At 40.7% G+C, this 144,179-nt stretch overlaps 1 protein-coding gene and 1 long non-coding RNA gene across 2 annotated transcripts; one reads left to right on the top strand and one right to left on the bottom strand.

Moving 5' to 3' along the window:
* Positions 1-65,297: 65,297 nt before the first annotated feature.
* Positions 65,298-81,190, bottom strand: sall3a (spalt-like transcription factor 3a). Its single transcript, XM_020091176.2, has 4 exons — positions 79,697-81,190; positions 68,546-71,701; positions 67,910-68,247; positions 65,298-67,515 (listed from the first exon to the last, which is right to left on the bottom strand). Exons 1-4 carry the CDS (start codon positions 79,776-79,778, stop codon positions 67,084-67,086), a joined length of 4,008 nt encoding a protein of 1,335 aa, XP_019946735.2. The 5' UTR covers positions 79,779-81,190; the 3' UTR covers positions 65,298-67,083.
* A 593-nt stretch (positions 81,191-81,783) lies between these two features.
* On the top strand, positions 81,784-137,048 carry LOC138413574 (uncharacterized). The gene is made up of 4 exons (XR_011245948.1): positions 81,784-83,318; positions 83,414-83,484; positions 118,581-118,751; positions 135,958-137,048. It is a non-coding gene; the product is annotated as an uncharacterized lncRNA (long non-coding RNA).
* The last annotated feature ends 7,131 nt before the right edge of the window (positions 137,049-144,179 follow it).

Here is a 144,179-nt window from a genome sequence, read left to right as displayed (position 1 = left end):
TAGCGTTCATTAGCATGAGTCAGATCAGTGCTGTCAAACGTGTGATGGCATACACACACACACACACACACACACACACACACACACACACATGCATGCACGTCCAAAATGCACACACCCACAGGGGACACACAGAATGTTTGCACAAAAGTCTGCTGCTTTGCTGCCACCATGTGGAAAAGTCATGGCACAGGTGTCTCTGTGATAAGCAATGGGATGTTGAGCCATGACATGTAGCCCAGGCAATACGACTTGAATCTCCATTTATTATAGATCGTGTAACAATTAGAACTGGAAAAAATATGAGCAGAGCTTAATTTAGATGTTTACATTTCTACATACAGATGTCATGAGATGTACTTTGCAGCTGTACCTACATTTTCAATGTTGTTTTTATGATTTCATGCTCTAATAACAATCAGTGGTGCAAGAAGCACTCAGATCCTTTTCTAAAAGTAAAAGTACGAGGACATTAATGTCAGTTATTGTAAGAAAGACTATCAAAAGTAAAATGAAACTATGAAAAGTCCTGACTTTGCAAAGCAATTTCAGATGGTTAACTTATGGAGAGCCTAAGGTCCTAAAAGATTATTCACACAACTAATAATTGAGTACTGTGAAATGAAATAAAATAAAATGTGTTTTCATTTCTTTAGGGGCTCAATTTATTTGACATTCTTATTGATACAGGATGCTGTCCTGTCTAAATAATCAGTAGTAATGTCCCATATATATGTCATTATCAGCACTGCCAGGCATAATGTAACTGAAAGCTCTTGTTATATAGTCACATATGGTGAAAAGTAAACCATGATAATCTCAGTGGCAACTGAAACCGATTGAGGCTCGAACGTTCTCCTAACAAACAACGGTCAACAAGAAATGGTTCTTGAATGTAATCAGCACATTTAACATTTTAATTGTAAATTGCAGTCTTGAGGGTTTCATTTGTCACCATGGATATTTGTATTATTTCTTTGTTTTTAATAAAAACACATTTATATGTAAATGACAACTAACTAACATTTCCAAATTAATTATTTTTTCCTTGTGTTGTGTTTAGGTGCCAGGTCTTGGGTGTGATCCTTAATTTAAAACAAAGACAAGGCAAACATTGACCTTGGTTATTTATTTATTTACTTATTTTAAGAAAACGACTAAATGTCAAGTTTGCTTTGATTGGAATAGTTCATTAAGTCTGTGAGCAAATCATGTTTTCTTTTTGTTCCCAGCATGCTTTTCATGAATATAGGAGCTCCAGGGTGTCGTTTAGACCCGACTGTGTTTTATTGTCACATGACACAAATGTGCAGATTTTCTGCTTATTTTTGTCTTTTTCAGAGACAAACAAATTAAGATGTTTTCTCTGCTCCAATATTCAGAACATACTGCAGCCATTTGTCATTTTCTCTTCACAATTTGTCAAAACCCAATAAAATCAACACCACAGGGGCAGCGCGTACACACACATCAGCACACAATAATTTACCACAATGATTAGGAATGACAAACCACAAAGGGATATTACTTTGACCTGCTCATCATTCGCACCATTGTTATGATTATGACATATAGTCTGTACTCACTCCGGGGAGAAGCAGCGTAATCAGGCTACTAGTGTAATTAAATCAACCTGCCCTGGGCTTTTATTGACTCGCTAATATGGCCAATACAATATGACTGTTATGACCTGCTGCTCTCCAGACATCCATCCATACATGTTAGCCGAGCAATAAATGCCTGGGTTGAATTAAACCATAATGTATGGAGCAGCCTGATAATGATGAAGCATTGGCTGGGAGGGGAGGTTATGCACATATATACAGACATGTTGTCATTGTGCAGTGATTAAATGAATTAAAGGGAAACCCTGTGATCACATCACCAGTATTTAGCATCAGAAAAGAGGACAGTAATATTTAGTAGTAGTAGTAGTATTTCTGCACGCTGTAATTTTAGCCACAGATCTCAATGTAAAGTTATGTTGAACATACACACAGCGTATATGTTGAACATAGACATACAATTGGACTGTGCTACTGCAAAAACACAGCAGAGATATGGATGTGTATGTTGTTTACGTCATGAAAATATTGCAACGCAAACTCTGTATGATTTTTAAATGACAGTGCTGTTGCAAATGCACCACAGTAGGGAATAAAATAAAATGTTCGCAACAGAACCAAGAGCACAGAGACCAAATCAAATCATATCAGGTCAAATTTTAATTTTACAGCACATATTCAATAATAAAAGTTTGTCTCATAGTGCTTAACAATCTGTACAAGAAGAAAATCCTTGTTCTTTACCGTCTAAAAACCTTTACACAGGGGAAATAATACAGAAACCTCAGGTAGGGTCACATATTTGTTACAGTACTACCACTACTCCACCAGAGAATTGGCAAGAACCAGTCATTCGGCCTATGAGTAACAGTGAGGCTCTTATTTCACACAAACTCACTGTATGTCCTGGACAAGACAATGGTCCTTGTTCTGTGTGTGTCAGTGGATGAAGTGAGGGGATGATTGTTCTCTGTAGCCTCATGCTGCACTGACACCAGTATGAACACAGTCAGAGCATCACCTGAGCTGCAAAGCCTCTAACACATTTACACACACGTTGATCATATTTATACTTTCCTAAAAATATATTAACAGCACCTAAACTGTCCACCTGAGATAGCTGGGTAATGTATACATGTGCATTAAAGGCATTATTATACAATGACAATAATAACAAAAATAATGTTATAATACGTCTATTTTTAGCCTTTTAACCATGTATTCAGTGTCCACATCATTAGGTCCATCTATACAGTCTGTTGTAATCCATAAAGATGTTTTTGTCACAGAGGCATTAATTATTTATTTTTTTTAGTCACAGTTAGTGCTGGTATTGTACTGGATTGCATTGTATTCGCAGAAATATTTAGCCTTTATATGTGTAAATAAAGCTAAACACACCTCTCTATATAACAGAGTCATGTACAATACCAACTTCAACTCTGACCTAATAATAGTGCAGTAATAAATACATTTGAATACACACATTTTACTTGCAGTGGATTGAATGGATGTAACTCCCCCAGTTTTTCCGTTTATATGCCACTGAACACATCCTAAGTGAAGAAGAAGAATTCGGACAGTGTACAGCATTTCAACTGAGTAACCTGCACTCAGCAAGTTTTATTTAATTACCTCCGGTGTGGTCCAAAAGTCTGAGATCAGACCTAAAGTCGCCTCAGAGTTCTAAACACTACTAGGATTTAAAGTGATTGTGGCCAAACAAGATCGCGATTGCCGAGTCCTTATTTGAAATGAAAAACAATAATAATAGACTCACGTCATGTAAATCATACATCAGACGTATCTTAAGTAAAAGTAGATTTTGAATCAGAATTATTAAAGAGATAATTATGGGACCTTTGAAATACGGTAAGGATACTCCATGTGTCCACAGATAAAGAAATAAGTATAAAGAACATACGCATGCCCACACAAGCAGACTAGGATGATCCTCAGCTGGGATGATACTTCTACCGAGCGTGTCCTCGCTCTTGTTTTACACAATAGCCTCTCACAACTGTAAAAAAAAGCCCCTCTGTGTGGAGAACGGTGCTCTTCACCCTCATCACTGAGAGAATGACTGTGTGTCTCTGTGTGTGTGCAGCAGAAGGAGAGAGGGGGAAAAGTGCTTGTGTAAAACAGATTGAAAGCAAAAGTGACAAAAAGAAGAGAAGCAGCGGAGAGGAGAGTGAATAGAGCGAGACCTCCTTTTTCTCTCCTGTACCTCCTCAACATGAGAGCAGCAGCGTGCAGGCCGACATGCAGCACAGTGCAGCACTTATTCATGTATTCAAAAGTAATCCCCAAATGATTTAATCTGTAACATGATTAACAGTGGAGCAATTTAGAAATAATCTGTTAGCATTCAGAAATAACACTTCAGTGTTAATCATTATGGGAAAGAGAGCGGGGGCTACACGCTCTCGAGCTTTGCTGCAATCATGACGTCAGTTTTTCCTGCTCGCTCTGTGCCACGGTCAGCATCGGACCTTTATGAGACCGGACCCGAGAGAGGCCACAGCCGAGGTCAAAAGTCAAACTGCAATTGATGTCACAATGCTCGCATGGCTATGTCTGATGCATGATTAGTTAGATATGTACATTTAGATAATGTGCTTGTCCCCTAATCTATTAGGAGCTGCTCTGCTCTTCGCCCTAGGACCCTAATGCACTCCAATGTATTTATGGTCAATAATTAAAAGGGTAAAGCATGCATTAAAACCAGTCTCTACTTAACAGATCTTAACTAATAAGATTAGGATAATGAATAGGCCACTTTACCAGCTTGGCCCGGTACAGTGGCCATTTTGCTGACAGCTGCTGGATATGACAAGGTTAGCATCATAAGCCTTTTCTTGCAAAGGGGGTTTAGGGCATGGATTAATGCCCCTGCAGGAACAGTGAAAAGAGGCCAGCCTATTTGTATAAATGCATTAATCCAGGAGGGGAAAATACACTGGACCTTGACTCATTTGTTTTTGGATTTCATGATTCTATGAGAAATGAGTGGTATTTTGTTTTGCAAACAAAATCACCTGGAAATGAAGCTCTCCTTTAGTCACGCTTGGTTTGTGCTCATTGGGGCATAAAACAGACTTTTTGGGAAAACGATGTGCGTTGGAAATGAAACGTGTGAGAACAACTCAACAGCACAATGGGTTCTGCTCCCTTGGTGCGTCTGACTCCTGATTTCCGTGGCTGCAGTAGGTCTTGAGGAGGAGAACTAATGAGAGAAACCCCCCAGAGTTATAAATATGATCTGACTTCATCACCATCGATTTTCCCCCTTTCCCCCCCTGCAGCTTTTTATGCAGTGGCCAAAAATGCTGCCATGCATGTACAACATCAGCTGTGAATAATTCAGTACCACCAAAGGTTAATTTTCAATTTGCACAAGGAAGGGTTACCATTACATTTTGACCTGCAAATTGTATCTCCCCTTTAATACCCTATCATTTCATTTTGGGGTCCCTTTGTAGTTTGAACTGGGGCTGGCTCTGTTTGGCAGTGGCCATCTGTTTATTATTTAGCTGGTGCTCGGATGTGCAGCCTGACTGCATTCGGGAGCGCGAGGGGTAGCAGGCGAACAGCGCTACCTGGCCCTGGATAGGGTCTTTACCAGTCTCCCTGGGCCCATTAAAATCCTGTTAACTTTGATAATCCCTGGCAAGAACTTGGCCTCTGTGGACCACTGAGCTGGAGAGGAATACTTTAATGTGCCACTGTTTAAGAGGTCATAACATCTTGTAAAGCTGTCTGTAGTGGTTGCCGAGGGTTACATAATGACACCTGAGAGAAGAGACAAAGGGCAAGTTGTCAAGGCAGGAATATGATTAAATGTGTTCTTTCCAGAAGGGAAATTTTCCTCCCTCCATCCGCTCACTTGTGAGTCTGCTGTGTCTTCAAGCTGAGTTACATTTGTTTCATTCACCATTACTCTTGACTCTCTCGTGGTGATGTCTACAGTAGGATTATTTTCCACCACCTCTCTTTGTAGGATCTAATGAGGGAGGTGTCAAGGTGGATGACTTGGACAAAGTGTCTTGTGGTATGACTCAGGTTGTGCTGTTACCTTTGGTTACCAACACCCGAGAAAGGATGCCGACCTCACTCACCTCCTGCGGTGTTTACTTACCCGAGCTACAATAATTGGTGCAGAAGGTGGCAACCTCTTGCGTCAAACACAGACATCTCTCACCATTATGTGTTGGTTTCAGTTCATTTAGGGTTAACGGTATAAACACAATCAGAAACTAAAAGAAATTCAATTGTGTTCTTTCTTCCTTTTGATTCTGCCTACTTGACATTCGGCAACCAATCAATAGGACATGTGACAATCTGTGATTGTGACACCTGCTAAAGAGCACTTCAGAAAATACAGCAGAGGGAGAGAATAAGATTATTTGCCCTCTCTAGAAAACAACAAAATGGGCTGCTTGGTCAAACACTTAAAATGACATGGGTGTATGTTTTTCTGACAGGGAATTTGCCAAATAATCACACACAAAAGCAAAGATGACAGCAGCATGGTTTTATAACCACAATAGCGACTTGTGCAACTTCTATTTATTTTCATTGCAGTGTATGCACCAACAATGCATGTATTTGTGTGTTCCCACCAAGAACTGCAGGTCCAGGTTTTTTTCCTCCACTTTATCTCTTCATATCTTTGCTCAGCATCGTACCTTCATGCAGAATTTTCACTATTCTCAGGATAAATTCTACCCGCAAGTTGGAAAAGTTTGACTCACTGTCTCACTTGCTTCCCATTGCGCATTTAGGGTTTATGATTTGGAAAAGATGGTCGTATGCACAAAGTGATTCTGACACAGACTGTTGTTCTTATAACATAGGCAAAAATACCATTTGTTTCTAACCTCAATCATTTACTTTTTAACTATAACCCTGACCAGTCCTTTCCAGTATCTTTATAGTTGCATAAACATAATCAAACATTAATTTAAAAGTAGCAGAGATGGAAATACTCTGATACTCTAATAATTAATTGTTTCTGTAAAAGCCATATTGATCAACCATTGAAGAACATTTTTTGTCAATATTCTTACAATGTCCTTTCATGAAGATAGCGTAGCTGTCAGCAAGTCCCTTACTTCGTCACATGATGTTACAGCTGAGCTATCATCTTTGAAACTAAGCAAGCTCCATTAACTGAAGAACACTCGCTAGATGTATTTTTCTAAAATGCTCTTGTCGTTTAAGATCATTGTTGGGCAAAGTGTCCAGAGGACAAAAACATGGCCCCCTGTTTGAGGGGAATTGCGGTATTTTTCTACCTGGGCCATATGTTTATAAATGTAAGGGTGCAAATGAATGGTACTTACAAAAAGTTTTGGAATCTGCAACAGTAGCTATAATCCGAAATGTCCACTAAAAGTTGTTCTCCTGGCAGAGACTGGCAGCATTACACATGTCTTGCTGCCCAGAATATCATCATGATAACACATTGTCTTTATATCTAACAGAGAGAAGCTAGTTATCTCTTCATATTGGACATTTAAGCCTATGATAGAGACTGCGACACAATATCGCTGATTTAATATAATATATAGATCCAATACATTTTTTTATACTGGGTTCCTTTGTAATAATTTCTGGATGACCACATTTCTCATTGAGAATGAGTCCGGTTGGTTAAGCAGGGCGAGCAGACAAGACGAGTGAGTGGAAGCTGAATTTGCCCCTAACAGGTGTTGCGAGGGTTACAGCATTAACACCAACACCTGGCCTGAAGCCCCCGAGACCACATGCTGCACAACACTATTAGTCAGCTATGTGGATCACAGATAGACAGAGCTAAAACTGGCTGCTGCCACTTCAGAGAGTGAGAGAATCATAAAAGAACAGCTCTCGCTTTTTTTTTGTTGCTCTCCTGATAACATTTTATCACTCGCTTTCAAAGTCTTTAGAGTGGATATTTCAAAGCGTGCCAGACATTCTGAGACAGGAACAACTTTGCGAGAGCAATTTCTCCGTGCTGTGTGTATGAAAATTTGAATTCCTCGCTTCGCAATGGGAAGCAGAGGTTGAAACGAGGCAGAAACCGCCAGCATGTGCGGAGAAAATTCCTGCACCCTTCTGGTGGCGATTACCAAGAGGGGCAAAAGGAAAGGAGGGGGGTATAATGAGAGCTGCGGTGGCACTGCCCTCTATTTAGAGTACGTCTCAATGGCCTGCAGTCAAAACTATCAGCTCTCTTTCATGATCATCTACTGTACTGAAGCACTGATAATGCAAACAGCAGAAAAGAGGATGCTTCGTCTTTTTCTTTAAAGTAACTGCGAAAATGTGTTCAATCCACCGAGTGCCATTTAACATTCCTCTGTAAAATGGCATTGGAAAGGAAAACATACCCTTCTTTTCCACAACACGTGTTCGCCCCTTTGATGCCTCAAGTACACTTAGACTGATTTATATCAAAAAACATTTAAAAGCAATTCAACATAAAACATAGATCTTGTTTTCTAATCTTTCCCGCCTGTAACTTCTATACGTCAAAAACGAAACAAAGTGAAGAAAAGACCAAAGCAAAGGCATTAAATCAAATCTATGGTTTAATTAAAGAGGGCTCTAGGGTCAGGACAATGATGGCTTATGTCATTGACGACAATTCGCTCGTTTCAAATACATTGACAAAAAGACATGATTAGTTGAACCTGACTAAGCAGTAGTCTCATTGCTTTATTGGCAGGGCCAGGCCTCCAATTTTTCATTTTCAAAACACAGCGAGTGTCAGCATCTTCTCAGGCTGCCACCAGATACAGATGGAAACATACACAATGACAATACAGACGGTCTTACATTTATTTCTGCCTCTTTTCCATTGTGAGCTGCTGCTCTGCTAGTAGCATTAAGCCCAGACCTTCCAGTCCTCAAATTGAAAAATGATCCATTGATTAGACTGCTCAGTCATTAAAGGGCATATTCAAGCATTGGGCAATGACTATATGGGGTCAAAGGTCACCAAAGGTCGCTGTTCAGGGCAAGGCCCTCCTGCAAGAGGGCACAGCAACTCCCTTTATGATCCTTCATTACATTACAGCTTAACTTCACCTTTTTTTTTCTATCAGGAGGGGAAGATCAGGCCCGTTTGTTCAGCATGGAGAAACAATGGTTAACAGAGTAACAGGAAGAGGGTGTGAAGGGGGGGATGGAGAGATAGAGGAATGGGATGAGACATGAGATGAAGGGAGGATGAGGAAAGGAGGAGAGGATGAGAGAATGAAGCCGGTGTGCAGAGGAAGATTTCCTGAGTGTCACTGCAGCCCTGATTCCTCCACACTCCTTCTCCCAGAAAATTAAATATTGATCAATCTCACAGGCCTACTAACAATGAAGGAGATAAAGAAGAGTATTAAAGGAAATAAATAAATATACACTTGTATCACCTGTCCAAGCTGGGAGGAGGGGGGGGGTTGAAGAAGGTGCAGCAAGGACGGGGGGGGGTGAGTGTGTGTTTATAGGTGGGTGGGCATTAGGAAATGCAGGCCCATCCATCACGCACACCCCTACATGGGAAAGGTTTGGCTGGGAAGGTCTGCAGGCTGGCACATGCAGGGCCGGGCTCTCCTTTATCAGGTTTCTTTTTTTCGCAAACAACCCCTCATCTCTGATTGGCTTTATCGCTATAGCTTGTGAGCCTGCTCAGCCTTTTAAATAATTAACAAGGTATTTTCTATAGCTCGGCTGATGAGGGATCTGCTGCCCAGAGCCGTCCTCTGTCTCTCTCCCAGGCACAAACAACAGGCTTTAATAAGACATTCTGACTTCTGCACAGCAGCATCACACGTTAAGTCACGCAGTTTGACCTTTTTTGAAAACAATCATTTACATTGATTATTCTATCATTTCATATCAGTAAAACTACATAAATCACATAAAGGAAATTACAAATGAGAAAGATCCGATTGAATTGAATCATATCATTATTTATTTTCCGGGATATTTTTGTCTTATCTTGCCAAAACATCACCTGTTCATGACCTATGACATAGACCATGTTTTCTGCTTTTTGATATTTTTTATATTAGTCAAGAGAATGAGAATCTACTCTCATAAAGGAATACAACTAAATCATCCACGATGCATTGTTTCCACTGAACAGCGGTGATATGTAAATGTGTATTTGTATGCACTCTATATTGCCCTATGTACCAGGGTATGCACTTGATATATACGTATGTGTACATTAATAACATCATATCGGTTTCTGGATTTTCTTATAGCTTGTTCATGAATTCTTTAATAAGATATGAGATATGAAAATCATCATTTATTGGCTCTGTGAGCACCATGGTTTATTTCTGGTATCAGCTGATACTTTACTAAATAATTAATAATATTAATAATACAAACCAGTACACCAGTTTGACTAAACTGAGTATTATATGTCATTTATGCAGATAATATGGATTCTCACTGTATTGAATAAGATAAATATCATCTATTAGGATTTTTTTAACCCAATTTATACAGAAGTGTCACTTTGAGCTTTTAGACTAAACAAAAGCCCATTTTACTTCACTGAATAACGAACCGTTTAACCCCCAACACACACACAAACACAATCACACACCCGCACACACACAACATTGACAATCCCCCAAACAGCTCTCGAGTGCAGGTCCTTAAACAAATTATGACAGGGGATCTTCCTCGCCAATCGACCTTTGCTGACCTCTTATATTGCAGATATTTATTACTGTCCTTTCTCAAGATAACGCTGCGCCTACATTGCGAGTTGAGTGCATGTGTGTTTGTGTGTGTGAGGGGGTTAGTAAATCCTGGAGTGGGAGCAAGCAGGCATCTGGTCATAAATGCCACCGCTATAGGATTTCCACATAAAGAAAAGAGGTGCAACAGCCTCTCTATCCTTTCCCACCTCCCCCGTTGCTACAGTCCCACCTACCTCCTCCTCCTCTTTCTTCCTCTACTCCTCCCCCTGCTGCCGTTCCACTCATGATCCGGAGAGATGTTATCGCTCCATTTAAGAAAGGAACAAACAAGATTATACTGTAAGTTATCCTCGATTATGGCCACAAATCTGGTGCTGGAGCGATGGCAGGGGTGTGTGTGTGTGTGTGTATGTGTGTGTGTGTGTGCGGACTGGGGGAGGTGGGAGAGTGAAAGATGATAAAGTAAACTGAGTTGCTTTTCTTTTCCTCTCAGTCCATCTCCTTTTATCCGCCACACAAACAGATTTATGGGATAAAGAAGAAGCGCCTTTGCAGACAGTATATCTTTCAAAAACAGTCAGGCCTTCTGGGAGGAGGAGGAAAAAATGTGACAGTGACATATGTCTTCAACAGCATGTGTGTGTGTGTGTGTGTGTGTGTCTGTGTGTGTGTGTGCATGAGTGTGTTTGACTATGACATAATCCCTGACAGAGGGTCAACACTGTGGAGAGCATTTCTGAACCAGAGTCAGCCTGACTGAAAGAAGGGGGGGAAAGAAAGAAATAATGAATAAAAACGTCAACCTTTTAGATTGTGAATTGAAAGACTGTTGTGAAGGCGCTCCGTCGGTTCAGCTGCACTGTGCTCCCCATGTCTCGGGCGACGCGCTCTTTACATCTGCGCCTCCTGGCTTCTGACTGCGGCTCATCACGAAAACGACAGAGCAGAAAAAAGAAGACGAGGAAAAAAAAAAACGACACCTAGAAGTCTATTCATGTCATACAGTAGAGCGAGGGGGCTTTCCCCTCGTCTCCTCTGCTGCTACAACCATCAATTTAGCTCTGTGGTGGCCAGTCAGCCCCTCTCTGTCCCAGCTGTGTTTGACACTATTTATCTGCTCTAGTGAAGCAGATCATTTTTGATTATTAACCTCCCGCCCCAAAAAAAGAAAATCTCCCCCGAAAAAAGGTTAAGACGCAAAATGACAAACTCACACGATTCCCACCCGGGCAATCAAACACTTGACTGTTACAGCTGCTGAGCCACTCCATCAAATCCTCCTTTCAAAGCACACACACACACACACACACACACACACACACACACACAGAGTCCAAGCCCTTCTTTCTCACTCCATCCCTCAATGTGTTTTCACCCACAGCGTTATCAACCTTTGCCTCCCCCCTTTCCCGTCTGACTCCCTCTCCATCTCTCCACCACTTTCTTGCTATCTTTTCATCTGCCTCTCAGTCTAATCTTTGTCTTCCCCTCTCCCTTACCCTCTCTCTCTCCCTCCCTCCCTCGCCTCCCTCTGTCTTCATCTCTCGCTTGGCTCTCTCAGTCCATGTGTGCACCCTGCCCATTAAATTACAGTCCTCTCTAATAAAAGGTTGAACTTTCTTTACCCACTCATGTGGATGAAGAATCTGCCAGCGTCCTGCTGTTCCAAATTCCTGCCTCAGAATATTGAACGCACACACGCACACACATGCTCTCACACAAAACTGTAAGAACAGTGAAGACCCTGCTCTGCCTCATCGTTAACATTTATCTCTCTCACTTAAAGTGTCAAACACGCGTGCACCCCCATATCATACATATGCATGCGTGCGTGCTGATGATGTATTTGTCAACCCTGTTTACCCCGCTGCTTCAAACCTGTCCCCCCTGACATCTTCATTCTATACACACCGGTGCCATTACGCCTGCCCATCCAATAAATTAAGCCCATTTACTCTTCTGAATTATGTTATGTTTATTGATGCTCATATAATTTAATTTCACACAAATTCCATTAAAGATTATGCTCTCTGTCACAGAGCGGTGCTTCCAGGAGAGGGGGAATCTAATCGGGTTATAATGGATCTGAGGCGTGCATTACAGTTGGGACACACTCGGTGCTCAGCCACACACACAATTGTCATCTCAATAATGCAGAGTCAAGCAAACAGATCAATGGAGGCTGCGATGATGCCGTCAAACTCCACTAAGTGACAGGAAGCTTTCAGAGCGCACTATCAAAAGGAAGTCATCTCTGGGGGATTATACTGTCTCGTAGCCCTGCAGGGAATAAAATATGTCGCCTCACTTACACAGCTGTGTCAATAGTCACACGGAAAGACACTCTGAAATACTTCATGCAAGAATTGAGGATTATACGTCCTCTCTTTGACACCCTGCACAGTTTGGTTCAACATTTATATTCACTAGATCTGGATTTTTATTTGCACCATATTGCACATACTCAGAAACACCAGCCCTTCAACATGTCGGATGTTTTTTATTAAGATCCAAATGGTGAAAATGTTGAAAAACTCAATTTGCAATGTTAAAGAAAGGATCTTGATTCTGATCTACAGCCGCACCAAAACTTAATGGGTTCTTTTGGGACCCATACCACAATTACAAGTTTTGCTGTAATTCATTGATACATTCTTGCATAATCCTGTAAAAAAACAGACAGACAAATTAAAACATTTCTTCCTTGGTGCAGGAAATCACATTTGAGTGTTGCATTAACAGTCTCTTTAAGAAAAACACGACTTTTATACACAACTTTCTCTTCTGGTTGATGCAAACATTTTCTTAGGTTACGTGACACTTGTAATCCCCAGGTTAAAAAATGCTTTCATATTATCACTGATAAAAATCATGAAACTATAAACTGTAATGATACAGATTTGACTCTAATGTCAAGTCATGCTAACCAGTAGTGAAAACGTCTTTGCGGTGCCTCCACTTGAGCTTAGGTTGCATGACAGGTCAAGTTTGAGATGATGCCGTGCGTTAAAATCTTTCGAGGGGCTCCAGATTGGGTTGGATTATTTGCAAATGTAACTCCTTTTCTCTCTGCTCCTCCCGTCTGCATTATTGCTTGTCATGTGTCGCAAATATACAGAGTACCTGGTGCATAGCAGAAGCTTGAGGATCTTAAAATCCAACCTCACAGTGTAGAGATAATTCTGACAAAGAAAAACCTTCTCTGCAAAAACATACTGACAATGTCAGACGACTAAAACCTGAAGTGTATCTGCCAGTATAAGTCGTGTATGTTTCTTGATGGGTTGTCATAACATATTCTATTGGTCTATTGCTGTTGTCAGATCATTTGTTGTTTTTCGTATTAGTGAGACAGCCTTTCCCAAATCAGTCTCAGGTTTTGTTCAGGTCTCACATTTGGGAGGAGCAGACAGGTTCAGTAATGGTTTGATCTGAGTGGCCTTTGTACGGACTGGGTTCTGGTCTCAGTCTTGGTTCTGGTCTCAGTTTTGTCCACAGTTTAAATTAAACATGTGCTCACTGGCTGCTGTTCCAAAAGCATTTGAGTTAAGTTCAAGATAAGACAAGATGATCCTTCATTCATTGCCATGGGGGAAATTCAGGTATTACAGCAGCCAAGGAAAATGTAAATACAGCTTAAAAGAATACAATAATATAAAATAGAACTATAAAGGAACAATTTCATAATAATAAAACATAATGACACAAAAATGAAGGTATGAAGGGTTAACATCACGACGATCTGTGGTATCGACTGCTGCTATTTAGTCAGAATTGGTTCCGAGGGACAATTACTGTAAATGTGTAAATGAGACTTTTGTTATGAATAAATAAACCTTTTGAAACCTAAGAGGGAAGTTAACATCAGGTAACATCCTGTGTCTGCCAAATTGCAGCTGTCAAGCAATGAGAAATCCAACTTCTGCACTGTTTAACTGGCTTCATGTGTCCAGAGCAGAAAGTACACATATTTTACTATTTGCATGACTGCGTTCTTAAACATGCATCTTGAAAATGCTGCAGTTTAAAATATTGCTGTAAGGTGATACAGTGATAAGTTGTCAGATAGATGCAATATTTAAAATTTGTTGGATGTTTGTTGGAGGGTGAAATGTGATTTGCTCATCCCTTATTAGAGAACAAACCACTGATCTCACATCATGCGACAATTAAAACGGAATCATAATAACTGCAATTAGAAGCAGTTCTGACGTACGAGGAGCTTCAAGTCAGCCAAATTCTGAGTCACTGCTCCCAACCCAAATCTTCCACGACACTTTCTGTTCTGCCTTTCTTTGTCATTACAATGAGCAAGAGCTTAGTCACAGCAAGAAACAAATATAGATATAAATATATCGGTATTGTTTCAAATGCTAAATGGAAAATGGTCAGAGCTTATTACTTTTAGGCGTAGACGATGTCCTCTGTCTTGTCTTGCAGCTCTGGCGAATTCAGTGTAATGTCTCATTTAGACAAAAAGACGTTCTTCCTTTCAAAATGTGTCAAATGTCAGATATTATTTAGTTCTGCTAGATAAAGTAGGCCTGTGTGACGTCCACCAGTTTGTGCAGATGCTGTCTCTGTATCCTTAACTCTCTCGCTTACACTTCCCTTGTAAAGTGACAGCCTTATTAAGAATAAGTTTCCCCCACACCTCACAATAAGCCATTTGTAAGGCTCGAGGTGGAGTTTATCAAAGGCCTGTAATAAGAGGCATGTAGCCCAGGTCCACTGTGGCTTTGTCTTCATTTACCTGCCTGTACATGTGTTGTATTCAGGATTAATTTGCTACTTTGATGTATTAAAAAGAGCCAGAGGATTTCCAGTGGCGTGCTCCCCAAGGTGGATGCCTTTAAAAGGAGCTTTTTCTTCATTCCAGCACTTAGGTTTATTACAGATCCCCAGACTGTCCAATTTTAAAGAAATATGCCTCCAAAATAGCAGGATAATTGTTTTTCTTTTCTTTTTTTTTTTTTTTATCCTTGATTTCAGGCGATTCCTGCAGGGGTAAATCACACATGGCAACACAAGGTATATTTTATGAAACCTGAGCAGCAGTGATTCATGACAGGATAGGAAGTTCTTTTGTTTAACAAATGAGGTTCTGTTTTAGAAGGGAGTTATATCACAGCATTCAATCAGACAACATCACACATGCTCGCATCAGACTCTAACATCTCCAGTTCTCCTCCCCGGCAACGGCCCCTTCATGAAGATGACATTTTCAGTTTTATTTCCTGTCATGATAAATGCAATAACAGATGCTGGGATGACTAAACAGCAATCCAAACATTCGCTTATCTGTGTACATCTCTCGCAAAAAAAGTTTACACAATTTCAAAACAAAAACAAGGGCTGGAAACGTCCATAAACCGAATGTGATGATGACTCATCAAACCGGACAGCAGATAGAGCCGTTCTGTCATACGCTTCCTGTTGTTTTATTTGTTCGGCGCTGTGTTTGTAAGAAGCAGACACAAAGACGAGTGGGGTCATGGCGCTCCAGACAATATGTGGATAACACCGGGTGTAGAAGTAAGGATGGACTGGTTCTCATGTTTTTTTCCTTCCTACTTTCAGAATATTGCTTAACATCAAGTCACACATCCATTATGAAGAAACCCATGCTCTTCTCCTTCTCATACCAGTCTTGTGAAACATTCCCACTTGCTAATGCTAGTCCCTGTCCGTCAATTTCCAGAGAAGCTGACGATTGTAAGGCTGATCTTTGACCTTTAATGTGTGAACATATATTCCGTGACCTCATAATGTTAACATAATGTTTTTTTTTTTTGCTGATACCTGACATTAACACTGGCCTTAAAGAATTGTCATGTCAGATGTTGTTCAGAGAATTACATGAATTAGACTTAAACTGAGCATACCCTTTTTAGAAATGCTGTCCAACTCATACTGTACAAGTAAATCATCTGTGATGTGTAGCCGAGGCTCATGTGCTCATACATGTCAAAAATGTATCATGGAGAGCGAAGTTGGGTCGGTAGCTATTAATCGCTTCTTGCTTCCCTCTGAACACTGCGCAGCAAACAACGCACGACAAGGTTATAGTCGTACGACTCAAAGACCTGAGCCAAAAGGGTCTTAAATCGTACAGTCTATACCCAGCTTCAGCTGTAAAATGTCTGCTCTAAAGCTCTGCCACAGCGACGTGTCATTCTGTGGTGTTCAGTGCGACGGTTTACATGTCGATGTATTATAATTTACTTTGATGACTTTTCCTCACCCTGCTGTGTTAACATGTTGCATTCAGCTGTGGGCTGCAGGCAGCAGCAATAATGATGATGATAGTGGAGCCACCGATTCTCCCGTCATTAACAAAGTGCTGTCACTCGTACATAAATGTACAGTGCTGACTGCAATGCATTCTGGTCCACTGAGGCCACTGTATTTGAAAGGACTGTTTGAACTGTTCAGCTGGGTTGTGTCTTGGTGACTGATTCTGTCAAGACGTCTTGTAACATAATTATGACACTGCACAGATTGTTTAGTATTGCTGACTCTTAAACACACTTATGGTTAAGAGTTGACATCTTACTGTTCACGCTCTCTAAGTAATTAATACACTCTTGAACTAGATGATACATAGAAACAGAAAGCCACGGCACCAAAATCCAGTCTTGCCAGAGTGGATTGAGCGTGGTTTATATTTCACAACACTGCTCAGGAGACATAATCAATAAAAAGCATTTTCTTTTTCCTGGAACATTCACAAATGACGATATGGTCACAGGCATCAAATTTGGATTACAGATTAATTGAAGCCGTTCTCGGACATGAACTCCTGAGAATGTCCACACAATTTGAGTGAGCCTTTCACACATGAACAACGCAGGAGGGGATTCTCCACTCAGATCTGTCTGCAAAATGTTTTTGTCTGTCTAGATAAAGTACCGTAGTCTTAAGGCTTGGAACTCGAGCACTACTTCCACCTTTTTTGCATAGATTAAAAAGAAATCAGTAAAATATCTTACTTACTACAAATTTTCAAAAACAAGCGTATTATTTCAACAAGTTCATGCAGTAACAATACAACAATTTAGATTGCATATTCTTCCGTGTAAAAATCGGTGTGTTTCCTGATATGAACTGATGTATGCTACTATCAATGGCATAATCAATGGCAAATATAACTTGTATAATTTGTTTGCTCGACTGAGAAATTAAGAAACTACCTTACTGTTTCTTTTCATAGCTGAAAATAAACCTACTGCTGCTCATTTTTCAGTCTGAAAACATTTTCATTAATTTGTCCTCCATCAGCCAGCCCCCAGCTGATCAGCCTGAAAAGGGTTAAACGCAACAAACACAAGCCTTTTTACCCAGCTTCTCAAAGATGAAACGCAGAACAAAATCTTTGCAGCAGTTCATCTATAACTGCTGCACATCTGCATGAGTTCATCTAGCACAGCAGGTCGGTGTCAATGCACCTGGCACGCTCCCAGTTAACAGATGTTACAAGTTGCCCCACGTGCCTTGCTTTATGCTTTACGCACTAGTGGATACAGATGCGTGTCGCTATGGCAACATCGTTCATCTGCAAATCTCACTGGAAAAGTATCTAAACCGTCCTTCAACCACCACCACCGACCCAATCAAACCTAATTATACCATATTGCTTTTCTTGTCCAACAATAAGGAAGGTTGCTGGGGGTGGGTGAGGGGGAGGCATTTAATGTAATTATTGAGATACTTCTTTCTCTGCATGGCGTGGCAAGAGTGAGATGCGCCGTGATGGACGCCGCTTGTCAAAATGCCTATTGATGAAGCGCAAAAACCCAATTTGCAGTCATAAGGCAACTACCTTCCAATTATGTTGGTGCAAGCGCATTCCTCAAGCCCAGCAACTCCAATCCTTCTCTCTTTTCTGAGTGGCTAGACCATTGCCCTTGGCAGACAGGTACCAAATGGGCTGCTCTCTGCATGCTGCCTTTAATGTTTTATTGATTTGCTTAGCATACACCCCGATTCAACTCACACACTCCAACGCTATTGCCCTTTGTACTCGCAGCCTGACCTGCCCCACATGAAAATTACGTTATTGAAATATGTTAAATGTGTCACCCCCCCTTCCTTCTCCGTGAGAAAATATCTCACCTATTGATGGATCTTTCAGGGGCCAGCAGATTGGTAATATTAGATCCCCACCAGCTTAATGACTTCTATTACTACAATTCCATCACCCCCTCAACCAATCAATCATATGAACTAGGTAACATATCAAAGCCATGAATAAAATCAAAAGGGGATTAGAAGATATATTTTCCAATTTTCATGTCAGATACAAAAAGAAGTATGAAAAGTGGGTGAGATGGGGTGCTCAGGAGTAAATCGGCTTTCCACGGAGAAACAAATATAAAACAAATATTTGAAAAGGGAGTTTCGAAATTAACGAACAAAGAAAGTGTCACCCACACGACAAAGAATGCAACTACTCCTGAGTCTCCACTTTTCTCATCTCACTTAATAAGAGCGCTCACAATCATCATTCAGTTGACTACAGGGGATCCAATTACCTCCATCTGAAGATGGTATCAGCGAGCTACAGAGCCACACAAATATTTCTCTCTCAATCCCATTATAAGTAAGAACAATGATTACATCTAACTTTTCTTTTGACCTGTGAGCTGAGGGACAGACAATAATGTTTAAACCTCACGCATGTTGAGCAGAGGATGCTAGCATAGAGGAAACAGCATTTACATGTATGTGTGTGTGTGTGTGTGTGTGTGTGTGTCTGGGTATGTCCATGCTCACATGTTAATGATGAATATGTGTCTGCCATGTCTGCGGACTCCCCGAGCAGAGGAAGGGACCCTCAGACAGAATACACAACAGGGACGGACACAGCTTATTCCTAGACAATGTCAATAGCTCAAGGGTAAAATCATTTGTCACCGCAGCGAAATCCCTCTAAATGTATACATTTATTATTGTCGCACTTTAATTGATCGCAGGGCGCCAAGAGAAATACCAAGGGTCTGTAATACTCGCCTATCTCATTTACAAATCACACTTCACAAAGCTTCAAGGACAAGTGGTGCTCCTCGAAGAGCAAAAGGGGAAGAAACATCGGTTTCAGGCTTTCAATATGAAGTTGCACATTAATCTGGTTGTCCTATGTTCAGCAGCAAGTTGTATTACAGAGCACCTAACAAAAGGTTAATAAGTTCTAGCATTATCTTAAATGCTACATATTTGCTTTTACTGTCAAATGTCTCTTTAATGAAAAATACCGATGCATCGTCTGACCTCAATACAAATTAGATTTGAGATAATTCAATTTAAATACATATTTTTTTTATACAGATAATTTTACATCTCTCCATAATCAGTTTAGATTCCTGTTTTCCTCCACGCTATTGTTTAGTGATGCAGTCAAGAAAAAATCATACATTTTCTAGACTTCATGGGACGGTTTCTGATTATCACAACTCCTAGTGGTAGGAAAGGGACATAATGTTTGTTTGTTAATAAATTCAATCAATTCTTGCAATAAAAAAATACACATTTTGGAAACTTTTTTGGTTGAGGTGGAAAAAAACGTCATAATGAAATATGCAAAAAAGGGTTGTTGGGAACACGTTTTATATTAAATGTTTCGGTACATGCCTCAGTTTCTTTAACATTGAAACATTAATTGTGTGTGTGTGTGTATATAAATATATCTATATAGAGAGAGATACTCTGTGATACTAGAATAACAACTATTTTTTCACATATATTGAACACTGGAAACCTTTTAGTCAACACACAGTTTTGTGTCTATGTTGGTGGACTCAAATAATGGAAATAATGATGTTCCCTTTGACCCTTTGAAAATCTTACATTGATCATAGTGACACTAAACTACTCAGAAAAGTTAACCAATGACCGTCCAACAATAATCTGAACATAACTTAAATCACTGTATCATGCTGAACCCATCTGAAGAAATGAAATCCTATCACAGCCCAATAACTAATCACTTGATGTATTGTCACTTTCCATCCCTGGTTCTCACAATCATCAGCCTTACTTCCTGCCCAGGATAAGGGCCCCATTGTAAGAGGCTTCCATCAATCGCCTCAGCGCTGCAGGGGTTAACTGCTCTAACTTTATACTACGAGACAGCTGCGCTGTTTTCGCTGTTACTATATCTGTCCACATAGGAAGCTATCAATTGTGAAAGACCAACACCACTCCTACACCCACCAATACGAGCACATACAGACATACACACATGCACAAACCGTGCAGTCTATTCTCAAAGGGACCACCCAGGTACAAGGAGCAATTACTTCAACAACTTTGGGTTACATCAACATTCTCAACCTCCAGTAATACATCATCTCTATAGCTTGGCTTATTAAAGCCTGAGTTTCATATGGTAACCTCCAACAAATTATATTTCATTCACTTTCCTGCAAGTCCTGATTTGTGACTGGAGGCTGTATTGTTACACCAGCAGAACTAAACAGACAACTTATCCATTTATTTGGCGTCATTTCAGCTCGTTTTCCCCCCCTCACTTGCATTCCAAGAAATTATTGTCATATCTAAACATCGCTGCAATTATCTCTCCCATTTGGCTGCGCTGGTAATGTCTGTATAAAGCAATAATGTGTCTGACATGCTACGTGTATGCCGACATCTGTTCACAAACCACGCAGCGCCCCTCGATATTCGCTCCCTATTGTGATCATTTTCAATTGATTCTTTATGAGTCATTTCAAAGCTAATGGGTTGTGAGCGGCGCGGTGAAGAGAGGACCTTTGAGAGAAGGTTCCCAGACTGACAGAGGGATCAGAGATGAGTCGAACACACGCAGAAAACCAAGGGGGTGAAGGCAGAACAAAGTAATCAACAATCTGCTGAAATTTGTGCATAAAAGACCACAATCACACAGCTCTCATCCATGATTATAATCCAAAGTGCCAATTATGTCGCGTCAGAAAACTACAGCGAGAGGTTGACACTCTACAATAAAGCAAATAATTTCCAGTTGGAGGAACTGAAAAACGTTAATATGAGGGGTGGAAGATGGGGTGAGGAGGATCTCGGTTAAAGGAAGTAGCTAATAACGTTTAATGGTGCGTATCAGGAAGCCACAGTATGCAGGGAAAACACAGCTGGCTTCATTTTGTAAACTATTTGATATACACATCTATCCCGCTCACAATTATCAGCTGTTCTCAGGCCACTGGGGACAGTTTAGGAACTCCAATCAGGGACATTTTCTCCACATGCACTCTTCAGTTGTCAAGGAAAAGACGTTAATATAAGTTGTGCCCTGATGTTTACAGACACTTAATGAATATTTGTTTTGATAAGAAGCCATTATATATAATATTTAATTCATGTTTTGTGTGTAATTGGCCCAAATTTCTAAACTGGAGAAAATGAGCATTATTTATTTAGCTATAACCAGCTGGGGAATGACATTAGCTCTTGTATAGTACCGTCTATACTTTGAGTGTATACGCTGTGTTACCCTGCTTTGTGATTTGCGGAGTGTTGAGGATACAGAACTTGTTGATTTGAGCTTTGACAGAGGGGTTATTCACCATCACCACAACTTGGGCCCATGACAGAGAGCCAGCTAATGCTACAGCCAGCCCCCCGCCACCATTTCAATAAGAAAACAAAACAGTAAATAAAGTTTCATCATAAAAATAGTTGCTGATGTTTGCTAACATACATTTTCTGAATTGTGCAGCCTAAAATAGGTCCCTTTATTGATAATGTTGTAAAAAGCCAGTCATTTTGAATTACTAGCCTACTGGTACAAATAAATGCAAAGTGTTCTTGCTGAAAAAGAATAAAGTATTTTGTATCAGTGTTTATTGACTCAACATGCCAGTGACTTTAGGGGCAGCAGTGAAACCATAAAAAGGGAACCAAATGGGCCTCCATCAGCAGAGGCTGACAAATCATGTTTTGTAAAAAGAGTAGGCCTACATACAACTAACATTTTATAAAGAGAATCATATCAGGAAAACAACACCTCTGTAATAAATAAGAATTGTATTATTTAAACATTTGTTGACCAGACAGCTCTAATAAAATCAACCGCATTATTACCATATAATTTGAATTGGCCCTAGGCAATGCTGCTGAAAGGAGGTGCAAAACTATTATATCTGTCAAAATCAGTGGGACATAATTTACAAAATGTTAAAATGAGTAGGCTACTTTAGGGGCTTTCATTTTCTTACTGATAAGACATAAACTGTACATTAATTCATCAGAACAATGTTATAGGCCAGAGTACCTCAGGTTCTTCAGTGGAGGGGCACTTCAGAATTTTTCTCCCATACAGTTCACCCTGTAGGGCGCTTCACCATTTTGTGTTCATTGAAAGGGCACTCATCATGGAATCATGTTTTCTCACACATGGGGGCACACTAGAGGGCACTAATTATGTTTTTTTCTTCCTTGAAGAGAAACCAAGTACTGCACGTCAGGATGTTCAGACCCTAACTAGAATGACACCAAGACAGAACCCACTGCTCACCCCATTACAACTCACAGGGCATTGCATAATATTTTCCTCATTTAAAGGGCACTTTATCATGGTTTTAGGGTAACATCTCATTTTCTTCCACTGCAAGGGCACCCATGAGGGCACTTCATTGCAGACTGTCACGTATAGAGGCACTCTAATGGGCACTTTGTCCTGATTTACCCATAACTAAGGCAACCAGTACAAACATTTTGTACGTGTTTCGTTGGCACCATAGAGGGCATTTTTTATGCACTGTAACATTTAGAGTATTTTTGATCCCATCAGATGCACCCACCGATGTGGATGCTTAAAGTTTGCTTTGTTTGCATCCAAATATATCTAAATAAATGTCTTATCCTCTGTTTGAAATAAATAAAACCTTCATGATCGCTGCAACATCAGTCTTGATATAAGAAACTAAGGAGAATTCAAATTTCAGTATGACTTATATAAAGGCCAACATCCCTCCAAAATAGCTTAAAACTTACAGACATGCAGTCTTTGATTTGTTTTCATTCAAACTAAACAGCTTGAGATAAATGATCAGAGAAGAACTACACATATAGTTTTCCCCCATAAAAGTAGATTACAAAATAAGTTTTGTTTTGATGTAATGTTTTGTAAAGACCAGGGACAATCTGAGTTCTTATTTGACACATGGGGGACGTCCCTACACACTTTTTTTCTACAGGAAGTCTGCACATGTATTTAAAACATAAAAACGTAATTGCCTTGTTTCCAAACTTCAGAACCTCTGTGTTTTTAGCGGTTGAGAGTTCAACTTCCTCACTCACCAGGGTCAAATAATTGTCAGTGTCACCGGCAGATTTAGAGAGTGAAGCACCGGAAGATAAAACCACTGGAGGGGACAAAGCTATATTCTCTGGCTGGTAGGATTTACACTGTACTGCATTGAGGATAAGCCCATCATTAAATCATTATGATTGCAACTCTTGACTCCTGAGGTTTTATTTCTTCTTTTTTTTTTATACCCACCGCAGCGTGTGATGAGAGTATCCTGCAGTTCAAAAATGGTATGTTTTCTAACAAGCCACTTGCATTCGATGGCCTTGATTTAAACTATTAAGTTCTTGTGGTTTCCTGATCCTATTATAAATATTTGAAGGGAAGTATTTATCATTCAGATACTGTATATCAGCACTGATGGATTTCCTGTGCAAGCAAAGGTCAGTCATTTAGATGTATAAACATGCAAGTGGGAAACCCTCTGTGCCTCAACACAGAGTCTGGGAAGTAATGACAAATGTGGCAACATCAGTATGGCAGTGAATCTTGTTAGTCTGGACTCAGGTGTTACACATGATGTTGGAGGTTGGTGAAAAGGCTCATTATACTGGAAATAAGCCCTCGCATGTTGCCTTGATTCCGTCTTTCTCCCCTCTCTCTCTTTCCCACCAGCCCTGTAGCAACCTAAACAAGCGTTGTGATGCCGTGGCTCGCCACTGGTAACGCCAAGTGTTTATCGCACCGCGCAATGTGCAGGTGACAGTGATTATCAGCAGATGACAGTGGCAGTCCCCAATGTGGACCAGATGGCAACACAAGGGTCACGCATGTACAGCTGCAGCGGGGGAGGAGGAGGCAAGGAACAGGGTAGAAAGGACTGAGATAAAGATGGAGGAAAAGTGCAAAAAACATTAGGGAACAAAGCATGCTCCCTGTGTCGTAGGGTAAAAACCACAAAACGGGAGGCTCATTTTGAAGCTGTGAAAAGTCAAAAGAAGGAGGAAACTGCAGGTAATGCTTGGGGCAGCATGATGCAGATCACACTGGCTGCTCCGCGAGAGTTTCCTGTTGTAAACTTGCCAGCCTCCCGTTGATGACAGGAGCCCTGCATGCCACGTTAGCTCTCAAAGCCTGTGCACACGGTGTGTAAACTCCACTCTGGGGTTAAATACTTTGCATATACAATCGCACATGCAAAAGCACTGCAGCGACAGTCATGGCCACTGAGGCAGACATGTCATCAAAACCCCACAAAGTGGCGTTCACTGTTTGAAGTCAGTCAGTGGGGGGGTGCAAGGCAGTGAAAGGTACATTAACGGTTGCTGATATTATACTGAAGTCACAGATAACAAGATGTGGGTTTGATTCTCTTTCCTTTCACTGTATTTATATGTTTGCTCTTAGTTTCCTCTCTAGCCAATTTGACACTAAGTGCCCTTAAAAACCGTGTAAATCAAAGTCAGTCATTTGTCTCTTCACGTGCTAAACATGTCAGTTAATGATTATTGGAAATGTGAAGAGAATGGAAACTATGTAGTACTGAACTGTGAAGTTATTGTGCGTTATAGAGGAACCAAGATGACAGAAAGCAATGTTTGCAATGCAAATGATATTTACCCGATAACTTTCCTTTTCGGTGCTGCTGAAAACCAAAACTCTAAAGTCTCCCAGTGTACACAGTTTGCCCATTTACTAAAGAAAAGCTTTAAAAAAGGTTTCAAATGTATTAAACCTGTATCATTCAAAATAATGTCAGTGTTGTGTTCATGTGCAGCGTCGATGTTCACAGGTTCCTTTTGTCCTGACGTGATGGAACTCATCACCTGCATGTGTGCTGCCACAAGGCGTAAAGAGTGTGTTGGTGCTGGCTTCGCCGCTAGTTACTTTTGATCGGCGGATATAGAAATAAATATAGTATATCAGTATATCAGTCCCGTCTGGAACTGCCCTTTAGTCCGGTTCTTCAGTGGGTCCTTCCCTGACCCCTACCACATCCTTCCTGCACGTTTTGTGGTAATCCGTCCTGTAGGTTTTATGTAACACTGATAAGTAGAAGACAAACAAACAAAGGCCTAATGAAAGATCGAAATGAGGGAATTATTTGAGGAATATTTTGTCAGGACAAATCATTGAGTTTTAGTTTGGTGATTTTTTGTAACTTCTCATCGTGATTGATGGAATGTAACAAGTAAATGTGCATCTTCCATACTCCCATTTTGTGATTAAACTTAAAATACACCAAATAACGACATGGTGACTGAGCCCAAATAAGCCACTTACAGGTTAGACCAGCTACACCACTGCTCACACCTTCAATTTCTTCACTTTCATTCAATAAACTCAGGATGAAACGCATCATTTAATAACATAAGGCTAAAATGTTACAATAACAAACACATAACTGTAAGTGTCTAACACTAAAACTGCATCTCCTCCATCACCTCACATGGAACCGTACACCAAATGAAAAAAAAAAAAGTGATACTGTGACTGTTCTTTCCATGGGATCAGGTGTCTTGTTAAATGCCACTCGGAAACCCCCATTAGTTCATTTCCCTCCTGGTTAATTAACATCTGCTCCTGACCTTTCCGACGAATAGGTGCAACTTTATCTTGAAAGTCAAGGTTACGAAACTATGTATCAAAGCAGATTGATTACTGATCAGTGGACTGAGGGGGAGAAGCCTCGGCTAACTCCTCCAACTCCAGCGACCCAGGTGAAACAAATGATGATGCAACATATCAAAGAAGAGGCAAAGATTGGGTTGTTTTGGCAATTCATCTTTTCAGCATTTATCTCTGAAAACAAGGATTGTTCACTAATACGTCTATATATAATGTCAATAAATATATTTACTTGACCCTATAACAGCTAAAGGCTCATTTATGCTGCCTTTACATGCTAAAAGAGATCAGTCTATTTAACCATGTCACCCTCACTGTCCACATACTTCCATGTGTCTTTTACGCTGGCATGTTATTTAGCAATGCATCCACTAGAAGCCAGTGCAGAGGCGAGACAAGGTTGTCACATTGAATACATTTGATCTACTACAAGACACTAATTGAAATGTGCCAAATGAACATATTGTTTACACAGTATTTCGGCAGAAGTGAAGACAGCAATAAATCCTTTGTACTGCTTCTGCTTCTTTTTCTTCTTTGATTGTTTATTGCTGTCTCAACTCCCTGCAATTGATCAGAAAGTCTGAACTATCCAAACAAGTGTTGTCACACTGCAAAAGAACTGAACCATGGTTCCTCTTTTGGTCATACCACTAGATTTTGGTATGTTGGTAATTTTACACCTGTTATTTTAAGCTGAAAAGACTTTTAAACTTCATATGAGCAGAATTATATTTATGTAAAAACAGACTTTTCTAAAACAAAAGTATTACAAATTAGTGCTTCACACTTTTCTCAATGTAATGTTTCTATCTATTTGCAGTGTTGGCCATTGCTAGGACATTATCATTGAGTAAAATGGGAACATCATAAAGGAGCACAGGGGGCACCCTAGGTGCTTATACTGTGAAATTGGCTTGTACTTCTCTACACAGCCATTGTGATGCAGAAGAGCACATATCAGTCTAATGAACTCCAGTAGATCATTAGGTTACATATCCACTCCCATGCCGTATGTACGATTTAGTGATTATACATGGCGGTCCGCATGTAGTGATGGCCTTTTCATGACTATTTTTAAGGGGCAGTTCACCGACAATAGATGTAAAGATCACAAGAAGTGCTAATGTCACATTGTCCCCTGCAGTTTTCAATAACAATGGTCTGATGTTTTTGGCTGAATTTGAAAATTCAGGAACAGGAAAAGTTTTCTTTATTCTACCTTGCTATTGTCAGCCATGTTGTCAAATCATCTAATTTATTCTAATGTGAAATGAGACTCAAACAAACCCTGAACATGATCTCACTGGATCCTAGAGGTGTTAATATCGGACTTGTATAAATGTTTTATTTATAGACGTAAATAACCAGCAATGGTGTCTTTGCAGCCATTTGTTGACACTTCCCGTCGTTCTTATCACCATGTGGGAAATGTTGTAGTCTGTGAATGTTTTTTCTAACTCGGTTGCTCATAATTACAGCATAAACAATATGACATGAATGCCCCATGCTGAAAGATGTAATCAAGTTGAAGTATGGGAAATGTTGGCTTGAGTGTTTTTGGAGCTTGACCCAGTCTGAGGATTAAAAGTCAGAATATCTTTGTTTTTGTTTCACTGATTGTGTCCATTTGTTTTGAATCTGTCTGTCTCAAGGCCCATGCTTCATACAAGTGCAATACTTAATGCTTTAACGACAGGAGACTTGCTTATATTAACATTTGGCTCATAGGTCCACTTATTACCTTTTCAGGCACTTTCAAAGTAATAGCATGGTCATCAGTGGATGATGTTTTGTGGTGTATTTTTACATCACATTTACTACTCATGTGATTCTTCAATTAATTTGTCCGGGCTTTAAACGCCAGGCTTCCTAGTGAAGCAACTCAGTCACGTGCGTGTGTGACCCAGAGTAGCCCTCCCCTCCTCACGCTCAACATGAGAATAAACAGTGATGTATGAAGCACGCTGCGTCTTCATCATCCCTACGAGTCGCTTTAAAAGCAGGACTCTGATCCCTATTCATTACGTCAAAGTGTGGAGGAGACGTTTCTATTACCACACCAGATGTCCAAATCAGCCGTGTTGTTTCAGTGCTTACTGTGGCCAGCCTCCCCGGTCCCACCGTTTATTTACACTGGGGAGCTCTGGCGGCCGGGGGGGAGTCCTGACTAATTGTGAGCAGCTGTAATATCACAGGGCCATCATTAAGAGGGCAACGGCTTTGCACACGCATTCATAATCCGGCCTGAAATGGAATAGCTACAACGTCCGCCGACCGCTACTGAATTACCAAATTGTTAGTGTGGCCTAAATTTTACACTCTTGTTTATGAAAGACTAAACCGCTCAACGTGATTAGCACCCACAACGGTGTGACATTTCTCCAGAGGGGTGGTCATGAGCGAGGGGGGGCTCGAACTGCACCACTAGAAGGATGAACAAGTGTAGAGAGTGGAAGTAGGCTACAGTTCTCAAACTGGGTTTAGACTGATTACATTAGTAGTGATGGAGGCCACAACAGGTGGTTGAAAACCAAACTAAACAATTTTTAACATAATTTTAGTTCTAAAATCTAATTTGAACCCAGAGAACAGTAACTCATCTTACTAATTTTTCCACAAAAGTCTTTCTGTCTGTATATGGAGCTCATGTGAAGATGGCTGGTACGGTGATCGATGTGTCTCAGATCCCCTGACAGCAATCTTTGACCAGCAGGTCCTCTGGCCATGCCAGGTCTTTAGTGGATTCCTCCACTGTGAATAAGAAATTCTCTCCTCAGGTTGTAGATTTAGAGTACCCTGGTTCAGGTGCAATAAAAACTCTTGTTCTCCGTACAATAAATTTGCTAAACTTACATGTAATTTTAACTTGAGTTTCACTTCTTTTTCACATTTAGCATTTTATTTCTGCCTTTTAGACGTATTACGTGACATTTCCGGGATCATGTATGTACTTTTTCCTCACTGTAAGCCAAGTGTCCCATCTGGGATAATAAAGTCAACATGAACATGATTTTACACCGATCATCAGATCAGCTTCACACTTGACATGAATATTTGGAAAGGCCCAGAGAAGTGCAGTGTCAATTTGGTGCGATTTGGACGAGTGATAAGTTCAATATTAATACCATTTGAATAAACAGGCGACCAGCACTCCACAGCAGAGTGTGCCTTCAGTCTGCGGACCGACTCTTCTACGTCTCCGGGGGTTTGCAACTGGGTCAAACTGCAGGTTATCATCACTGCAACATCATTTTGACAATTACAATATATTTATTTCATCATAACAGACTGACAAAGCAATTCATTTTCAAAATAAAAGCATGTGGATGTGGAGGTGGCTGGGAGAGCAGCTCCACCTGCACCAGAGGATCAATCAGCACAGGTGAGAGCTGTGAGCTGATTGATCGTCAGGTTTAAAAGGCAGCAGCAGATCTGCCAGAGACACACAGAGGAACACAGACACACAAGAGACACTCAAGAGACACTTGGAGAGACTCATGAGAGACAAATAAGAGACGGAGCTGTGCTGAGCTGTAACGCTATAAACGCCAGCAGATGCTGGCAAGTTAAGTTAAGAGTTTTGTGGGTTTATGTTTGATTTAATAAAGTTGCTGAAAAGCAACTGTTTCGTCTCTGGCTGTGTGTGGGAGACCCCAGTGGCATCGTCATATCCCCCAAAGCACAACATTAATTTTGCAATGCTGAATTAAATAGCTTTTATTTTGAAAAGTTGTTAACTGAAGAATTTGTCAATTGATTAACGTCTTAACATGCATTTAACAGCAGCAACATCAGTGGCGGCTGGTGATAAAATTCATGGGTGGGGGGGTCATAGTTTGTTTTTTTGGGGGGAGGGGCAGAAACAATATGAAAACAACTTATTTTGAATGCTCACAGGTGCTTATGGTCTACCAGGAGCATTGCACAAGAACTATTATTATCTTATTTAATTATGTGTAACATTTTTATACAGACTTCTTTGCCTCAGGATGTTGGAGGGGAAGGTGTCCCAGTGCCCCGTATAAACTAGCCGCCACTGATTAACATGCAATTTATGAAAAAGTTAAGTAAATCATTCAAACTTATATATTAACCACACACATGAACTGTAATTAAGCAAATTCGGTTTCTTTTTTGTAAAACATTTACTTTAAATTCTTCATTGCAGATAAACCAGGGAGGATGAAGACAAAGTGACTTCACCCATAGACCATTAATTCAAAAGCTCAGCACACAAATAATAAAAAGTGACAGTATATTGTAGATCTGTTTGAGGAAGCCTCACTAATGAGGGATAATTCTGAAGCACCTCCAGAACATTAACAAAGGACAAGAAAGGCAGTGTGTTAGTCCAATTAAAAATACATTTATCAAAAAAAAACATTAGAGCAGAAATTTCATCTCATGTGAAATTGTAATAAAAATATCCAGAAAGGGTGATGTCCATTGTGTGAAGAGAATAGAATAACCTGGAAGTCCCCACATTGATCCACTCCCTGGAATTACGGCTGTTTAAAGAACAAACCTGAAAACAAAATGATGAAATATAGACAACTAATGTCACAATAACCTAAATTAATTCACTAATGTTGTCTCAAGCATTGGCAGGGTGCTTTAGGTGCCCTGTTGTGTCATATCTCCGGTTGTTGACATTTGAATTTGTCAGTGCATGTTGGGACTCACAAATGTTTTCATAATCTGGTTTTATTATAAGCAACACTGGCCAATGTTGAAAAATGAAGTCAAAAAAGACAACAACGCAGCCACCACGGCCATCCGGCTCTGCAGACCAGACCGAAGTGGACCACACACAGTGTTTCAGTAAAGCTTTGCATAAAGGAGATATTAGAATACAAGCAAATGGCAAACAAGCCCCCCACCCCGCTACTCAGCGTGCTTTCTCTGCATGTTTTGATTCTTCTAAACAACACTGTCACTGCAATAGCATGATTGCAAACGCTTCTTTCAAATATGGGTTTTTGGTATTGCATGTAGACAAAAAAAAAAACAAAGTTTGGTTTGCAGAACATTAGCAGATACACATCCTGTGTTTCAAAGTGTGTTTTGTGAGTGCAGTCTGTGTTTGTGTGTGAGAGAGTGGAAAATGAGACAGTACGGCGGACACATAAAAGGTTTCAATTTCATAATATAAATATTTAGAAAGACTTATTTGGCAGCGCGGCATGGTGAGCACTAATGCCTCACAGCAGGAAGGTGCTGGGATTGAACCTGTAGATTGCATGTTCTCCCCCGGTGCAGGTTTTCTTTGGGTACTTTGACTTCTTGTCACCATCTAGAGACATGTTAGCCTTGCCCACTGTCAGCTAGGACCCTCACACCCTTAAGTGGAATAGCTACTGAAGGGATGAACCTATTTAAAGCATAGGCTGCAAATAAAGACTACCTCAATACTATTCTGTTTTCATGTTGAAACACATCCGCTCTGCTATGGAAGGGCTTGGTCTTTTTGGTCACGACATAGCCTTCGCTGATTCGTCAGGCTCCTATCACATGACCCCCCCTCTGGAAGAAAATTAGCTTTGGTTCCAGTGTGGAACACAACATGAATAATCAATTACAGGCGTTGATGACCCTGTTGTCCTTGCTTACAGCTCTTGTGCAGTTAAATTCAGAATTTTACAATGATACACCTGCTTGCATGTGTAGGACATGAGCTATTGTTTGAGGAATCTACAACCAAATGCTCCCTGTTTACACCAGCACACACGTGCCCAGTGTATGTGAGTGGTCACATGATTGCAGGCATGTTGGTACGGACAGGAACTAAAACTAGTATGAAGTCAAAACACTTGCGTGTACAGAGATTGTTGATTAGCACACATTGTTCTCATCACGCTCATGTATGTCTTAATTTTTCCAAGTTTGGTTTGAATCTGTTATTTAATGCCATAAAAATTGGATGGAATGTCACGATTGACAGTTGAAAGTGACTTGTGATGCTCCTACTTGGTTCAGTGTGTGCATCGGTGAGACCACGGCTCCACAATCACTATTGTACAGACTGTGGCTCCAAATTAAGTCAAAAGCGCAGCACCTGTATCCTGGATATTAAAGCTTCATCCAAAGTGAAGATGTTTTGTCTATCTTTATACATTATCTATGAATTACGACTATTTAAATAAACCAAGTCATGTAATTATTCTACTCTGATACTTGAGTCAGTCTAAACATGAGAGTTTCATTTCTGGTGTTTCCTGTCCATATTTTTGTGATCGTCCCAAATAACCTCAGAGGAATCACCTCTCTTTAGATATCTGCCTCTTCTGTTTATACTGAGGGTTTATGCAGCCAGACATACAGGGTTATTTCAAGAGCTCCCTTCTCCATTTTCATGAGAGCATATGCAGATTATCATCTCTATCAGCGCCCTGATCTCAAATCAGCCCCCCTCATTACCGGAGCTTAGCTCAGAAGACACAGCATCAATATTAGATGACAATCATGGGAAGAGGTCACTCATATAAGCTCATAGGTTCCCACCCTCCCCCCAGCACATTGTTCACAGCTGAGTCGGAGAGATCCACGCAACATGAGAGGACACGATTCATGACAGATGACCTGTACACTCAGGACACTGAACGAGAACCACAGACCAATTCAATTATATTATATTCAGTCTATTCACTATAACACAATAGACTGGTAGTACATTACAACGGCAAAACTGATCCCTAATAACACAATGAGGAATTATTTATATTGAAGGTATCTGCTATGACTGTCTACAATTATAATGATTCTCCTTAGCTGTGTTAATTAATTCTATTTTTATTTGATTGTTGTTTTATCCTGTTGTAAAGCACATCATTAAGAAACTGATTATTATTATTTTAAAATCCTTCTCTATCTTTAATTTGGTATTTCAGTAGCTGGAATCATACAACATTTGGTTCACACCCCAGTGTATTTCAATAACACTTCCTGAAAAATATTTAATGTCAACAGTAATTATTCGGCTTGGACTACAATTTTTTTCAGAAAAGTAAACTAATGATGGCTTAAAAGAAATGGTTGAGTTGTCCATCAATACAGTTTTTATGTCAATCCAATCAATAGTTGTCTAGATATCTCACTCAATACTACAATTGGGAATGCTACAGTGGCGCTGGATGAAAAGTCAAGACATCACATTTAGCAAGCACTAATTCTTTATGCTCCTGCACCAAATATCACAGCAAACTATTTCAAATGTCTTTCCATTCGAAGCCATTGAGCAAATTGGTGACCTGACAAACAGACCCAGGCCCTAAAAAATAAATTGCCGTCCAAACTTGGTTGAGAGGGAATTGAACTGCAGAAAGGCGGTTGTCTATTGCACTTCTGTCCGTCCTGGGAGAGGGATCTCTCACATTTGGCTCTCTCTGAGGTTTCTACAATTTTTCAAACTTAATAGAGTTTTTTGGTAGTTTTTCCTTACTCTTGTGACAGAGGATGTTGCACCCTGTTAAGCCCTATTAGACAAATTGTTGTCTCATTTGTGAATATAGGCCATAGAAATGACTTTGTATTGATTGATTGATAGAGATAAGAGCTTATATTTCACAGCAACATCCTTTAAATGTATCTGTGTTGCTAGATGTGTGTAACTAAGGGGAAAACAACATGGTTTACCTGTGTTTTTATATGCTAGGATGTTCAGGATGTTTCCAGAATGGGAAGTGGGCCTCTCCAGGGGATTTGCCAAACTATTTCAGGGGAGGAGAACTTTACCAGTGGACTGCTTGTAGTACACGGCCTTTTGTCCTCATCATCTAACAATGAGCTCCGCTGTAGTTGTGCTATGACAGAGGCCATCCATCACATCGCCGGCTTGTTGTTTCTCTTCTAATTCAGTGTGAGAAAAGTGTGGAAGTGCATATTAAAATGAGGTACCCCTATATAGTTTTATTCTCATCCCATAATGATCCTAGCAGAGGCTGGTAACATTGTTTGCATATGAATATCAATTAATCCTGTGTATCTATTTCTGATAGAAATAGTGCGTCTATCAAACCTCAGCTATGAGAGGGGAAGGGATAAAATAATAAGAAAGAAAAGGGGAGAAAGTGATGAGATGAGAGATTGAGCATGTACACTGCAAAAGATAATACTAAGTTGGAAAAAATATCTTCAATAAAGGCATTATCTTAGTTTTTTTACTTCATTTTTCAAAACAGAATCATTTTAAGTATAATTTCCTTTTTTATTGCAGTTGTGTTTTATTGAGTTTTTGCAGTGTCCAGAAAGTGTTACCATTGTGTCCCTGTGCTGTTCAGCACAAACTGACCTGGATACAGGTGGGTTCTTACCACAAGAGATTCAAATCCTGTTTTCTTTATAATGGAAATAAGCACTGGAACAACTTTTGTATTTCTGAACCATGCATATGGCCACGTCTGTTTATATACTCTACATGCACAATTTTACGGTCGTTCATCAGAGCACAACCACTTTTTACTTTCATCTTTACACCACCAGTTGCAGTTGACACTATAATGCCCACTGTTTAGTGGGACGGATGATCTTCAGTATGACTTTGGCATTTATTTGTCCCTCTTCTCTCTCTACTTTCATTAGAGCAGTTATGCTTCTGTCTGTGTTCTCAGAACACAACTACAAAGTGCTTCTGTTGGGTTCTCCAGAGGCACATCAAGGTCAGGCCAGGAGTTGCAGGGGCTGCGGGACAGTACTGTGTGTATATATGTGTGTGTGTGTGTGTGTGCATTGGGGCTGGGGGAGGTAGACGGTGAGAGGGACACCTCAGGACCCTGACGGCTCCGGTTGCCTGAGCCACGACCGCCGAGTTGGAGGAGGCTAGCCGCAGATCGATCATCGCGGAGCTGGATCCCTGCGATAGGGGGGCGATTGGATGCAGCGCGCTGGGACTAAATGACATAAGCCCAGACGTCTAAGTGTCCCATTAGCAAGACAGCCGCCCATGTCCTGGTACCCCCACCCCCCACCCCCATTCGCCGAAGCTGGCATCATGGAAAACGGCTCAGGTGTTCCCCTCAATTGCTCGAGGACGTCTGCAACCCAGAGGGCAGCAGCTGACAACGAGACAGCTACAACTCTCTGCATGTGGCACTTCTCATACTCCATATGTAACCACAGCAATTATATCTTTATGGCCTTCATAAATCACTTGAGGAAGCGGCAACCCAGACTGCATGTGTGTATGTGTGTTGTTGTTTACATACACGAGTATCTTCGCATTTCTGCGTTTGCATATGTTTAGAGGTAAATGGAGCAGGGGGGGCGCCACGTGTGCACTTTCCCAGTGTTCAACTCACAAGATGACACGCTGCGGTCAGAATGTTGCCAATGATTCCTAAACACATAAGAAATGATGACAAAACAAGGAGGCCACACACAGAGGCTGCTGTGACACACCGCCTGCTGGGCCCAAACACACAGGCAGAGCCAAGCTCAGTGAGTCTCTGGTGAAGTACGGGCCGCATGTTTTATGACTCTTCTACCCGCTGCAAATAAGTATATTTACATGTCCTCAAAATGAGCATCGGGCTGGGATATGCTGCCCGCAGTGTCCATCAAGCTCTTTGCCAGCCCCTGATTATAACGTAGTCACCAATATTGCATCAAGCAGGGGATTTGTAACTAGTATTATACTCAAAAACATGATGTAACGGTGATGAAAACAGTAGAACAGTTGCTGAGCAGCTCATCAAAATGGATCTTAATGATACCTCTAAGATGGAGAAAGTGAATCACACAAAGTTTTTAAGATATTGTCCAAGTGTTTTAATGACAAGATATCCAGAGGGACTGTACCTAACAGACCCCAAGTAAAATGTCCCAGGAAATTCCCAGTGGGTGAGTGGCCGTGTTGATGATGTTTCTAACGATGCCAAACTGAAAGAAAACAAATGTCTCCAGATGAAAAAGAGGTGTCGTAGACGTAGAAGACGCAGACGTTAACTTGGAAGGATGAGATAAGAGAGCTTTTGGCGATACGGGCTGACATCGATTTCTATGTGCTGTTAACAAAAACACATGGATTCCACAGTGGGAATTAAACATCACTTCCCCGGGTGGCAGTCCTCACCTGAACGACCCGGCCTGTTGGTGTGAAAGTGTCTGACAGGTAAAATGGACTCAAGTTCAGTTTCTACAATTGTTGTATGAAAGTGAAAGACACAAAGTGGCCCAGTTAACCTGTTGACGGGAGGGTTGGGGGAGCAAGAGCAAAATATGCTCAAGGGGCCAATCTTGACCCCTTCACCCCCCATAAGCACTGTCACCTCCATGTTCCCATTAATACAGAATAGTACATCACACATTCCACAGCTGTGCGTTGATCTGCAGCCTTTCACTGTGTTTCTTAAGTGCTGCCTGTAGATAAGTGTCCATTCTCTGCAGAGACTCAAGTTCTGTATTATTGTGAAGTTTAAGACAGAATCTGAGTCTGAATCTGCTCTTTGTTATATTTAATCAGCGACCCTCCCCCCTACATGCACATTTCATTTTCTTTGCCTTTAGTGTTGCAGATTCCTTTGCTAATTTGCCATTAATTACCACAACCAAATGACATGAAGTGTTACTGGGTTCTTCCAGGACCCTTGGGGGTCTGGAGTCCCAGGGCGGCTGGGTGCTTTATACATGATGGCTGTTATTGCTATGTAGATGTTAGGAATTGTCCGATTCTCCTTTACTTTTATGCAGCATTGGTGAGGCATACAGTAACTGATAAGATCACAAAGGATCCCACGTTAATGTTGCAGCTCGATGATGAAGAACAATGCGTGCATGCAGCCACGGACGTATATTTGATTCCTCTTGTTAACGGAGTTACACAATGACGGCGTGGAGAATGAATCAGAACAGGAAATGCTCTCTTGCTAAGCCGTGCGTGTGGCCAAGAGAGATGGCTATAAACAAAGCTCCTCTTTGTGACTCCTCTTCACTCTCTAGTGCTCTTTCTCTCTCCCCCTCGTTCTCTCTCTCCTCTTGTCAAATGTTGGTCTGGTGCTGTGAAGTCTCACACTTATCCAAACAGTCTTATGAATCTACTACATATAACTAATTGCATTAAAATCATGATCAACCCATTTCTTAAAAAACGTCTTGCATCAGCGTGGCGTTGAAGGGGAAATCATGTGCCTGAGGAAATATGTGGACGTGGTCATTTGAGGAAACAAAGTGAAAATAAATACGGTCTGCATCTAAATTATGTAAATAATAAATATGCCGCAGAGCATGAACTCTAAAACCTCTGAGCGACTGCAAACACAAAAATAGTCTCACAGAGCTCTGATCTTGAGAGCAGATGTTCAGGAAGTGACTCTTTTTGTCTTTTGGAGGTCCACAGACGACAGCGAAGATTACACTGTGGGAGGTTGTCATATTTCATCATTATCATATTACAGTATTTATAGGAGGTTTTTTTTCTGTACTGTAACATTTACCTACTAATTCCACAAACATCTGTCTGTCTGAATGTGGAGCACAGTTTCAGCTAACCGGTCATCTTGTTGACTTCACATTTGGCATGCATGTTGTTAGTGGCCAGAGGAAGTGCAGAGTCTAATTTGGTCCGATTTGGACACACGATACATTCAATATGAATAAAATGTGTATAAACAGGCGACCAGCAGTCAGTGGGGGCGGTTTGCCTAAATTATAATGGGTGTCACGGGTGCTGCTCTTCGTCATAGCAACAACATCCGTAGAATCACTTCGTGTTTCAGTGCTCTTCATCGAGATGTATTACAGAGCTTTTCTTTAGAAAAGTTATGAACTTGAGTCTGAAAGTTGTGTCGCTTGCTTAACAGACCTCTGACATAGCCGACATGCAATGAATGAAAAAATAACAGTGCTTCAGTAATTATACAAACCTATATAGAAACCACACACAAACAGCAATAAAGCAAATTCAGTTTCAATTTATGAAAAACATGGACAATAAAATCTTCACTACAGATAAACCAGGTAGAATGAACTCAAAGTTATCTAACGTCACTCTGCACTATAGACTGTTTATAAAAAGCTCTGCACACAAACAATAAAAAGTGACAGTGTTCTGTAGACCTGTTTGAGGAGGACTCACTAATGACAGGGAATAATTCTGAAGTTGCTCTGGAGCATTAACACAGGCCAAGAGAACGGCTCAGTCCAAACAGGCAGGTTTAGAATGGGCACTGCTGTAGTGCGTAAAAAGAAAAGAAATAATCCATGAAGTGATTGCTGAGTTGATGTTAGTGCTGCTTAAAATCAAACACAGGAGAGAAAGAGACAGCAGTCGGCCTGGATAGAAAGAGATAACATTGCCTCAATCCTCTTCCCACAGCACTGGCCTAATGCATTCCCTCTCTCACTCACTGTAATTGCAATGCAATGATGTCAGCATGACAGGTGAGACTGAACGCGAGACAGCGTTGAATAAGCTGCCGTCGCAGTATCAAGAGCACAAAAACGTATCTGAGACACTCTATGGGGTGTCAATTTAATCATGCTTAAACCAGGTATCACCTTCCCCCATGATTCCACCATTGACAAAGAATCCTGCATACTGCGTTGCACAGAGCGGCGCTGCGGCCTCCCGCTCGATAAGGTATCTGTGACTGACACGCTCTCTGACATGCACACATACGCACACATTGCTTCCCATGCAGTGAGCAACTGACGGACGGTGGCGCGCTTGATGTAGCCAAGCTCTACGTCAGCCGGACTGGCACACGTGAAGACGAGGTATAATTTATGTTGAATTAAAATCAGAAAGAATCCAGACTAAACAAAATGTTACAGTTGGATAAAAGAAAGAACGCAGTGCGAAGTATAAGGTGACCTATATGACTCACTTGTAATCTTGGATGTGCTTTGTGCTCTACCACTCGCTCTACCGGTAAAGTCATACTGAGTCATAGCAATGGGACCCCCTACCACACACACACACACACACACACACACTCTTCACCCATCACTGGCCCCCAGCCCTCATACTCTGTCTGCAGGCAAACAAGAAATAATTCATACGGCTTCCCACACAGGAGTGGGTGTCCTGTATCGGCCTGTCCGCTCCGCTGCCTGTCTGTTATCACCTGCAATTGAGGTAATCCACAGGACTATTATACTGCAGCTTATTGTACAGGGGAATATAGCTGCTGCTGCTGCACCAGCACCACCTCGTCAACCCCCACCCCCTCCGTCACAAACCATACTTCTGGAAAGCTGACACCCACAGGACCGACGCACTCTCAGCGCACATTACCGGATATACTGTGCATGTGTTGAGTTATCTGTACATCTCGTCTTGATATATTGTGTCATTTCAATCAAAATGAATCAGTATGATACATTTGTGAGAGTATAGTGAAAAAGTGTTGAGACCTACATCAAAGCAGTAATTCCACACTATAAAATCATCCACTACAATGTAAGGCCTGAATAATAGTGTTTAAAGTATCAACATTAACATATTCTGTTTTAGCTCAGACTGACAGGTCCATATCAGTTTAATAAATAAATAAATATAACACACCGAAAGACATTCCCTCTAAAATGTTTCCAAAAACAACATGTAGTCTCTTAAAATCAAAATGTTTGAGTTGGTTAATCGATACATATATCTATTTTACACATTGATTCATACATTTAATAATCCAGTGATATGTCATACAGTCACATCTCTGACATTGATTATTAGGCATCATATAATGGAGGTACTTAGGTTAAGTACCAAAACAATTCTATTAGAACTGGTAAATTTTGTTAACTTACTTAGTGCTTTCATAGTCAAGAATCTCCCAATCAAACATGTTCATCATTGCATTGCAGAATACACACATACACGCTGAGAGGAGCCAGGTGGATGCAAACTGAGCTCATTTTGATCATTGCATTAATGTTTTGTCCCTGGAAAAAAAAACTAGCAACATTTGTAGTTGCTACACATATATTTTTTAATGGCAACAACAAATTAGTTAAAATTGAAATAATATAAAAATAACAATAATAACTAAGAAAAAAATCCTTTATTCATAATTTGACTTATCAAGATATGCAAAAGTTTTCTGCAATACATCAGTAACAGTCACTATCTGTATTATAGGAGTATAACAGACATTAAAATTGCTTTCTACTGACCTGCCACTATTAGACGCTCCGCTGTCAAATAAATATACTAAATTATTATAGGCACATTTGCAGTATCAAATAATATTAAGAGTAAAATTGTGTTTTCCACCTGTTCAATAGTTTTTCTTTTATCTTTGGTCAAAATGTTATTTTAGATCAAACATGTCTGTAGCGTATCCTCAGTTGTACCTGACAGTAATATGACATGGTCGGTTTCAGTGTTAAAAAGAAAAATCTGTTAATTTCATTTGAGAGAAAGAAGGTGACATACTTTTGATCTGCAATAAACAGCATTTGAGGGGTTTTAATAATTAAACACATTAAGTTGCAAACTCACACAAATATCCATGCTCCCACAGCCTCTCATGTTGCCACGGGCCGGAGAGTGCATTGTACAGGGAATTGTCAACATTCCCATGATGAGCCTGCAGGCTCTGTGGTCCGGGGAGGTGTCGAGATGAGGTGGGGGCTGAAAATTGATTGTAAATGCTGAATTATTCAACCGAGCCCTCCGCCATTTGAGTGAGTTTCTTCGGTTACGTTCAGAAGAGCTTTCATAGCAAAACAGGAGAAGATTATCTTCCACAGGCCCCCGTGGAGGCCCCGAACGCCTCTCATTAACGGGACAAAGCATCTACAGCCCGGGCACACAAACACACTGACACAAATTTACACGCGCACACATTCTGACACACACATGTAGGCATGATATCTCATATCTGTACACATACACTGGCCAAGCTCCAAAACACACAGTGCCGCTGCACAGGATTACAAAGGAGGGGGACGAACAAGTGCTAAATTATCCCGTTTTTGAGTTTGTTTTTGAGCATAACAAGTCTCTCAACACTAATCCCCCACATAAAATGCTCATCAAAGTGTTGCTAGTTTGATATGCTCCATTCATTCGAGTGTAACTGAGAAGCCCTTCACTCACTTGAACAGCCGATAGATTTTTTTTTTTCAAGAACAAAAAAGGGAAGAAGAAAGAAAAACAAGTGAGAGCTGCCAGTTAATCCTTGGCCTTAAGCTGTTAAAATATCCTGTAATGTCTGTATTTACATATTCACTGGGTTCCCAGAGTGCTTTCTACATCTCAGTTCATTAAAAGCTGTAAAAAGAGATATGATGAACCCAGGCTGTCAGTTCAAGGGTAACGTCTGCTCTTTTTATTTATCCTTACAATCTTCCTTCAATCACAGCCTGTGCTTCATTGCAAATCAAATGAGCAGGGCCTCATAACAGTAATTAACTGTAGATGCTTCTGCTTTACAGTGTCGTGGACCTGTTAGTACAATGCAGCCTGACTCCAGCTACAGAAAATCCCACCGGCCCCCATAATAAATCTGCCTGATCACATGAAATAGGGACAGGGAGAGGGTGCAGGCAAAAAGCACTTTGCAAGAAACGGACTGAGAGGGATCGGCATGCCGGAGATATGACAGCAGAACTACAGGAAACTCTAGCTCGGCCATGCGGGCCCTGCCTATCATTAAATGACTCGCTGAAATTTTAATTCTCTGATCACATTAAGTGCTTTGGGAAGACAACAAACTCTGCGGCGCAGATCTTGGCAGTGTCATCTCGTCGTGAAGAAGGATATAAGGTCCTTTGGCATTAGGATGCTCCTTCTTTCTTCAGTTCTGGTGTCTTATGAAGGCTTAGGTTACACCTTTGCATAAGATGAGGTGTGTGTGTGTGTGTGTGTGTGTGAGCGTGCGCGTGTGCGTGCGCGTGCGTGCGTGCGAGCGAGACAGCTCGTTTCACCACCCGGACATCCTCACTGCCCTTGCACATCTCTTTGCTGCATGAAACTAAACAGGAGTGTATCTCTATACTTCTGAGGACATTCATTCTCCCATCAGAACCCTCAATAAAATGTACAAATTAAATTCTAAAGTTAACTGATATTATTCTGACCAAAAGTCAGATTAATGTGGAGTACAGTAAAAGTCATCTGATTCAAAAGACTATCAAGCACATCAATCAGCAAAGATATCAATCATCATCGAGTATTTGGGCCATACTGAACAAAAACATTCTGAGATTTCTAGAATAATGATGGATTATTAAGAGAATCAAGTTATAATTGAATGAGAAAAAGTCAAAACCATGAGGATTAATTTGTAATTTAATAAGAAAAAACTCATAATATCACGAAAATAAAGAAAAGCATTTTTTTATATTGTTGGAGACTGCTCAAAGAATATAAAGGCCTGAGAGGAGCATGGATGTAGCCTTAATTATTACATCTCCCAGATTGCTCAAAAACATCCAAGATTGGTTTGCTCAGTTTTTGTATGTTCTGCACCATCCAATCATCCAATCCAAAGACGCTTTACTCTTCTCACCAGAAAAAAGTGATCAATGGAGTAATATTCCAAGTATCGAAACAAACAAATGTTAAACCTGTTGTTATTATAGTCAGTCTTTATTTTAAGGAAGGTTTAACATTGGATGCATGGAGAATTTTCACTTAAAGTCTAGTCAAAGAGTCCTCAGTTCCCCTCAAAGTGTTTTTTTAGTCTGTTGGCTTTTTGTGTTGATGTTACAATCTGCACATTTAATACGTTCTGTGATAAAGTTCAGACAACACAACAAGACACACAAAGTGAGTGACTATAGCTGGTGAGAACTAGTGGGTCACATAGGTGCTGACGGGCTCGACTCTCAATAGATTCAGTTAAGATTATCCTAACCCTAAAAAACTAAATAAACATAGTAATATTATTTGTCTCTGTTAAACTGCACAGACGTCATCACAGAGTAAGATAATAGAGGAAACACTTCAGCAACACACACGAACACACACACACACACACGGTTGGATACATTTTTTTTAACCTACTGAATAGCATTAAACACTGGTCACTTACATATCCAATCATGCGGAACATCTTTAGATAATCATAGCATAGTTAGAGGAAGAATGTTATTATTCACAAGCTCATTTGCAGTACATCCAATAACCCATTCAAGTTGTGCAGTTACACAGGCCCTTTAACAACCGCTCTGACCTCATCAGTATTTCTAGGTCATGCATTATGGAAATTGGTTTTGTGTGTTTGACAAAGTCAATTTTCCGTCAATATTTCTGATGTTTTGTCTTTCAAGGTCTTTCTGTAGTCCTCCCTCCTTCCTCTAATCTACTCACTTACAGGAAGCTGAAGTCACTGCAACAGATTAAAACAGTTTAATAAAAGGGGAAGGTAAACTCCCCCCACATTCTGCCGACAACATATGATGCTTGGCAACGGCTGCCAAATCAAACATAAACAAAGAAGAGACCTCTTTACCCTCTGGCAACCCGATGAAAGCGACACTGACTGAGGTCAGAAGTTTTGGATACATCTTTTGTCGGTAGAGTTTTTTTTTGCCTAATTGATACTAGTTTTATCCAGTTTCAACCCTCTGGGAAGCCAAAGGTGATGTTTTCACAAGATCAGCATGTAAATAAAGGCTGCACGAGGAGAGGACCCCTACCAGCAGAGCATCATGGGAAGGGGCTACACACAAGCCCACACAAGATGCTCATGCTCAAGAGGTTTAACATGGACATCATGATTGTGCTGACTGCAGTTTGATTATAGAGAATATGCTTACGAGTGCATTTCACAGGCTTTTGAGGGGAGTGAAGTGAGTGAAATATTCATACCTGTTCGAATCCTCCTAAATTATGTAAAAATATTTTGCTAAATTAAAATGCGATGATGTCATGGATAAGTTGGGGGAGGTGTTATTGCAAATTGTCTCCAGCTCCCCTGTTATAGCAGTATAGACAATGAATGGAATATTCATTTACTGTTGATTAAAATGATAGAGTACATTGGTACATGCATCAAAATAGAATTACATGCATGTGTTAAACAACAATGCTGCATGTGTAGCATGGGCAGCACATCAACAGAGTAGCAGCTGCAGCTACCGTGCTCCATATGTTTCTACCATAGACAGCTCCCCAAAAGTGAAGCTGAATCATTTTGACCGCTCCCTGGTGTCTGGCTGTAGTACAGATTGTAAACTCTGCCTCCTCCCTGTTAGTGGATGGCACATGGGCCAAAATAAAAAGTTAAACCACACATTAATTCCATGTTTTTCAAAGATGGTCTCTGTCATTTTAGCTAGTTCTTGTGACACTGATGGCTCCAAATGACCTCAAAAAGAGGGCAGCACCCATATCTGGCATCATTTGGCCTCATTACATCAAGTACAGATGTGTGGTCCATCTTTATATACAGTCTAAGTTGTCTACACAGGAACTATTCAGGGAAGGTGTTGTGTTGTGAATTACTAAAAGTTTGGCAGCTTGTAGCATCCAACACATGATTGCTGCATGAATATGCATTGTACAATGTACTTCTTAAGTGCTTTGGGTCACTTTTTTGAGCATATTCTGCAAGTACACAGCAAGCAGTAGCTCTCTGAGAAGACAAGTTAAAAAACGCAGGTGAAACACACTGTGTAGTCACACTGTAAGAGTCCATGCTGCAGCTTTGTGAAGTTGCACTTGCACACAGTGTGTCAGCATGTTAACATGCTAATGTTTGGCAATTCACCATCCGAGTTTACCAGGGTGTCATGCTAAGCATTTAAGAAGGCACAGTTTAAAGCTAACATGATTTTAATTAGCTTTTTACATATTTGCTCATATAGTATTACATAAAAATAGATTTTTAAATAATAATGGGATGTTAAGGGATGGTTCTTACCATTCATCCTGTGGTGACAAATCTCTGTTATTAATTAATGTCTAATTTTGTGCTGATTAATTGGAAAAATGTAAAAAAAATTGGAAAAGTGAAAACCCGGCTGGTGGCTCTAGAGGAAAAGTCAAATCATTAGCATCATCTCAGGGGGCCATGCATATTTAGTCAACAAGTCCATCCAGTACGTGTCAAAACACTTCTCTAAAAATGTAAAATGTCAACATGTTGAAAGTAGGGCCGGGGATCATCAAAGTCAGTAAGTGGCTTTATCCTCTGGGGACCTTGAATGTCAAGATTTTGTGGTTATCTATTCATTCGCTGTCAAAATACTTCAGGCTGGAGTAAGCACAACAAACTAACCAAAGGGTTGTCATTGCCATCTGACTCTGTAAGTAAAAACAGTGCATGTTCCAAGAACTAGCTCAAACAAGTGGTAAATGTATAATGAAAATCTATTTTCAAAGTCACTGAAGCATTTTCTAAGGTCACTTGAAAGTATGTGGGGCACAAGTACAAATTTGAAATGGGTCTTTTGGATGTTTTTGTAAAAGGTGACAGAAATCTGAAGCTGAGACTTGCAGTGCTTTTGACCTCTCAGTGGTATTATCTGATTACACTGCTGGCAGTCAAACAATACTACACCTCAGATGAGCCAGGACAGGAGCCAGGACAGGAGCTGGACATACTGTACACACATTCACTAAGCTCAGCAGGTGAAAGCCTTTCTGCTCAGTGAAATGCAGCATGGCCGCTGAAACACACACTGAAAAATCCTGTCCTGTGTAGAAATAGGTATAAAAATATAGAAAACCACATATTGAAACAGTACATTTCCTACTTCATCCATTGTTAACATTTTAGCCAAATTAATGTGCATATTGATTGGTCACATTTTTTAAAGGTTGTCCTATTATTAAGGGATACTAAGGGCTCTTTTAACAATGTAAGAGGTGCAATAGTCCAAAGCACATGGTGCATTAAGCCTTTGTCCAGATCCAGGTAGTAAGAAAGAACCATTCTCTGCAGAAGATACAGCCTGCACAAGATGTGAAAGCGTATATGCAGACATCTATGTTTGTAACAGGCAGTAGTTTGTAGGTGAAGTAATATGTAGGTCCATATGTGTCATTACAATTATGTTTTTGCCTCAAGGTATAGCAATGTGCTAACAATGTGCCTGACCACGCCTCCTTTAAGACCAACACTGTAATGTCTGCTCAGATGGCTGAAAGTGCTTCTGAAACTGGCAGAGGTACTTGCATTGTGTTTGGTGGCACTCTGCACCAGGTGTCGGAGTTTCGCTGTCGTCTTTAGGAGCTGTATCTGGATGACTGCTGTTTTCAGCGCTACCTCAGGCTGTCCAGTGGCCAGGTTGTTGACCTGCCAGCTGGGGTCCAGTTTCATCCTCAACGCTGATGGGCTTTTGCAACATCCTATTACGTACATTTCTTGCTTGATTTCAACTTGAGCGAGTGAAGCAAATTACGCAAGTTTTCTGTCTTTGCATCTGCGTCTCCGAGAGGTGCGTCTTTGCATTGACTTTGTACTCTCATTGCTCGAAACATGTGCTTCCTGTTTGGTGTGAATGCACCTTAAGAGAGGGCCCAAAATCTTTAAACAGGGCTGCACTATATAAAGCTCTTTATTAACTTTTTTAAGTTACTCTTTCACTTTGTTATTTGTTAAATGAGTTTAACTCACTCAATATTATATTATTATTGTATTGTTTGTATGCTATTGTTGTATTATTTGTAAACAGATGGGAGGATTTTGCCCCCCTACCTACACAAGTAATATCTGGACAGTCCCTTACTTTGGCTCATTCACTGTTAAAACTAGAATTATTTAATGAAATCAGTGGCATGCTACACTAATGTGTATATATATGGTTTTGAGGAGATGATTGACTGATTGTTTAGACACATTGTAATTCCCCACTACATCACTTGTCATAACTGTAATATGGACGTTGCGTGTCCCTATTAAGAAAAAAACAGCAGCTGCTGTCTTGCATATTGACGATGATGTAATCGTCACAAAGTTGGCAGCTGAATAGAGCCGCGGAGTTTCATCTGACCACAGTGACATGTTTGATCGGTCAGAGCCGAGGTTGGTACGCAGCGTGTGGGCGGAAGGGTGGGGGGGGGCCCTCCTGTGGCAGTGGAGAACAAACATAAATCTTCTTCAACAATCTATTTTCCATCATACTTATTCACAGGGGACATCTCAAAGTGGTCTTTACCCTTTCTGTCAATGGCTGCCCTCATCCATCAGTTTCATAGAGAATTATACCCCAGATCAATGTAGTTCACGACCACTGAGCATTTGTCGAGGGTTGGAGGAGGCGGTTGGGCGGAGAGGGGGGGTGAGAGTCGGGTGTGTGTGTGTTGCTGAGAGCTACCTCTTGTTGGCCACCCGCTCATGCCCAGATAATTCACACCATGTAGTGCAAACACAACAATGGTTTTCCTCACCATTAAGCTCCTTTTCCCCTGTAATTTACAATGAGAAGCAATGCTACGAGATCCCACAGACACACAGACTCATGGGAATGGAAATGACGGAATTAATGAATGGAGCCTGACTCACAATTAGTTTTTAAACTTTGCTCTGTGTGGAGGAATTCATTTTTAATTCAATCAAAAACACTGAAATGTCACTTCAAACAAGGCCTTTAGTTTTCTTTTTCTGTAAATGGCAAATCTGTGAGCACAGCGTAACTCTGCAAATGCTCTTAAACTTCAGCCGTGTCCTTGTTATCTGCTGTTGTCAAAAGCTATTACTCAAAAAAGGGAGTTCAATTTGAGGAGAAGGACACACTAATAATGGGTGTGAGAGAAAAGACCCCGTCAAGCCATTATGGAATATTTAGCAATACCATTACACACCCTCTGACAAAGATAGTCAGTCTGGATAATGGAGCTATGAAGAGTTGTAGCACAATGCATAATTGCTCCTTGTGAAACATTGATGAATGAAGTTAGGGGGCGGGTGGGGATCAAATTCATAAATCAAATTACAGTACCTTTGCTTCTGCATGCTTAAACAGTTGAGGACTCTTTTAAATTGAATGGGGCTAAAGTAAATGAAGTAGGCATAATTATGTGTATCTTCTCACTGCGGCATTGTCTCCAATGAATTTTTTACAAAGGCAACCATTAGCTACAAACTAATACCAGTTAAGCCTCAGCAAAACTGAATTATTAAATCTGTCAGCCAATATCCTATTACAGCCGACTTATGAATAGTTGATTTTATTTTGTATAATTGACAAGGCTTATCGTACAGTGAGGCCTTCCGTGGCAGCTTTGGTTTTGAGATGCAGCGATATGTGCACAGGCCTGTGGTACAAAGGACCAGCTCACGTCAGGGTCACTTAATGAGGCCGGCTGCTTTCTGTACAACTGGGATCTTATGATCATAACTGCCTCATGTATGGAGCTGTGGAATATCAGGCTGCATGCGGGTGTAATGTGCTTATATGTTTCCTGACAAAGGTTTGAATGTTAAAAAGAGCATACAGCAAACAGTGTGTGTGAAGCAACATACGAATGTTAGAAATAAAGTTCAGTTTGGTTTTGTAGAGGTTTTGTTCAAATCTTATTTTTCTAGAAAATAATTATGAAGTGAAATTATTCAAAAGGAGGAAAGAAGCAAGCACAAATATTTGGCCGTATTTTTCCTTTTTCTGCCTCATTCCCCACTAATATGCAAATCCCTCACACACACGCACACACACACACAAACACACACACTTAAGACATTAAGTCCTCAACGTGGCCCAGGCTTGAGAGGGATATTGGCATGTACACGAGATTGATGAAAATTACTTCCAGAGCATTTATTTCTTCTAATACCACCGAAAGAAGAGTGTGCACTCAGGAGATATTTGATCTGAATTAGGGAAACTGATGAAGCAATTGATTAATTGGAATTTAAGCCATCAGTCACCGGAGCCATCAGCAGCATCATTTACATTCCAAACAATCAGCTGATAGCCCAATAGGACACTGAGTATTAATACGCAGGAGTCAATGTGATACTGCCACGTCGCCACCAACCCTTATTGACAAGCACAATGACACTTTTAATTCCTGCCTCATCAAATTGCATATATTTGGGATTTCCACGCCGATTCAATAAATCTTATGAATTTTTAATCTGGTGGACGGAGCAGAGGGTTTAGCCAATAGAGATTTATCTTTTTCTTTATTTGTGGTCAAACACACTGAAGACAGGATGGAAAGACAAAATCCATTCATTAATTACTATCCCTCCCTCTTTGTTTTATTCAGATGTTTGTCATTCAGTTTTCTAAATGCTCCGCAGCTTTGCCAGATAAACTCCAGTAGACTACTTCTTCAGTGACACCACTCATCATGTCCCAAATATGTTCCTTTACATTTGAATTCTTCTACTTATGGTAGAAGCAGTACATTTCAAACTGTCATCTATTATTTGATATCATTTTACTATATTAAAGAGTCATATTTATAGTTATATCCTCCAACAGTCATCTGAAATGAGCAGTCTGTACAGCAGTAGTTAACTGTCTAGTGTAGTGTTTGCTTTGTGTGCACTTCAGTGGCCTCATCAGTAATCATTGAATGCACTGAAAGGTGAAAACCAGTGCAGGTAGAAGCAAATTTTAACGTCCATGCTAACAATCTCAGAACGTCCCCAGCGACATGTTGCCAGTACGAATAAACAGCTTTGGAAAGTGATACTTCCTGGAGTTGGCCTGCAACACAAAATGTCTGACAATAAAGCAACAAATTCATGTAACAGGGAAATTCTTTGCATGAAAATAGAGACTGACAAAAAATGGCAAGATCCACCATGGTCACAGGCTATGAGCCACGATGCTGCAGACATGCATAACCGTCAGCTTAGTTTGTACTGACTACAAATAGTTTTTGTTCTCTTGTTCTGGCACAAATTCACAGACCCAAACATGAATTACATGCCGGGCTATATGATTCACAGAAGGCACTGATTGTTCTTTCAAAGTGCCCATTACAGAGGCCTATCATTGCAACATCAAGCCCTCCTTCCCATTGACAGTGCTGACGTTTTCCCACTTGGCCTGAACCCCCTACTGACAGCAACGCCAGTAATGCTCCCTCCCTCCTGCACCTCTCTCTCCCTCTCTTTCTGCTGCGGCTCTCACAACGTTAGATTTTGCTGAAGAAGTTAGTCATTAGTTGAAACAGCAGAGTGTTGTAATGAAATCTGCCGGCCACATCAATAATGTTTACTGTTGCCAGTTTGCTTTGCCCCATGCTTTTTTAATTTATTTGTTTGCTGTGCAGCAGTACAGCATCAGTGTAATGATGTTTGCCCTCGCTGAAGTGTTACGGCCAAACGACTCAATCCCATGTAATATCTGCCTGCACACGAATCACACATCTGGAGCATTTTAATAAGATGATGATCATGTACCCTGTAGGTTAATCATCTATCAACACCTCATCAGATCACGCTGATGGATTATTCTCAATAAAAGAAACTGAGTCGGGTTGGTTAGCCACATGGCTGGCTGACCGGGAGAAGTGCTCTCCTCCGACTGGGTTCGTTTTCCCCAACTTAAAGCTCTAATTAAGTCACAAGGGCGCTAAGTTACAAAGAAACAGCCAGTGAGAGCCACAGTAGACAGGCTGCATTGCCACAGCAGCAGCAGGCCGGCTCACTGCGATCGTTTCTTCAGACGGGTGTCAAAACACCCCCGGTCTGCCTCCCATCAAGTCCCCTGTGCAGAAATAGGAAGTGAGCCTCTGAAAGGAAAGATTAAAGTTTTCTGGAAGTACTGTTGGCAGCTGCACATGCCCTAAAGATAAACTTTATCCGGCTGCATGTGCAAAACTTTGCTGCAGCCATTAGTCATCTTCCAGAGTAATACATTTCCAAGTGGCTTGAAAGAACGTGAGACCGGCCACCACACTGTGGTCTGCTACTGGTCCACTGGATGCAGAGGAGAAAAATCTAAAGTAAACATAACTTGTACACTTTTGTGGTGTATCCCTTGATTTGACTACTTTACCTGTCAATCAAAAGTTATCATACAGCCTAATTCAACCAAAACTTTATGGCTTAGGTTTTCTGAAGTTGGCTTAAACAAACTCTTGTATTCAGGTAAGTTGCATAAAATGCTCATTTAAGCACTAAATAATCAAACATCTCTTTAGTATGATGGAGTAGTAGTATTATTTTGGCTCATCAGCAACACATTATCATAAGTATCAGGACTTTGTAAAGATTGTGGAAGAAACTGTGTCTATTCAGAAGAAAGATCCAGACTAACTTGAAGGAAATTGCATCTCTTTTGGAGGAGGAAATGTTTAGTAGTGCTCAACTGTATATTGTTGGTAACATCAGTGTGATATTTAACGGAAATAACTTCACAATGAGATTGGTTCAAGGTTTTGGAAGTGAAACTCTGACGAGCATAGGCTCTTCTTGCTCATTTACTAAAAATTTTTTTTTGTAAAATTATGATTCGTTTTTTGTCTCATATTATTATGTGTTTCTTGACAATTATGACTTTCTTTTCTTCATACTGCAACATAATTCATGTAAAACTAAAAGTTGCCGTCATTCAACATGGCCCTTATGTGCCATCATAGTTGAATTTCATTCATATAAATATTATCCAATCGTAAAATGTAAACCTTTCTGCCGCGGAGCTGAAAGTTCAAATCAGCATGAAAAAATTAATTACAGTAAGCAGTGGCAGCAGTTACTTAATGGGACCTGAATGAATTAGCCAGAAAATTTGAAAGCAATTTTCACAGCAGCACAATGCCGTGGCAGAAATATAGACAGTAGTTTGATATAAAAGTATACATAAAAAATGTCCAGCTAAAGTGGTGAGTTTGTGTGGGTTAAAATATTATAAACTACAGAAGGTGATGTTGTTGACATTCTCTTTTTCATGCCTTGATGAATGTGATAGCGCAAACAATATTATAGATTTAAAAAGAGACACAACATTATTTGCTATTACAATTTTTTATTTAACCAGGGAAAGCCCTGTTTCGGTTAAAAATCTTTATCAAGGGGAATCTCTATTTCAATATTATTATTTTTAATCCTAAATTTAGTTGATCTCAAAGGTATTTTTGCTCATGAGAACAAAGGTGTCACAAATTCTCTTAAATCTGTTTTATGTGTCATATTAGATAAAAATCTCTTCATGCAAGTTAATTGTCTCTGAGTTTCCACATACATTACACAACATATACAAATGAGCAGTCACCATGAATTGCTATTTCCAGCCACTTCCTCCCCAACACACACACACACACACACACACACACACACACACACACACACACACACACACACACACACACAGAGGCTCACAAACGAATATACATATACACGCCCCGCCAATCCAGGCCCTTGTGCCAGCTAACCATCTGGTCAGAACATGATCATCATATGCAATCTGCCCACCCAGGCTGGCACTGATTCACCAGACTAACACTCCAATTACCCTCATCATGCCAACAGTACAGCAAAAAAAACAAAACAGCACACACACACACACACACACACACACACACCACAATGGGACCCACCTGTGCAGGGGTGGAGCGACTGCCAGAACAGTGGTCATGTGTCGTAGAAATTTAAATACTCAGCTCTACAATTATATGCATTTACAAACATCCACAGTACACGACTCGATTGGCCTTTATATTGTGAAAAGGAAAATGTTGATTGCATGTTGCAGGGTTGGATTCTCACTCTAAATCATCTGTCTACATCATCACAATGGATTAGAGCCATGAGGTCACGACCTTTGAATGATCAATAAGCAAACATAGATGCCCACCCAGGATGCACATGTGAATGCCGGTGCAAAAGAAAGAACAAATTAATTCAACGTATCTGAGGAAGCTCTTGATAAAGTTTGGTGTGAAATTAAAAGCCAAAGTTTCTAAATCACAGGGTTTTGCTCTCTCATTGAAGACTGACCACTGCGTCTGCAGCCCCTATCAGGTGATAAGCCCACTGGCTCAACATTGATCCATCCCTCAGCCCATCTCCCTTTTTCTTAATTTTCATTTTCCCATTCCTAACCCATGCTAATTCATCCCCTCTGCTGTATGATCCATGGACCAGCTTCTTCAGCAGCGCAGAGTGCCAGGAAGGGTCACTGTCAATTATATCCATTTAATACCCACTTATGTCTGCAACGACGTCTTCCTCCTGGGGTCACACAGACCTCACCCTGCACTTTATCCAATAATCTCACAGAATATAGGCTCGGATATTCCAAAAGATCAATGTCATTAACAAGGAGACACAGAACGCATTTGATTATGGATGTAATTAGTACAGGCTTGAGGGGACTTGCGCCTACGCTCAAAGAGGCAAAATCCATTTAGTATCAAAATTGCCTTAAAAATGGACACCACTTTGAGATCATTTTTGCAACTGATGACCACCATAATGCAATTAGTATCACTAATGACAGGGAGTTAGGGCTCATATACATAATACTTAAGTCTAACTTTGACAGATAGAAGAGAGCATTAAGTTTGGCTGAAAGCAAGTCGTGCACCAAGTTATGGTGAGATGGTTCAGTTTACCAACACCACTCGAACGCGCTAACATTGGATTGGGTGCTTGTCTGCTCTATGCCAATTTACCTGTGGAAAAACAGGGCAGTCCTACTGGGCAAGTGTCTCTGAGTAGCTGTGAAAGGGGACACTGTGGATGCTGCATTAAGAGGATGAGCTTTTAATAATTCTGTCACAGGGCCGGGGAATATCAGGCAGGGATCACTTTACAGCCCAGATCAACAGAACATCTCGCCATCTCTCCAATGAGAGGCCAGCCTCATTAAAACTCTCTCCCCTGCTGACTTTATCTCTGTGTCATTAGATAACTTCCCTCTTTTGTTTCCTTATTTTTGTCTCCAGCATGGTCTCAGTCAGATTTTTGACATACCTGAAGGCCCTGCTGTCCATCAGCGATGTGCCGGTGTCAAGCAACCAGGTCAGCCCCCTGTCAAGTGAACAATAACTTCATAAACAAATTGAGAAACATTCAAATTCCCACATTCAGTTTGGGAATCCCCCATATTACCAAATTCAGTTTGAATTGCCTATTATACAGTGGGGAGCCTTTAAAATACCTGCTCCAGACATCGATCTAAAGGTTTGACCGCCTTTCATTGACAATAGGCTCTGAGGTTTTCCGCTAGTGTTGGTGGAGACACATACCTCTATACTGAGAACAATCTTGGCGGAAACCTGTTGCGAGGGATGTGAAAGGGAACAGCCAAAATGACAGGACTGTGGAGAGTTTCTGTGGCTTGTATTGGATTGCATTGCCCTGAAACTCAAGCCTGTGTGGTAACAGGGTACAGCCACTTAAGATGGCAAGATAGCCACGATGATGGACAGTTAAATTTTTTATATAATATCATCAACGGGTCCTACTCCACAACAGTGGGGGAGGGAAGACATGAGTTTAAGTTTCCAAGTGTAAAACATCCAATGGATTTGTTTAATAGAGAAACACAAAACAGTTTGGATGATACTAGATTTTTTTTTTTCCTGTTTAATTCAATACCAGTGGTTAAGGTAACTAATAACCTCTCACCCACACACACAGTTCAGATGTCTGATCTTGTAACGTATAAATGCATGGGCTTCAGCCACTGATTATATGTAGCAAGTCTACATGTGTACTTTGCATGTTAACAGAACCTCCCATACTTCATCAAACATCTCATGATACTCAATTATAGGTCTGTGTACGTCCTGGAGATTAGAGGTGCTTTGAAAATGACGGGAAAAAGGAGGGGCAAGGCTGCTGCATAACGTCTCGCTGCTTCTACTTTATAGTAGTCTACTAAACCACTGTAAATGCACACATGCTAAAACCCTTCTCTGTTTTCCATCAAGCTGCTGTGTAGTGGCTATGTTAAATGTAGGTGGTAAGCTCATATATCTAATTATACAATAGCCAAACATTTTTTGTTAATGAAATGGAAGCTGTGTAATTGAAAACTTCAGCATAATTATTGCTTGGCAAGTGGCTGGCCTCGGAAAATTGCACGTGTAGGAAGAGGTCTCAGCAGGGGTACCATGACTTATGAATCGGGCAGTTTTCAAAAATCCTTACAAAGCAACACGCGCACACTCACACGCACACACATCATTATCATGATTATCATTGTTAAAATGGCAGCCAAAAACAGCAACATTACTTACAGCATGAAAGAGTGAGGAGATTATAGACAATTCATGCTTTCCCTTGTGGGTAAACTGTTAGCGTTACCTCACTTACTTCAAAAAGCAAAACACATTCTCATGATTGGATTCAAAATAGCGTTAAAGCTAAGTATATTTTTTTGTCTGCATGCAGAGTGTGTAATGGATTATAAAAGGTAAGGATATGGATAACTCGGGACATCACCTCATAGGTCTGTGCGCAGAGAAACCAGAGCAGCCAAGACACATAAAGCCAGGTCAGAATGGCTTGGCAGCCGCGCTAACAATGTTTGTCACAACTGCCCTCTTTCCATCCCCGGCTAAAATGAGAACAGTCAGAGAAATATGGGATTACCATGAGTTATTTATGACGCTGAAACCCAAGAGCCCCCTTTATGAAATCATCTCTGCTGATTAGGGTGTTCTTTCGGCGTGCAGCATCTGATATGATTTCAAATGGGTGAACATCAAAGTGGCTTGTGTAAAGTATGAGTAGTTTTGCACACATTCAATCAAAATACAGATCTTTATCGGCATCATGCTGATTGACGTGAGCGGACTGTTGTGAAACAGATACCGCTGCTGTCATAGTCATTATGGATTTTTCAGTTTAAAGATACAGCCAAGGGGGTGGGGGTGGAAGTTTAAGCATGTGGCCTAACACTGAAAGACTCCTGAGCCAGCCAACCTGGATCAAATTGACTCAGGGAGGAAGTCCAACCTTTTGAACTGTTACCTTAAATTCTTACGTAATGTAAAATCTGAATTCAGCTGATTATATATGTATAATATGATGTATTTTAAGCAACAATAGGTAGTTTTTATTCCTTAAAATAAATACTTGTCATCATTTTAATGTTGCACAAACTTATAATAAGGAGAATAGCTTGTCTGTTTTTGCCAAAGCACTGTCTGGATGCCGCGACATTTTGTAACTCAGGTGTTCCGAACATTATGGCATTTTATGGCATACGTCACACACCAACAACCAGAGCCAGAGCTAGCAGCTAGCTACAAGAGACATTTGCCATTTGCAGTGTGGACATCACGCAGAGCTTATCAAGTGTGCTTTGATGCACATCAGGTTCGGACAATGATAATCGCATCGGCTACTTGCTTGCTGTGTTTCTTTTGGTTTTTTTTGGTGATGTGTTACATCTCCAATCTCACAACAAATGCAACTAACCTGTCATATTTCTACCTTGTCAGACAACATGTTTCTTTGGTGCCTGAGGTTTCTGTTTTCTGCTTCTTCAGCTTGTCAACAAATGCTCGTCTGTACAGCTGTACGGATAGGGAGGCTCGGACCGACACTCGTATTTATGACAATGAGTTGTATATCCCACCTGTAGGGGGAGCCTGAGTACAGCCGAGAGCGAATGTTGCGTTGCTTGAACAGTGCATTTGAGCTGTATTTATATGTTGTGAAATAGGTTTTGTTGCAGAGGTATTGTTGCAGTTATACATACTCAATAACCAGGCTCGAAAAAACCTACAACAAGCTGAGGGATACACAAGGTGCAATCAATGACAGTCCATACTTAATGAACTTTCTGACCTTTCAGAAAATGTATACTGCTTAACCAGATTCTCTGTATTTAATAATTTAGTTAGAGAGTAAGAGAGCTGAATAGAGGAGCATCTCTCACCCCATATAGACCGGAATATCATTGTGTCCAGAGACAACAGCTGACATTTTATTGCTCCAGCCAACTGAAGAAAAAAAAAGTCATTATGGAGACATCCATTTGTGTGCGTTTTAATAAAAAAGGACTGCATGAATCTTGGTGGACTAATGGCAAAATCTATGAGGAAAACTGAACTCCCAAATGAGGGTCCTGGACATTTGAAGTCATTAGTGTGGAGATTGTGGTCAGTAAAGTGAATTTACATGTATGGATGTTGGTTTAAAGAAAGCATGCGGATGAAGTGGAGTTGGAGACAGGAGAGGAGATACTACAGTAGCTTGATCTGCCATTGAGATCTTCTGAATGGGAGATCATAGGTGCATTATTGATGAGTCTCAGTTTGAGTTTCAGCTCCTGAGGAAATGATAAGGTGTAATGCAATGGTTTACTGTGATCATGGACAGCTTTGTCCTACGTACTGTATTGCAGGCTGCTAAGGTGGCAACCTGCTGTCAAATCTTATCTCTATCTTTTTAAACGTATTAATCAGAATAAGCATCACATGACTGGATACGAGTCAAATATATAAATCAAAAAATTAGTCAAATCTTCTCCGCATCTTTGGTAAACATTTTTTTTTCCATGTGAATGCTAATACAAGCTAATTCAATGTATTTAAATGCATTTAAAGAAGTTTGTGTAACCTTTGTTTTCTCTCTAATTTATCTTACATTCATTTCCTTCTGTGTTTGACATACATTATTCACCAATACAGGCAGCTGGCTGGTACCTGATGGGCAACTCGCTAAACAGGCGTGTAACGTGAACATTTTTCAAAATATAAATTCACAGTTACAAGCATAGATACAATTAAATAAACTTGGGTGGGCAGCCAATTAGAACTGCAGTATTTTTAAAATCAGCAGTTGACAGATACAACGCAACTCAACCGACATAACAGGAGAACAAGGAGGCCATCCAGTTGATGTGGGTGACTGATGTAGCATGTGTGTTTAATTGCGGGTGGCAGGTTGGGGCATAGGTCATATGTTAATGAATCCGGATGGGTCCAGATTTGACTTAGATAATAGCTGGTAATGGGCCAGGTCTGGTACAGAGCTATCCGGGTGCAGGTTTTCAAAAATGAAACCATGCATTTTTTTCCCCTGACGGCTGTTTTGCTATGTCTGAGAGAAGAAGCGCAGATTATAATTGGGCTGTGTGAATTTGTGTGTGAATAGGTGAATGTGACTTATATTATTAAGCGCTTTGAGTGGTTGATAAGTCTATTACCATTTAACATTTATATTTTATGCCAAATGAATAAACAGACATCAGAGTATATCATGTTTTCATCAAAATAAAAAAGATAATTCGCACCAACATTACTGTTTTATCTTCTTAGTGCTGATATTGATTTATTACATTTACTTAGTATCCTGCTCCCTAAAGTGTGAGCATTGACTTCCATGGTATGGTTTTCTTTGCCAGTTATTCTTAACCTGAGCAAAGATACCAGCTGAGCCCTGTTATTTAAAAGCGCTCAGTAAGCAGTGTATATGAAAAGCATTACCAAAGAGCAGAGGAGAAAAAACATCAGCCTCCTTAGCCAACTTGATTGTTATTGCACTGTGCTTACGGTGTTTTCTGGGCCTGCACATGTAATCAATACCCCCAGGCAATTTTAAGCGTGATCAGTTTGGATGGATTATTGCTTGGCAGGGAGGCTTTTACATTGATCCTCTCATCATGTCAATCACTGACAGTGACAACTCTGAACTCTTCAAATTCCATACATCAGCAAGTAGTGTTCACAATCTGGCTGCATCAAAAAACTGTATGAGTCAAGGGTGTTGCAGGATGTGCTGAGGCTGGGTTTCTTATATTTTAATGTACACTGTAGATCAAGGCCCGGGGCTATTTCAGTGCTCTGCGCCATTCATTCTTCTTTGCCGCTTTTAGAAGCCACAATGGTAGCCAATACTTTTTTCCATCACTGTGTGTAATGTGACCACTTGGATGCATACAACAATCTGTATAAACAAGGAATAGTCTAGATTAAAAAAATGTATTCCTCTATTGATCAGTATCAAAACTATAGAAAAAACCTAGAGTTGTGGTTGAAATCTCAGAGTAGTAAGTGCAAATGTAGTGCAAATGTTCATTTCGTTCCAGAGTGGAACAAGAGCCCACCGTGCCATATTTGTTGAGAGCTACTGTTGGAGTAGTTTTGCATTTCTTGCCAGCATATATTCATTCAGTTACCAGGAGGCCTGGAATCTCATCTGAGCCGCAGATAGGAGAGACTGGTTCAAATCAGTGTTTGGAAACTGGGGCTGGCGGGTCAGACACAGACTAAGTTGTAATATCTTCAATTTCTCCCAGCTGGAGCAGGATATAAGCATGTAACTGATAGTGTCCGCATGCATATTTTACACGACAGCTCAGGTGTACAGTTTCAGCACTTGTGAGGCACTGAACAGATTTGACAAAGACAGTGAAGTGTAATAAAAGAGCCCATAGACTAAAACTGCAACCAGGTTATATACAAAGACGAGTTTGCAAAATCTCTTGCACTTATCAGATTTACATTGTATGTATTTAGCATATTTAACAGTGTCAGTTCTGCTTAAGAAATTGTTTTCATTAAAGGGATAGTTCAATGAAGAATAAAAATTCACTCATCATCTCCTCACCACTATGCAGATGGAGGGGTGGGTGACGTGTTAGAGTCCACAAAACACTTCTGAAGTCTCAGGGGTAAACTTTGTTGCAGCACGATCCAATACAATTGCAGTCGATGGTGAGCCAGACTTCAGACGTAATAAAACAACAGAAAAAACATAACATGCCACCATACTGCTCGTGTGGTGTCATCCAAGTGTCCACATGCCCCGACATTCATATTCCACTTGAAACAAGGCCATTTAAACAGTGTTAACCCTAAAAGTCCACTGGGAGTGGCTGAGCTAGCGTTTCGGCGTAGTGGTGAGTAGATAATGAGTGAATTTTCATTTTTGGGTGAACTATCCCTTTAAAGCCAAGGCCTGGTCTATAGTACTGCGTTTTTTTTTCAATGGATATTTTTCCCCACATAATTTAAAAAAATCTCAACCTTTGTTTTACAAAATATCTCTTTCCAGATTAGAAGAAAAACTGACTACAAACGATCAAACAAGCATGCCCGACAGGTAGATGGTGATAAAGTTTACATGGGTGATACATCAAATACCAGAGAAGAATGCTGTGGTCTAATATTGCGCAAGACAGACGCCTCTGAATGGATGTGGTGGAGTACTTGTAGTTGTCTTTAAACCAAGCAGTACTAACCAAATGTAGAGAAACCGCTATATAGGCGACATTGACGTAGGTGCCGTTGTGTTTGTTGGTGTTTCTGTTTCATGCTTATTTGCACAAAGACAAGGGCACACATGAAGTGAGTCGTGATGTCATAGCTCCCCTACACTAAGTTTAAAATGTACACAAAGATTCACCAACACCAGAGGTTTTGAAAATCAAATGTGGATGGAAAAGTTTGTTTAGCCTGATGTCCACATTAACATGGATAGGGCCTAAAAGTGCATGTATGATATGGCTTTACATTACGGAGGGTTGAAAAATAAGTCACGATAGTGGATCATGATGCAGACAACAATAACACTGCAATTACTGGCAACTCTATAGGCCCATACACCAATACACACAGTTAAAGCAACCGATTAAAGCTGAAATAAGTCAATATTTATCATTGCATAACTCAATTGCAAAACTCCATTTTCTCATAATGGCCTCTGATAATGAGGAAGTTCACTCTGGCCATGTGACTCAACTAGAACATAATCATTGGACTGTTACAGTAAGTCATGACACTTTATTGGCATGGAATTCCATAATGGCACAAATCAATAGCAGCCCAGGAGGCTTTTCTCCTCAGCCGGATTTGACACATTTGAATAAGTGCCGCTGAGGGGGAGCATGCGTGTGTTGAGAGGATTCAATCACTCAGCGAGCAACGACATGTTAACCAGAACGATATTCATCTGTGGAGGAATAATCACGATACAAAACAACCTGCAGCAGCATGTAAAAAACCCAATAAGGACCCTCGGAAACTTTCCTGCTGGAGGACAAGGCTGATCATCAAACCCCGTTTAAAAAAAAAAAACTGAAAAAAATAATGCCCATACGTTCTGAGAATAAAAGATACAATCAGGCTCATGCCCTTCTCACCCCTCCTCCTCCTTTGAGATCTCTGTGTTGGGAATAATATAAGGCTTGAGGGAGCGGGCTGTGAGATAAAAGGCCACATCACAATGATGATCTCTATCGATCGGCAACCTTGGGCACACAGAGGAGGTCCGGCATTTGTCACGTCGAAGCTGAACCCAATAGCTGATCCACGCCGCACTCTGATGAATTGGCCCTGTTCGCCAAGTTTGTTTAATTGATGACGTGTTCCCTTTCAGGTGGACCACCACTATGTTCCACGCATTCATTGATTTTCCAAAACACCCCCACCTTTTCCCCAAGCTTATTTTTACTGCTTTCTTTAGGCACCAAACTGCACAAGATAAACCTTGACTAGACCTTAACAACATGGCAAGAGGAGTGTCCTTTAACCTGCCTCAGACCAGCCGGTTACACTTTCAGAAGCCATTTTCAGACCTGAACTCTGGCACAATGGGGGTTCAGACTTTCTCCAGAGTTTGCCTTTACATATGAAGAGATCATCTAGTCAGACACCGGTGTCAGCCCCTATTACCAAAAGCTTTCAAATGTCATTGTCTTCTACGTGCATGGCTTTTTAAAAAGGTTTTGCATGTGTCGCATGTTAGAAACTTCATCAACATGCACACTTGCTTGTGATTTATTCTGTGGAAAGCTTCCTGCTGTGTTTTCACATGGGCTCACTTGGACATATCGATAGTTTTTACTAGGGGGCTGGCAGGAGAAACTCCGGAGAATGTCTGCAGCAACTGACTCGAACATTTGTGTTCTCACATACAGCCCCTCCGGATGATTTCAGGAGATTTGACTTTGTTGGTATGGAGGCCTACATTATTTATAAGAAGTGAATAAAAGTCAAGGGGCTCAAACTCCTCAAACAAGACATGGAGCTGCTGGTAGAAAGTTGAACTAAAATACACAAACTGTCTTATTTCCATCATACATGCGCATGAAACTTCTACTGCAACTCATCAGAATTCGTGTTCTTTCTCTTTGCACCACGTGGTAAGTGGGGTTAAGTGTTTGTAAGGGTTGTAATCACTGATTACTCTTATGTGCATGCAGTGAAGTCCATATAAAATCATTTTTCATGTGTGCTACAAAGCTCAAGCATAACTTTTGGTGAGCAATGCTGCTGATCGCTGGCGGTACCAAACTGTTAATGCTTCAAAAGGCTCACCGGGCTAAAGTGCGTTGCGCTTCAGCAACTCTCAACAATCCATACAGGAAAGAATTTCAATTTGTAAACCACACAACCCTATTCCAGGGGATCTGGAGTGCGTAACGTTGTCATCTTGAGAGTCTGCATGAAAACTAACACTTGCCGGAGCAGCCAAGCAACCAGTCAAGCACTGCAGGTAGGCAGCCTTTAGCCATCAAAGAGAAATTCCAGCCTAATGGGGTTTCAGAGTTTCCAGTGTACACCTCTACCATCCATAGAGAGCACCTGAGTGTGATCGCACACAAGTGCACACACCTTTCACACTCTCTTACCTTTGGAGTTAAGATCATGTGGATGCACATGCTTTTGACGAGCAAAAGTAAGTGCGGAGGTGAAAGTGACAGCGGTATGGGCATGATGCATGTGACGTCATTATGGGACTTTGAATTTAAACAAATATAAGGGATAGCTATGCCTCAGCAGACGTGGATGTCTCCAGAGCTGAGAGGTGGAAGTAAAAAACAGAAGACGCTGCACCAACAAAGGCAGAGAAATTGTGCAAAAAGGCACACTTTTGGATTTAAAGCACCTATCTCAGATCCCAGAGCCTTGAGAATGGGATTGGATTACTGTCGCTTAGATTTACTCCTGTGCCTCTTCGCCACTACATCATCATAGGGCCCCCTGCCTCTGGATCAATGGGGATATTTACTGCGCCTGTTTCAGGGAGCCTTTCACAGTAGGCAGGGCATTAAACAAACAGCCGACAGCCCTGTCCCAATGATGGCCTGTCTGTTCACACTGTGCCATGCCCAAATGTCACACACATTCACTTCAAACAGGTAGCACACAAACACACAAGTAAAGTGCAGATAAAACAGAAAAAAAACCACCAAGCAATTTGCTCTGTGAACTGAACAAAGGAAAAGCTGCCACATTTCCAAGAGGGAAAAAAAAAATGTCCGGGAGAAATGGAAAGGCGTGTTACATTTACTTTAAGATAATTAGCCTTGTAACCCACTCTCGAATTATACTTGTTAAAGTCCTTTTAAATGGACACACCTTAGATAATTCATTGTCTGCGTTCCCCTGGTGGCTCATAAATGTTCTGTTTTTAAACCGTAAAAGGAAATTGCACTTCACATTGGTTGTATTGTTTTGCTTAATGGAAAAAAATAGCAAAATATCTGCGTAATGTGGTGAAGTTTTGTTACGGGAATAACAATCCTACGCTGTCATCATTAATAACCTCATTTAACCCCATGTTGAGCAGGAAAGGCGTCATAATTGAAATCACTTGAGGTGAAGCAGCTCTTCGTCTCACAGTGTTTAAATGAAGCTGCAGCAATGGCCAATTGAATTATATAATACATTTGGCGAGAATCTTCATTTAGAGTCACAAACAACAGTCTTGGACGGATACTGGCCGACTGTGAAATCATCTGCTGAATGTGAGCGCATGAGTCGGAGAATGAGTGGAATGTATTTAGCGATATGAGCAAAATAAGCGGCTTCCTGGAGAAAAACAGTCAGTATGAAATTTCTTCATTACTTGACAATTCCACTGACTAAGCCTGTGCGATCAGCTGACAGTGCAGTGTCAAACAATGGGCTTTCAAACAGCAGCACGCATTACCGAATCAGCCCCAAGAGCTCCCGAGGGAAGACTCCACTCAGATTCATCACCATGAAAACTAATATGTGCGTGTAAGTCAAGGGAAAAATAACAGAAAAATAAACACGTATGGCTTGTTAATGAAAGCTGATGTAAGCTGGACTCTGACAGACCAATCATCACTTCAGCTGCACTGGATAATGTGCTGATTGGCTCACTGGTTTTACAGCAGGAGTTGTGCAGTATACTAATGCACTGCAATGCATCTTTCTCTTGAGAAACGTTATTAACCTTTTGCTGCTTTGAGGATTTCCAATAACTCTTGAAATTATGATCTCTAGTTCTTTAAGCTCATGAAAATCAGCTGATCAGAAACTGATCACAAAACTAACTGGATGGATGAACAGAGACGACTTTTTAAAATATTATTCCCAGATTCATTGATATTGACCGGTCTCTAATACTTATCTTTTTATAACTGATTAATAACTGGATTCTGAAGCTTGACATGACAATCTGTCCCAATATTTGACTATATATAGTGAAGAATTGAGCATCCAGCTGCCATGTCACAGAAAAGTCCTAAAAAAAAAACACTTTTGCTTTCATAGATTAAATTTTGCATCAACTTTCTTCTCACACCTGATAGCTGACTGTTGTTCTAAGGAGGAATGTGTTCTTTTTCCTCCACTAGTAAGAATATTTAATGTTATTCTGTTTTATATCAAAGAAAGTGAGAACAGGGGTATTTGTGGGGGAGAGTGTGATTTGTGTGGATTCGCACACATGTGGACCATGTGTCTGTTGTACTGCACTGGCAGAACTGAATGCTGAGAGGATGCAAACAAACACACACACACACACACACACACACACACACACAGAATCCCATGACTTCACTGAATCCCACAGGGGATACGGCACTACCCAGACTCCCCTGCCGGAGCAGCACACGTAGGCGCCTTATGTACAGTATGAAGTGAAAGGCTTGGAATGCTGCTATGCTTTGTCTTAAACATAAATCGTTTCTTGATCTACTGTTGTATTACATAACACTCATGTTTACTTTGAGGTAATTATGATTATGTTCTGTTTTATCATGGAGTTATCAAGAGTTGCTATGTGTAATTTTCACACTTAATTATTGGTACTTTTCTGAAATGAAAGGAATTGAGCTTGTGCTTTTGTTATTATTTCATCTGTGTACGACAGGGACACAAACATTGTTTATAGTTCAACATAATTCAACATTTTGTGCATTGGTATGAATTAACATTGTAGTATTTTTGTGTTTGATCAATTCTCAATGTCCTGGTATGTAAAGTAGGAGAGGTCCAGAGTGGTCAGCTGCAACTGTGATTTGTTTTTTTCTGTGTGCATTTGTGTATGTGTATGTGTGTCACATACAAAGTAAATATGAGTTATTTAAGAAGCATTTCAAACAATTAAAATAACTCAATGCGAAGCAACAACATTTAAAGAAAAAATCAACATCTTTTAATTTAATTTTTTTATTTAACCCAGCCACTGTAAAATACCTGTAAACTGTTTACTGTAAAATAGCAATGTGTCCCAAAAGAAAAGGCACATTTCTTGTTCACATACCAATTCATTCTTAAAGACATAATTTTTTATATTTTTTTATTAATCTTATGTATTGATAGTCATATATATAATATATATATAATATTATATATATTATACATATACATAGAGAGAGAGAGAGAGAGAAAAAAAGAGAGAGACAAAAGTTGTTCAATGCATTAGGATTTTAAATAATTGGCATAAAAATACTACTTGATTTCACTTTTGATTTTTCTAAAGTCGATGAGACAATTTAATGATCAATTAGACCAACAATTCAAAGCAAGGTGCTGAATCTCCTCTCATGCTTTAACTTTAAACTTCAAAATATCAATAAAATAAATAAATTAGAGGAGTTTGGAGGAGATTTTAAATTAGAATATGTATGATAATTAAGAAAATTATCACATATTTATCTGGTATTTCAATTTTGATTTATGGAAATAAAAGGGTGACAAAGAAAGACGAACATGATGCTGATAAGGAAACAATTCAAACACACACCTGTTCTCTTTTTTTATTTAAGAAGGTTTTGATTGAGTGATGAGTTTGCACTCTGACGAGTCGCACAGATGCAATAACAGAGAAACGACTCTGCAAATTGTAGGAGTGGTACGCTGAAAACAATGAAAACAGCACGTGATAGATAGCTCAGTCAAAAGGTTAACGGTAAATCACAGACAAAACGTCTTGTTTTTAAAAAGTGCATTCACAAACATGACAAATACTCTCAACTCATGATGTCTATTTTTATGTGATACAAAATATGCATACCTGTTTTAGATTTGTCTGTATTTCTATACATAGATATTTCTTCAAAAGGATCACTTCTTTTTTCTTTTTACAAAGGTTAAAAGCAGGGTTGTGTTCATAGCAGCTTCGGATATCTCTAGCCTCTTTACCATGTAACCAGATACACATAGTCTCAACAGATATCCAAATAAAACCTACCATGTTTCTCTGTTGATCAAATCAAGACGACATACTGTCTTTATTGAAAGAGATATTCACCAGTGAAGCCTGCAGTTTAGAAAAAAAACGGATCAATAAAATGCTTGGGCCATTAAATATATTTTTGTTTACCCGCTTTTTTGTCAATATCATAAATACTAAAGACACAGGACAATATTATAAGACAATGCTGGGGGACTAAATGTAAAGATTGAAATAGTTCAAACATTATTTTTTTCAAGTTTTCTAGTTCATGAGAAAAAAAACATCAGGCGAGCACAGAAACACTATACTTCAGTCTTTTCTTCAGTCTATCCATGACAATGTTCCCAGGCAAAGGCAAGACTGTCTTTAAACAAACCCATGTTCTTTTCAGTTTTAGTCCTGTCCATATCAGATGCTTGCCCATCATTAATGAGGCAGGATCCTGGTTTTCAAAGAAATTCATAAAAGCAGTCAAACATACTAATAAAAACCAATAAGTACCATGCAAATCTTGCAAGACGACATATTCTCAAACGAGAGACAAAGTATTCTTCGTATAGGCGAAATATCAAGTGAGGACGCGATGAGTGAAAGGCAAAGACCTCTAATCAATACTAAATACTGTATTTCCAAAACCAAACAAAAAATATTTAATCTGTACACAATATAACACACGTGAGTTAAGACTGGATCAGCAGTTTCTTTCCTTTCCGTCACACTCTTAGTCTTTGCCAAATGCCTACCTGGGAATAATACAGGTTTCAATTGATCCCAATTTCTTTGTTCTCCTCCATAAATCGTGAAAAGGGGCGGCTAGCCCCAACTTCCAGACCAGCCTTCTCCATTCCCGTCATTGTAGGGCTGCCGCCCGTGTGAACACGGTCCATTCCTCCAGGCATGGCTCCCAACGAAGTGATTCCCGCACCACCGAGGCTCACGGGCAGCTGGGTGATGCTTCCATTTTGGATCACAGAGATCTCATTGTTTTTCATGGCCAGCCCATTGGTGATGGCGGCTGCGTACTGGTTCCAAAACCCCGGGTCGACGTTCATGGCCCGGGCCGCGAGATCCTTCTGGAACATCTCACTGAATTTCATGGCATCCCCGCCCAGCAGGGCCATGGGATTCTCTACAGACAGTCGCCGACCCCTTCGAGCTGGAGCGTTGTTCCACATGTGTGTTCCCATGTGAACCTAAAATTAGCAGGAAAAGAAAAAAGAAATATCAAGAAATTGTCATTGAAGGTCAGAAATTCCACATCGGGGGCAAATAATATGTCCAAAAAACATTTTTAACACCTTAACACCTTTAGAAATGGTTGGAAATCAACAGAAAATGTGCAGAATATCAAAACCATTAAGTTTTGTGACTGTAATTTCATGATACATTTAACTCATGTAAGGGAACCATACATGTACTTTATTGACTTTAATGTTGGTTACAATTCTGCTTTAAAGAGCAAACAGTGAGGAGAGATAAAAAGTGGTGGCAAGGGGCCAGGGGGCACAGAGATAACCAAGGCTCCTTAGCCAGAATGACCCCATTCATATAAAATTCTTATGGATGCTATATTAAACTGCCTCATACCTTCAGGTTGCCCTTTGTGGTGAAAGCCCTTCCACAAATGTTGCAGGCGAAAGGTTTCTCCCCAGTGTGTGTGCGCTCATGGATTTGCAGAGCACTGGCTGAAGAAAAATTCTTCCCACACGAGTGGCAGTTGTGCTGCTTAGGAGTGCGTCGTGGAGGCGGCGGAGCCAACATGGGGTTGATGCTGGGGCTCATGGTGCTCTGTGGCGTTGCAGCCGGAACCTGGATGCTCATGGGTAGGTGAGAGTTGTCACTCAGAGACACTGACTTCCCGTGTCCGTTCATTTCCATTTTGACCATGTTTGATGCAGTGCTGGCTAAACTAGGAGTGCTCAGCCCTGAAAATTGAGAAGTGAAGTAAATATTAGAATTCACAGGGTCAACTCCTATTGCATTCATTCGATTGAGAAAAGTGTTTGTTTATTTATTAGTTTAATAAGTGTGTTTTTAATATTGTCATCAATATTTGTTCCCTCTCCTATGAATATGTTATATCTTATCATATCACATTTTTATGTGTGTATATCTAGGTATATATGTGTAAGTTTAAATTGAATAGATATATTTAGACAAATCTGTGTAGGAATTAAAGTTGATATGATGCATTAAGTTGTAGTAGATTTTGAACACACATACCTCGATCCCTATTTAGAAACAGCATGTTGAAGTGGCTCTCCTCCTTGATAAAGTGCCTGCCATGTTGAGTGGCAGTCAGGTCAAGGGCCCCGGTGCCTTCAGCAGCAGAAAGAGGAGATGGGGTCTCTGATTTTTCTGACTTCACCGTTGCCAAGCCTGCTGTATTGTTCTCCTGGCCCTCCTCTGCTGTCATGGTGCTGCTGTTGTTATTATTGTTGAATGTAGTTGGGGACTTGGATCGCTGGCTCTCAAAGTGGCTGTGAGCTGGGGACAAATGCTGCATTGAGCCAGAGGACTCAGACAAAGCAGGGCTCCCCAAGCTTTGACCTTCAGCATCTCCCACTGCAGACAGGGAATCAGTAGTAAAACAATCAGTCTCTCCTCCAAAGCTGCTGCCGTTCTGCGTAAGCTTTTGACCGAACGAACGGCTCATAATGGCAGTGGAGTCGATCATCTTCATCTGGTTCTCCATTGCAGCAATGCTGGAGATGATGGAAGTTGGTGGGGAGCTCCCAGGTGAATACGGTTTTGATGGGTCCACTTCTCCCTCTTTCAAGTCAACTTCATCATCCATGGCCTGCTCCATTTCATCCAGAAGATCATCATCATAATTACTCATCGCATCTAAGCTCTTCTCGTCAAAGGAGAGGTCAGTCTCCATATCCTGGAGGCTGTCAGGAAGCGGGGTGTTGGGGATTTGTCCTCCCATGTGCATTCGGATGTGCTGCTGCAGCACCACAGCATTGGTGAACTTTTTCTGACAAATAGGGCAGGAGTGCTGAACCCGAAGTGGGGGTTTGGACCTATGAACACCAAAGTGTGTTTTTAGGTTTCCCTTGGTGGTGAATGCACGCCCACAAATCTTGCATTTGAAAGGCCTCTCACCCGTGTGGATACGGTAGTGCATCTTGAGTGCACTCTGACAACTCAAAACACGATGACAGATGACACACTGATTCGGGTCAGTCATCTTCTTGTCAATATTTTCAACAAGCTGCTGTAACTTCGATGTCTCAGAGGTTTGCATAGAGTCTAGGAGTCCGCCAAAAGGAAACTTGGCCTTAAATTGGTCTGAGAGCATGGGAAGGACAGGGTGGGAGACAGAGTTTGAAACCGAGTTTGGGCTAGTTATTGGTTCAGTGATCTGGCCACTGTTGGATGAAGTGCTGGAAGTGACAGTAGGAGAAAGTACCACTTGAGTAACTGTAGTTGTGGTGGAGGTGTTCTCTCCTGGCCTAGAGGAGCAGCTTGGGGGCAAGAGAACACCTTCAGGTTTCAAGAGAGGGGGTGCATCACTCCCTATGCTGGGTTTTGGGGAAGGTGAAGTAGTGGTCATGCCAGAATCAGTGATGATATTAGGGGACAAAGATGCACACTCGCTTGAGGGCGGAGATGGCCTCTGAGGGGACCTGTTGAGTGGAGTGAGGCTCAGAGATTCACTAAAACCTCCCATCATACTCGGCAGTGTGGGAGGCAACTGGAGTCCGACTGAGGTGGGAACAGTAGGGAGGACAGGTTTGCTGTCTAACCATGTGGTTACAGGTTTTTCTGGGGGCAAAGACATGCCATAGGGGATGCCTGAGCTTGTGGGTACATTGTCCAGATACTCTGGCACAGGGTAGGGGTTCATCTGAATATGTGGGTATTTCTCTTTGTGCCTCTGGAAGTGGACTTTCAGATTCCCCTTGGTGGAGAAACGGTTGCCACATATGTTGCACTTGAAGGGCCTCTCTCCAGTGTGGGAACGCAGGTGGATTTGTAGGGCGCTGTCACTTCCAAACACCTTGGCGCAGAACCGACACTTATGCTTGAAGAAGGGGTCCTCGGAGCTGGGCTTAGTGTCAAACACAGACACATTTGGAGGCTTCCCCTTACGGTGCTTCATCAGAGCAGAGAGGGGGTCAAGCGCATTGGCTGTGGCTGCTATGCTGGCCAGGGGGTTGGGGAAAATAACACTGCTGGATGAGCTGTGAGGTATCAGTGGTAGACTGGAGGCAGAGCTCAGGAGGCTACTGTGGCTGAGTGAGGGAGGGGTGGTGGAGTTCCTGGAAAGAGCTGAGCTGCTGCTAATGCCACCACCTCCTGTTACACTACTGCTAGTGCTAATATTGTTGTTTGTGATGGAGGATGAGCAGGAGGGAATTAGAGATGACAAACCAGTGCCACTGGGTTGGGGAAATGCTGAATTATTGGAGGATGTGTTCGGGATTGAAGAGTTAGACTGCTGACTGCCACTTTGTGGTGTCTGAGAGAGAGGCCCTTCTATTGCTGAGGTCAAGGGTGAAGACCCTTGACCATTCAAAGTGGCTGGCAACCTAACAGGCAGCTGATGGACAGGAGGGGTGATGAAGTTGTGTAGTTGAAGTTGACTAGCGACAGGGGGTACACAGGAGGATATAGGCCCCTGGTTTCCAGCAGCATTGCTGTGATGGTGATTGAGAGCGGGCTGTGAGGCAGACTGTCTGTTCATCAGAGCCACCTGACTGCGTATTTGCTCTATCAGCTGCAGCTGGTGTATCTGCTGCTGTTGGAGGGCCATCAGCTGGTCCAGGATCATGGGGATAGCCATGGTGGAGACCCCACTGCCTGCTGCTGCCCTTACACTCTGTGAAAATTGGGCCACTGCAACCCGGGTGCCATGCAGAGTCTCCAAGGTAACATTGGTGCTTGGCATGGCATAGTTTGTAACAGTGGAGGGGACGACATCGTTGAGCTGAGGTAGGGAGGCGTCTGGCTCAGGGGATGTCAAATCTCTCTCTTCAGGATCCATAATTTTTTCCGGAGAAAGCTCCAGCTCCATCTGCTCATCCTCCTTTTCTAGGACATTAACCCCATTTAAGGTTGCTGTCTCTGGGACGTCATCCCCCTCACCAGCAGGACTGTGGTTGCCCTCCCTGGGGTCCTCGCTGTCAGCCTGCTCACTAGGGCAGCTGGGTACAGGGGAGGGCTCTGTCGGGTACTCCTGGGAGGGGTTTGGTGTGTCCTCATTGTCATTCACTATGAGCACCAGGGGGTTCTTAGTGCAGCTCTTTAAATGTTCACAGAAGTCTGACCACTTGAAGAACTCAGCGCAACACTTCTCACATACATGGGTCTCCTCGCTGCCGCTGCGGCTCTCATTCCCGCTGTCTGCATCCTCCAGCACCTCACCTCGGGCTACAGGAGTGGAGGGGTTCAGGGGAGTGGATAGGAAAAGAGGGAGAGGGAAGCAAAAAGAAGGACAAATTAATGAATAAATAATCAATAAAGAATCCACACATATTTTGCAGTGCACTACTGCACAGATTTAACCTTTGATTTTTTCCCCTCTCTTTTAACATAACCACAATCAATAATCTTTTTATTTTTTCACTCTGAGCAAATTGCCCTAGTTCACCAATCCTCAAGACCCAGGTTTGTGCATTTGCACCCTCTCCATAGAGCCAGCTAATAATATTCTTTGTGCAATCCATCAAATTATGAGGGCCTATCAATTGTGGATACTGCCGCTTAATGAAATTCCATAGAACCTATTGATTTCCAATATTTCATACAATTCACAGCTGCCTCATCTGTTGGGTACAAATCAGGACTTTGATGGCCCCATTAGGATTCCCCTCTGCTATCAAGACCAGTCATTTCCACCTGAATTTCAAACGCCTCGGCCTTTTCATTTAGCATTGCAAAGGTAATACTTTAGCCCTGAATCTGAGCAAGCGGCATGCACAGTGAAAAGGAGTGAATAAGTGAAAAGTTAAATTGAACCATTTAATTTATGTGCAACTAATAACAATGATTTAAACTTTTGACTTATTTCAAATGTTTTTGAAATGTTTTAAAATGAAATAAATTCCTGTTCAGTGAATACGTTCAGTGGTATTCTCTCTCTATCTCTCTCTACCCTTGCTCTCTCTCTCTCTCCCCCCGATGTTCTCTGAAAAAAACTCAACAAATTACATGCCAGTGCCATGGCAGCAAAGTCTCTGATTAGTTACACATGTTTAATCACAGTTGTAAGAAGCCACTTCCTTTTCCTCATGCAACCATCAAGAGTCAAACAAGCAGACGCAAGCGCCGAGCATGGACGTAATTCACACCTGATCAAAACCATGTAAAAATGGCCTCCCTTGTGTGTTTATTTTTTGTGTCCGAGCCCTGTGTGGGTGTCGTTCATCACGAGTAGGAAGTGTGCTCAATCACCGCCACAGCATCCTGCATGGACTGTATTTCAGTCTACTGTTCAGTTTACACTCAAAGACAGAGCATACAGTATATCTCGTAATACAAAAGTGTATCCACAAATCAAACTATTTTATATACACTTTACACTATAAACAGATCTTCACACTTTTTCATTTACTCCAAATAAAAGTGAATTCTTTCGAGAAACAATGGTCACTAAAATAAAGCTGTCATAAAACAAGGATGAGTAAATAATTCTGAGGTGAGTGTGTAACTGTTAAAAAAAGGGCCCATAGCTACTAAAAGTAGTGAAAATGTATAAATCTTTTGGACAGTATGTATGTGATTGCGTGGCTAAAAAGCACAAACACGCAGAGACAATTCTGAAATGAAATCGAGGAATTTTACTTAAATGCAAATTTAACCTCGAGCAGGCGTGCAGGCTTTACTTGAAACACTTTACCTCACGTTAAAGGCCTTACTGTGCTGTGGCAGTGAGTAACCATGAGATTCATACAGTGCCTGCGCTCATTTCAAAGGTTAAAATAGAGCGAGCCATGGTGAAGCAGACATGAAGCATTTGCGCCAATTACCGTGACTCATTAGTAAAGAAATTCATCACTCCTCCGAAGGGGGCATGAGCTATCAGGGTCTGGTGTCTGTAAATTCATTAATTATCAACAGAGAGGCTTTGGACGGGCTCCGTGTTCGCATCCTCTCTGGGGGCAGGGCTGACAGAACAAGATATTTTTTTACTTAATCATGTATTGCCAAGATAAAGTGAGAAAACAGGTTAAGCAATTAAATTAAAATAAAATGTAAAATCCTGCACAATTTCAATTTGTGATGTGCATATTTATTTTGCAATATAAATAACGCCTCTCTCTTTGCTTTCCCACCACACAAGCGCAAACTAAAAAATCCCAGCAAAGCAAAACATTTTAATTTTGCAAGTTTCTATTATAAACCGTCACTAAAAAATGCTCGTGTGCAAAGCAAAAATCGACAAGTGAGAAGGAGAGAGTGAGTGAAAACGTCAGTGACATGTGACAGCAGGCTGGAAATCTCCTTAGCCCAGCAGCGGACAGCAGGACTCATTTCCATAATTGAGGGTTGAAAGGTCAACACAAATGAGTAGGCATTGTGTTGCGCTGATTAGTTATTAGAATGGTATTACTGTCAATCTCTTTTATTCATTCATACAATTACAAGTGGGGGCCTTTGTATGCCTCTGACCTGCACACACACACACACACACACACGAGCAGAAACACAAATGCACAGGCACACATCAACACGTTTTCTCACACCAAAGACAAAGAACATACACACTTTATGGGCCTTTCTAAAGAGATTAACACCTAAAAAATGTCACTCATACGTGTGTGTGTGAGAGTGTGTTTTACGAAGCCTATATCTTAATAATTATTAAGATCTATATTTTTCAGACATAAAAAAAAAATACTAATTGTTTTTTTTTCTAACACTCCAACTCAATAACATTCGTAAACTAAAAAAAATATTTTGCATAAAGAATATTTTGTTTAATAGATGGATAGAGAGAGGCTTATTTTAAAACTATACGCTTTTAAAAAGATTTAATATAATTAATAAGGAATTAGGAATTGCTACAGTTTGTTTCATTGTGAATATGGTTACAATTTATCAATGATATTGTTATTTTATGACAATTGTAAGACTGTAAAAGTGTATGCAAAATGCGTTTGTGTGTGTGTGTGTGTGTGTTGTATTGATTTTCCTATAGAATAAGAGAGAAGAGAAAAACACATCCAATCCGTTTTTCATTCTTTTAAGAGTCTTCATTTACTCCGATGCAAATATTAAGCTGAACACAGTCAATAGGGGGATTGTAGACGTTGAATCTGTGTGTCCGCTATCTCGCTCAGCAATCTCTGGCATGCTAACTGAAACCGCTAATCTGACATATTATATCAGATGAGGTATTCATCCTTTCCACCGATTCTGTGAAAGCCACAGAGGCGGGCATTGAGCGAAGCATTAGGCAATTACTGATTCTCCCATTCTTAACAATTTCCAGATTCACTTAATGAACACACACGCAGACAGTGACACTGGTAACATTTACTATACGTTAAGGTCAAGTCATTGCCACCTCATCTTTAAAAAAGGATCATTTCAAGTGGATTGTCTCCCACATTTGAACATTTTGCAGCTTAAAACTTCTCAGTCAATATGTTTCAAATGTCATTCACATAAAGCAAGGTGCTACAAGAGCCTGCACTCACAGCCCTCCTAGAACCGCCCCACCTTCTGCTCCTTTTACATGCATTCTTCTCAAGTGTGTGAGGATGGCTTCAGACCCTCACAGAGCGATGCATCACTGTAGGGTGAGCCCAGGTTTGGAGGGGAGGGCAATAAAAGGAGGCCTGCTGGGTTCAGCAATGCTGGAATTCTTGGCCCAATTAGTTTTTTTTTCCATTGTATTCTTTTTACCGTACCTTCACTATTCTGATCTCCAGGAATTATTTAATTGATTCATCGTCCAAAGTTAAAAAATGTTTTAATCGTATATTATTTCGCCTTTTTCTGTCAGCACAGGATCAGTTAGGACAGAGAGGATGAACCTATAGTCATATTCCTTTTTTTAAATGAATAAATCTATAACTATGTGACATAGCTAAAACATTACATGCGTGCCACTTTCATTATTTACATGTATTTTTAAATGAATAAATCTGACAGAAAAAAGATTTTGCGTTCGTTCTGCTGTTTCACACTCCCTGGACTGTCGTCTCTGTGGCCATGGACACATAAAACACCCCCTCGAATGATCCAATGCATCCTCAGACCTGCTCTGTGTGTGTGTGTGTGTGTTTGCGCGTGTGTGTGTGTGTCATCGGCCTGGTCAGCCCCACTGCAGAATGGTACAGTCATATCTGCACCAACAGAGAGGCCTTTGTCATTGCCTGCAGATGTGGAGCAGCCAAAACATTAACGATTTGTTTGTGTAAGCATTTGCGATACAGTATTCAGTGACGGCACGCTGTCCAGATAACTGTGTCACTCGTCAAGATGGCTCTCTCGCCACGGCTTTACAGAAGGGCTCGAGAGGAGGAGGAGGGGACGTTAGGCTTTAGTGGACACTCACTTCAGAAGGCCATAAGAGATATTTAATTTATTCTGTTATTTTCTAACATGGCGATCCTTGGTTCACTGTACATACAATTTACATGGTTGGATTCAAATTTTTAAAAATTGCTAAAATGTATTTCACTTTTTACACCTGCAATTGTACAGAGACGGATCTCAGCTGTTCGTCCATGATCCTGCTTTCTGAACAAGTCGTTACTACAATCGTCAAACCAAACCAAACCAAACCAAAAGCATCGTAGGAAAACCCAACAAGAACCAAACGTACCTCTTCACTTAATGGCTTTTTAGCTTCCTCTTAAATCCCCCACAGTCTGCTGTTTGGGCTAAAATTAAATAAGTCTCCCGTCTAGGCCTTCCTCTCTATCAGGACCTTGCTTGTTCATGTGTGTTTTCTGTGCTGAGTAGTAATTAAGACGCAGTCATATTTGAGTGTCTTCTCTGGCACAACTGTGTGGGTGGTCCACAGGCCTGCACCCATTGGTGAGAGGGGATTAAAACAAAAGCCAAACAAAGCCCCACTGCAGGGGAAGTAGGCAACAAACCGTGTTGTCACTGTCAGCAAGGATTTTCTAAATATATGATCATTCATTCCTCATTCCAGATGGAACATCGGGTAACAAAGTGGAAAGTTAGAAAATAAAGATTCTGCCGTTTCTGTGACTGAAGCCCCGATAAATGAAAACTGTAAATACATTTCTAATCGTTCAGTGAAAGCATGACCAGCGTGTCTTTCCTGAGGCGTTTAATCTATTTTTCGCAGGTCCGAATATTTGGAAAATGTAGGCTACTTTTATCGTTTGGATTTGATCACGTACATCTCTGTCCTCGGGGGAGAATTTGCCTTTGGTAAATCCCCCCAAGTAGGATCACGCCACCGCCCCCTCTATACATTCTCCATGCAAACAGTCAAAGACACTAGATGCAGAGGAAGTGGTGGTGAGATTAAAAAGCCTGTCGTTGTTCACACTTTCTAGGACACGAGTAAGCTGTAATACCAAGGTCACCGGCACACACATGTTCCAACTGTACAAGGTGGCTGACATCAAGTGGCAGGACCTGGCTGGCCGGGCCTAGACAAAGGTTAAGTCAGCAAGCTTTATAAAAGCACTCCTAAGCAGACACCCCCTTCCCACCCTCCCCCTGCTTTCCTCATCCTAACACACACACACACAGAAACACACGCGCACAACCCCCCTTGCCCCCAGGGGGGCAAGTGTCCGGAAGGCCTGAGGGGGAGATGGTATGTCAGACAAGGGCTTGTTGGCACTTGATTTTAGTTTTTCATGTTTTCCTGGATGCAGCACATTAAAGCGCCGCTCACTGGGCTGCAGTGGACATCCGAGGATAAAGTCACAGATAAAAAAGATCAGAACTGAAACACTGTGAAATAAAAAACCTGAACACAAGAAGACATTTATATCAAACTTCCTGATAGACTACACCTTGTGGATATTTTCCTAGTTGGTGGCTACGCTGGTGTAATGCGCCACAGACAGATTGTGTGCCCTTGAGCACAATTTGAACGTCACTCGAACGCTCGACTTTCTCCTCACCTCTTGTCCGGCACACAGGCCATAGATTTTAAGTCTAAATCAAGCGGCGACTGACGCCTGGAACTTCTGAATTCCTCTGACATTATATGCAACGATACGTCAAGGCCGGCGATCAATAGTGTCGTCACGAGCTGCACCACGGCAACATGGGCAGCGAGAAGAATCTGATCACGCTGCGATGATACACTAACAGTGTGACATCTGTCGTTCATCGTGCAAGCTTGCTTTGGATGAGACATGGCATTATTAGGTTTGTTTAAGTGTGTATGGGTTCAGTGTGCACAGCCAAAGACTTAGGGGTTGTTTCACTGCGATGTCTGTCCTGAAAACAAGCAAGCCAGTATAGTGCTCCAGCGAGGGTTGGCAAAAACATTCCACGGCCACTTCCAGTCTTACACACAATGACATGGATACAATAGGTCACCAAGAAGTCAGCGTGGGCATGATTTTACTCGAAAACTATAGATACATTTTCATGTAGACAGATCCAGGATAGACTTTCTTCAAATCAACACTAATTTCACATAATGTTGGATCAGCCTTTAATGCCATTTCTCTCTTAAAAAATGTAATAGTGATTTTTAAATTAAATTCTCCTTAAATCATCCAAGCTCTCAGATTTCACAACAGGAAGAAGGAACATTTCATTCCACGATCCTACAGGAGAGCAACCTGATGGATGTTTGGTATCTCCGACCAAAATCTGAGAGAGGTTATCTCAACGGAGGAGAAACACAGACGACGTTTGTTTGTGTTCCACAGTGAGCTGCACACAAATGACAGAAAATCCACGGTGCAAATGTGTGATTCCAACCTCACACCAAACATTTCCTCCATGCAAAGAGAGCTGCTCCCAGGAGATTACATCAGGCATTTCTATTCTAAAGAAGCTGTGCAAAGTGTGTGTGAGTGTGTGTGAGACTGAGTGTGTGTGTTGGTCAACATGGGCCAAGCAAGGAAGGTATAAACAATGGCGGTGATTTGTTGGGAACACTAATCCTTATGATTTAGATAAGAGAAATTTAAAAAAATGAAAATCTGATTTATAATGTAAATTATTGTCTAATTCAATTACATAAAATTCTCATAACTCTATTGGTAAAACAAGATTTTTCCACAATTTATAAAATCAAAGCAAAAATTCACAATTGATGAACTCAACATGCAATGTGTTTTCAGCACTCAAACGTATGGAACACAATTTACGTACAGTTGTAATGTTATGTCAGTAATTCGTGCAGCATTTCAGCTTATTGCTTCAGGTTTGACTTCAGCTCTGTGATGATCGTTTAATTGCGGGGAAAAAAAAGCAGAGTGGAGAATAAAAGATGAATGAGCCCTTTTATTTCTCCACATGGCGAGGACGAGCTCTGTCAAGCGATCGTGTCAACATTGGGAGCAAAAGGGAACAAATCAAGTGTGCTAAATTTATGTGAGGGGGGGTGGGGGGTGGGGGGGTACGAAAAAAGGAAAGTATTTCCATAACAAAACAAGGCTTCGACCTGCAACAGAAATTCGCATTTTTGCTCCCAGACAGGCGCTGAGTGACAAAAAGCCACTAATAAAAAGCTTAGTAATTAAACACAATAAGAAATAAAATTAATTTCAATTATTTCTATAATAAAAAATTATAATTATATAGCTGCTGGAGTTATTCAAAAATAATAGTTTTAAACACAAATAGAATGTCCAATATTTTCTAATTTATCAAATGTTGTGTGTGAGTGTGTGCACATGTGCGCGCGTGTTTTATCTCGCGCGCACCAACACACAAAGTCAAGATTTAAAAAATAAACACAGCTCCGATATTTCTCATATCATATTAAAGTATTAAATCCATTCTATTCGGAAACAGGCCTCTCAGAAAAAAGGCCTCCAGCACATCATGGAAATAGTGTAAACCGTGTTAAATTATTATTGTGTGCGTTAGTTTCATTAATCTTTAAATCTGTCAGGGGGTAGACGGTGATGTGGTGCAGGCTGTGTGTGTGTGTGTGACACGCCAGGTTATAGCCTGGGCTCACACATTTCTGGGAATAAAAAAAAGTCCCACTCCTCCACAGAGGACTGCCCTGTCCACTTCAGACTTTTAACTTAGAAAACGCAGCACAACAGATTCACTGCAAATTATCGCATCTATGTGTTCGTGGAAGCAGCAGTCCAAACGAAGCCAAAGCTCTTAACTCAAAGAGGGAGTTTAAAATCAAAGTGGAGGAGAGGCGGCAGCGGTGTGAGAGGAGGGAGAAGTTGTGTGTTGGAGAGCTGGGACCTGTCCTGGATCAGAACACCCACATCCACTCACCGTGCTCGGAGATCACCCCGGCTAGCGCGGGGTCCTCGTCCGACTTGAGGTGCTGCGGCTTGGCTTGCTTGCGTCGGGACATGCTGCTGCTGCTGCTGCTGCTGGCGTCGGTGCTGGCGATGCTCCTGATGCTGCTGCTTTTGCGCTCCGGGATGTCTCTGCGTTTTGCAGATACATCAGCGAAGAGCGAATGAATCAACACTCATAAAAAAAAAGTTCGCAAACAGTCTGGTACGGCAGAGAGAGAGAGATGAAGTAGAAGAGGGGGGAAAGTGAAATTAGCCGGTGGTGGTTGCGCTGCTGCTGGTGCCGCTGCTGTGCGTTGGATTGCGCATGTCGGTATAATAATTATGATAGTGAATAATGCCTCGCGATTAATGGCACCGTGTGAAGGTGGGGAGGATTGGCTGCAGTCCAGCGGACGCGCATTGGATATGGTAATGAGGGACGGACTAAGCAATTAGCCGCTTCTCTCTCAGACTTTATCCGTCTCTTTACTATCAGCCTCCCCCCAACAACACAACGCACCGAATCTCTTGTTATGGCCAGCGCACAGGGGGGGTCTCCAACAGGGAACGTTACCCCCCTCTCCTGTCACGAAGCGCACCGAGTCTCAAGCGCTGAGGATTTCTTCACCCAGTATCTCTATAGTCTTCATCACTCTGGCCTTTATCATCCAACTTCTGTAAGTTCAGAAAGCGTCTTCTTGTGTTATCTCGAGATCCAGGCTCACTTCTCTAGCGCACGTTCTCTCTTGGTAACTTTTTTTTCTCCTTTTCTTGTGTGCACCTCCTTCTCAGTATAGAAGCGATGTTTACAGTCTCTGGGATGTTTCGGGCTTTTCAAGTTTTCTCTTCATGGAAATAGCCGCAGTTTGACTCGGTGTATGGACACACACATACAATCAGTGCGAAGAGAAAAGTTCTTGACAACAATAAAGTGTTACTGGGCTCTTTTTTTTTTCTTCTCTAATGACGCAGCTCCGCTCTCCAAACTTTGACGCGCGTCTTCCGAGAAAGCGGTGCCACGTTTGGCAAAGAGTCCTCTCAGCGACAACACGACTGTCAATGTGATCAGACACTCATCTGTCCCGTAGAAGAGAAAAATCGCCTCTGTGTGGCAAGGAAGTCCTCCTCCTCCTCCCTCTCCTCCTCTCCGCCGTGCAGGTTTTAGCTCCCGGTTTTGCGCCTTCGCCTCGGTGCGCTCTCTCCAAAAAAGTAGCTTTTCTTCTCTGGATATTCGGTGACCAAACACGCGGACGCCGCTTGTTTTTCCCAACTCGAAGCTTCACTCCGCGTCCTCCTTTTGCTTGCGAGACCAATAAGTTTTGGAGTTATCTTCTGACAGCCTGCTACAGCAGTGTCGGTCTCTCGGCGCTCCGCGTGTGTGAGTGTGTGAGAGAGGGACTGCGCTGCAGTGAGTGTGTGTGTGTTAACCCGCAAGCAGAGGTTCAGCCTATTGCTTTCAGCCACCGCTAGGATGTACCACCACGTTACTGTTCAATGGCTCGTCCTCAGACCCCACAGCGAGCACCCACATTTGACCTCCCATCATATCATATCTCACAGCTCTCACCGCCTGTTAGTGACACACTGTCATATCAATGTCAGAGGTTTGATATTTGATATTTTTGTTAAGAGAGAGGACATGTTGTGGTTATACGAGAGACTTTGCACCACAACATCCCACTTTATTTCCAATGTATGAACGTTTTACGCACGTTGCCATCCAAAAAAATGTATTTAATACTGTACTGAAAATATTCACATCCCGGTGATTTACTGGGAATAAATAATGAAAAACATTGTTAAGGTAGCATGGTCTATTTAAGACAATACAGCAACATTTAATAAAAAGCATTTTATACTTTGTGAAACAGTTTTATTTCTAAACGAAGAGAGGCGAGAGGAGAACACGACGTTGCGCACTGCTGGCACCTCATTGTCGCGCTGAATGAACACATTAACCCTTTACTTTGCGAAATTGTTGTTTGCATTAAAATGTGTGGATGCATGGAGTCACAATGGTGGGGGTTGGAGGAAAGGGGAGGGGGGCACTGAAAGGATTAAGTTGTGCGAGGCCAAGAGCCATGTAAATAATACGAGGGGAGGACGTGCGTATATTATAATATTATCAGATTTGTTTTTTAGTAATAAAGATGATTTACGGAACAACGTAAAGATAACACTGTGCTTTTATTACGAATATCAGGAGTGATCGTAAAATATATATTTTCATATTGTTGTAATATTATGTTACAAAAAATATTAAGCTGAAAAATGATGTCATGCTTTTTTGTGTGTTCAATTTACTAAACGCATGAAACTGATTAATTTATTTTACATTCCATCCAAGGCTTTTTGTCCAACTGGGGGGAGGAATCTCCCTCCTCTGCCTCCCCCCCTCTTCCTCTCCATCTTGTCTGTTTGACTTGTCTATTCCCCAGTGTCCACCTCATATGAGAGACAAATCTGTTGACATCAAGGTCGTCCTGTGCGCAAACTTTCTTTTTACCCCCTCTCCCTCTCGCTCTCCCTCTATCATCCCCTTAGAAGTTATGTCCAAAAGCCTGTTATTATCTGGTATTAATAGATGCAGCCCCAGGAAGACAAAATCAGCTATTGATAATTGCAAGGAGTATACGGCAGCTACTGTATCGATCGGCGTGTCCTCCACTCCCCTGGTACTGGGAGATAAGGAGACACACTCTTTAGAGCAATATAATTTCTTTTGACCTATCTGCTTGCTACAGACTTATGATGAATAGCCGGAGTGGCCGGAGTCCTTTATCACCAAAGTTACCCCCTTGATATAATATTGATTCTTTATAACTAGCTCGCCACACAAAAATCAAACTGTCCACTTGGCCATCATCATCATCAATATCATCACAAAGGCGCAGGAATGAAGATTCGTGCGTCTCTAAAGGCGGCGAGCCTTTACAATCTTCTCTGTAGGCCTAATCTTTATTTTGCTGATGATGAAAGGGGAGAGGAAACGAGTCAAGGTGCCATTTAAGACGAGGTGTGCCATTTAATCCGGTATACACCACACACACACACACACACACACACACACACACACACAGGAGGTGGGAGACATGAGAGAGGAAGACTCGGGGTTGTCAGGGAGCTTTGACTTCTGGGACAATAATTCATTTGGTGTGATTTTTTTTTTTTGATTGACCGAAATGTAAGTTTTTCTGTCTGATTCAGGTAAAACTCAACCTGCAATTCTTCCCCCACACAACACATAACACCATGGAATCATTACATTTCTAAATTAAATGTCATATATCACCAATATAACTGAGGTGGAATACTGAGGAAAAAGGATTGTTTGCTGTATGATACAGCTGCTACCGGATGCGCCTGCAGATGTATCTTTTATCCTGAGAGGACGGGGGCTGATTTTGCTGCAGAGCCGGAGCCCCCATGCACAGAGGCGACTCTATTCACCGAGAGAGGAGAGGGGAGAGCACAGCCGGTGTAGGAGGCGAGGGTGTTAGGAGGGGGGGAAGGAGGGAGGGTGGATGGGGAAGGAGGGAGAGAAGAAACGTATAATCACCCAAACAACCTTTTTTTTTTAACCCATTTTACCCCCTCTGGATCTGTGTGGCAAGGTAAGGGAAAAAAGAGGCTACTTGGCTTCCACACTGGCCCTCTGTGCATCCTGACGTGCTGTAAGAACTCCTCTGCTCCTCTCTCTCACACTCAGCTCTCAGTCTGTCTCACCGCTGCGGAGGATACGGTGGAGGGGAGGCCGGGCCGAGAGGAAGACACCAAGAGGTAAAAGACGCTCGCAGTATGATTGTTACTGTTACTATTAGTTTTCGCTGCGCGCAAAGAAGCGCGTCAGCCGTAAAATTACGCGTTAGACAGCTTGATGATCTACGCGGTGCATTCACTTGCATGTTGTGTTGTATTGACAGTAAACCATGTGATTAGAGCCGCCGAACTGTAGCGCAGTCTGATATATTGCGTCCTTTGCGTCAGTATCCAATCAGACGTCTTTGCGCCGCCGCAACTGGTGCCAAGACGCATTTACACACACACCGCAAGCTACTGTAGCAGCCTATGGCAGCCTATGGCACACTTGTGAGGATTTCATCTGCACCAATCAGAGACGAGATGTAACTTTTTTATTTATTTCTGCTATTGGAAGACTGTAGAGGTGAAGATTAACCGTCATGATACTAAACTCTTCCTTTAAGGAAGCATGCACGAGGCAAATGGGCGTGTTTGCGCTTATTTACATTGTTTTATCTCCTGCCTGTGGCTCTGATATTCCACAGCCACACGCTGGTGGTGCCTTTAATAGCCATGCAGTTATTTTAATATCCATATTATTGTTCATGTGAGACTGATAAACCATATACTAATTGAGTTTTCAGTGATTTTCAGTGACCTCTGTAGTAATAATAAACATCACTTATAACTTAGATTATTTTAAAATTGATTGTAGCACCACAGTGGTGTTTGCAATAATTGTGATTTCAGTGCAGACGTGCTTTTTTCTGTCGCTGTATTAATTATTATGTCATTAGTCATTAATATGTATTTGTATCCTTTCAGTAACTGTGAGGGATTACCCTGTGTCATAGTCTTCTCTGAGTAACGGTTTCATACAGATTTTGGTAAGATATGATACTTGAAGATCATTTAAGTGTTGTGAAGTTCAGAGTGATCACATTTCCTCCCTATTGTTTTGTTTTAGTCTATTATCATGATTTTCTTTTATAGGCTTTATTCTTCTTGTGACTTTGCATTTTTTGATACAAGAAATCTCCTTTCAGAGCTAAAATAATATCTTAAGAGTTATATAAGTGATGTTAGAATGTGTCTAGTTGTTGTGGGTCTTTTCAGTAAGGTGCGGTGTGCGTGTGATGATCTAAATGTGTGTAATACTAAACTTAGTGAAACTACAGCAGCTCCTTTTCTGAATGACATGGTGTGACAGTGTTTTCATGTTTTATTTACATGTGTTCTAACTTTGTTCCACTCACCCATTAGTTGGACACATACACACACACACACACACAGTTTGATAATAGTGGACATCATGCATAAATAATGACTATTGTAGACGGGACTCTACTAAGTGGCAACTGGCTGTGATCCTGCCCTGAAAATGTGAGTGTTTTACTCTCACGTTTATCACACAGTCAGGGGGCGTTTGAATCCATCTGATCCGAAACCAGTTTTTATATCAGTGAGCTCAACCATAAATTTTCAGTTATCATATGACGACCTGCTTATCTGGCTCCAGATAAGGCGGGCTGAGATAAAAAGTGACAGCCGCCTCGTACCTGAGATGAGTGAAATTTGATCTGACTGGTCCAATCAGGCCTAATTGAAATGAATTGAATCAACCCATTTCTTCTGCTACTGTAATTAAATTAGTAGCTCGGGTGTAATTGGACATCGAGTTGGCACTCGAGAGGAGATGACAAAATGCTCATTGCTGCCACCAAAGGACTATGTGTCAGATTCATTGTGAGCGGCAGCACACCAAATGTTGGCTGACACGCTGACAAGGCTGGCGCTTTGCTGGAGGAGTCGACAAACACAACTTATTCAGATTATCTGTCAGACTGAAAACACTGCTGCAAAAAGGGGAAATGAATGGAGATGTGCACACATGTGGTTAAAGCAAACTGTATGTACAACTTTGAAATCTGAATATTTACTATAACTACAGGACATTAAATTAAGTTTATTCATTTTGTTGTCCAAAATGAAGTTTTTACTGGAGCCATAACATTTCAATTGAAACTGTTAGCTTTAGCAAATCCTGAATACAAGATGAGCTGCTCAATATACAGCAGATAACGTCATGAATGTAATAGATAAAACAATGTAATTGAATTAATAATTTACAAATTTGACAGATCAAATAAAATACTGATATCTGACATTTAATAAAACTTCAACATTTGAAGCCTAATGTACCTGCCTAACCATCCTTGATATGGATATATGATTTAGATACAGAAACATAAGAAAGTTGTCATATTTTGATGTTTGGATTGAAGGCCCTGCATCATATCATCTTGGCCCACCACACAGGAAGGGATGAGATTTTACTGCTCCAAGGCCGTGGTCATCTGTGGCTTTAATGCCATTTCCAAGAACAATGAGCAGAAAAGGGCTAAAGCTGCACTGATGACACTTAATCTCATTGGAATTCCTTGTCAGGTTTGACCTTGCAAAGATATTAGTCACTCGACAAGTGACTGTGTGTGCGGGTGTGAAGGGAGGGCTGCAGTTAGGTGATTTTCTGCTCCTCAGTGTGCATGTGTTTGTCTCTCTATGTCACATTATATGTGTCGGTGGCAAAAACAGGCCAAATGTGCAGTTGCAGGTTTTTCTAAGTGTGCCGTGATCTCCTCTGCCCATGTATCTGTCAGTTACATTTGCATGGATGTGTAGCGCTCCGATGTGTCGCTGTAGGAGGGAAAAGAGAGAGAGAGGGAGAGACAGACAGAGAGAGAGTATGCATGTGCATGAGAGCAACGAGCAGCCAGACTAGTTGGCTGCTGGGATCTGTGGCCCAGTGATGTGTGTGCCACAATGTCTGTTCAATAGAGGCCTTTGAATTTTTAAACAGCATCAGTTACTTCATATTGTCATTGTTTTGGCACCATTTGCCTTGCTTAATCCTGGTAAGTGCATATCTACACTGGCTTACTGACACTGTGTGTTTCCATGTGTGTGTCCAACAGCAGGAGCATATATATAGATTGCATATGTTGCATTATGATTCAAGGCTTTTTAAAATCATTTTACTGGTAAATGTATGTTAACCTACTGTTGCACATCCTCTGTAGTGATTAGACTAGAGTGTATGCGTGTGTGTGTGTGCGTGTACTTAATACCAGCACAAAGCTAGAGCGAGAGCAGAAAACAAAAGGTTAATAGAATTATAGCCTATGTTGTGTTAACAAAGTTCCTTTTTGAAGCTAGTCAAGTTATAATAAACACCACAAATCTATCTGGGGTCAGAAATGTGTCTTTCCCTCTGAAATGATTGACCCCTTTTGAGTCCACACTATCTTCTCGAGCATCAGTTTGATCCCTGTGTTCCCACGACAACAGCTCACACAATATGAACAAGGTGAGATCGATTGCAAGAGACTTTGAAGGCAGCAGAGTCAAACTGATCGCTGTTGTCGAGAATCAGGAATAGAATCAATCTAGTGAAGCCGAGGTGTAAAATTCAGACTTTTCTGGAGCAATCAAAAATGAAAAAGGTGACTTGTGGTTTTTACGATTCTTTTTTTTTTTTTTTACAGTTTTGACTCAATAAGCAAAACAAAATGGAAGAGCACAAGCTACATGCATGAGTGAGAGAAGTAAAAAACATAAAATGGGATGTACAATTTAATGATGAATTACAAAAAAACCTTTTTGTAAAATGACTCACAAACACAGAAAGTATACTAGGTAGGTGTTTGTTCGGAAGACATTTCAGGATTAAGTGGAATTAATGTAAGAACAAAATCACCTATAAAATAAAGCTTGTACAAGTTAAAGAAACAAAGGCCTTGATGCTGTGGAGAGGAGTTTTAGCTATACACAGATGTTCCTCCATTTACAGTATTGTGGATACACTGGCGTGTCTGCACTCCTCCGCTCTTTTCCTCTCTGTCTCCGTCTCCAGGGAGAGATATTTGCACAGGGAACCCTCCACACTATAGTTTCTATGCTCTTCGTCCTTTGTCCCCACTCTGACTTATTTATGGTAACCCGCTAATGAGCTATACAGTCTTTTGTAGTGAGAGACAGCGTGTGTAAACATTTAGATCCCCCCCCCCCCAAGTACACGGTGAGATCCACCAAATTAAAAGGCACAAAGTGAAATGAAATCTCGGAGCGACGTAACACCTGATCAAATACACAGTTACCCATGCAGTGTTTTGTGTTTTGCCGTGTTAATGCCCTATGTTGCTATCAGTCTGCCTTGTGTTTTGGAGGACTGCCAGCCAGTGGAGGAAGAACACCTATTTTGTGGAGAGGTAATTGCTACACAGTAGCCTCTGATTGCCAGGGTCTTTCACTGAGATCGGCCCTGGCTCCCTTTTCACTCGCACCGACAGCCTGATTACAAATCATCTTATTGATTTGATGAGTGCAAGATGTTTGCTAATAACTGTTCTCATACCATCTGTTAATCTTTGTTGTGATTAAAGAGGTAATCCCAATACCCATTATTCCCATTGACAAGAGCGGGGGGATCGTTCTCTTGCACAAGCTTTAGCCCCCTCACAGGCCAGGCAGGGCTGGAGGTGCTCGTATGGTGCGGCGCCGAGGATATCAGTGATCTCCGAATGCAATTGAGAAATCTGCTCCACCTTCCACATAACAAACGTGATACAAAAAAAAAATTACACCCATTGCTAAAAATCCATTACCCTGTGTAGTCAGGCAAAATGATTTTTCCTTAAATATGATAATAAATCACAGGCAGGATCAATAGCCTGCAGACCAACTGCTATGCCCTGATAACGTATCAATCAATATTTAGTATTTAGATTTTAATTAATACCTCAGCCGGGCTTGGAGCCTGTTAACACTGAGAGAAATATAATCTGTGATAAAAATGGGCTAGAATAAAGAAACTGATAAAAGAGAATGAGTTCCTCTTAGCATTCCACAGTTGTTCCTCATATCTGTCATTGATCAGTCAATTGCTTAGTTGTGATTAAGGACCCTTCAAAATCAAGCTTGGTGTGTGTGTGTGTGTGTGTGTGTGTGTGTGTGTGTGTGTGTGTGTGTGCAGTGCATAGGGGAGGTAAGGATGTGTGTTTACATGGTGACGTACTCATCGATCATGCTTTGTAGAGGGATGAGCTAAGCTTCAGTAGCACCTGCTGCAAACTGCATTAATAAGAAACCAGCTTTACACCATGTGTTGGATTACAATATGAAATATTTGAGTCAATATTGATACATTCTCATACTCATATTGATCTTAAAGATCTTTTTGGAATATGTGATGAATTGTAAACTGCTAGCAAGAGCATTTGATAGTGTTACACTGACTATTTGTCTCAATCCTAAATGTGCTAATCCTAATCTTCACACTCCTGCATGGTTGCAGGTTTCTGACAGGCACTGTCCGTTTGGCTTTGGCGGGATTATAGCTGATTCCCTGAACTTCTCTGCAGCATACAGTCAAGGCCTGCAATTAATTGGCTGTTGTGGAACTCTGACAGAAGCACTTAGGCCAATGCTTTGAGAGTGATGCATTAAAGTCATTGCAACTCAAATATGCACGCAATGACCTATCTGTAATCTTTTCTTATGGTTTTAAGTGTTAAACGCTCTACGACCAACTGCTTTTTCAATTGGATTGAGTCTTGTGGCATTGGTGAGTGGAATCCTTTTGCTATATAAAGAGATTAAAATAGATAAATATAGAACCAGACAGAATCCTCCGGCACAAGATTAATAAAACACATTGATGAACAGGATTCTGTGTTTCTCCTTTGAACTGGTACATTTGACTTGCAAGTTCAACTTTAAATAACTATAATATTAGTAACCACACACTATGAAATGAAGCTGATGAAGATGCTACTTCACCTCGGCTTCCTGTGTTGTTCTTGAATGTCAGGAAACCTTGTCCCACGCCGTTTCTTATGTGGTTTTTTACATTAGTATTATGTTGCACCATATGCACCATTTGAGAGGTGCCTGAAGGGCAGGCTTTTGGCTGAAGGCTATGGCGGGACCCTGCATGGTCCCTGGAAAGTCAAGCTGTGATGTGAGCTAACAGGACATGTGCGTGTTGCTCAGGGTTACGGCTGGATCTATGCGTTTCAAGGCTGTCTGCTGTCTAACCCCGGTCAACAGGATATTATGCCAAGGCAAGTGCTGGCCCGAGCGGCCGGTGTTTCTTTTAAGATGATCCCCGACACACACACATACACACCGACTGTCTTATTGGCACAGACAGGAAGACAGATGTCGATGTGGTTGATGCTCCAGTTACCAACAATAGAGACGGAATAAAGACGAATGTCAGAAAAATACCAGCAGAAATCCCTTGTAATGGCCAAACTAACATAAAACTCATGATACATAAGAAAAATAAGAAGGCCCTGATAAGGCAAGGAAGCATTTTCTCACTCAATATCAAAACAACCATCAACTTGTGGTTATCAGTGTTGAGCTGGCATATCAGCTTAGCTCTGTGGTAAAGCTCACACACCATGAGACTGGCCTGGATTGGCCAATCCCTAATAATCCCTTCTTACTGTTAGGTGGACAAGGTGCCAAGGGGGGCCCTGTGCAAGGCTGGCATGAGGTGTTAGCAGGGTGAGTCAGCTGCTACAAGCATTACTGTAATTAAATTAGTGTATGTTTGGTCGGACACAACAGTGAAGGTTGAAGGCTTGTATTGCAGCACATTAGCGTTATAATCTTTCATGTGAGTTTAAACTTTCTTCTTGGCAGCATGTAAAGGCTTTCTGACTTTACTTTACTCTACTGGCTGTATGTTGTTTGATTACAATGTCACTTTTGAGGCATTATAAGCATGGTTAACATAAACACATGAGGATTTCCACTGCACATTGTGTGCTACTGGGTCAGGTCTACTGTACAATCTGCTGGGTTGCTATGCAGTGCGAAAGAGAAACAAGGAGCAAAGATTTACCTCAAGTTGTACGGTGGATTAAATAAAGATCCAACATCTTTACTCCTGTCAGGGAGGGGGAGGATGGAAAGGCAGCACACTAATTTCATGAGAGGATTTATGGCCTTAATTTTGAGGAGCACGACCATTAGCAATATCACTGGTGCGAGAGTGAGGCTACCAACCGTCCTGGCAACCAAGTTATACTACTATTAACTTTAAACTTAAGTTGCTCTATTAAGTAAATATATCAAAAACTTAACAAGATAATTTGACCTGTTATAGCAGAGCTTGTAATGACAAAGTCAAGAGAAGTACCATCAACTCCTTTAGTTTTAGTTTGTGTATTTTTTTTATAGCACATTGCAGCTCATTGTTGCCATTGTATTGTTTTAGTTGAGTCTCATGCTCTCATCAGCTTCCAGCAGAGGGAAGTTGTTTTTAGTGAAAACACTTGATAAACTAACCTGGAGTGAGCACTTTGACCCAACAGGTCCTGATGGCCTTGGGTCCAGTATCCACATTATACAAACATTTTGAAATGGTATGTGGGTTCTGGCCTATCTACCAGATTTTGTATACTACATAAACCTGTAATCAAGAAGAACAGCGGGCTCTGGTTCGGGTTGCACACAAACAACAGAATGCCTGTCAGGTTATGGTCGGACTCTGTTAGTTTTGTCTTGGGCTCAAATGGGTTTGGACAGAAAATTGAGGCCCCAGCCCCGTTCTAAACCAATTACTGCTAAGCACCAAACTAGAAGGAAAAGACTGTGAAGCATTCAGCAGCTAAAGAGCTCAATATTTCCCTTAAAGGTTCAGTGTGTAAGATTTAGCTGAAAGGGATCTCTTAACAGAAATTGAATATAACTTAATCCTAGTGATGTTTTAGTGTGTTTCATCTAAATTGTACAAATAGTTTTTTTCTTTACCCTAGAATGAGCCCTTTATATTTAAATACTTTATATTTACATATGAAGCAGGTCCTCTCTACGGAGGCCGCCATTTTTTTTTTTACAGTAGTCCAAACTGGACAAACTAACCACCTGACAACTGAAGTTCACCACAGGTTGTTTGTAATGTTTGGAAGGGGAGGGTGAGGTGAGGAGTATTCAGCTGCAACATGTAACTTCACTACTAGATATCACTGAATTCTACACACTGAACCTTTAAATAGTTGGTGGAGACCAAAACAGAGCCAAAAGGAGTGTGAACATTTGATGTACAGGCACAAGTTTGACCATTTTAATGATCCTGAATCAGTGTTAATGTTACCTTCTCTGTTGAATTTGTGAATAAGAACATGTTTGTAAATTTGTGCATGATATCAAAGTAACAAGTGGATAAAATGTTATATGTGAAGCTGAGTATATTGGCAGAGGTATAGTCATTGTGAGATATACCATCTTAACCTCTGTCTAAGTCAGTGAGCAAGGTTATTGCATCTCTATATGCAGAATATTGTTGAGTTGACTTCATACATTTTGAGTTGACAAGTTTAATTGATGTGTTACATTTTACATGTTTGACGTGACATACAGGCTAAGTTGTCTGCAGTTGAAAAATAAAGACTCAAAATGCGAGGAAAGCAACGAAAACAGTGAAATGGAAAGACTGAAATGAAGTGGAAGGTGAGAATGAAGACGGTGGGCTGAGGAGGATGACGGACAGTTGCGGAGACAGGGTTGTTAGTTTATGTAGGCTGTGGGGCTGAGTCAACTGGAAAATTTTGATCACTCTAATTTACTATATCCAGTGTTGCTTCTCTCCCTGTCCAGCACTTTTATCAAGCCCTGTGAGCCCGTATTGATTTTTTTATTTTCTGCCCAGGATAAGAAGACAGAGAGTTAGGGAGCTCTGGTGAATGGAGAACTTTCCTCAGATTGCTGCTATTCTCCAGCTTATTGCATCCTGTCGTTTGTAGTTTCAGATGATGTCCAGTACGGCACGGCTGCTCCAGCCAATAAACAAGGTGACTAACAATGGAAGAGGGCGAGGAATGAAGAGAGGGAGACAGGCTAACCCCCACACCACACGCAGATAGAAACAAGGCAGGAAAAAAAGGACACGTTATCGCCAGAAGTTGCTTTTACCTTTTAACCGTTGCGTTGAAATATACTGTTCTGAAAAAGTATGCACCTAAGTGTGTGATGATCGCTGTTTTAACTTGCTTGTTTTCATAATTATGTTTTTTTTCAAATTGTTGTAGCAAGACTGAAGGATATAGAGGAGGATAAAGAATTCTAGACCTGCTTTTTTTGTGGGATGAAATGTATGTTTAATGATCCTATTGAATTAGGTAATATTTGAAAATGATGGGTAAATATGCTGTGTAATATAAAATTTAAAAAAATACTAATAACAGCTTTTTGTCTTTGAACAGTGGAGCAGAGTATGATTTATTTTTGCTTCCTTCTGTGTCCCAAAATGTGCTTTCATAGAGTCGCCATATTGGAATTTAAATCCAGGACTGAAGGCAAGAATACTATTTAACATTTTTGTATGTTCTTGTCACTGGTTCATGTCTGTCTCCCAGAGCAAAATTAATTATCACCTTTGCCCCACAGAAAATGCAATTAAAAGGTAATGTTTTTTTTTTCTCCTCCAAAATGAAACGTGACAAAGGTTTTGTCCCCAATTCATTGCTTCTTTTTTGATAATGTGTGTATCAGACAAATTGTTATAACAATTCCCTGAAATCTAAATTTTTTTGTTCTATTTTTTTCTTGTAGCTGTGCATTTGCATTTCAGAATATTAAGATATGAGGCTGTGTGTGTGTGTATGTGTATGTGTGTGTGTGTGTGTGTGTGTGTGTGTGTGTGAGAGAGAGAAAGACAGGGGGTGGGAGGAAGAGAGAGATTAGTGACAGTCTGATAAAAGATGTCTACAAAACCCTAATTAAAATTGAATACCCCTGCAAATGCAAAGCAACATGCAATCTCCAGGTATTTCATTTGGAGCAACTATCTTAGTGTGAGGCAGTTTTTTTACGTCTTTCTTCATTGCACGCAAATAGCTATCTGTGCTCTCGTTTTATTTTTCACACTTCCACATCTGCCGCCGTCTTTGTCAAACCTCACAAGTTTGCCCTTCTCTCCCTCCCTTGATGTCAGACACAATGACAAAATAAAATCAAACTGAGTAACCCGCAGTGTGTTTCTCTCTGTTCTTTTTTTCTCTCCCCCAAAACACTTCCAAGGTTCAGTTCATTAAACTGCTGAAAAAATAATTAGGGCTTCTAATGCAATAGTGAGCTCAGCGTCAAGCTCTTGTGTTTTGATAACACAATTACGCTCAACATACAAGAACAAGCTTCACTTTGTTTCTTAACAAACACTGACACTTCAACATAGGTTTCATTATTAGATCTAAGAAAAGCACTGATAAATCTATATCTAAGTATTGCTTAAAAGATAACTACTTTAAAAATGTTATTCTGAATATTGTCAGTATTTTATTTTATGTTACTGGGATACTCCCTTTTCTTGTTGTCATTCCTTGAAAGAGTTCTTGACCAAAATAACACATGTTCTGAATGAATTTCTAATTCCTGCCGTCGTCTTCTGGTCACATCTTTTAAAGCGGGGCTGTCCTTCAACTGTCTTATGCAGCTTTGTGAGGAAAACGAGAAGAGTGATTGCTCTGTACAGTGGAAAACCGGGTTTGAGATCTGACCTGTGTGTTGTGGCTGGTGTGGCACTTTCACTTCCTACTGTCTGGTCTCAGACTAGCAGCCATGTGATCTCACTTTTTCTACATCTCACTCTCTCTCTCACACACACACACACGTTTGTCAGATTTATCCACCAGTTTCTATGAATCAGTCAGACTCATACTCTTATTACTGTAACTATCTGATGTCTGCAATTAGTTTTTTGCATAAAGATGCATTTTCTCCTGCTCTAGAGGGAAACCTTTTTATTATTTTAAAATATATTTTAAACATTCTGGCATCAACAATATAGACGACTAGAGTCCTTCATAGCTGGAGAGGGGCACTAACACACAAACATGTGACAAAAATACATAACAAAATACATTGAATATGAATAGAAAAGGAAAGAAAATAAATATATATATATGAATGAAAAAGAAATAATTGCAACAGGAGATCAAATCTAAAAATAACAGTCAAGCTCTCAAATCCAGGAATTTGGGAGGGGGGTGTATGGGCATATTTTCAACCTTACACACAGAAACTAACACATATAATCATTTTTACTTGGCTGCCTGCTGAAAGAGAAAATTGCTCTGGCTTAAGCTGGCGTTTAGTCATAAGAATATGGTCAATTTGGAACGCTGCCAAAGCCTTGCCCCTGAGTCACATTACTGTATGTATGTTTTTGTCAACCCTTCCCAGAACACCAGTTGAATCATACAGCAAATAAAGAATCCCCAGAGTGCAGAGAGTTAAAGTTGGTGAGCAATGAACATGTGTCTGGAGCATGTGTTTGCCTAGCTCCAGCAAAACAGAGATGCCTTATTTTTGACCCCCTTGTTTTCCTTCTAGACAGGTACAAACTTTTCAGATAATATCTCTTCATGTTAAGCATTGATTCCTGTCATCGGGGCGTCTAATAACGAGGACCTTGCCTCGGCAATTTTGCCATATCTGCGAGGAGTGACAGGCCCATGTGTTAAAGACATGTTTACTTCACCGTGGGATCAATAAATGCTGTGTGCCAGCATGAGAAAGTACAGGCCCTCACAAGTGTTATCGATGCCTAATGTATCACATTATGAAATATACCTAGAAGGAATCTGCCCGCAAGATTAAGGACTCCTCATAGATCAATGAAGAGTATGAGCGTTAATATAGTACTGCTACTCTCCCCCTCTGGACACCCCAGGTTGTTTTTGCTCTCGGGCTGAACACTGATGCACATAGACGTGCTTTCATGTGAACTGGGGGAATTAGATTTGCCTGTTGTTGTTACAATCCAATATCTATCATTGAAGGGATTCTTTTCACTCCTATAGCCAAAGGTCTCTCATTTTCGGCACAGCAATGACAATTGCATCTCTTTTCGGGATTTTAAACTTATTAACACATTAGGAAAACCTATACTCATGGTGGCAACAGTGTGTGTGTCTGTGTGTGATAGCATCCTTGACCTTGAGAGCCAGAGTAGAAAAGGCTGTGTGTGGCTGCTTCACATTGCCAGGAAATATTCTTTCTTCAAGCGATTTCACCATTTAAGGCCGTGCTGCTGTCTTCATTCAGCTTCACGTTAACCCTTCCTCGAGCTTGCTTAGCCCCAAACTGCACGACACACCTCTGTATTTACCGCTTTCCCGTATATTCATCTCAAAGTTGCTCCACATAAACATGATGCTCGTATGCCTGGTAATTACTCTGACCACATCCAGTTGACCTCATGTGTAAAATGAACTCATAAACCTCATTTCCCACGATGCACGTCAGAACCTATATGAGCTTCTCATCTGCATATATCCCCACTGTGGAGGAAAACAGAGGCGTGTTGTCGTCCAGCTGACCCCTTGAAGTGGCCAGACGAAGGGCGGGGGGGGGGGGGGGGGGGGGGGGGGGGGAGGAGGGGTGAAGGTTGGAAAGGAAACTTGGGCCAAGGTCAAGAAAGCTAATTTGTTTCCTGTGTCCCCCTGCCGTCCCTGAGAGGCAGACCACACACTGCCCATACAAGAGGGGCTTTAATGTGGTGAGGGGTGCATAGCATGGGGTTGAGCTCATCAGCCACTGGTTTCTGTGTCACGTAGGAAGCAAAAATCTGTCTGTTATTGTTTCTAAATATCTTCTTACAAAGACTATCAAGAAAACAAATATGTAAAAATATAATATTACAGATGGGAAAGACACTGTTGGGACTTATCAGGACAACTTGAAGCTGCATATCAATATGACAACTTGACCCAGTGCTGGAAAAATATTTGAAATATGTGGCTGTGGTTTCATTAGATTTATGTAAGGGTGACCAAAATCCCATGAATTTCCAGGTTCTGATTTGAATCCTGATCCACAGACCTGAGACAAAGTTGAAGAACACAGATGAGATGAAAGAGGAAAACCAAACCATGGTTAGAAACTGAGAAACAAATCCAAGAAACTGAAAATCTTGAATCAAGAAATGATTATAATGAAAAACTAAAATCTGGCACATGGACCTGACAAGTTGCTTTACTGAGATCAGGAGCCTGGGGCTTCTTTCTCCAATACACAAGAGGGGAGATAAATTAGACCGAAACAATTACAGAGGCATTTGTGTGAGTAATAATCCAGAGGAAAGTCTTGCCTCATCATCAATGACTGGATATTGGAATTCAAGTTAAGGGCAAAGTTTTTTTTTATTAAACCACAGCACCATATTTACACTCTGCTAATCAATCATCCCATGCACCCAGAAAGTTTTCCAAATGATGCTTGTTAATTTAAAAAAGGCTACTGACTCTATTAGGAAGAGAAATTATATTGTACTATTTTCACTCGCGGGTGGTAACTTCATGACAAATAAATGAATGTCAGAAATAAATGTAGATTTTAAATGGTTCGCAAATCAATAGATCTCTTTCAGGGCAACAGCTTGTCTCTATACAACATCTTCATTAAAGGCGTAGCATTATCATATGCTGATGACGTGGGGTTGTTGTCTTCCAAGAAACAAGGACTAGAGCAGCACCTGGTCCTCCCGGAGAAGTGCTGTCCACACAGTACCCGACCACAAACATTAACAAATCTTAAATCGAGATCTTCCCAGAGAAGACCAGATCTCAACAAACCTAACATCAACTCAAATGATCTAATTAGATTAGGTGAGGCTCTAATCACAGGCTCAGGTAAATCTGGTCTGGAAATGAACTTCAACAAAAAGCAATTAGAAGAAAACTGTAAAGGTAGAAGAATTAAACATGCCGATTATATTTTAAATTGGAAATTTGTTATCCAACCATAGGAGGAGGAGTTTGGGTCACTGCATGGAAGAATGTAAAGACAGACACAAACTTCCCATTAAAATGGGGCAGATTTAACATTATCAGAGTGAAATTCTGTCACATTTGATTTGTTAATCCAAAATTTAACAGAGCAGGATGAAATATATATATTTATTTCCTATTATAACATTAAATTATCATTGACATAGACATTTCTGTCTAATGCAATTCAGAAAGAAAAAGAGGGCAAGGACAAAACAAGAGAGAAATATTTTAAACAAATCAAATATTGGGAGAAAGTAGTTATCAGCAGAATGTTCCTCTGACAGTAAAATTATTCATCATGAAAAATAGCCCCTGCCAGGTTTTATATATTATATATTACAATTTATATCAAAATATGAGATTATATATTGTACTAAGGAATTAATATATAAGCAGACAAGTCAATGTAAAATCTATAAACTATAAACTTAAAAATACACTTTTTAACCCAAAAGCACTAAATAGACGAAAAGTACAGACTGTAAAAACTATTAAAAAGTATGGGTAAAAACATTTAAGCAAATGTACTAAAGTTATTGTACATTCCCTCCTTATAAATCAGTAACAACTAATTCCTGTCTTTTCCAATGTCAGTTTAAATTTATTATCAAAGGAACTCTTACTTTCACTTTACCAGAATGGAAATAATACGACTTGTGGTAAAGTCATTTATAACAGACAAAACAGTTTTATATGATATATATATATATATATATATATATATATATATATATATATGTATGAAACATAAGGTGTGTGCACATTCAAATATTCAGCTCAAACTGTTTCCAAAGCAGGTCTGACTTTCATTTACTGTCAACATACATTTTTCTTCTGTGATATCAATAAGTGTCACTTTCATGATTTGTTGCTGATATTAAAGGTGGCCACCAAATCCCATCCGTCAAACATTCACTGGATCACACGACATGAAACGCTGCTCTTGCAGCGCAGCGCAGCGTCGGCTCCTTTAACGGGCAAAGTCAAAGAGGAAATGAATGTATTTGCCACCTCAAGGGCACACATGGTACCTCTGTGGAACCTGTAAAGCAGTGGTTAATCACTGTCTGCATAAAGATGTAGCCTTCAGAAGAGAAAAAATCCATCAGCGACGCAAAGAAAGAGTTTAAATTACCGAGCTTTCTGGTTCGACAAAGGCCAGACTCTGTAATTCATGGTGCGCCAGTGTGTGTATGTTGGGGAAATAAACATTTATTTATGTATAAGAACTTTAACATTGGTACAAGTGAAGTGTTGTGGTATTTGGGCCTGAGCTTTAAAAATAGCATAAATATAATCAGAGAAGTTTGCCAAGTTTGTGATGGATGAATATATAGATTAATGGACTCAAACTTACAAAAGAGATCCGTTTTTTTTTTCTTTTTTAATTAGCACCTGTGAGCTGTTTCCCATTAACACTGTGCACATTAAAAATCCCTCTGCTTTTTCTAATTAAGTAAAGTGGAAACAGATTAGATGGCTTCTTTGAACAAAGGTCAGTGGCTGCACTCCTCTGTTTGTTTGTTTGGCCGGCACCAGGAGAGAGTCTGCCACTTCTTCCCAGAATGTCACTTCACAATCACTGTTTGTTTTACGGAACAGCCTTTTCCCTACCCTTCGTCTCCATCTCCTCTCAATCTTTTTTTTTCTTCTGCACAATATGATCAATAGATAAAGACGTGCCTCTCACTACTGTCAGCTTTGTCAGTTTTTTTTCCGCCCCGTCTATGAAAGCATAAGTATGTCCCGCTCCACAGGTGGGGAGCAGCAAAAAGAGAAGATGATGTGATATAGATTTTCTGCTGATATGATTATTAAGCGCGAGGAATGTCAGATTAAAGCTGGACTGATGAAAGATACGCATCAATCAGCCACGTCTCCTGAGAGGCTGCTAAAGCATGACATGGTTGTCAAGGAGGAGGAGTATTGTGACTCATCCCTCACTAATCTCCCTTTCCTGGACAATTGATCAGACTTTCATATCCATTAGCCTGGCTTTCAGAGGTGCTGTAATGAATCAGCGGACTAAAGACATACTTTGAGACCAAACTTATCTCTCAGACAGAGCTGATGTGATTCACACAGGTACCCTGAACCTCCTATTGTGGAGTCTGGAGGCCTCCGTGAATCCCAGGCAACACAAAGAATTTTGTATTCACAATGTAATTTAATTCAATGCAAAGTGCTCCACTATTATCTCAGTGTAGGGGACTAAAGCTTGCGCTTCTATCATGGGGAGGCCATGATATGAACATGTCTGAGTTAAGAAGCAAATTATTCCACATTTATATCGGCAAGGATCTTGCTGTGCAGACATTTCATGCATTCAGAGTAAGTAAAGATTGATTTCACAAGAAATCATTAATACAATGACACATTGGTTATATATTTTAGGATATAGAGAATATTTTATGTTTCAATTAAAGTTTCCTTCCTTCACGTTTTCATTGTAAACTGCAGGCAGATTGCAATACCACTGAAGTATTATAAATTAATCTTTGAGTCCAAGTGACAACTGATGAAATGAAGAAATACCCTAAAGACAGACTTGAACTTTCATGGCCAAGGGGCCAAATAACATGTTTAGAGATGCCGCCATGATATTGACCTTTGAACACACAGATTTAGTAATTTAATGTGTTTAAGTGAATATTTGTGCCACATTTTAAAGGATTCTCTCTTCTTAAGATAACGTGTTAAAAAAATAAAATTGGGATTTCACATTGATGTTGACCTGTACCTCCAAATTCTTATCAGGTTATCCTCAAGTCCAAGTAAATGTTTGTGCTGTAAAGAAATTTCCTTAAGGAGTTCCTGATATAGCCCATTCATGTGAACATGAGGTAACCATGTACTTAGACTTTGACCTTCATCCACCAAAATCAAATCAGTTCAATTAGAAGAAATTCCCTCAAGGAGTTCTTGAATGATTGTGTTCACAAGGGAAGGACATGTTTTTTGTGAGAGAGGTCACTGCAACTTTGACTTTTGAATTTTGGCCACCGAAATCAAATGATCTCATTCTAGAGTTTGACTCAACAACTGAACGTTATTTGACAAATTTACTGTTATTGAGATATCATGATCATAAGAATCGGACAGGTCGACAAACAACCCAAAAACAAAATGCCACCGGCCAATGGCTGCTGCTGCCAGTGCAGAGGCAGACGTTTGCTGAGTTGGCATCATGCAAGCTTGTCTGACCAGTGCTGTTTCAGAAAACCACATATCTCAATTCATTGTACTTTTAAATTTGAAAGAGCAGCAGCCTTGGGAATTGGGCTCCAGCCAATATGAATCTGACGTAGCCTCAACTTTTCTAGTGAATTTCTGTTTAATTTTATCTTCCCAAATATCATTAAATAATCTAGTTGTGGTGACGTGGTCACTAAAGGCCACACCACATGAGTATACATGCTGTAAGCAGGCTCAACTCCACCCACGTCTCAGTAAAGGCAAAAGGCCAAAAATGTCCAATGAGTTAAACATGTATATATTCAAATACAGTACACACGTGTGACTTTGGTTTTCCATTTACTTCCTCCAATGTATAAATTATTATACTGTTTTATCTGACTTTTTTCTATTAATCTCTTTTCACTTTATTTTGTTAAAATGTAATTATAGCTCTTCTTGCATTGCTAACCTGACCAGTCCTTCTTGTCCAAAACTTTTCATTGTACTGCTGAATCTGTGTTAACTTACATAAATAAAACTTAAAACTTGAAAAGACACAATGAAAATATGATGAAAACAATGTAGTGGAAAAACCTGATGATAATAATGACTTTAAATTGTTTTGGCAATAAACACTGCATACACAGAAAACGTATACCACATGGGCATACACTGTATATAGGCCTGCAGTATGACCACAGCCTGCGTCATGTTCCAACACACAGAAATCATCACAACTCAGACATTTCCTGAACAATAAGCAGTCAACACTCACAAACCCCACTCCACTCCAGCTTTTAAAAAACGTGATTCATCTCAGTGGGATTCTTATTGGTACCCTGTGGTATGATTATCACCAACACAGTCCCTCAGGCTGAATGCCCTCCACAACACCTTTGTTTAAAAAAAAAAAAAAAAATCTGAGTTACGCATGAGAAGAAGCTGACAAAGCGAGCCAGACGGGAAGAAGAGAACGACAGAATTTAATAAAGTTCAACAAGGCAGAAAGGATTGCACAAGCAGTGAATAGCGATTCTGCTTTTTTCTCCTTCTTTACAACTTCTGCCTACTTAAACACTATTACACCCTGTTCTTTTCTCTGCGTCTGCATTCACTCACGGAGAGGAATAGCCGGACACAGAGGGAGACCCTCATTCCGTTTTCATTTGAATGTTGACCAAGGATGGCCACCATCTGTGCAAACTGTCTGACTCTATGACTGCTGCATCTCCAGCCATAAATATCAGATGGAGCTGTGCCTCTCAGATCGCACTTTATCCTCTCTGCTCTTTTTTTTGCCACGATTGGGCTTTTATCGCTGTTCTCTTAAATTTAACACGAACAGAAGCACTTCATCGTTTTTAGCAAACAGTGGTTTTTGTCTAACATCATGTCACACCCTTATGTTCCTGTTTGGCTGTGGCATCTGGTGCTTTTGTTTTTCTTATTCCTTGTCATAAAGAAAACCTCCTCCGTGTCTCCAGTGAACCCCGGCCACACTTATCTCTCGCTGGGAGCTTCTCTTCCCCCTGGTCAGTGAAAAGCCATCCACTAAGCTCAGACACACGAGGGGAGTGGTGGAAATGGGGTAGATGACATTGTTTTCAGTGATATGGATGTACGGCTTCAAGACAAAAGGGTTGGTTGAATGTTGTCGTGTCAATAAGCCATCAGTCGCGCTGCTAACAATAAGTTAATGATTCCCCAGCAGTAATACATTTATGAATAGAGAAGTGTCTTCTTCAGCCCAGCGGGTGTGCCCATTAAAACGGAGCATGAACAAAATAATTGTGATTTGCAGATAAAATCCACTTTAGAATGGGATTCCGACTGAGGAATTGTTGAAAGAGGTGTAATTTTCCACTAAAATGTGACACACAATCACAGGAGCCCTGCTAATAAACTTGTATGTGTGTGTGTGTCTGTGAGTGTGTTTTGAAGTCTGCGTCTTTGTACTATATAAAAAAATGGATGATAAAACATACTTCGTGCGGTGCAATTTCTTTGTTTAAAGCAAAGTTCTGCGAATTGGGTCTTAAATAACCTTCTTTATTCTCAGTTCCTAGCTGATAAACAACACTGATTCAACTAATAGTAGATATAAGTTCTTCTGCTTTTCTAAATATTCTTAAAAAAGAAAAACAATATGTTTTGTGTTTCAAGTTTGTAGCAAACAGTTATTTAAATGGAGCACATTTAAAAATGTATAACTATCAGTCTGGATTTAACATGTAATTGCAATATTTTCATAACACCAGCAACAATACTTCTTTAAAACAAAGGAGTTGCCAGATATAATATATCCTAATATGACAAGAATTAGGTAGTTCTTTTAGACCTTGTGCCATTTTAAAGGGTGAATATAAAAGATCAGCCTGTCACCGGCATTAAAATCATTATCATAAGATATTCCAAAAAGAGGAGGTGGAACTCATTATCCTTACAATATTATGACAGTTTTTTATTGACTATGACTTATTCTCATAATATTACAACTTTCTTCTCAATTATCTCCAAATTGTTTTCGCCAATATGACCCTAATACACCTTTGTGTAAATGTGTGGCATTTGTCTCGGTTGCATTAGAGAATTCATTCAGGCAATGACACTATGATTTGTTCAGGGACTAATGACCTATATGGTCGTAGGTTGGAGAATTTGTAACATAGAAATACTCTATGACAAGGGGTCATGTATTCCTACTATTAAACAGAACACAAGTAAACACTAGGTTTTTGGTCCCTCCACAGTACAGAAATAGGCTCTTCTGAAAGTCTGCAACAAACCTGTTGACTGAAGATGCTGGTAAATCCTCCATCTTGGTTGTTTTGGATCTCAGTGCTGCTTTCAATAGTGTAGACACCACATACTCATCGACAGATGGGAGAACTGGGTAGGAATCCCCCACGGGCCTTTAAACTGGTTCAGTTCATACTTTTCCAACCAAAGTTTTTCTGTCTCATCCCACTCAAAGTGCGGTATGGTGTCCCGCAAGGTTCAATCCTAGGTCCCACTCTATTTTCCATCTATGTGCTCCCCCTTGTCAACATCATCCACAAACATAATGTCCACTTCCACTGCTATGCTGATGACACACAGCTCTACATTCCAATAAGTCCTAATAACCAATCAAATATTGCCACTCTCCCCAAGTGCCACAACTGGACTGGATGGCAACCACTTTCTCCAACTAAACCTCTACGAATATGGTGTGATTGTCTTTGGTCCCACCTCAGGCATGGATGATATAATGGCAAACCATGTTGAACTAGTACCATTTACTAAGTCCTCAGCTAGAAATCAAGGCGTGGACAAAAACATGAGCTTCAAACCCCACATTAAGAAGGTTGTGCAATGTTGTTTTTATCATTCATGACACATAGCCAAAGTTAAATCTTTTATCTCTCACAGAACTGGAAAAAATCATTCACGCTATCATTTCCTCTTGCCTTGAGTACTGTAACTCCCTTAAAGTGGTTTCACTCAGAAATCAATCCATCTACAGTTATTCCAGTATGCTGCCACTGAGCTATTGACACAATCCAAAAAATGTAACCATATCACCCCTGTTTTAGCAGCCTTGCACTGGCTGGCTGTTTCTTTTAGGAATTATTTTTAAATTGTTCTCATTCATTTTAAAGCCAGACATGGGCTGGCCCCTTCCTATGTCTCAGACCTTTTATCTCCCTGCGAGCCAGGACGCAGTCTGAGATCCTCTGGTAAAGCCTTGCTCGCCAAATTCCAAAATCAGCTGAAAACCAAAGGAGATAGAGCCTTTGGCAAGACTTTGGAACAATCTGCCAGAAGAGATTAGACTAGAATTATCAGTCACCTGTTTTATCTCTCGTCTTAAGACTCTCCATAAAAAAGCTTTTATTGTTTGATGTCTATTAATATTATTATCTTTATTATTTCCTGAAATGTATATTGTTTGTTGCAAAGCACTTTGTTACTTGTATTGAAAAGTGCTATACAAATAAAGTTATTATTATTATTGAGGTGGGAAACACTGCAGTAGAGGGTCTGTAGCTGCCTACACAGAGCAACAATATCCACTTTGTGCATTTCCTGTCAATTATTTTATAGAATTCGTAAATAAAATGAAAGTACAAAATTGTGAATTATTTCTCAGTTAAGGTTCCACTCTGGTAAAGAAATGAAAAATAGCTTTAATAAAACAGGATCTGTGTTCAGCCATGAGGACCATGTAACTTTATGCAAATTAATTGATGTATAAAACATAAATGTCATATTTCAAATTTGTTTCTAAACACTTTTTCAGTGTTTAAGTAAATTACATCTTTTTACCCCTTCGTCTGTAATGGTTTTATGTGATGTAGAATAACCAGATGTAAATCACAGTGTACTTCAGAATTAGTGAATAGAAACACACTCTAAATTGAATGTCACAGATTCTGATAGTTTATGCCACATTTGGATAGAAACCTGTCAATTTTTATCGATGGCTGTCTCCTCTAAAATGCTTCTCTTTGTTGAGTCCTCTATACCTTCTTGAGTGTGAAGTGCGTCTAGACAGGACAGAAAATGTCTTTTGTCTTTTGACTAAACATCGTCTTGTAGTCTCTACATTACACAAAACAGCAAGAAGTGCCTGCAGCTTCAGATCAAATCAGCTCAGTGTAAATCCACAGAGAAAACAGCAGTTATCAAGCCTTCATGGGAACCTGTGGGGAGTGTTAACATACAAATGCAAACTAGTGCTGATAAATAAATGCTGATGGTATGATGGTATTATACCAGTGAAATTATTGTAGGGACCTGATCTTGTTTTTGTGGATACGTCTCATTATCAATAAGCTTGTGTGAGTCAAACTGATCTAATCAAAATCACAAAGTTGCTGTGATTGAAAAATGCCCGAACTTTTTTTCCTCTCACTCTGCGTCCAGGTCTTTGGAATGGGAACATAGCCACACTTTGGTGCTTTGGCCAAGTAATAAAACGTCTAGACACCAACTAACATGAATTTCCCTGAAGAATTAGTGTCATCAGTGTGAGAGCCCTGCCGTGTACTCTGGGGTGCAGTTTGAAATACTGTCTGCTAAATCAATGCTCACCTCTCCACTCTTCCTTTAATTGAACTTTGCAGCTTCCTGTCAAGACCTTTTGTCTGAGAGAACAGTCAAGTCCTTAGCTGTAATGAAGGTAAATCAAACTTTTTCAAACTACTTTCTGTCACAGCAAATTCCTGCCTGTTAAACTGTTAAACCTGTTAATGTGTCTCGTTATGGTGGAATCCACAGCATTTCTCTTTTTTAGCCATTTGTTTGCTGAAAAAACATTAATTACTCAAAAATGCCTTTTTTTTTTACCTCCACAGCTCTCTTGTCTAATGCAGTTTCCCAAGAAACTTGTAGATTTTGCACTTAAATACTTGAGTTTTAAGATTGATCGCCAATTGACTGTGTTGTAGCCAGTCTACAGAATTATGTCGGTACAGCACAAAACAAACAGCATTTACATCCACTTATGACTGTGGTGACAAATTACTTGAGGAGAATGTTGATGCCTCGTAAATAGAAAGCGCTCAAACTCAACACCAGCTCCCAAAAGAATGAAAAAAACTAAAGGTATGGAAGGTAATTTGGAAATGGCACTTTTTTTATTTTATTTTTTTTCTCTCACTGTTTTACTTTCAAGAATTGCCACTTCCATGCAAAATGTCTCCATCCATCATGTTGGCTGCGTTTCCACAGCAGCGTTATTGACACAATAAATTAAAGGAGGCGCACATCAGGTAGCTGACAGATCTGAGGCATCCGCAGCAAACTTATAATCACACCTCAATCGTAGTGGGTGAGTTTCTCACCTCTTTTTTTTTTTTTTACCATTCTTCTCATTTACGTCTGCCTCTATGCTCTGTAATTTCCGTCACCATTCTATTTTATGTACATCTAAAAAAAGTATGCCCGTCTTTATTGGGAGTCTATAAAATCCTGCTATTTACCTGAGAGCTTACATTTGTTGGGGATATATATTCAATTTTATTGGGTAAAAAAGTTTAACTTTTTTCTAGATTCATTTTGAGATGTTTGAGGATAAAATTTAGTTAACCATGATTATTGGAATTAGTTTTTTTCAGGAAACATTTTTTAATTGAAATGTTTTTATTTTATTTCTCTATCTTGTGCCCCATTTCTTCATGATACATTTTGTGAGAAATATAATTTTCTTAAGGCGTTTGGTATAATTTAGGAAAAACAGCAATAGAGAAGTTGCCAATATTTGACCTTCCTGTGTCTTAAATAGCATTTAAGTGCAGTAAAAAGTTTCTTATTTCCCCTATATGTCTCTCCGGAGCCTGACTCTTATCTGCATGTGATTTAATTCCTATACTGATGTTACTTGCCAGAGATTTTTTTTCTCAGTTGTACTGTATTACTATGTACAACAGAGTGATATAACCACTTAAAAGTTTAAAAGTAGGGGGGGGGTTGACATCTTGAAAAAAAAGTTGTGATTATATGAAAAAAAAGAAATAAGTAAGAATATTTCAGTAATTCAGTCATAATTTTAGGATTTAGGATCCAGGGGTGGAAAATTAGTTATATTTGCTGGTTTTCTACTATTTTTGTTCTCTCACAATATTATGACTTTCTTTTCTCATGAAATTACAACCTCATTTGCATAATATCATTGGAAATCATTCTTCTCTTCTTGAAACTTTTTTTTCTTCAATTTGGCTCGTTTGGTCAGAATTATGCAAGTTCTTTTATTTCAATTATTCACTCAAAGATTTAAAAAAAAAATCTTAATAGCATCTAAGGAGAGAAATAAGAAACTGTTCTGTGTATGATGGAGTTTTGAATAACGGACACTGTGAAGATATGTGTGACCAGTCTCAGTCATCCACACCCTGCAGACGTTGGCTCTTTATTATATTATGTGACAATGTTTGGCTTCAGTAGATTATTGTTTAGTTTCCTGCCTGAAACAAGAGCGCAGACATGTCTTTGAGACTTTCGCTGCTTTGAACTGAGGAGCTGCATCAGTCAGAGACTTGGAAAAATGCTTCTTTTATGTCAGCTCCAGGATCGTCTAAATGGCGTGGCAAACTGCCCTGGTTACCATGGCTCTGAGAGGGTTTGGGAAGCACATTAATCATGAGGATTTAGATCCTTTCTCTTTTTATTTTATTCTTCCCCCCACCTTTTTTCAAAAAGACACAGACTCTCTCAGACAACCTTTATGAAGCTGATTTATGATGTTCAATATCTGTGCGTGTAGATCATGGGAAGTGACTCTGAAAGGTAACGGTTTATGAGCGAGGGGACATACCGTTGGTGTCGGCGGACTTTATCTGTTGTCTTTTTTAAAGTTTAGTGTGTGTTTTATTAGAAAATATCAATGTTGTGATATTTTGATCTGCAGCGGATAAATGCTGGAAGTTAAATCTCACAGTATATTAGGGATTATTGTACATTGGTAGAATTCTGGCTATATTTTTTCATAAGAAAAGGCTTATGCTGTGTCATGAGTGGATATTAATGTGTGAAAAGGGCTGCCATGCTGCAGGTTTTACAGCTTAATGAAGATTAAATGTCTTGGAAAAGCTTTGGCGTCAAAAGGTGTATTCATTTGCTACAATGGCCACATTTGGCACTCAACCAGCCCCTTGTTATTTGTGTAATCTGGAGCAAGTAGATGATGTCTGACGTGGCTACTCGCAGGCTTTTATTGAGTAAATGGAGCTCTTTGTGCCCACACATTTTACCTATGACAGGCAGGCAGCTGATAAAAATGACATCATGCATAAAGACGTGTCTTGCTGTTGTGTTATTTTTTTGTTCAGTGATTTTTTTCCCCTCTTTGGTCAGAGACAACAGATTGATGACAACGTGACAGAGTGACATTGCATTCTGGGAACCCAGGACTATAGCTATAAATCCATGGCGATTCAGCTTCACAATGGCCTACTGTCTCGCCATTAAAGGGTAGGAGGTTGTTAGTGCAACGCTCCTGAGCATTATGCTTTCTTTGAAGGGAAAATGAAGACACCAGAGGAAAATAGATGGGATGGTAATGAATTATGAAAAACTGATCGAATGAAATAAGAGGAAGAGGGAAGAGAGAAAACATTTTTTTGGTGAGTGGAAATATCCCACGCTCTTTAGACGTTAAAGTGCTATGATTCTTTTCAAGTAGATCTGTCAAATCAGAGCTGTATTAGAAAGCAAATAAAGCACGTGGACAAATAAACACTCCAAGTTTCTTATTGACCTTGGAGAAGCAGCTGTGTTGTGAGTGCAGCGGCTCAACTTGGCTGCCTGCACCCTCACTCAATTCTACTGTGTGTGTGTGTGTGTGTGTGTGTGTGTGTGTGTGTGTGAGCTTACATCTGTCTGATGTGTGAATGAGTAGGAGAGAGCCCCTGAGAACACATTTGCAGAACAGTTACATTCAGCTGGCGAAAGATATCTGTCTAAAAACAACTTAAACAACGTTTATCGTTTTCGATAAATGTCTTTTAAGACAATGTCAATCACGAAATGAGGTAAAACATTAGTAATTGAGTTATTGGCCCGCTGAAAGTATTGCAATATTATACAAACAGGGTGTCTGTGGACAAAATGCCAACTTAAGTTGCTGCTAATGCAAACTAAGCATTTCCTGAAAGTAAAACTTGAGTTTACGACTTATAATAACTGCTAAAATTCATCAGAACTGTGTCAGCAAAACAAGACAGCAGCCACTCTTGGTGTTTTCTGACAGCGGATCAGAAATATAACAGTGAGTAATAGAAAAGTCACACCTCCAACGTCTCAGAGAGGCAACTCCTTCCACCGTGCCCTGCTGTTTGTAGACTCACACCACGCGCAGACTAAAATTAGACCACAGTTGCTCATAATATGATGGGAAAAGGCCAATTATTGTCTGACCTCTGTCTCAAAGCAAACATTTATTGTGCTGTCCACAGAATTCTGGGATCTGACGTATTAATCCAGATTATTACAGTGTCACTAAACCAACCAGGAGTGAACTCTCCAGAGACACTTATTCCAGATTAATAGGATTGTGGTATAAGGAGCACAAGGACTGAATGTCAGTGAGAAGAATGCTGGATACTGTATTGTATAATAAGTCTGGGTTTCTGTTTTATCAAGTTAGTTAGTCCAAGAATCACACTGTCCCATAATTGAAGATAAGGTGACATAGCCTGGTGGAGAATAACCCTCTAAATGCCACGCTATCTATTAAATTCTGACCACAGTGTTTGTAGATGATCAGTTAACAGTTTCATGGTGGTCTTGTTTGTATTTTATTTATATTATACTCATAATAATAAAATCTGCATAATTGAGAATGAACTCCAACACACAGAACCATCACAATCTGTGTATACCACCAAAAGATGTCTTGTACAAAAACAACATTTAAAAGTTATAGAAGTAGCATCAAATGAATGTTAACATAATTAGGACCTACCTAAATGTATTGATGTAGTATAATATGTAGTATAATAATTTGGTATTTAATATTTGAATTCATTTACTGATTACTAATTACATTTTTAGGCCTAAAATTCATATTCTTAAATTTAAGCCTTTTTAAGACCAAACTGAAACCCTGAATGTTTTCGTATTCACAGAAGTGGGTTCTTCTGCATAAATATATATTTATATGAAGAGGGTGTTTAGGATATTTTACAGGTTCTCACACCACATTTATATTACACTGTAGTACAAATGATATAGATTTAGTGTAATTTAGTGTAGAAGGGTAATGAGATGTGAGGAAAGAAGCTGCTCTTCCATGAGGTTGTTTTATCATGAATTTTACATTAATCTAAAACAATATTAAAAGCTCACTTCAACCAAACTACAAAATACCTCTGTGGTGCAGTGGGTTCCCGAGGGGTCGCACAGTAAATAATAATAAAAGGTTTATCAGTAAAGTAGCAGAAGAAAAATAAAAATAGAAAGGCACTAAGTAGAGCATCAAGCCCCAATTTTCCTTCAATGAAACCACATATTTATTCTCTAGAACTGAATTGTAATTTAATTAAACACACATAGATATCAGTCCCTTTAACATGTTTGTTTTTTTCCATCAAGATCCATGAATTATTCTGTGAGAAATCAGGGTAAATGCCCTATCTCACAGTCCATCCCCTGATCCAGATCCAATGATGGCTTCATTTCTGATGCGTACCACATCCTTCAACTTAGTTTTGTGATAATCTGTCCGATAGTTTTTGCGTATTCTTGCTCACAAAAAATAAACAGGGTGAAACTAAACTCCATGGTGGTCCCAAAATAACTCAGGTAATGATTTATAAGGTTTTTGTAGCTAGCCCTAACTGACCTAAAGAATTATGAACAACTCATGATAAGTCTAAAGGTAAATATAATGTTATTGATGATGCATACAGGGCATTACAGCATTTAAAATACTGTACGTAGGTTTAACAAAGTAAACACAGCGTCAATGTTTTTTATATGAGGAATTTTCAATACTTTTATAACCATTATTCCGTTCACCTCCCTTGTGGTGGGGTGGCAGCAGAAATAGACTCAAATAAAACGAAGTTTAAGTGTCTGAAAGGTTAAATATCCACAGATTGAAGTGAGAAACGATGGTGGTGTCCGTGTGTGTTGGTGTATTTTTGGGTGAATCAACCCTTTAAATAAAATGCCAGCGACTGAAATAGTACTGTAAAAGCTGTAAACTCCACCTATGCTGATAGCTACCAAACATTTTGCCCTTCATGAATAAACGCGCACGATGACTGAGTGGAAAGTATTTCACTTCTCCATTTGATCACCACAAAGACTCTTGGTGATTTTGGCTCAGTAATGGAAGCCATACCTCAACTTCACCAACATACTGAAAGCCTCAGTCCTTCTTCTCTTCCCGACCTGCAGCCAGAGCTGGAGGCAGCTCCTCTGCATGTCCCCCCCCTCCTGTGTGATCAGGCCTGCAGCACTTGTCATCTCCCTGGTGGCAGCTTAGATTCTCCAATTTTTGCGTTAATTAATCAAAAATGATTTCTTTTCTCATTAGCCATGCAGTTGGTTTGCAATCTGCAAAATCGATGTTTTACAGATGTTTCCCTGGGTTTTGTTTTTTCGAGAAGGCGCTGATTTTTATTGGGTATAGATTTAAGAGGGTGCTGAGGGAACTCAGCCACACATAATCACACACACACACGCAGCCACAGACACACTAAATGCATATTATACGTGGTCACATGCACAAATAAATACAGTACACACACAAAACAGACACAAACACATAAACTTGGCACCTTGGAACTTACTTTCAGAACCTGGATTCTTAGTGAGAGCGCTGCGTTGAGTGCGATCTGTTCATCTAACTGACGCGGACAGCAGCTCTGCTCTCCTTCTCCATCTTGGTTTGCCTATATAAAGGCGATCGGTGCCAAACCCAGGGGGTTGAGCCACACACACACTCTCTGGGTAGCACTCTTTAATCACGTAACAGCTTCTGGTTCTAGTTCCTGTTGGTTGTAAACAAATGTAATCTTGCATTTCCTGCAGTCTAGACATAACAACAAACCTGGCAGAACCAGTGAGGGGAGTGCATGCCGTTGCTACAGAGTGGCTGGCACAAGTCGGCAACAGACCAGGGTCTGAGGTGTAGTTGAAGGAACAGTGACACAGTGGAGGAGGGGTTCTTTAGTCTGATTTCAGCTTTGCATTAATATGACAGCTCCTTAAAATAAGGTAAAGTTAGGTAGGTTTGATTTTATTGAGAATAATCATCCCCTTGGTGTCTTTACTTTTCTTATTGTGTTAAATTTGCATTCCGGCCTTCCCGGAAGGTTTTTTTTTTCTATTTCATATGACTTTGTCTTCTTTTGAGTTCCTGTACACTTTTTTCACCCTGGTTTGTGCCCCCAGTGTCATCTGCTGCACAGTTGTTCTGCTGTGTGTTGTAAATGGTTGTATGCGTGTGTGTGTGTGTGCTTCCTGCATTCACACTTGTGTACACCAGTCCCCCCGCCCACCGTTCCGCTCAACTACACAAGAAAAAGAAGATGAAGCAGAGGAGCAAAGGAGCCCAAACAGAAATTATTATTGATTTAATCACATAATCAGCAGCAAACACTTCAGGCCAAGATAGCAAATCCATAATAGCCTCCCCACATAACCACCCTTACAAATTTACCATCAAAGCCCTCTGCGCACACACTGCAAACACCAGGAACGCAGGGGTCACCTTCAGTCGGCAGCAAAATATTGACGTTCCTAAGGCTTCTATATGTTTTTGAGTTAAGCGTTATCAATCAGCGATAAGGGGTCTGATGACTCGAAAACATAACTTCTATGGTAACGGGATTACTGAATCTCTTTTCTTGTCATAATCTAAACATATCTTTTCAGACAAAGGAAGTGGATGGTAAAATCAATGTTGTCAGAGGCTGTGACTGGTGCTGGGCTGTCCTCAGAGGAGATGCAGGGACACTGCTCTCACCTTTCAGATGTTAAACTCAGTGAAAGTGCTTCTGTTCCTATTTTAAGTAAGGAGGATATGTGTATTATTATAACTCTGAAATGCTTTTGCTCTCTTTCTATTGTGATTTCACGAATGAATATAGAAAAATGATTTTAATAATAATAGGCCAACGTTGAATGAATAAAACAAAAGCCCTTGTTTTTTTTGCTTTACGAAATTGTTATCAAAAGAATCGTTACTGAGTCAATGAAGACAATGAATGATAAAGTGGCATTAATAGGCTGAGGTCTGTTGTTGTGAAATTAAGATAAAACCACTGAAAATCGTCAATCTTTTTTCCCTGTGTTACTTCCAGAAAGTCATTTAAACACCTGATGAGTGTGAGTTTTGTTACCTTGAGAGCAGCTCAAGTATTCTATGCCTGAACATGTAGCACTGGGGAGGACTGACAACCCCAACTCCATGTTTAGCATCTCTTTGAGAACAAAGCACTGCTGTTAGGAAGCAGAACTCATATAGGTGTGTGTTAAAAAAGAGGTGAAATAACAAGAACTAGTCATGTGTATTGTTTTATTAATATGATCCAGCCATATCTGAACACTGTAAAGCAAACAGTCGGATCAGAAGTTTAATAAAAGCCCAATATCAACTCAAATATTGTGTTCAGCACAATTGTCTAATTTTGCCCGGATATAACGATGTGTCCAATTGAGATTTGAACACTAGCTCGACATCCATCTCTCCAGCGATCTATCCATTCAGTTGCCTATCCTTGTCCATCTAGCCTGGGGCTATGGAAGCCTAATTGTTTACCAAAGGGTTGCGGCTCATTTGCTCCTGGAGATTGGGCCTAATTAACACTAACTTGTCTGAACACTGAGGAGCGCTGTCCACTCCACTTTAATCTAATCTGTACTCTTTCAAAAAATAATGAGATCATTTACACCTCATTAACAAGCAATGTAATGTCTGGGCATTAATCATAATGATTGCTTATCATTTCACTTTGCAATATTATCTCCTCTAATGAAACTGTTCACACAACTGCCAAGAGGGCCTTAATTGGTCGTGTGAAATCACAGAGCACCCGGCAGCTTGTCGCGACGTGTGTGAAGTTCTAATTTGAATAGGTGGGGGAGAATTTGAGGGGTGGGCCGTGTAGGGATGGCATCACTTAAGCACACATGCACACACTAATACACGCACATGCTCAATGTGTATAGAAATGCACTGAGGTGATTGGAGAATATGGACCATTGCTCCAGTGTTTACAGCCCCAAAATATTTAACAACAACTGCAAAGAATCAAACTTTCAATTAGGTTTCTTTTTTTTCAAAATATACATTTTGACATCACGTAAACATCACATCTGTTTGGAAAGATTAGATATTAAAACTTAATGTCTGGTCCTGATGTCTGCTGTGTCTCTCTTTGGCATAAGATCCATGCCAGTGCTGGATGTGATTATCCAGGTAAACATGGCAGCCAGACTGATCCCAGCTTTGTGCCTCCACCGTGAAGCCTCTATCCAATATTCCACTTTTTGATTTGTAACCTCTCATAGCCCACTGTAGATCCGCCCAGCTGGACATCTTCAGCACCCCTGCCTCCCAGGAGGATGCTAATTTCATTAAATACATAACATCCCTTCCCAGTGTGTAGATCACCCAAAGAGGCCATGCTTGACTGGAAGGTGGAGAGCACTGAGGCCGCTCCGTGGCTGCAGCTCCCCAGGCTTAGGAGGGCTTAGGTGCGGATGTCATTTGGTCTTTCTCCCTGGTCAGAGCAGCTAGCTGCTAATTGTGGCCCCTGGTCTGTGAGTTGAGCTTGTGTAGCTGAGGAGAAAAGACTTGCCTAAATTGAAATCTGAGCAGCGTGTCTGAGAGTCGAGTCGACTTCCACTCCATCATGGCTGCAGTCATAATTCCTCCTGGGCTAATTTCATCATCCATAGAAACATTGGTTTGTCTGTTGGGTGCACCAAACTCCATCATCCTATCCTCTTATTTTATTCCATTTTGCTGTTCACTGGATCATCCTGGCTGGGAGCTGAGACTATGACTGACAAGTCCTGAGTGGAACTAAAAGTCAAGGCCAAGAGAGAATTCCAAATGGACAATGGTGGAAGTGCAGCACTGGTTTTGACATTTGAATATGGTTTAGTTTTAATGCAAGTCCTCAGGTGAATATGCATATTATTTTGTATTATTCTTATCAACGAGTCTAGCTGCCTGAGGAGAATCGCTCTCTCTGTGGTTCTTGCTCACTTAGCATTACTGGTAACAACTTTTCTCACTTGTTCACGAAAAACTGCTGACTGATCGAGTTTAGTTTGAGAAGAGAAACTGGTTGAGACAATGTTGTGATACTTCTGTGAAAACCTGTGAAGACAGATTTAGTCTGATGACATTAGCTCCGGAGTTTCAGCAGCATGACAGCTATTTTTAAAAAATGCTAACGTGACATGCACAAAAGTGGTTGGCATGTTTTCATAGTTTGTCTCAGCTGGTTTGCAGCTGCTTCTTGTCTTACTTGATTGTAAGTAAATTTAGTCCATAGATCTGTAGGAGCACCATGTCAGTGTTACTTCACATTACTGACAGAGACAGAACATTGCTGAATAAAAGACCCTTCTTACTATAGGTACTACAACAGATGATATATCTAAGTCAACTCCTGACCAAGAGATGTTTTGGGGCAGTTTAATGCAGCTCACCTATGCCTATGACTTTGCATAGTTTATTTGTCAATTTATCCATTGCTCACTTTTGTGTTTTGTTTATATTAAGAAAAACATGCAATAGATTTTGGTAACAATTTCCTTTTCAAAAATAATTTTTATTTAGTTTTCCAGTTGTTTTTGCTTTGAAAAAAGATGCCCTTGGCATCAGTTTTGAACTCACTGGATACCCATTTACACCAATTCTTCTTCTATTAGATACAAAGAAAGTTCCATCCAGTTTGTTTATTCCATAATGAATTCAACAGACCTCTCCACTACATCTCATGTAGCCATCTTGGTTGTGGTTTATGAAAAACACTGGCCCTCTGGTTGGTGCACTGCAGTTTTCGTCATTATATTAAACCCACCTCATTTAACATAAAGGGTTGTGATTGGCCCACCCAGTTTTCGTACATTTGGAAATCACTCTTGAAATCACTTATTCACTCTTATCCATCTGTGGTAGTGAATAATCATGAGCTTGGTGATTGGTTTGTATGCTAATGTTTAAGCAGACAGTGTTTGGTTAATGTTCATGTTTAATAAGGAAACAATGCCTCAAGTACCACAGCTCTGTCTGCCAGTCAGCCAACTCTCTCCCTATCAATCCTGTGCATCATCTCCCCTCCTCAGTGTAAAGCTAACTGCCTGTTACTCTCTGAATTACTGAAGCCCCTGGATAACATCCGATGTATGGCGAATTCAAACACCTGCGCTGCCATAACCACGTGCTGATATGATTTATTCTCTCCCCCGAGGACCCCTCTAATGAACAGAGATGTATGCTCAGCAACCCTGTACATGTAACCTCCGTGTGCTCAGAGGACGGCCGTGCTGTAATATGATAAGTGCCTTGTCGATAGGCTGTATGATATGCTAATCATACTAAAACACGGTGCCGCAGGCTCTCCCCTTGTTTATTTATGAAGGCTTGACCTGAGGGAGAACAATAATCGGCTTCTCTCTGAACTCTGTAACCCTGGGAGCCAAGGGAACCGCCAATCACACACATCTGAGTCCTATAATTCCCCCACCTCTCTCCCTCTCGCTCACTCTCGCTCTCTTCCCCTTCAACCCGCGCTGAAATGGCAGATTTATGCAAACAGCACTGTGTGTGCATTTTCCTGCCTGCATTTGTCCGGGGCACATGTCAAGCGCCCAAATCATTAAACTAATTATTAATTGGGACTGACGTAAACAAGCTGTGAGCAGCCTGCAAACTTGTCTGTGCTCTCAGCTCAGCAGATACAACGCTCTGACCCTATGTAGTGCAGGTTTGACAAACCCATCACTTAGATATACTTAAATTAATAAACTCTCACTTTTGAAAATTCAATGCAGGGAATAAACCTCACACAGAAAGTCGAACAATTAAAGTGCACTTAAAAAATGTTTTTGATAAGTGATGGGAAGTAACAGTTAAAGGTCCAGTGTGTAAGATTGAGGTGAAAAGGAACTATTGGCAGAAATTTAATGCAGAATAATCCTCATGATGTTTTCACTAGTTCATTTCATCTAAATTGTATGAATTGTAGTTTTCTTTACCCCAGAAAATGTCCTTTATATTTAAATACTCTATAATTACATCGAGGGGACCCTCTCTACGGAGGCCGCCATGTTTTTTACAGTAGTCCAAACCGGACAAACTTAACACCTTTTGGGTTTTTATGACAACTGAAGGCTGCCACATGTTCTCTGTAATGTTTGGAAGGAAAGGGTGAGGTCAGGGGTGTTCAGCTGCAACATGCAACTTCACCACTAGATATCACAAAATTCTACATACTGTACCTTTAAGGTGCATCCCTATACTGCTTTGTTTTTTTTTGCAATTTTGAGAGCGCAACAAAGACTTTTTGTGTAACCTACATGGGCGTGCGTCGGCTATTGTGTTCGCTAACGATTTGATTAAAGTGTATAAAAAAAGGAGAATGACTGATACACTATGTTCATTTTATTGCCACTGTAATATCATTATGTTATTACTACCAGCAAAATTAATGTCTTCTTCCAAAATGTTAGTCCATTGGTCTGGACCATGGACTGATGCAACTTTCACACCTTTTATTTTGATTCAGATTAAACTCAAAAGTCTGAAGCTCGGACCAAACAAGGTACATGTTAAAGCCACCTTAGAAACTGATAACAGACATTACGCTACATTGAAAAGTAAAGTCGAATGTAAAGCTTTATGAATATACCATGAACATAAAATATTTTATACATGTGTTAATATAAAATACTAGTCTACTCTACCTGCTTTTGACTGACATGTACCAAATACACATTAGTACAGTAATTACAAGTCACACAAACTGCCTTGAGGTAATTGTATGCTCTGTACACAATGGTCCACTGTTCTATGGTAAAGTACATGTCCTCTGTGCTTCTATTGTCAGGGGCCAAGTTTTTTTTTCTTTTTTTTTTACTAAATTTTCAGAAAATCAGCAAAAAAGAATGCAAATGAATCTCAAACAAGGCGGGTCAATGTCCGGTAGCTTCAATGTTTCTTGCCTTTGACTTTGACTGTTTGTGTCTGGCTATAGATCGGCTTGTCATGAGTACAGCTCTCCAGTCCACTGCAAAAATAAGGCTGTGCAAATATTTTGAGGAAGACGAGGGGCTGCTCTGAATATCTAGTGGATGTAAAGGCCATGGTAGAATGTATGTCTTTCACTGGGGCGACACTTTTATTTGACAATCTGTGTTGCTGCAACCACAAGAGACATTTGGGTTTCAGTAGAATTAGTACTGTTTTTTTCATACAGTCTTAGTCTCAAAGTATTAAAAAAGTGCAAATGTGTGTCGGGGTGGGGCATAAATCAGAGCTTGGTCCTTGCATCTGTGAGCAGGGAAACAAAGGTTTGTTTGTGTGCCTCAATCACTCTTGCTCATGAAAGCAGACACTTACTTGAAAAAAAAAAAATCCTCTCTCTCTCTCCCTCTCTTTTTCAGGGAAACACTCTAAACCAACATCCTGGGTATAAATTTGCAAAATGCAATACAGGCCTGATTGTGTGTTGAGTGGATGCGGGGTGCATACGAATAGACCCTGGAACCCCTTCCTCTCTCCTCCTCCAAATAGTACCACCCAACCCCTACCCCCATCTCTTCACAAGCTGGCAAGTAAGTAAAAAAAAAAAAAGAACTGTCATTTTACTGTCAATTTCTTCTTACAGGGGAGAATTTGGAGCTCTCGTCTCCATTTCAACATGACAATGTAAACTTGGTAAAAAAAAAAAAAGATCTGATAGAATAGGAATATTTTCTCTCATTTGCATGGAAGTGCCTCCCCCATCACAAACTACATGCTGATGTCACACTTCGGAAAACACACAGTCTATGATAAATAATAAAAAATGAAAGTCTTTCTGGGATGCTAACTGCATTGTAGTTTCTGTCACAAGATGGAATGACTTTGAATTTTTAAACAATTTGAATTTAATTCTAGACCTTTTATCAGTCTTGCATTCAATCAGAAAATGTTCTTGATAGATTCTGATTCTTCATGTCACTTTAAGATCATGAAGCTACATGTGCTCTCCAGTCATCAGTAGGACTGAGGCTGTGAGAATCTGAATGGAGCGGCTGGGAACAAGTGAAGCCTTGGCACTGACACCAGGTCAGCTCGAAGCCCCCTTACAGCCCAGCCCTCAGCACCAGGTGTTCCCTGCATTCAAATGATACTCTTATTCATAGACTGCCCCGATTGGAGTATTAAAACTCAAAATTTGCAACTGAATGCTGATATAATCCTGGAAATATATGTCTCCATTAAAAAGTAGCCCATTTAAAGGAACAAGGCGGCCTTTGTGCGAGGCTTTATGTTTATTTATCAAGGCGCTAAAAGGGAGCCAGGGGCGGGGGTTAAGGAGAAGGGGATGGGGAGCAGTTTGGGGGGGGGGGGGGGGGTATCAGGGCAGACTTTCCAACTGTTTACATGTTAATTTCAAACTTAACAGCCCTTGTTCCTGGAACTATTTATACACTGAATGCAAATCATTTTTTTTTTCTCTTTTTGTTATCGTCTTTTTTTGCGCACACTTGACTGTTGATGGAAAAATGCAAATGAATGTGTGAGTATGGGAACTTTTGTGACAAGATTAAACAGCGGAGTTTGAGTGACAGGTTGCAGTTTGTTGATATGATGCGGTCTCACCAATGGCAACTAAATGCTATTTTCTGCTCTGACTACAACAGGTGTCTTGTAATGACCTTTACCAAGCACTTGTTCTTTCAATCCTGGTAAAAAACTACAATAACCACTTAAGGCCAAGTTGCCATTGGTTACCAGTACTACAGACTGACCATTTAGGCGACTCACAATGTTGAATCACTGGTGTAGGCAGTGACTACTCCAGAGATTTCCGTACATGACACCAGCGCTCAGATCAGTTTTTTCCAGCAGCATCCCATCCCTACTCTGGTCGTGTACAATAATGTTTCTCAAAATACGATAATTCTAAGCCTCTGGTACGATACTTCAACAATTCCCATCTGACAAAGCTGGGCTCCACTCACAAGACCCTCATCTGGAAGAAAACAACCAGCATTGGCCTCAGCTACCCACATAGAACACATTATGGATAATTGATTGCAAGCGTTGCTGACCCTAAAAAAAATCTGCATTTTACTTTCTACCATTGCTGCTTCTTTTTTTTTGCATACCTCTGTCTGCAACTATCAACCAAAAGCTTACTGTGGACACCAGCATGTGCATGCCCAGTGTTCGTGAGTGGTCATGTGAAATGTATTTTCAGGCATGTTCGTATGGACAGAGATTAAAACTGAGTCAAATTGCTTGAGTGGACAGAGATAGTTTTCATTTTCAATTGTAAATGTAGTAGTATGGATGAAGCCTAAGAGAAAACAAAGGTGGGTTAAGTGTTTTGCATTGTCTTCTTGTTCTTTGACACCTCGTCCTACTTCACACAAAAGGCCGTGAGCTGACGGTGATACCTGCAAGTCAACAGATGTTGTCTTCTTGCATTCTCCTGTGAAGTGTGAACACACATTATTGACTGGTTACCTCTTCTCATGCTAGCACAGAATGTACAGGCAGGCTCGAGTCTTTGTAATGTGTTTCAGTGCAATGTATAACCAAAGAGGTTTAGCGTAGTGTGTCAGCTGGTGCCATCACCCTAATAGGCATATGTGCGGCTGACAACACAATCCAATATCCCAATGAGTTATGTCTATATTAAACGATTGTGCATCTCATGATTTATGCACTGTGCCAACACTCAGTTTCAATATATGAATTAGCTTGGCCTTTCCAGTGTGCAGGCAGAAAGTAAGGATATACACAGTTTGGAAAAGTGACCTTCAATGGCATATAAGGGCCTCATTGAAAAAAAATGTTTGATCATTTTGTGTGGAATTATGTTAAATTTTAAAGTGTGAATATTACAGGAATAAAGTCGTGATTTTAATATTATGAGAATAGAGAAGATGAGGACTGTGGAGCATCTTGTAAAGTTTTACTTTATTCGCATAAAATTATGAATTTATTTTCGTAGTTTTCCGACTTCATGCTCTTTATTTATTCTATTATTCTAGGGACCATAAAACTCCTTCGCAGTGACTAGTCAGAGAGCTTTTCTGACTTTTCTGTATGAAGAGGAGTTTTTTTTCTATCAAACCACCATCTTAGTCTAAACTCAGTTAATTGTTTTAGCTGTGTAAACGTAAGAATACCTTAACTATAGTTTACATTCAATATTATTTATCTGTAACTTTATGAATCTGCATTTTGACCTGACTCATATTATGTGCCACTGGTTTAGTTATACCAATGACATAGTAAAATTTAAAGAAACAGAAAAAAGTCTCAGAAATAATATAATATGATAATCCAAAAGGACAAAAGTTAATGTTTTGTTTGTTTGTATTATTACTATATATATATTTTTAGGATACCATAAGTAATTTAAATCAGGCCATATTAGCCTGCAGCTAGTTTATGCCGTATAGCCTGTTAATCCTTCAAGAAAATTAAAACAAATTAAAAAAAAATTTATAGGTAGAGCTTCTATAAATAACAACAGCGGCACATGAAGAGTGAAGACTTTGTTCTACCTGTTGCATCGTTTCATCTAAGTCGTAAATTTGTGTGGTAAATTCAGTCATGTCATCCAAGTCATGTTTAAATTTACAGACTGAGAGAACAAAGAGAGCGAGTGAGTGAGAGAGCCTGATATGAAACGTGGTCAGCTGAAATCCCATGGCAACTGGTCAAGAGTCCACAGAGAAGGAATGTGTCTAATGAAATGTAACAATAACTCCTCCCCCTCCCTCCCTCCCTCCCCCCCTCTCTGTGTGAGTGAATGAGTGGGTATGTTTTATGGTTGGAGTGCGGGGGCTCGACTGCAGCTTTGTTTAGACGAGTTTTGGATGTTTGGCTCATTATGTTTAGGTTTTGCTGATTGTTTTTTTAGAAGGATTTGATTGAATAAACAAATGTCATCACTTTAGTAGTATCCTTCAAGGGCTTTTTATGCCATTCTCAATAAGTGATAAAACATCTTTTCAGGAGTGGACATTTTTGGCCTTCCTCTTTACTTTTTTTTCTTTTTTTTTAAAACACTGAAAAACATAAGGTCGTTTGGAGTGAATAGGACAGCAATTAATTATACAATCTTTGTCAAAGTCCTTGCAATGTGAGTTAAATGTAAACCAGAGTGCAATACTATTATGAAGGCAATATGTATGAAGGCTGAAAACACTTGATTAGAGTAGTTTTGAGTGTTTCTTTGCCACTGTAATTTAGATCGAAATAAAATAACCTTTTATGTAAAGCGCCCAGTTCAGAAAAGTGAAGTACTGTATGTCGGTGAAAATTAGATTTTTCAAGTAAGTAAGTAAGTGAGTGAGCAAGTGAATAATAAAGTGCACATGTCTGATGAAAATGGAGAGTAGACGCTGACTGGTTTTGTCGGGCCTCTCTGTACAAACCACGCATAAATCAGTCATCACTGTCGCCTCTTTCTTTCTGGCTGATTATGATGCTAATATCACCACTCTAAACAAAGAAACAATCCCAATGACAGAAATGAGAGACATAACACTCTGCTTGTACAAAAGAGGGAAAGTATAGAGGTATTATGCAGCTACAAGACAGTGGGGCAGAGGGTGATGTCTGCAGAGAGGTTGCATCGGCCTGCTAACGCGATCACCTGAATTATGCACAAACCATTGTGTTCAAATTTCATAAACGGATGCATGAGCACCCCCACAGCCCCCGCCCTGCAACATGGGCCACAATTATTATTTATGTGGCTGCAACGCTGCAGAGAGACAATTAGTCATATTCGTGTGCCGAAATTAATTGAGAGAGATGCGGGGGATAAAGAGGGAGAACAAAGACAGCTTTTTGGCACTTGTTTCCATCTGACAGGGATAATTAGATATATGAAATTGAAATTCCTCACTGGGGGGTCCTGTTGACAACACTATTTTCTGTTTCATTCCTCTCCCTTTTTTCCTTTTGTGTTCCTGTTTATGCTAATTTGGACCCAGTGTTTTCCTCTGACCGCTAAAAGCAGCATCCTCCCCAGCCCTTGGATTCAAATCACCACAAAGCAACCAAGTCTGTCAGCCTTTTCACACATCCCTTGCCTGTGACACAAGGATTAAATGTGGGAATTAATGAAATTAGCTTTTTTGAAATGCGTAAGTTCAATATCAAATAAATAAATTAGTCAAAATTCTTGCTCACTTAATATGTTTACACACACATTTCAATTAAATATTTTCATAGGTCTATCTAAATCATTTTTCCAATGACTTGTCACCAGTCTCTGACCCCTCACCTTTCTGCCAGTCATCTGCTCACCAACTGCTCGCTCGCTGATGTGTTGGCTCCTGTTTGCTGCACCCTTGTGTGTACTTTGCATTCACTTGCTCCACAGAAGGCATCATTTCCCGAGCTGTAAAGTCGTCGTTCCGACTTCAGTGCGTTCTTGTACGTTTTGGAATGTTGTAAACAACGTTCATTTAGAGCATTTAAACAACACTTTGACACGTCTCCCCAATATTTACACAACAACAGAGAGCAAAGAAAAGGGATCAGGTTTAACAAGCATGTAAAATATTTAAAATATACATATCAATCAGAAAAAACATTTGTATCAGCTAAAAAGCATGGTTGAGAGTTAGTCATGTAAATTGCAAATTATTAAAAGCTACTACTGAAAGCTGATTCCCAAATTATGTTTATTGATTTTTAAGTGATGCAACTTGTTTACCAAAATTTTCACCAACTCTCAGAGCAGTTGTTTTTCCGATTTGAGATCACATTAGTACTTTCCCAATCAGGAACTTTAAATGTATCTTCACTGTGCTGTGTCAGCACTAAATATTGGTCTTGCTGCACAAACTATCGTTCTGTTACAGGGGGAAATATTCTGGTTTGCGTTTATTCCTTTAACCAAATCAAAATCACCTCGGGCAGTGCTGGATACTGTGAGGATGGACATTGTGCTTCCGTACTTCTGTCTATTTACAGCATTTTGTTGCTGTCATTTGTGAGCGCTTGTGTCACGTGAGCCACCCTTGCAGTGCAAGGGAGGAACATCTGATAAAAGAACATTGTGGTTTGAGTGGAATTATGGGTTATGTCACCTTTCACCACAAAACGAGGGGCCTCTTAAAGATTTCCTCCCACATGAGAAACAACTACTGTCATGTTTCTCACAACTGACAAAAAGAAGTGGTACATAATAGAGACACATACGTAGTTAAACTTTATATCTGACACTTCAGTATTTACAACGTCTGTGATAGAAATTTGAGATATATGAAAGCATAATCTTACTTTTCTTGCATGTTTTTTTTCAAGTGAGAAAGTTGGTAAACTGCACTTTAGCAACACTTCCTATAAGGAAAGACGTGGGCCACCACATTAAAGTCTGTGTACGGGAAACACAGAACTGTAAAAATATTTTGTGTTCATTTTGAAGCTGACGCAGGCCAGGGATCGTTGGTTTTAGGCTGCGGCCCCTCAGTGGGGCCCAAGACACATTTGCATTAACACAACTAAAAGAATGTGGCCACATGCAGCTCAGACCACTTCCGAATGTGATCTGAGCAATCGAATCTCAAATGCATCCTCAATGCGTCTTGGGCATGTTCACACCTGTACTAAGAACTGTCCACTTGTGATTCGATCCCTCGAGACAGATGTTAATGGCAGGGCCTTATACACCAGATGTTCTTCTTTAGATTATGGATTGTCCAAGACCGGAAAGAAAAATCATGAGAAAAGGAAAAAAAAAGTGTGGATGAAGCATGGTTGTTGGGAGGGGAAAAGAAGGCAGGATGGAGATAAGAATTGAACCGGAAAGAGCCTTGTGTCTAATGCTTGCCACATTCGCTCTTGAATGAAGGTCTAATTACCCATTGGTATTTGGTGCCAGTGTTCCCAGGTCCCAGCAGCCCCTAGGCCCGTGCAGGCACTGAGCGTCCAGAGCCAGCTGCCTCCCAAACACTTGCAGGTATACAGGCTGGGCTAATAGTCCTACCACAAGGGAGCCAGATGAAAGAGCAGGAAACTGCTGCCAGAAGCCCTGAAAGGATTTATGCAAAGACAGGAGAGAGGTGTAAGCATGTAGTGGTGACTTAACCCACCAAAACACAAGTTACCTACCTCTTTATGTGCTCAACACTGTACCATGTTTAATTGCCCAGATAAATCTTTATGACCTGAATCCCAGGTATAAATTACTGATAATAGTATCAAGATGATGAAAGTTTCAGGTCTGTAAAGGTGAAATGTTTGAGGAAGTACATTGATGATATTGTTTGTTTGTTCATACATCCTGGGATGACCACTGAATTTTAATATTCATTTATTCATAAACACACACATATTTATATGTAATGTATGTCAGTAGTTGATTTTATCTACTATTTTTATCAGGACAGCTGTTCCTGAGAATCATGTTCAGAGAGACAATAGACAGAAATGCAACAGGAAATAGTAAAAGTCAGGAGAACAAAAATAGGGTTTGGAAAAGCTGGGGGAACATGTCACATTCATCCCCAGAAAAAAGGTTCAAAATCAGATTTTGCATGTGATTTATTTTGTACACTAGATAGATACAAAAGACATAAGAAATAAGATACAACAAAGACAATAGAATGACTGGTAAAATATTTAAATAAAGGCCGGGATGACTTTTAGTCCCTACTATGCACCAAGCTAAAAAAACAAAAAAACCCCATCTCAAACAGCGATGACCCTGATAAATTCATTGGGGTTATTTTGTCAAACTTTGGGAACTTGGGAGCTACACAAGTAATCTTTACTTCAAGTTTTACATTAGTGGAGTGAAAACCTTAAATTGTGTGAGTGTGCAGCCTTAGTTACTGTAAGTTTTACTGTAAATTCAAAGGTTTCTACGTCTTTGCACATTTTCAGAGCGTTCACCATCACCATCTCTCCTGCTGCCAGGTCAGCAGAGTAACGTCTTAGTGGAGGGACAGTGAGTAATCGTCTGTCTGTGTGGGATGTGATTTCCCTGAAAGGGCCCGACAGAGCAGAGGGTGGGACGGGAATCTCGCCAATCAGGACAACTCCAGATTCGTCCTGAGGAACAGGAATTCCCACAAGCTGGATAAACATGCAGTTTTGGCGGGGGAGCGGGGCGCTTGATAGTCTCTTTCTCATCTTTGAACATGGACATTCTCAAGATATTGTTATTTCTCACCACAGAACAGCACTGTCCTGCAGAAGAGGATATGTGTGCTTGTGACGTACACCTACCACCACTGCAGGACAATATGCAGATTAGACATCTTTTCTTCGGTGTGCATGTTAATATTTTAACGCTGAATAATAGTCCTTTTAAAACATATCACTTCTTCAGCCCACATGTGACACAGCTCCTATATTGTGGATTTATTTGTATAAAAAGTGCACTTGCTTGGTCTGAGTGGCCACTTTTTTATATTTCTGAGAAGTCCTATGTACAGCAGAGTGCTTTTTGCTGCAGTTTGACACAATATCTTAAATTAAATAATCTAATCAGAGTAAAGGCTGATGAGCGATCGCAGAATACAGAGAACAAATAGATTGGAAGAAACAGGAATGAGATAGGAAAAGAGAGGATGGGTGGAGACAGACATTTTACAGCCTTTATTACTTCAGGGTTTTTTTGTTTACATTGCGATGTGTCACAATTTAATGGGCCAGGAAAGACAGAAATAACATGGCAGAGGCTGTGAGGAGAATGTTGTCCAGAGAACAAAACTATGGTTTCCCTGATGGATTCAGAAGCGTTGACGGACGAGGGGCTCACTCCAGCTACCTCACATTTGAATTTTGTTCCCTTTCAGAACTTTTGTGTGTTTTTGTTTCACTTGACTTCATATTTCTTTCAGCATTGGGATATTTGGTGTGTGTACTTTTGCCGCTGTCTCAGTGAGTGTGCTTTCAAACCTCAGATATGAGCGTCGGCATCTGCGTTTTCATATGTAATTACTGTGAATCAACTCTTTATGCCTGGCTCAAGTCATAAAACAAGAGAGAAAGAACGTCGTTATGCTGGTGGGGCACCTCACTAAAACGCTCCAGTGACAGAAAATGAAAAGCTGTAATTCCTCCTGTGAAGTGAAGTCTGACTTGTCGGAGTAAAGCACTTCCTATCCTTTTGTTCGGATCTCAGAGGGAATTATAGGGGATAGAGTTAGATATGGCTGTTAATAAGACCACCGAGCCCTGACCAGATGAGCGTCAGAGTGATTTAGACCATGGCAGTTCTATTAAACTAGTAGAAAATCACATTCCTTTAACCTGGATATTCATAATTTTGACTCACTGAGAACATAAAAGATAATAAACATTTGTTTGTGTTACATCTTTGAGGTATAACCGCTCTTTAACTCAGAAAATATATGTTTTATTTCAACTGTGGAGCTAATTTTAGGGGCTATTTAACAATAGAAACCAGATAGACACAAAACAACATAAATCTACATGATTAAAACAGAGCATACACAGACAATCCTGTGGTTGGTCGGTAGCATCTGATCAAAATGTGTCTGATGAATCTGTGACAGAGTGTAGGTAGTGATCAATGTAGAATATAAATTAATCAAAGGTAACTTTTTATTTCTGCAAAACAGCCAAACCAAAATGCTCATATTCAAGCCATATGCCAATGCTTTGTTTTGCGAATGTTTCAGCACACGTTGTTTGTTTTTGCTATTACTTATGTTTTCTTTTTTTCTTTTTTCTTATTATTCTTTTGCCATTACCTTTAGATTTTGATTAGCCTAATATAATTTTTTTCATGTTTGATTGTAAATTACATTGTGTTCATTTGCTGCTTGTCAATGATTTGAAGTATTCCTCTTTATATCTGTTTTTCTTTGCAACTTCTGTTTCCAAAAAGTGCTGAATGAATAAAGCTGTTGTTATTACAGAATGGCACATGCAACAGCATGTTTCTGTACAGTATGAGCACTTCAATCGTGAGCTTTGGCTTCACATCTCAGATGATTTGCTCTTACAGTGTCAGGTGGAATTCAACAACATTTCTAAAGTTGCCCGGCTTAACCACAGTTAGTCTCACCCATCTGTTCACACTGCTCCCACATCTTTTTACCAAGTCATCAGCTTATTGAATTGATGCCATCAGCTCTCATATTGATAAGCAAAGAGGAAGCACATTGGTCGGACCTGGTGAGGTAGAAGGTGGGGTTAGGAGGTGGGGGTGGTGGTGGGGGGGAAGTGCATGGAGATCAATGGGCTAATAAAACAAATCGATGGAATGAAACCACAGAAAAAAGTGAAGTCATTAATTTGCAGAGACAGGATGATCCCACCAACCACATGCATTGATTAGAAATGAGGTCTGTGGAGAACCTTCGGGGGGTATCATATTAGTGGAGGGAAACAATGGCCAGGCTTGGGGATGGGGGGTTGGGGGGGGGGGGGGTCGCTTTCCTCCAAGGGTTTGCCGCTGTACTGATGCAGGAGAATAGGTTAACCGGCGGATCAATGGCCCTCTTCAGCTTGGGTGGACAAGACAGTGGCTCTGTGTTTGCTCTCCGATGCACTGTCAACACAATATCTGCAGGTGTGAGGTTTTCTCTCTGCTTATGAGTGCATGAGTCCCATTGATCCCACAACCCCCACTCTCTCAAACCAAGTGTACTCAAGCATGATTATGATATTGAATACATCATAGAGTACAAAGAGGTCTGCAAATAAGGTCAGAGGTGAGAGCTAATGTTCCATTTTCATCAGTATTATCATTGTTAATCATGATTTGTGATCAATAATATTGGGCTGAGTTATATACACACACCGAGGCCTATAGTGCAAGGCTGGTGGAGGTGGAGGTGTGACAGGCAGTTTTGAAAAGTGACTGCTGTGTCGTCCAAAAAGGTTGTCACCTCACAACCTGTGTGTAAGAGTTGTCAGCAACCTTTGGCCCATTTTTATGACTAGATTCAACGTCCACCATCAACCCTCATTTTGATCCCCTGAAAATCTGCAAAGTTTTCCCCGTCGGTCAGGGTTCATCCGATCTGCAGACACAGCATAGCTTTTCTGCGACCATTGGGTCGAAAGAGAGAGAAGAAAAGCAGGTGATGTGAGATTGACGACTTAAATACTTCATCAATCAATGCTGCAGCCAATGTGTTGTTTGGTGATTGGTGGAGAATTCAGGCAATCCATCTTTCCTACCAGCAACTGGCATTCAGGATTCTCCTCAGGTTCCCCATGTAATGCCTTTATTTCTTTATTTCCAGGGTTAACCTAGGCCGCAGATGTACGCATGTGTTTCTGCTTGTGTGTGTGTGTGTTTGTTGGGGTGGGGGATGAGGGGGTTCACTCTCACCCTTCACCTGTTATTAGAATCTGTCAGACACGTATGTCGCTGCAAAATGTGCTACACACACAAAGAGACACACGGGGTCAATCCGCCATCAGTCCATGCTAACTGAATCATACCACAGAAATTTGAACACATTAGTTTAATTACTATAATTACATTGTATGTAATTGTATGATATTATAACCAAGAAGATTGGCAGTTTATATCAGCCGCTGTGTTTTATTTTAGATCGAGTTGATTTTGGCTGGAAATCTACTGGATTGTTTTACACTGGAGAGTAAACAGGGCCCGGAAATCTAAGGCTGAATGCGAGTTTGATGCAAAAACAGCTTGTTTCACTGTCACTAGAGAAGAACCATATTATGCCGAATGGAGAGAGGAAGACAAAAATAGAGAGAGAGACAGAGAGAGAGAGAGAGAGAGGAACTTCAGCTTGTTTTCAAGCTGGGTTTTAGTATGTGAAGAAAAGATGAATTATTGTGAAACAAATTTGATTGTATTTACTTTGCACCAGCAGAATAATACATGTGGGATTGAGTAAAAATTAACATAGAAAACAAAAAGCATGTCAGTGAATGTAAAGATGTGGCTGATTTAAGTGTTTCAACAGCATTTGGAAATAATGCATCAGCCTTTGGTCACTTTGAAAATACATGTTTTCAGGATCAGCTCACTGTTGGTGTCGTAAATACAAAAGTGCAGAATTTTTCTAGTTGTAATATTTAATGTCACATGTCTAAAATTCAGGATGAGACTGTGCATGCTAATGCACAAGTGGCTGTCCTAGGAGCAGCCACTCTCATTTATTAATAATGTAAATTGATTTAATTGATTTATGACTTTTTCCATCAGATTCTGACCAGATGTCAATGAGACATGACCAAAATATAAATGCTGTTCTAACAACCTGTGCGAGTCAAATTATCAGTCAGTACAACAATATGCATTATTTTTGATTATTGTAAGAGCATCATGAAGTATGCCTTCAAACATTACAATTCTCTGCATCCATACTGACCCCAGCTCTTTCTTTTCCTCATCTCAACCTCCTCGTGATTATAGTAATACTGAAGCCCTTGGGCTTTGCTTAATTAAAATACATCCTTTTTGTGTTCCCCTCGGAGTCCGGTGATAGAATAACTATGCAGTGTGGGGTTAGCTGCGTTTAGCTCCTTTAGGAGTTAAACCACTGTTGGTGTGTCAGGCAGCTAAATCAACAAAACCCTGCAAAGAGGGAAACAGAAAGAGAGAGAGACGGCATGGCGATGACATAGGAAGGGGAGAAAAAAAGGTTGGGGTGAGGATGAGAGGATCCCACATCATGTAAACCCTCAGCCTTTCACAGAAAGCAACGTTTTCATTCTAAGCTCTGCAGCTTGAACTGAAATCCTCTCACTTATCCTCAAATCCAAGATGAAATACTGTCAGATGTAGTGTGACCTGGGGAATTTGGTGGAAGACCGACAGGCAGAACAGAAAGACGTATGAGTGACTGATACTGAGCGCACGAGTGAGTGAGTGTGTGTGTGTGTGTGCTCGGAGGAGGAGCAGAGACAGAGTGGAAGATATTGCGAGGGGAGGAGATTTAATACAATGATTTGTCAGAGGCATAGTGAGTGACTCATGTCGATTTGATTCCTGGTAACCAAGGACACCGTGAACAATAAAGCACATAAACTAAACTGAACTCTCCTTTATTTAATTCTCACATCAGAGGATTTATTTTAAAACTTGACCAAATATTCGCCTCATTTAAAACATATGCGCATTTTATTCAGAGAAAAAAAAATACTGTACATGGCAACATTTTCCTCACGTGTCCCTGTGGCATCTGTGTGTGTTCTGCAGTTGAATATGTTATGTGGGGTATTGGGGCTGATATTTGGAGGGTGTGTACATCCCTCATCTCTGAATAGCTCTAAGGCACAGGCAGGAAATGGAGTCCTAGCATTTTGTTTTGCATCAGTGCTCCTCTTTATTAGAGGGGAACAGAATAGGCATAGAATAATAATTGGAAAATTGTAAACTTGCTTTCATTATAATTAGCGAGATCACAGGACGCAATAATCCAATTATTTTACTTACAAGCAAGTTTCCTCATCGCTCCACAATGTGTTGCAGGATGTGGAACCTCATCCCACATGGACATACCAGTGAGAACGACAAAACTCACCCCGTCTCTCTCCCCGTCGTCTCTGCCCCTCTTACATGTAAACACCAGCATGCTTGAGTGTGCTCAGACAGCTGCACATACACTGACGTATGAACAGCCATTTAGGGCCACCAGACGCGCACATAAACACACATGTGCACGCAACTCAACAACATACAAATAATTGAGTAAGATTTGCTGGTACATTAAGTTTAATGTGTTTGACATTCGGCGGGGGGAAATGGTGGGCATGAAGTAGGAGTAGCCGCGGCGCGTCTTTCTTCAATCAGGGCACTGCAGGGCTTCATTTTACAACCCGGACGCAAACACGGGGCCCGTCAAAGCTAATTAGCGTTGTTGCAAATGGATGCAGGTCATGGCTCTCAGCGGATTGGTCCACAGAGGGGTCGCCAAGGGTCAAACCTCCAGTATGGAATGATATAAACAATCATCTATAGACCACAAACCAATCAATCCCTTTTAACACTATCCACTTCCTGCTTGGCTGCTCTCAGAGGTCAGAGGTCAATGTACAAAAAGACAACTGAGCCGGTGGGTTTGGGAGTGGGAGGCACATGCTGCTGATTATCTATTCACTTATGTTTAAGCCAGCAGAATATCAAAGGCATTACAAAAAACCCTCTTTAATATCATCTAAGTATTTATCTCTTTGTGTCTCTCCTGGTTTATTCATTCACACTCATTTAATCATCCATTTATTACTTGTCATCTCTTGCTGGTATTTTCACATTGTAAAGTAAAACATCAGACCTTGAGACGGTACCTGTTCATCCGTGAATTACATACTAAACATACCGGCCAATAACAAGGAAGAAAAATAAGACATGAATGTTCCTTTTCATACTAAGCTGCACGCTGAATAAAGCCACTTCAGCATCAACATGAAGTTCCGCAATTAGCTGAGCGGAGAGAAAAGGACAGAAAGACTGAGAGGAGGAGGGGGGGTGACTGAGGGAGTAGGGAGTAGAAAAAAGATGGAAACCAAAGCTTGAGGAATTGAATTACCGGAGCCTTTTCTCATTATCATTTAGCCGTCTTTTATGGGCCACCAGTAAGAGATGATGTTCCCATGACCCCGCACAATGCACAGACATATTATTCAATCCTGCTGCGATGAAATTCCTGCAAATAAAACCTTTGTGCTGGGCAACAGCTAATTATTTGACAGATTGGCCCCCTTCTGACTCAGGTTACAGTGTGGAGTGGACGTGTTTTAGTCCCCCCCCACCTACCCCCCTCATCCCACACACACACGCACGCACACCCACGCACATGCACGCACACACACTACACCACCAGCACCAGCCACTCACCCACTCTTCCCCCGGCCTCAGTGCAGAGAGGGGCCACTTTGAGAAAATCCCAGAGGGCCTCATTCTTTTCAGGAGATTATATATTTCAGCCCCCTCCTCCTCCCGACCCATCTATCCATCCAAAATCAGGGGAGCGTGGTGTGTGTGTATATGTGTGTGTGTGCATGTGTGTGTAGGGTGGGTGGGGGGGTCTGTGTGTAAGTGACAGCAGTCATTTCATAGTTTAAAGGGGGTTCTCAAGCAGAAATATTTAATCTTCCCACGAAAATAAAGTTTGATGGTGGAGGACTGAAACGGAGAACGGGAAAGAGAGAGAGAGAGAGAGAGAGACAGAGAGAGAGAGACAGAGAGGGAGAGGTCTAAAAGAACCAAATCACATACATATTGTGTTACTCTTAATTTACACTTTGAAGAACCACTGTACGTGTGCATCTAGTGTATTATTTTTGTAATACCACATTAGAGAGTTGTGGGGGGAGGGTTATTAACAGACTCAAGTTTTGGGTGGGCATGCCTTTGGCTTTGATTCAGTCCACTAATAACAACAGTTTGTCATTAGTGTTCGGACATGGACCACCAAGATAAATGCCAGCACATGTTTAAATTATCTTGAGAGTAATGTTTTTTCCTTCAGTCCTTTCCCTCCCCATAAAGATCCCTTGTTGACTCCATGTCGCCGACATTTTGAGTCATCAGCGCAGGTTTAATCTTTACGGCTTTTTATTTTGCTCCAATGCAGATGATAACAATTGAGAAGGAGAATTTTAAAAGAGGTTAAAGCAAAACAGATAAAACACAGTATACATTTTGTAAATAATGAATATATGTCGTGATCAGACTCCATTCAGGAAAATAAAATGAAGTTATGAGCTAATCAAATAAATGTAAAGTAAATTTGAAGTAATACAGTTTTACAGCTTCTCAGTGAATATATTATTCAACTATATATATAGCCAATATATTTTCTCACAAATGTAAAAATTGTAAATACTACTTTTAACAAATAAATGATTTTCCACTAATGTGTATATTAAAAAATATTATCATCATATTATATAAAGTCACCAATGCATTTTTCCATGTTTAAATGTTTATGTTTATATTTTGTCCCTGACCAAAACTGACAGTTAAGCGATAACATTTAAACTGAAACTTACAGTGAATTATTCCATATCCTGGCAGTAAGTGCTTGTAAAACACACATCACTTTTACCTACAACCAACAGAACTAAAACAGGGAACTGCAGCTTCTATTTATGGCAGTTCTGCTGCACTGCTGTCGGAAATTGTCATAGAATTGATAAATAATGAAAGAAGTGAAAATGGAAGTTGGATTTTGATTTAAAGGAAATGTAAATGTATTTCAGGCACCGCAAATCATATCACAACTTGCGAGAAATAAAAGTCAAATCCCAACTTCCTCTGCAGCTTTAGGAAATCATGATCCCAAGACACACAAACTTACTCATCACAGACCAAAAAGCATGTTAGCTTTTTGGCCAGAAAGTTGACTACTCCCCACCTTCACGCTCTCGTTCTCCACCTTCAGTCAAATGCTCTGTGCGCTCCCGTTTCATGTCTGGGTTGTTCGAATTCTGTGTTCACCTGGCATGAACCCAAGCGAGCGGAGCCTGGAGTATTCATTGCTCAACCCGGGTGAAGGTCATGGAGTCCAGCCCTTCCCTGCTCCGCTCCCCAATGAGCAAACATATGGTCACGGAGCACCTTGAACATGTTTGGGTGACCACAACTTCTCGGCCTGCGCTGCTACAGCAAAAGAGACAGGGGCACTGGAGGAGGTTCAGAGCCACCTTGCTAAAGCAGAGCAAGGATAAGGAGGGAGTGTGAGGCTGCCAACAGCAGCGACCATCAGTCACTGGTTTCTCGTACACAGGTAAACCCATGTGAAGTCGCCTGGCGAGACAGAGACATGGGCCTCCGCAGACGTTCCAGCTCGCCTCTCCTCCTCCCCTGTTTCTGTTGTTATAAATGTGTGCAATCATAAGGTGCAATATCATCACCCTGTTGTTCAAACAGCCGAGCCTCATCTAATCGCTTCCACGTTTCCTCAGCGCTAAGCTCATTAGTGGGTGACCTAAAGGCATGTCGGAAAAAAAGACAAGCGAGAAACAAAAAAAAAATCTTTGTATAATGGATGCTTGCTGTTTTGAGATAGTAAAAATAAACAGGTCTGCGGCTTTGGTAATAAATATGCTGTAAACTTCGGCTCAGAGTGTGAGTTCATCACAAACGTCTCGCTAATAACCCAACGTGTGTGTGTGTGTGTGCGTGCATTCTCAGTGTACAGTATGCGTGCAAGCGTGTCTGCATTTCAGCTTGTGCATGAGTCTGTCGTGTCATTTGCATGTGTGTGTTTGTCTTTGAGCTGGCTGAGGGTGGCGGTGGAGCGTTGGCAGGGATCGACGGTGGTGGGGCGGGTGGTGTCGAAGATGATGACTCGCTGTTAGGCTCCGTGAATGGGGATGTGAGAGTCTCTCTGGTGTCTGAGCGTCCGGCCCAGGTGGCGACTGGAAGGCCGACTTCATTAGCCTTAAAGAGGAAACAAAGGAAGATGCTTCGTGAAAAAAAAAAGTGCTATCCCTCATCTGCGAGGCCACCGCCTGACACATTAGGAATCTGTATGCTCAATTAACCACTGGCAGGCTCATTTTTCCTCTTCTTCCCTCTCTCTCTTTGCCTTACTCTTGACCGAACAAGCCAGAGCGATCACACTAGACTTAACACGTAGCAGGTTTATGACATTCTACGCTGACATATATTTAATTCAATCAGAATATACATTTTGATTGAGTTTTGTCTGAAGTAAGCAGATATAAAAACTTTTGAACACCTTAACCTGTGAAAGTAAAAAAAAATGCTCATGTTGTGCAGAAGATTTTTTCACTTATAAATTAAATAAAACTAAAGTTGTGAAAATGCTTTTAAAACTTTTTCGCTATTTAACAAAAATCCACAACTGCCTCTATTGTTCATTTCAGGAGGAAGGGGGGAAGTCGGATGCCTGGGAGGAAAAGAAGTGGCATGCCAAAAACACATTAATCCTCAAGTTCAATTTGCACGTGAGTTCTATTATTAGGTCTCCTGTTGCTGAGAAATGTGGTGGGGAATTTACACATAGAAATTACAACATGACAGATTTTCTGTTTCTTACATATCAGATCCATAGTTCATTTAGGCCCCGTAGACCTTGAGACCGACACACGATGCTTACTCGTGCATCCCAGCAGAGCTCATTACAGATACACAGTATGTGATAAATGAGACTCAGCAACCAATCATGTAACAGGCGAGTTAAAACCTCTCATAGAGAACCAAACAAGACAAATATGTCAGCCAGAAGTTGTGTGTTTTTCTTTGTCAAAACCTGGTGCCTACATTGCCCACAATGCAACAGTTCATATGGTGACTTGCTTGTGTTATGTGGTTGCTAATGTGAGGTGTGTTAATGTCACTTTGTTTTTCACTCCACATCCCATATTTTTATATATTCATGTTCATTTTTTGTTCATTCTGTACTGCGTGAACATGGATCGAATCGTTTGCACTTTGTTCACTGTCTGTAGAGCCCTGCTATAAGTGAAATATACACATTTGAAATCCAGACTCTGAATCTTTTATTGTTCTGTGTGAGTCCGCCTCTGCCTCGTCATACTTTTTACACTCCAGTATCGAATAACACTGAGTCAAGCGACATTCCTTAACGTCACAGATTTTAAACATCTACTTTTATAGACTTAATACGATCTTTTGAACTTTTGCAGTAATGCTCCTATGACCTATAAACAGACTAATGTGTAAAAAAGGTGTTTCTCTTTAATGGGTGCTGATATAATGCATCAGTGAGTTTCATGTGACATACACCTGCACATGGAACTGTTACAAAACCACATTTTTTTATGGACAATGACCTTGACCCCTGTCTGCTCCTTTCATTGACTTGAACATGCACACGCTCAGGAATCAAACATACACCTTTCCCTACAATTAGTGTCCTGAACTGGGTGGGCGACCTGAGGATCCTTATCTTCCCATCAACCTCCTGTGAAAATGACAAAGTGCAACACGGACATGGCTGGGGTGGGGTTTAGGGTGGTGTAAGGAGGAGTGAGGGGGGCGGGTGGTGGGGGCCCTGTGATACGCATCAGCCTTTGATTAACGAGGTGAGCTGGGTGCTCTTTAAAATCACAGGGGTCACGGCTTAAGAGGCCTCCATCTAACACTTCGCCACACTTCACAGGACCAACTTCTTCGTATTATCGGACACGCCCCTCTCTCCCTCTCTTTTATCCCCCCCTCCTTCTCTCTGCCTCCCTCTCTCTTTCCCTCTGTGAGGGAGAGAGGTCTATCAGAGAGATGAAAAATGGCGTGCAGCTGGCCCAGCACTTCCTTCCCCTTGTCGGGGTCAACAGTTCACTATGCTGATAGAGACCCTCACACCTCCATTAATAAGAGCTCCCCTGCACTCACACATTGCTGCATCGCTGGGCGACCATCACTCCTACCTTTGTCTGGATGTTCCATCATTACATTCCTCCATCCCTGCATAAGTCACTCTTTTCTTCTGGGCGGGGTGCGGGTGATGACTGACAGCTGGTTTTAGTTTTTGTTGGTGGCCTGCACCAGTTGAAGTTGAACAGTGAATCCACAACCTGTGTAATTATTCGGAAAATATCTGTCCAGAGATGATTGTGTTTCATTTTTTCTGTCATTTTGATTCTCCGTCTAAAATCGTTCATGTATGTTTATATTTCCCAAGGGAAAGACCTGTGTCAAATAACTTTACACGTTAACGTCTTATCCTGGAAAAGAACCTGTTCCAACACGTTAAGCAACATTTTCATGACTGATGATATGAACACATGTGAACACTACTCATTATTGCATGTGGCCTTGCTTTGTTCTTTTGGGTGTTTTCATTTTCTGTCAATAACAGTTTTTCAGGTGCTTTTCTCTTGCTCAAAGACTTTTGGACCTTTAATCTTAAAATGACAAAAAAAAGTGACAAAAATAAAATCGTTTATATATAAGAATATTTAAGTCTGCATTGAAATGAATGTGTTGACTAACGTCTAAACTTTTGGACACCAGCTTTGCTGCCAGCATTAGCAGAATGGATTGACAGCAGAGGCCGGCCTGGTCAGATTTAAAGTGCATCCAAAAAGAGGCGTTAATCATAATGCTGAGCTTGTTGAGCTGCTAATTATATCTATTGTGAGGATGCAGAGTGCCTGATCAGAGGGCCCGAATGTATATATGTGTGTTTGTGTGTGTGCTGGCCTGTACTGATTAAGAGGAGAATTAGCCCACCATCCTGAGGAGGGAGGCAACCAGAGGGGTTCAGGGAGAGAGGAGAGAGGGGGGGGTGATGGTGGTGATGGTGCAGGAGGAGGAGGGAGGGGGGGGGGTTTGGTGTCCCCCTCCTGGAGACGAGCCCTGACCTTCTCATTTCATCCTCATTAGTATCTCATGTCAACAGAGCAGCCACTCCTTAATCATCTGCTATCATCCCAGGCCGACGCGGACACAAGCTCACACACACACACACACACACACACACACACACACACACACACACACACACACACACACACACAATTAAAGACAGATAAACACAAACTAGCACACACATCTGCTCTTACAGACAATGACACACTCACTTGTATGAAAAAACATGTGTATATGTAAATGACTACATGATGCACTGCATGTTATTAATATCACTTGTCTTACATAGAATCTGACCTACGTCTGGAAACAATAATCCTGCAGTGACAGTGTAATTAAAGTTTTTTTTTGTTGAAGTTTATAACTACACAACCTGCCCTCTCAGCACTGCTCAGTGAAGTGTCACCAATTGAACTCCATTTGCTTTATTTCATTTCCACACAACAAATTCAATAATATATTTGTCTGTGTTGTTCTTATGGGATGTTGTGGTGGACAGCACCGCAGCAGAGGGTGGGCTCGTCTGTCTGTGTCGGCCTCAGCCCCAGCAGGGTCGGGAAGGGGGGAGCAGGGGCTCAGGGTGCCAGCACAAATGAGCTCCATTCATTTCCCCCCACTTCGGCATATGGTGGCCCATTGTCCTCAGCCACAGAGCCAGAAGTGATGCAATTTGTTGGCATGTCCTGTCATTTCACAAACTGCCCATCCCACCGAGGGCCCCGGCCAGCAGAAGACAAGCAAGGGCAGGTTGTTGTTTCACCCGATGCACACACAACATGTGTATTTTGTGTGTGTGTGTGTGTGTTCTGGAAATAATCCAGAACTGAGAACAACAGCTCCAACACTTACAAACACGATGAAGACATATGTAGTCATTTGCACAAATATTTTGATGAACAGAAGAAAGACAGAAACAACAGGATCAATCAGAGTAAATCGTCCTGAAGATTATAACGTACAGTATCTGTGTCAATCCTTGTTGTTTCCCCCTGTTGTAAAAATAGCTTATCCTTATTTACAGAATAAGATCTAATCTGATTTGCACTCTAAGACAAGATAGGCTCCTGCGCCGTGTTATGCAAAGACATCAGTCTTGGCAAAACAACACATAGGTAAAAAAAAACAAGAAGATAAGCGTTTATGACATGAAATCAAAACCAGCGTAGAAAGAATAAACAGTGAAACCACAGATTCACAAGTGCGAGTGAAGCGGGCAGCTCATCCGTGGCCTGTTCCTGGTTTCACTATGCCAAGCGTGAAGCTCCTGTCTGACACCGAGGGGGAAGGAGTCTTTTTAACTTCCTGAAAAAGCAAACTTTTGACATGATGTGCACAATATGAGCAATGCAGCAGCAGAAGGAAAGAAAGAAGTGTCTAGACATGATTGCATTTAGGTCAGACAGAGGAAAACATATGATCACACAGTCATGCACGAAGAAAAAAAAAAAACAACAGTGTATGGTGTTGACAGGCGTGTGGATGGCCGGGGTCAAACGGCACTGAACCCATTCCACACATTTCTGTGTGTGTGTGTGTGTTTGTGTGTGGGTGTGCGCTTCACGGCGTGGTGTCGCTCAATACTGGTTGTGTCGGTTGGAGGTTTGCTTCTCATCGTCCGCACAGTGTGTGACCACGCCCTGCTTGCAGTCGTGTGCACACTCTCTTGGCGTTTGATGAGAGCGTGGGCTTTCCCACTGAGAAGAAATCAACAGAGAGGAGCACCTTCAGAACCGCAGTCGACTTCTCTTCGGCGGAGCTCTGAAGATTGATGACGTTGGTCCCTGTTTCAGTGGCTGTAAGGAGCAAGTGGCCCTCAGAGGCTCATTATACCTCAGTGAGATTTGGAGGATGGAGTGACACCGCTCCTGATTACCAGATTTATCATTTGAATTGGACCTGGTAGCGCTTTCACAAATGTCAGCTGGAGAACTGTAACAAACGCCAGCGATGTGATTTCATGTCTTCAGCTGCAAAAAAATCTGAGAGTGAGAAACCTTGTGGCGCAAATAGAAGAAGATAATGCACTTTTTGTTTATTTGTCACATGCAAGACATGCAAAAACAGTCAGATAATCCATCTTTGTCCGCCACACATTTAACCGGGCTAACTGTGGTCCATCTAATACCCCAATCATACGTCCCTGACCTCAATCCTGGCCACACTTCTGTACCCCCCTGCTCTGTTCTTCCAGCCACCATGCTGTGGTAGCAGAGATCCCTCTTCAGTCCTATCCTTAACCCCATTTGTACCCTCCGCTCCCCCGTTCACCCCCCACCCCAACCTGTCAGGCACCGGCTTCCCATGTCCATCACAGGGTGATGGATGAGGTGGAAGGTCGTCACCCCACTCTTCAGAGTTCACAGATCCCATCAGCCGTGCAGACACCCCCAAATCATAGTGGAGGGGGGCGTTTCTGAAATCATATGTTTGGGGAAGAGAAAACGGAACAGAGATATGTCACAGTGCAAATGTGGTTTGATGGAGAAGTGTCACAGGAAATAACTCTTACCATCTTGTTTGAATGCTTATATATCATGCATAAAGTATTTATGTATGGATTTCAAAGTGCTTTTGTTTACCTGGTTTCATGGCGGAAGTTGCAAACTCTTGGGATTCAGCAGTGTGTACACAAAGTGGCAATGAAACAGGCCGCACAAGTAAAAGATTGTTTGTTTTGTTAGAATTTTCAGGTAAAGTGTGAGGATTTATTGAGTTTTCCAAGTAACAAGATAACTTTTTATTAAATAAATATCTGGCACGGAGTAGAAAAATAGAAATGATTTGGCAAAAGGTAATTTTCCTTAAAAAGCAATGAAATTTTATTGCACCCTGGTATAAACTAGTGAAGTGTCTCACCCCTGACTGACCTTAAATTGCCTCTTGATGCCCATGGCGTTGTAGGAAAAACAGTATATTCCATGGAGTCATTTCACATATGTCCTGGTAAACAAAGCTGCAGCATATGATTGGTGTTTAAATCGCCGAGGGAACCGGCACAGGCAAACTGATCCTGGATGAGTCCCTCCCCGGTGTTCCAGGAACAGAGCACATGGCAGCCACAGGAGGCAGGGTTTTCTCTCAGTCATATCAAATTGATATAGTATAGATGAACAAGCAAAATAAACAATACACAATAGTGTCAAGCGTGGCCACTGACAGGGGCATAGATCAAAGTTATTTCCCGCTTTTGCAAAAATACCTAATTCCCCTTATTTAATCAAGCGTCTCCTTGCTCTGGCCCCTTTTGCTGATTTATGACACCCGCCGCCTTTATGAGTACCTGTTTCATTTTCTTGTCTCTGCTCTGACACCTAAAGTGATAGGAATTTTATGCTTTTGATAACAATATGAGTTTCGCTTTGGCCCCAGAATTCATGGCCCTGTCAGTTGCCAATAAATAACAGCAGCGCGGCAAAAACATTCACGAGCTTCCACGACCAAAACATCCATCCAATAGGATTTGCCTTGGGATGGACGCAGAAGAAGCTATGAATAGAAAAAGAAAAAAAGACAGGACATCACAGGAGGGGACATCTATCGAGAGAACGCAGGATCACAGTGAAAGGTCATGTCAATGAGAGTGGAAGTGTGAGATGTTTTCCGGTGTCGACTCGTCAGGATTCATAATTGGTGTGCTGTCATATGAGCGTTTGGATAATGTCACATGAACATAAATGCCATACTGTGACATACCGTCCATTAGATATTGTAGGTATGTACAGCAGAGGAGCTCAAACATTTTCATGTCACGGACTCAAGAGTAAAAAATCATTACAGGTCATGAACCTCCATTTGACTTTATCCCGAGGACTCAGAGAGGGAAGATCTTTGTTGTTGGATTTGTTTAGATTTGTACCCCCTGCACTTTATCTTTAGTTCAATCTTTTATTTTTATACTTTGAAGTGTGTAAATTGTATGTATTCCTTTATCCAACTATAGCTATTTAGGGCATTTTCACCTGGTTTAGATATCTGCAAATTAATGTCATTTATACATTTTTGGCTGGAGCTCAGTGACAGAGCCAGATCTTCTCTGTTGCTGACATTTTGCAGAGGCAGCTCTACCAGCTACCTCTGCCATCTTGTCTTTGTTCTCTTTGTATCTCTTTTAATTTATTTTCAAATGCTTTATTTTTGTATTGTCTTACGTAAAGTACTTTGAATTGCCTTGTTGAAATGTGCTATACAAATAAAGTGGCCTTGCCTTGACTTTTGGAAGCATTTTTGACATCTGTCATACTTCCATCTCTAGTTTCATGTCTCCTAAGACTTAATGAACCATAGTTTCCCCAAACAGCAGTTAAATCATCTGTTGTTTGTATGTTCTGGACTTTTTAATAACATCTGTAATGGCTGATCAAGGCTCCTGGTGTCACTGTGAGCTCATCCTTTCACTGGAAAGTTAGTTAGAATATAAAAACTACAATGTTTTCTTCCTGTATATTCATTGCTCCGTCTACTTCCAAATTATATATCCAGTAAATCTCTGTTGTCATAAATAATGTCTCCGTACAACTAAACTGCCCAAGCAACTATGTTTGGTATGAAAAATAATTGGGATCAGATTGTGTTTGTTATTAATATTATGAGGTTATGTTATTCATTGAAGTATTTGGCAAGTTGTAAATATGTAGACAGTGATACGTACCAGTAAAACACACACACATAGCATTACTGTAATTATCACAGTAAGGTAATAAAAACACCTCTTGACTTCATAAGGTATAAGCTGTATGTTGCCTGCAGCTGAATCTTTTGGATGTGCAATGAAGCATATTTTTTTCATTTCCACTTCATACAGACAAACCAACATATCATGTAAACAGAAACAATGAATTACTCAGTGTGTTCTGCAGTCAACACCTAAAACTAACTTGAAACACCCAAATACTCGACACATGTTGGAGGTCTGCACCTGGCTTAAGGGCCCACCGATGGAAAGAAAAAAAACATACGAAAAATTAAGCCCCGAATGGGTCTGAGAGGGATTTGATAGATTTATATTGACACACATTCCATTGACAAATTGGCTGTTTCTGCGTTGTTGCCAGAAACCTGCTGGTTACCTAGGCGATGACATTAAACCCAGTGAAAACGGCTCTTTATGTGTGATGAAGTCAAACAAAGATGACACACTGTACCCACCGACTATATCTAAGGAATAGGAAGCAAAATGTCAAGCATTTCAAAAGAAAGCTGCTGTAAACTGTGGTTAGGGAGACTCTAACAAATCACTGCCCAACACTGAAGGTCTCTTTGTTCCGACCCCTCTCGGTCCTCACTAAGTGAATGTTATGGGTCTGAGTGAAAGGAAAGAGACTGAGATGTTTTGTGAGCGTGTCTGAATGTGTGTGTGTGTGTGTGTGTGTATCCCTACTTGAGCCCTGTGTGTGTTTGGCACAGGATTCTCAAAAGACCGTAAGGAAAAGAAAAGGCAGGATCACAACAACTATTTGGTGCTATAGGGGTGTGAACTGGCACATGCTTTTGGCATGGGCACAATGCATGGTGGGATGGCAGCAACCAGAAGCCCCCTGACAGGGACAGAAGCTGCTAGTTGGGGCCGAAAACAGCGTCTCTGCGGGGCCACAGGGGAAGACGGGGTTAGATCAGAAGCAGAGGGGAAAATTGAGACAGATTTTCTTGCAGGTGTTAAGACAATAGACCGACAAGTGATCTAATTGTTGGAGCATGTTGGGGGAGAGTGTAGTGGGGGGGGGGGGGGGGGGGGGGGGGGGGTTCAGAGATCAAGGAC

The sequence above is a fragment of the Paralichthys olivaceus genome, chromosome 13 (genome assembly GCF_024713975.1).
Source record: "Paralichthys olivaceus isolate ysfri-2021 chromosome 13, ASM2471397v2, whole genome shotgun sequence".
Lineage (NCBI taxonomy): Eukaryota > Metazoa > Chordata > Actinopteri > Pleuronectiformes > Paralichthyidae > Paralichthys > Paralichthys olivaceus.
Note: the sequence above shows the minus strand (reverse complement) of the source record. Positions and strands in the feature narration are given on the sequence as shown.

Excerpts from the sequence above, each read along its gene's own strand:
- sall3a (XM_020091176.2), bottom strand. The coding sequence starts at position 79,778 with ATGTCCCGACGCAAGCAAGCCAAGCCGCAGCACCTCAAGTCGGACGAG. Across the intron at positions 71,702-79,696 it reads CGGGGTGATCTCCGAGCACG|CCCGAGGTGAGGTGCTGGAG; the intron begins GTGAGTGGATGT and ends CCACTCCTGTAG. Across the intron at positions 68,248-68,545 it reads GTTTCTAAATAGGGATCGAG|GGCTGAGCACTCCTAGTTTA; the intron begins GTATGTGTGTTC and ends CTCAATTTTCAG.